General features: G+C 46.4%; 2 protein-coding genes across 3 annotated transcripts; both read left to right on the top strand.

The window, feature by feature from the left end:
- The first annotated feature begins 19,924 nt into the window (after positions 1-19,924).
- Positions 19,925-81,745, top strand: Brwd1 (bromodomain and WD repeat domain containing 1). Of its 2 annotated transcripts, XM_051191946.1 has the most exons (41): positions 19,925-20,038; positions 20,154-20,212; positions 20,325-20,354; positions 20,921-20,980; positions 29,930-30,080; positions 31,942-32,040; positions 32,342-32,502; positions 33,453-33,674; positions 34,694-34,794; positions 35,970-36,040; positions 36,762-36,862; positions 38,284-38,324; positions 39,471-39,569; positions 41,590-41,740; positions 42,499-42,633; positions 45,881-46,009; positions 46,178-46,403; positions 46,756-46,944; positions 48,402-48,585; positions 50,351-50,444; positions 51,692-51,823; positions 54,160-54,248; positions 55,859-56,048; positions 58,087-58,212; positions 58,313-58,420; positions 58,885-59,009; positions 59,695-59,777; positions 62,377-62,488; positions 63,186-63,247; positions 65,170-65,325; positions 65,529-65,649; positions 67,367-67,492; positions 69,305-69,377; positions 69,607-69,648; positions 71,277-71,423; positions 72,642-72,794; positions 74,064-74,230; positions 75,586-75,812; positions 78,126-78,293; positions 78,570-79,418; positions 79,910-81,745. In XM_051191946.1, exons 1-41 carry the CDS (start codon positions 19,990-19,992, stop codon positions 81,043-81,045), a joined length of 6,744 nt encoding a protein of 2,247 aa, XP_051047903.1. In that variant the 5' UTR covers positions 19,925-19,989; the 3' UTR covers positions 81,046-81,745. The 2 variants fall into 2 exon arrangements, with proteins under 2 accessions (XP_051047903.1, XP_051047904.1); XM_051191947.1 differs by lacking the exon at positions 69,607-69,648.
- Positions 81,746-91,380: 9,635 nt separating this feature from the next.
- On the top strand, positions 91,381-102,197 carry Psmg1 (proteasome assembly chaperone 1). Its single transcript, XM_051191953.1, has 7 exons — positions 91,381-91,570; positions 93,713-93,819; positions 94,684-94,835; positions 95,427-95,489; positions 97,762-97,960; positions 99,226-99,362; positions 102,030-102,197. The coding sequence occupies exons 1-7, from the start codon at positions 91,434-91,436 to the stop codon at positions 102,102-102,104; spliced, it is 870 nt and encodes a 289-aa protein (XP_051047910.1). The 5' UTR covers positions 91,381-91,433; the 3' UTR covers positions 102,105-102,197.
- The last annotated feature ends 35,191 nt before the right edge of the window (positions 102,198-137,388 follow it).

The raw sequence follows: 137,388 nt of genomic DNA, 5'->3' as shown, positions 1-137,388 counted from the left end.
CGAGCCATCTCTGCAGCTCTCAGAACTTTTGATAAAAGCATATGACTAAGAGGAGACTCACCCCGCCACATTCCAAAGTAAAGGGGAATCTCCTTATACCTATAACTCCCTTATAGCAATGAGAAGAAATGACTAATGACACAGGCTCTGCCAAAAACAAACTATAATTAGGGTGACATTTCAGGGCTGTGGAAGATGCTCACTCACCGAAGGTGTTTGCCTCCAAAACCCACATACTAGGAGAAAGCCTATGCCTACAAGTTTTCCTCTGCCCTGCACATGTACTCTGTAGCACACGAACACATACCCCACCCTCCAAAAAATGTAGTAAGATGTTTTCTAAAACTTCCCACTGAAAAGGCCTGGCTTAATGTTACATTCCTGTAATCTCAGCGCTTCGGGAGCTGAGGCGGGAGAATTAGAAATTCAACACTATGGGTCTGGGAGAGATGGCAGTGGTTAAGAGCCCTGGCTGCCCTACCAGCGGTCATGGATTCAATTCCCAGCTCACACGTGGTGACTCACAACAGTCTGTAACTAGTCCCGTGGGATCTCATGCTTCCTTCTGTTGTGTAGACAAAAAGCACCCACTCTTTGTTAACCACCACCACCCCGCACAGGACGCTGCTCAGTGTGGCCGGGGACATGAAGCTGTGCGCCGTGGACATAGCAGCAGTTGGCTTTGGAGACAGCTTCTCCTAATGAGGCCATGTTTCACACAGCCGTGTGCAACCTACTCCCTGTGTACCTGAGTCCAGCCTTTTCTTTCCCCCTTTGAGACCAGGCACCAGCAATCCAGCTGTTTCAACTCCCTAATGGCTGAGGATGACCTTGAACTGCTTCTACCTCTGACGACAGGTGTGTGTCAACATGGCTGGTTCCTATGGTGCCAGGGAATGTTGGAGCACCTCTAGGAAGCGTTCTACCCACTCAATCTCTAGCCCTGACATCTTTCTTGAGACAGGGTTTGTCTGTGGTTTTGGAGCCTGTCCTGGAACTAGCACTAGTAGACCAGGCTGGCCTCGAACTCACAGAGATCCACCTGCCTCTGCCTCCCGAGTACTGGGACTAAAGGCGTGAGCCACCACCACCCGGCAGCCATCTTTCTTAACCCCATATGTAGCCAAGGCTGGCTTTGTATTCCTGATCTTCTTGACTCAACCTGTCCAAATCTGGGGTTCCAGATGTGTACACTGATGTGCCTGGCTGGCGTGCGATGCATGGAGGTGGAAACCATGTGTGCTGATTTATGCTTTTAAAGGCTGCTGAAGCAAATGACCACCACAGTTCTGATTGTGTGATGGTTAACCCTGACTGTCTACTCCACCTGGGAGTCAAGGCTCTGCTGTGTTGTTGTTTTTTGAGACAGGGTTTCTCTCTGTAGCCCTGGCAGTCCTGGAACTCACTCGGTAGACCAAGCTGGCCAGAAACTCGGAGATCCACCTGTTTTTGTCCTGCCTCTGCCTTCTGAGTCCCCGGTATTAAAGTGCACCGCCACAACCAGCGAAGGTGTTGTGGAGAGGCGTTTTAGTTGCTTTTGTGTTAGATTTACTTACTGTGTTGTAGAGTATCTTGCCTGGGTGCCTGCACTTGCATGCAGAGGTCAGAGCAGACTGCCGGGTCCCCTAGTTGCCTATGGTTGTGAGCCACCCTTGTCGGCGCTGGAAACAGAGCCCAGGTCCTCTACAAGAGCAACAGTGGCTCTCAACTGCTGAGCCCTCTCTCTAGCCCTAAGAAAGGTCTGACCAAGGAGGGACGGTGGGCGTCCCAGATGAGAGAAAAGGAGAGCGGTGAGCTGAGCATACTCAGCTAGGTACACTGGGATCAGTGCCTGCACTCCCGCAGCCAGCCCCGCCTTAAAACCACTTAAAACCACAAACGGAAATAAACCACCTTCCTCTCTTGCCTTGGCCAGGTATTTTGTGACTTCAGCAAGCTGAATGGCCAGTACAGGAAAAAATGGGTCTGTTGCCATGGCACCTGCTTGGAGTGGCTCATAGACTTCCAGGGCTGGCTTGTGGGAGAGCTTGGAGCCGCCGGTCAGAGAAGCCATGAGATGCTACATATCATTAGGAGTTCAGAAGACCAGAGTGCTGAGAGGCACGGAGCCCAAGGATGGGATAATAGGCTTGGAAAGCCAGCTAGAAACACTGGTGTGGGAAACCTAGAAAAGAATCTCCTCTGTTTCGCCCGTTTCCTGAGAACTTGGATGAGGCTGGGTTCCCAAGTAATAGGCCAGTATGCTCAATAAGAGGACATTTCAAGGCATGGCCTACAGGCTGTGGCGAGACCACTGCTCATTGCCCTTTCCCAGGCGTACACCAACAGAGCAAAACACAGCAAGGTAAGAGAGACAGATCTGACGAGGAAAGGGGTATGAGCACATTTTAAATTGTAGGTATGGTGAGTGCTGAAAATACAGCAGCAGTTGTTAAAAGTGATTGTCAACGTTCGAGAAACACACAGGACAGTTATCTTCCAGTTCTGGAGGTCTTTTTCTGTTTGTTTTTCAAGGCAGGGCTTCTCTGTGGAACAGCTCTGGCTGTCCTGGAACTCGCTCTGTAGACCAGGCTGGCCTCAAACTCATAGAGATCCGCCTGCCTCCCCGCCTCTGCCTCCAGAGTGCTGGAATTAAAGGTGTGCAGCACCACGGCCCAGCAGTTCTGGAGATTCATTGTCCAGATATGCTGTGTGTTGTAGACTGTCACGTGCTTGCTGACTGTGACTGCTGACACACGGCACACGTGAAGTGTCTGCCCATTGTCCAGGAGTGAGGGGAAAACAGCCCAAGACATTTAAGAGTAGCGTTGAGCCCTTAAGGACAGCTAGTGGTAGAGCCCTTCCCAACAGTGGCTACCATTGCTAACCTGGTGGCAGAAAGCCTGCAGTGGGAAGACAGCAGGAGCCATGGCCAACTGCTCCTCCCCTGTGTCTGCTGATCTCTGCTGAACGACACCGTGGGCCCACTATAGGTGATAACACCTTTTTGCTGTCAGTCAGTAGCTGCTGCTGCAGCTTGGGGGCCGGTTGGTTCTGTAGGTGCCGGGTGTGACGATGTTGTTGATTTCCTTGTGCTTGCCACATGCTAAGTAAACACTCAAAACCACGGGCACATTCTGAGACCATGCAGAACGCGACTCACTGGATCACAAGGAAGAGTTGGGCAGATCTGCACTCCGCTTTCCAGAGCTGCTTGCATTCCTTGGCTTGTGGACGCCTTCCAAGTGTCCTCTGCCCCACCGTTACCAGTTCCCTGACTCACTTTAAGACGCAGGCCCACATAGATCATGCAACATCTCCCCACTCCAAAGTACTGAATTTAAACACGCCTATGATTTTGCCATCTATAGTGACCTCTTCCGGGGCTGAGGGACTAGGACATAGGACAGAGGTAAGAGTAAAAGGTGACAGCCATGCATTGGTGCACCCACCTTTAGCCCCAGCACTCGGGAGGCAGAGGCAGGCTGATCTCTGTGAGTTCCAGGCCAGCCTGGGCTACAGAGTTAGTTGCAGGACAGGCTTCAAAGCTACATGGAGAAACCCTGTCTCGAAAAACTAACTAAATAAATAAATATAGAGGCAAGATACCCAGCAGGAGGCCAGTGCAGTCAGCAGGGTCCCCACGCACCATGCAAGGCTTGGTTCCTTCTAGCTTTTTTGACTCTTAGCTGCAGAGCAAGATGTTGTGAAGGAGGTTTCTGTAGAAGTGCTCAAATTGAAAACCCCAGGTCTGCCTGGTTCAGCTCACAGTACAGCTTTGGACAGAGCTGGTAAATAAATAAAAAATGAATAATATAATATATATGTATATACGTACACACACATACACACTATATGTATGTATGTATGTATGTATGTATGTATGTATGTATGTATGTATAAAAGCTTTAACAGGAAGAGAGTTGGGAGAACTGACCCTGGTGACACAGGCCTGTCACCCCAGCTACCTGACAGGCAGAGGCCCAAAGTTCAGTTCTGCCCAGGGACACAGAAAGCTCAAGGCCAGCCTGGGCAATTTATCTGGAACTTGTCTCCAAATAAAAAGCAAAATACGAGATGGAGATGTAGCCTAGTGGTCTGGTGTTTGCCTAGCACGTGTGAGACCCTACATTGGATCCTCAGTGCCAATGGCTGTGTGTATTCACCTGTGCGCTCATGCACACAAAGCTGTAAGTCAGATAGGGGTTGTCTCCTCCAGCAGATGGCTCACTGGGCAGAGGTGCTTGTCATCCAAAGCTGATGTCCTGAGTATGATCCCTGAGATGTCTGTGGTGAAAGGAAAAACCAGCTTTCACAAGTTAACCTCTGGTGTCCACACGCACACGCACGCACACACACACACACACACACATACACACACACACACACACACACACACACCTAGGATTGCTCAAACGTTAGCTCAATCACGCACCTTTAAACTCAGCACTGGGGTGGTGCTATGGTTCTCTGTGAGTTCGAGGCCAGCCAGGGCTACAGTGTGTGAGCATAGGGACCCTCTCCTCCCACCAAGCATGATGTGGTACCCTTGAATTTCTCTTGTAGTCAATAACTAGTGTGTCAATGCTCTCTTTCAGCCAGGCTTGCCATTTCTCGTGTAATTCCAGCATTCAGGAAGTGGAGGCAGGACGACTACCATGAGTTTGAGGCCAGCCTGGGCCTTATGTGATGCAGGCTCCATGGGTGTGTTTCTTAATTTGCTCCTTGAACAGAGTCATGGTCATATTGTACGTGAAAAGCTGCACAGCTAGAATGTGAAATGAATTTAATCTGCCTAAAATTTAAGTTTCTTTTTTCCTCCTCCTCAAAGCTCAAGAACAGTTTTACTGGAGTTTAAAAGAAAACTCCCCAGGGCGAGAGACTATGAATTCTGTCAGCCGCCCAGAACTGGGGGTGGAGGGTTGGGGGGTGGGGATGTGGGGTGTGAGGGGTGGGGGTGTGAGGGGTGGGAATGTGGGGTGTGGGAGGTGGGAATGTGGGGTCTGGGGGGTGTGGAGGATGTGGGGGTCGGGGTGTGGAGGGTGTGGGGGGTGTGGGAGGTGGGGGTGGGGGAGCGCCCTGGGTGGGGTGGAGGGCATGCCGCTTGAGTTACACTGTCATGGAGTTCAGCCACATGGCAGGGCACACGGTAGTGGGCTGCAAGCTTTAGGGAAAGCCTGTTAGGAGGAAAGGAAAGGAACCCTTCCTGAATAATTGGGAAAACCGGTCAGACTCACAAAGCAGCGTGGCAGCACGGCCTGCTCTAAGTTTCTAGAAAAGAGTAGCCAAGTGTCCCCGGCCTGTGTGGCAGCATTTGTCTTCTGTATTCTTACAGACTTTTCAAATAAACTGTGATGTTGGAAGACTTTGTAGAAAGCACCCATGCACTCGCCAGCTGGAGTCTCCAGTTTGTGTTTGTGTTTGTTTTGAGACAGGGTCTGTCTGTGTAGCCCTGACAGTCATGGAACTCACTCTGTAGACCAGGTTGACCTCGAACTCTCAGAGATCCGCCGGCCTCTGCCCGGTGAATGCCGGTATTAAAGGTGTGCGCCACCAACCCCAGCTCCACTGCCCGGTTTAACGATGTGTTTTGATGATTCTTGCTCGCCCAGCCACGCTGTGCATCTCTGGTGCCCTCCCTTGTCTCTTCAGAGCATCGTTGCACTTCCCCTACAGCTTCTGCGCACATATTATTAATTAAATTCAGTATTTGCTTACGGTTTTACTTTCTTTTTTTTTTTCTGGGAGGTGAAATTTGCATCTAGTGGAACAGTCCAGTTTTAGCCGCCTTCCTGTTTGTCACCCCACCTGTTCACCCCCTTCCTCCCTTAGGAGGTGCAGACACCTCGTCAGTCCCTCCTAACGCTCTTGTGTAGCTGCGATAGACAGTAGGCCTTTCTCATCGTCGCTGGCGATCTGAGGATGAACCCTGGGCCTCAAGTGTGGTGTGATAAACCAGGGACTCCACCACTGAATTACCCCTGGTCCCAGGGGTTAGCTTTGCCTTTTTCTAACTTGAAGGCCATTTTGGTTCTTTCCATTTTCTCATGATTTCATGACCAAGATTCTTATACAAGCAGGTTTTTGTTACAAGCTACACTTACAGATTCTCTCACATAGGAATAGAATATGAGCCCTATTTCTTGGAGAAAATACCAGTCTATCTACATGAGTGAAGTGCCTTTAGGTTTGGGTCAGGGAGTCCCAAGGCTACATTTAGGCTTGACGATTTATCAGAAAGACTCATAGGATTCGGGTGTTAATGTTGAGATTATGTTTTATTACAATGTTTTTTTTTTTGATTACTTTTCCCATTGTGGTGAACCGAATACCTGGTAACAAGCAGCTTAAAGACCAAGGGTATAATTGGGCTTTATTGCTTAAGGGGAGCCATAGTCTTGGGTAGGAAGACACAGCGGCAGGAACATGAGGTGCTCGGTCACACCTCGGCCGCTGCTAAAAAGCGGAGGCTGCATGCTGGCACTGGGCTCTCCCGGGACCCCTGACATCCTCACAGACACACCGGGTGTGTGCTCCTCTGGTGACTTTAAATCCCAGCAGACTCAAATCCGCAAAGACAAAAGCTCTCGCCCGGGGTGGAGTCTTGGGAGTCTGGGCACATGTTTCTGGATGTCATCTCCCTGTGACTTCTCACCCCAGCCTTGCTGTTCCAGTTTAACCAAGTGGGTACGGTTAGTCATGTGAGCATGCACCTCCCCCGAGGGTCAGGCCTTGGCTCCCTGGTAGCTTACGTGGATGTTAGACTGGATCTCAGAGGCAGCTGGGCATCTAGAAGGGGCCAGCTTTCAGACCTGAGTGAGAGGCCTACTACGGCACTCCTGAGCACTTTCATCCCAACTGGGCGCACGAACAAGTCTGTTTTTCTTTTCCTGGTCCTTTACATTTTTAATTATATTATTTATTTGTGTACTTATTTATCGCATTATGTGTGAGTGCAAGTGCCACACTTGTGGAAGGAAGTAAGAAAACTTTTAGAGTCAGTTCTTTCCTACCCCCGTGGGCCCCAGGGCTTGAACTCAGGTCAAGTGTCTGTTTGGTGCCTAGCAATCCATTTACTGTGGTTGAACTAATTATCAATATAAGCTACAACTTTAAAAAAAATAATAAAATGAAGTTAAGGTTGGGGGTGGTCACACACATCTTTAGTCCAGCAACTGGGAGGCACAGGCAGGCAGATCTCTGTGAGTTCGAGGACAGCCTGGTCTACAGAGTGAGTTCCAGGACAGCCAGGGCTACACAGAGAAACCCTGCCTTGGAAAACAAAACAATAAATTTAGGGGCCAGTAAGATGCCTCAGTTGGTGAATGTATGTGATGCCAAATCTGATCACCGGAGTTTGATTTTATTAATCTATTTGGTTTCATGCTGTCATTCATGACTGTCCTCCAAGCCAAAAAACTGCCATCATGGGGTGTTCAGCTGTGTCTGCTCAATAGAGATTATCTCAACTCATGAGATTAGCCTCATGACTGTTTATATGCCTGGGGAGGGTCAAAGGACTCCCAACTGTGTATCCAGTCACTTCCTACCACCTGCTGGGTGCTGGTCTATCCCGGGAAGACCAGAGGAGGGAGCTTCATCTATTAGGTTCTGGAGAGGCCATCATCTCTGCTGGGTAAAGAGTTTCCAGTGTGGCAGTTGGGGTAGGAGTTCCAACACCCCCCACCACCTCACAACCCCTCCCCACCACATAGGTAACCCTTCATCTGTGTTCTGGAAGGAAGCCCAATGAACTCATTGGCTCCCCAGAATGAATCTTGGTAGGTTCAAGCTTTGGCTTGCCACTGGGACCTTGGAGAAGGAGAGTTAAGATATTGTTTACGTAACCCCAGGGGAAAGAATTTTAGCAACAGACATGTCCCCAAAAGATGGGGTGTTTTCGTACTTACTGGGAGACGATTAACGCTCTAGAGAAGGAATGTGTGAGAGGGGGTATGGAGGGTTAGACTCCCAAGACTGGAGGGGCAGGTGGAGACGGAGAGAGAATGTGGGTGGGTGGGTGGGGGGAGAAAACAGACACAGAGTCAGGGAGGAAAGAAAGGAAAGCAGGGGCAGCTTGCTGTCTCACCTCCGGGCATACTCACTGCCGCTGTGGCTCTTGCTGGGCCTTGAGGAGGTCCTGGAAAGGATCGGCCTCAGAACAAGTGGACAGGGCTGCCTGTCTCCTGCTGTAGTCAACGGTCACACGTTCATTGCAACTGAAGACTTTTTATGGTCTTAGCCCAACCCAGATCCCTCTCATTGGACAGCTGTAAGATGGTACAGAATTTGGAGCAGTGGCTTAGTGTTGTCTACTTTTTGGTAGAAAGCCAAATTTTCTGAATGCTGAAACACTTGTTAACAATTCCAAAACCACTAAGTTAAAAGCATGAACCACGGGGCACCAAGATCTGGTTCAAAGTAAAGACGTATCTTTTCCAGCATGGGACAGGGATCCCGAATTGTTTGTTTATAGCAAAGAACAAGCTCCTTCTGCGACCTGCTATCTGCAGATTTTATGTCCCCTGGAATAACCACAAGGCGAAATTTTTGACAAATCTTGTTTTGGAGTTTGTTCTAACAAATTTTATATTTTTAAAAAAATGTATTCATTTATATTTTGTATGAACACACTCTGCACGTATACATGCATACCAGAAGAGGAATATCAGATCCTACTACAGACGGTTGTGAGCTGCCATGTGGTCTCTGGGAATTGAACTCAGGACCTCTGGAAGAGCAGCCACTGATCTTAACCTCTGAGCCATCTCTCCCGCCCCAAATTTTATCTCTTATCTGTTAGGAAAATTAGTCTCCCAAATTATGATGAGCATACTTGATATTTTTTTAAACCTTATTTTTGTGGCTGGCAAGACGGCTCAGTGGGTAAAAATGCTTGCCCCCAAGCCTGATGGCCTGAGTTTGGTTCCTCGGAGCCACATAGTGGAGTGAACCAAACCCTGCCTGTCGTCCTCTGACCTCCAAATGTGTGACACAGACCCCCCCCATAAATGGATAAATAGTAAATAAAAAACTTGTACGTGTGCATGTGAACATTTCACAAGTGTGTGTGTAGGTCAGGGGACGGGGACAACCTCATGAAGTTGTATCTCTCTTTCCATCCTGGGTCCCACATGGAATTCAGGTCCTCACGTTTCTGCACAGAGCACTTTCCTCCGCAGAACCACCTTGCTGTCCCCAGGAACATAGTATAGTCTCTGTGACAGCTAGCCAGCTGCCCGTGATTTCAGGAACTTTATTCTGGCATTATCTGTGTTTAACATGATCACACTGACTTATCAATGAGCTGCTCTCTGCTCTCTCAAATGTCCCACCAATTCTGTCCCAGCCTGGGTAGGGGCAGGCGCTACACATCTTTCGTGAACCTTGTGTGGGTCATGTGCTGTCCGGGTGCCAGGCCTTTGGCTTAGCTTTGCCGTGCCTGGGTCGCTCTGGGCTCAGCGTTTGGAGACTGCCTGACTCTGAAGAAAGCGGTCTCGGTGCCTGAAGCTTACGTTACCGTCACCGGTCAAGTGCACCCTTCTCCTCGGGTCTTCCTGGCATGGGCTGTTCACCTGTGGTCTGTAGGGAGGCAGTGAGTGGAGGAGAGGGCAGGATGGAGACTCTGGATTCTCGTGTGTGTGTGCGCGTGCGTGCGCGTGTGTGCGTGTGCTGTGCGTGTGTGCTGTGTGTGTGTGCGTGTGTGTTGTGTGTGTGTGTGCGCGTGTGTGCTGTGTGTGCATGCATGTGTGCATTTCGAGGCAAAAGGTGAACTTTGGTGTTCACAGCATTGGGTTGTGGTACTCATACCTGTTTGTCTTCCCCTGGGTCCTGGGGTGTCAAACCCAGGTCCTGAGTCTTGCATGGTCAGAGTCTTGGTGACTATGCTCCTGCCACAGCCCAAGACCCTGTATCCTTGAGTCAAAAATCATCTTAATTTCATATCATTACCAATACCTTTTTTTTTTTTTTGAGACAGGGTCTATTATAGCCCTGGAACTCTCTACATAGACCAGGCTGGCCTTGAACTCACAGACATCTGTATGCTTCCTGCCTCCCAAGTGCTGGCATTAAAGACGTGCGCCACCACTGCTTGGTGGGTATCCTGCTTTTCGACAACATAAGACTAGAGAGTGCTGTGTGCCTCCTTGGGAGAAGAGGCTGAAGTGAGCGGCAGTGTGCTCTCTCTTCCCTTCCGTGGGGGCTCAGCAGAGTGGGACCCTGACCGTGGAGCTGCTGGCAGGTGAGCTACAGAGGACCAGACACTGTCCTCAGGGAGCTGGCAGAGGCTTTGCAAGTCCCTGTGAAATACAAAGCCTTGGTGGTCTTTCCCCACAGCACTGAAATCCTCTCCAGGGGTTTCCGCAGCTGCTCCTAAGAAGGCTTTCCTGACAGCAGGGCTTCATGACCCCAGGCAGGCAGGGAAAGGTTCACAGGTTCTGACTGACTGTCCTTGGAGATTTGAGTGGAGGTTGATAGCATGGCTCGTGTTTTCAAGGTCTCTCTGACATGCATTTTGTCAGGTCCAAAGGAATTGTCCAAACTCTGTAAGGCTGCTCCAGTATCTAGAAACAAGCTCGCTCTGGATCACTCCTGGATTCCTGGCAGTAATTAGATAAAAGCCAGCATGCCACAAAAACTTCGAAGTTGGTTCCCCTCAGCCAAAGAGACAAAACTGAGCCCACACCGAACTAAACACTCAACTTGTACTTCCTCTCCCAAGGAGGCACAGCACTCTGTAGACTGTCACCTAAAAGCAGGAGACTTGTCTGGCAGTGGTGGCGCACGCCATTAATCCCAGCACCCAAGAGGCAGAGGCAGGCAGACCTCAGTGAGTTTGAGACCAGCCTGGTCTTCAAAGAGAGTTTCAGGACATCTGGAGTGGTTGTGTGTAGATGTCTGTGTGCCTTCAGGGAATGGAAGGAGAGAGAGAATTAGAGAGAGGAGATAGAGGTCATGAGGACACAGCTGTGGAGGAGAGGCTGGAGAAGGGGCTCAGTACTTCCAGAGGATCTGGGTTCAATCCCCAGCACCCACATGGCAGCTCACAACTCTCTGTAGCTCTCCCATTTCAGGGGATCCACGGCACCAGGCACACGCTCCAGCATGCGCACGCGCGCGCGCGTGTGCACACACACACACACACACACACACACACACACACACAGAGGCAAAACACCCATAGCCGTATACAAAAAATAGAATAAATAAATGTTAAAAAAAAAGAAAGAAAGAAAGAAAGGAAAAGCCATGGAGGAAAGTATGCAGGATAGCATCTAATCATGCTGGCACACACATGTAAGCTCAGCAGTTGGATCCCACGACCGCACCCCCCCCAATACAGAAACAAGCCTCCACAAAACAACAAAAGCCACAACAGGAAAGAGGGAAAAAGTGTGGGGGGACTGGAGTGTGGGGTAAGGCGAGTCTTCATTTTGGGGTGTGTTAGGTAAGACCTCACTGTAAGTATGGCTTTCCTGGAGAAGGACGAGCAAGTGAAAGGCCCCAAGGCAGCTTTGTGCCTCCGCTGCTACCAAAGCAGACCCAGGGTGAGAAGGGCAGAACCAGGAGGGACCCGGAGAAGCAGGAGAGGCCCGACTACACGGAGCCTCGGAGGACTGAAGGGTTCTGACAGGGGCAGACTGAGCAGGTCCACACCGCATTGGAAGAGGCTGTCTGTTGGAATAGAAGCAGGGTTGCATGCAGACAGCTTTCATGCTGGTGTGGACGGCTTGGAGTCCAGGAGCCCTCTGCCGGACGGACTGGCTTTGACTGGTTTACGATAACCTGTGTTTGGCGGAGTGTGGGGAGGTGATCCTAAGGTTTTTGTTTTGTTTTGTTTAACCAGAGGGAAATGACTCAGGGAAGGCCTTACGAAGGGATCTTTATAAAGGCTTTATTTGGGATCTGGGTGGCTCCTTTCAAGTTGAGAACTTGCAGAGTAAGGAATAAGTGCCAGGAAATGGACAGAGCGAATTCTGGTGGCTGCTTTGGATAGTTGCAGACATCGTTTATGGAGTGACAGTTCCAAAGAACCGAGAAGACCTAAGGGAGCATTAACCGAAGAGAGATCATGAAGGCTGCTGACGAGGGTGTGGGCAATGGTCAGCAGGATGCACGGGTTCCCTCAAAGCTTGCTGGCTGACCCAGGTGAGAAGCCAAGTCCCTAAGGGCCGGTAGGAGATTGCCACTTATACCACGTGAACTGCGACCCTCAGCAACGGAGCAGCGATAGCTGCAGCTAAGTGTGTGTTGGGGGGGAGATCTCTGCCTCTTTGCCTCCACCTTCCCACCTCCACATTCCTGCTGGATGATCCTGGGAAGAAATCAGAGAGCAAGAGAGTTAAGTCACAAAGCTCTGACCGACCCCTTTCCAAAGTGTAGAGTCTGGGGGAGGGGGATGGCTAAAGAGTTTAAAACCGGTGATCCTGGTGTGGTGGCACCTGCCTTTGAGCAGAAGCAGGTAGCCTGAGCTCAGTGCATGCAGCCTGTTCTACAGAGCAAGTTCCAGGACAGTCAGGGTTGCACAGAGAAACCCTGTCTGGAAAAACCAAAAACAACCAAACAAAAACCAAACCAACAAACAAAAGAGCAACAATAAAACAACCGTCAGGAGACGACGGACAGTGCCAGGATGCATTTCAGAGGAACTACAGAGGGCAACGGAGAGTGCAGGTCTGGAGGCAGGGTTTCATGAAGCCCAGCGGGAAATGTGGGAACAGGTGGATTGGGGCTCAGTGGCCGGCCATTGTAGCTGAAAAGTCATGCTTCAAGTTTCGTGAGAAACCACGTGTGGAATAAAGAGTAATAAGGGAAAACACCCAGAGGCAACTTCTGATGACACACTCACGCGTATGACACATTTCAACACACATACCCACTCAAAAATAAGAGTTTTAGCTGGGCAGGTGGAGCTCAGTGAGTTCGAGGACAGCCAGGACTGTTACACAGAGAAACCCTGTCTTGAAAAAGTAACTAACTAGCCTAGCTAACTATCTAACTAACTGACTAAATAAGTGTTTCTCCTAACTGAGTGTATGGGTCCTTTCAGCCATATTTCACCATTTTGTTTTTGTTATTATTATTATTATTTGGTTTTTGAGAGTGTAGCGTTGGAACCTGTCCTGAAACTAGCTCTGTAGACTAGAACCCACAGAGATCTGCCTGTCTCTGCCTCCCGAGTGCTGGGATTAAAGGTGTGCGCCACCAATGCCCCACTGATGGTTTTAGTGATAAAGTCAAGATGATTTTCAACTTTGACCTTCCTCCTGTGAACTGCTGGGATTACAGACGTTTTTCCTACCACACCTAATTGTATGGTGTGCTGGAGATGGACCCAGGGCTGTGCTTGATGGACAAGCACTCTAGCTAGCAAACGTGCTACATCCCAAGGCTAGGGTATATATATATGAGAGAGAGGACAGCATTGTGTTGAAAGTAGGCTGTTAAAATTTAAAAAAAAAAAATGTGTGTGTGAGTGTGTATGAGTGTGTGTGTGTATGTGGGTATGAGTGTGTGAGTGTGTATATGTGTGTGTGAGTGTGTATGTGAGTGTGAATGGGTGTGCAGGAGGTCAGACAACAATCTCCAGGAGTCAGTTCCAGGACTGAACTCGGGTTCTTAGGGTTGGTAGCAAGTACTTGTACTGCTCCTTCTCCACCAGCCTTGCTTGTTTGCTTTCAAACAAGGCCTTGCTATGTAGCTGGGCTCAAACTCTCGACCCTGCTTTAGCATCCTGAATGAACTGGGCCACACAGGCAGATAGGCCCAATTTCTCTGTACACACAGCCTAGCTAGCTACGTGACGAGCACTAAATCATAACTCTGTGTGGACGGATCCGCAGTATCCAGGACGTAAAAATTAATAGTTTGTAGTTGCTAGCCTCGTGTGAAGATCATTGAACACGAATGGTGGGACAGCTCAGCTGGTAAAGGTGTGAATTTGATGCCTGGGATCCTCAGGGTAGGAAGGAGAGAACTGAGTCTGAAAATTACACGCCCGGATTCCATAAACGAATGTGAACAACGCTAAGCAACCAGTCGGAAGCAGTCCCCTCAGCAGATGGGGTGGCTGCAGTTTAGTGTAGACTGGTTCTTTGGCTCCTTTGAGGGCCTGGGTTTGATCTCAAGCAAGGTCAAAAAGCGCCCAAGCCCGCAGAGCCCTTATTGGGCTCTGACATGCAGACACAGACCCATTCTGGATCCGGCTCCCCCATTCCCAAGGTCTTAGTCCGCCACACTGTGTTTGTGTTTGTGGCAGACATTTCAAAGACTTGGGGACAGAGGCGGGCCAAGGCCTGCAAGTGGGAACGAATGGGGACAGAAGCCGGTGACTAGGGAGAGACAGGAGCTGGAGAGGGAGATTAAATGTGGAAACAATTTGCTGAGGGAGGCAGAAAGAGGCAGGAAGGGACAGCTGGGTGGCTTAGGCTCTGAGGGAAAGATGACACCAGCAGGGGGTGGTGGATGAGGGGGTTCAGGGATAGCAGCAAGGTCTGTGAGCAGCTGAGGGCTGGCCCAAGGACAGGTCACGAAGGTCAGGTCGTGGTGGAGCACTTCTTGTTCTTTAAGAAGGGCAGAGCTTTGTGAGTTTAAGGTCACTGTGAAGTACAGTGAAAGTTCTAGGCTAAAGTGAGACTGTCTCTAGAAATGTCACACACAGCTATTGTTTCAAAGTCTTCCACACATCGGTTAGGACGTTAATTCCCATTCCCAGGGTATTTATTAGTTATACAATAGAAATTCTGAGCATGCGTTGACCACAGGGTGCCTGCCTTGGAGAGGGCCTTCAAGGCAGTAGTCCTAGAGTAATGATCTGGGTTTTGGGGGCACTCGAATCACCTTCATGTGCTGATTTGGTTCTGGCTCTGGTGCTTCCTACTTCATGGCCCTCAGAACTCCACTGACCTTGTGAGCTTATTGCCAACACCTGCCATATGAACCTACATTCAGTTAATATAGCCATGCCTTTAATCGAAGTACTCCTAGAGGCAGAGGCAGGCAGAGGCAGGAAGATTTCTGTGACAGCCAGAGCTACACAGAGAGACCCTGTTGCAAACCAAACCACCAATTAATTTCCATTAGCCTATTATTAGACCTAGAATTTCTTTGTATGATCTTTACTGCTTACAGACTTCCCTATCTCATTTTTCAGTATTTCAAAGTTTGACTTCTTTGTGGTTTTGAGACACTCCTGTGAGGGAGTCCAGGCTAGTCAGAAACTCTGTGTGTGTGCACGAATGTGTGTGTGCTCATGCCATTGTCCATTTACAGAGGTCAGAGGACAACGTTAGGGGTTGACTCTCTTTCCACGTTGGCTCTGGACCTGGGGCTTGAACTCAGGTTGTCAGGCTTGCGTGGTGAGCATTTTGCCTGCTGTGAATGACTTCGAACCTGTGAGCCTCCTGCCTTCACTTCTCAAGTTCTGGGAGTTCAGATGCGTGTTAGCGTGTTACCACACCTAGTTCATGCCAGTCCTGGGAACTGGAGCCCAGCCCTTGTTCGTGTATGCAGGTCTGTCAATGATGGCGCCAAGTCTCCTATTTTGGAACTTCGTCTATTGTTTTGTGAGGGATTACGATGTGTAGCAGCACGCCCAGCCCTCAGCCTACTGTCTCTTTGTAGGGTGCTGGTGGGGTAAGGGAGTTTTAGGGTTGAATTCACACATGCTAGGCAAGTGCTCTACCACACAACCTTCATTTCCTGAACGCTTCTCATGTGCGGTTGCAGTGGTCAGACAGATTTGCCTCCACTGGTTTTTTTTTTTTTTTTGGTTTGGTTTTTTTTGAGATAGGGTTTCTCTGTGTAACAGCTTTGGCTCCCCTGGCTGTCCTGGAACTCACTCTGTTGACCAGGCTAGCCTGGAACTCACAGGGCTCTACCTGCCTTTGCCTCCCAAGTACTGGGATTAAAGGTGTGTGCCATCTCCACCTGGCAACAAAGTCTCATTTGTCCCATGCTATGTAGCCAAGGATGCCCTTGAATTTCTGGTCTTCTGTGCCTCCCTCCTGGTTGCTGGGATTATAGGCATGTGCCACTGTATCTGGCTTTATGTATGCCCCTGGATCCTTTGGACCTGGGATGTCTGGCTTGTCATAGGAGTGCTGGGATCCTAACTCTACAGGGGCCTCACAGGCACAGCAAGTGTTCTTAACTACTGAGCTGTCTCTCTAGCCCTAGGGAAATTAAAAATATGTGTGTAGTGTGCAGAGAGTATGTGCGCACAAGTGTGTGTGTGTGTGTATGTGTGTGTGTGTGTGTGTGGTGTGCGTGCATGTAGAGTGCAGGTCAGAGGACAACTTTCAGAAGCTGGTTTACTCTTCCCATCTGTGAGTCCTGAGAACTGAACTCAGATTGTCAGGCTTGGTGGCAATCGGCATTACCCTCTGAGCCGTCTCACTGACCCCTTAGGGAATCCTTAAACTCAGTGAGCCCCAGCTTCCTCATTCTTAATACGGATAACCAACAACATGCTTGCACTTATCTCTGGGTCTTTCAAATTGTTGATCTCATGGGCTGGCTGAGCCTGCTTCCCCATGTGGTAGAGGGAGATTCTGTGGGGATTGATTTCAGTCAGGGTGGTGCCGCTCGCCTGAGTTTGCTTCCTGCCTGCCTCTCACCGGGCGACAGTTCTCTGGCTTCTGCTCTCTCTCTCTCAGCTGAGGCAGCTGCTTGGACTAAGAAAGTTTGGACTAAGCTGTTTGCCTAAGAAAGGAATGGGTTTCAAAGTGGAGATGGGTGACAGCACTCTCTCCACATTACCCACTGTTGGGATTTTTTTTTTCCCAGTTGCTAACAAACATCTTTTGATAATTCCGTTCTTTATGTAATCTGTTTGGGGCAATTCCAGTGTAGCTTGTATCCACTTGTGTTAGACACACAGTTTTAGTCCTGTTTTAAGAGATTTCTGTCTGGCAGGTAGTACCAGAGCATTGCTGGCTGAGAGTGTATTCCTTTTTCTTCCTGGCAATCGTGCTATGAATCATCAGGGCCTCTGATCTGAGTTGAATGGGGATGGCATTCTGCCTTGTTAGAAAATTCGTGTGTGTGTGTGTGTGTGTGTGTGTGTGTGTGAGAGAGAGAGAGAGAGAGAGAGAGAGAGAGGAGAGAGGGAGGGAGGGAGGGAAGGTGGGTGGGAGACAGAGAAGGCTCAGAGGGTAAAGCTGCTTGCTGCCAGGCCTGGTGGTCCACGTGCAATCTCCAGCACCCATGCACAAGAGGAGAACCAACTCCTGGAAGATGCCCCTTCTCCCACCAGGGCAGCGTTATCCTTCCTCCTTCCTTCTTCAGTAGGTGCTGGAACCAATCCCAGGGCCTTGTGCATAAGTGCTCTACCACTAATTACACCACAGCTTTCACCTTTCACCTCCTCATCTCTGATCTCACGTGAGGCTTACCATGCTGCCCACCCAAGGTTAGGTTTTTTACCCAGACAATGACTGCATTTGGGAAGAAAACTCTTGTATCCATTTGGGAACTACATTTTATTTTATGATACAGATACAGATACAAAGTGACTCTTGGTCAATCTGAACACTTAAAGGAACTGGAAGGGTGGCTCAGTAGTCAAGGACATTTCATTTCCCAGAGGACCCAAGTTCAGGTCCCAGGACTGGCTTGGGGTGGCTCACAACTGCCTGTGATCCAGCTCCTGGGAATCTGATGCCCTCTTCCCTCTTCTGTGTCCTTAGGCATCCAAACACACATGGCATCTGCTCTCACACACACAGGCATAGAAGAAAAGGTTGGAGCCGCTGTGTAACGCCTCCCCCAATTCCATCTTTGCCACTCGGGAGCTTTGTGTTATAGCATCCAAAGGATATTTGAGTCAGAATGTAAATAAGGTGTTCCAAAGTTATGTTTTTAATAATTTTTTCGATTTATGTGGATGACTGTTCTGCCTGAATGTATCTGAAAAGGCTGTTAGAGGGTACTGGACTCCCTGGAACCGGGATGACAGATGGTTGCAAGTCACCATGTGGGTGCTGTGAACCAGACCTGAGTTCTCTAAGTGCTCTTAACCACTGAGCCATCTCTCCAGCCCCTATCTGGAACTCTCTAACTACAGTTTGCAAGCCCTAGCAACCGTAGTGGCAAAAGTGGCAATAGGTTTCACCTGAGACCCTGACTTTTATTTGGTGCTGCATCCAACCTTCATCCTTTCATCCTGATGGCTACTGTTCCCCCTGTTCCCCCCTCTCTCTGTTATATTTTCCTGTACCTTGATGTCAATTTGCTACCTCTCCTTGATCGGAACTTTCTAGTTCTCCAGATTTCAGTTGGAAACTTTCTGGTCCTACCAGTCACCCTGAATACTCCGGATAAAAGGACAAAACTCGTTTTTAAGGATCTCATGGATCCCGGGGTCATCTTTAAATTTGCCATGTAGCTGAGCCTGTCCTTGAACTTCGCTGGGATTAGTAGGTGCTCAGTTTATGTGGTGCCTGGGATCAGGCCTAGATATGGAAGCCCACCGAGCGACATCCGCAGCCTGAAACTTGAGTTCTTTGGCTTTTCACCGTCACACGTACCTTTCCTTCAAGCCAGTTGCTCTTTATACCAGTGCCCCGAGAAGTCTTTATCATTAGAGTTCACATTTCCCCTAAAGGGCACCAGGCTGTTTTGATGGGAAGGCTAGAGTTTACCGTTCCAACGTTTTATCTTATCACTTGGTGTTTGCTGAGCGAGCAGTACTCTGAGCAGGTGTGGGGCATCAATGTATTTGTATGTACTTTCAGTCTTCCATGTAATTAATGAAAGCCAACGCAGATGCTGGAAACGCTATTATTAGCCCATTAAATCCTCAGGTAAAGTCAATTCGGACACGGGGGCTAAGCCATTGACTTACGTCCGCACACACACCTGGCAGCTGCGGCCAGTCCAAGGTCCAGGCAGAGACTCCAGCCCGGGCTGGACTGGGCAGTGGAGGTTATGCCCGTGGGCAGGCCCGAGAACGGCTGACAGCATGCCCTGGTCACGAGACAGGGTTCCTACAAATGACCTTGATCGGCCTGCGGGTCACCGCAGACAGGACGGAAAGAAAAGCAAGCGGAGCCCCCAGTGCCCCGGGGGGGGGGGGAGAGACCCTGTGTGGACACAGACAGCAGCCGCCTGCCCTCCGCTGGGTCGGCTTTTCCTGCCTGCCGCCTAAGACATCCAACAATGGCCACGCTCAGTTCTCTTCAGCGCCCTACGTCAGAGCTCGGTCAGCGCGCACTGGACCGACACGGTGAGGTCATCGGGGGGACCGACTCTCCGACCTTCGGGGCCCCCAGCGCGGTCGACACCGTCCCTCTGCGTCCGGCCGACTCGTGGGCGGCGGCGGCGCGGGCAGCGGGGTGCGAGCCGGGGGGGCCGAGCGCTGGCGCCGCCTCCGCAGGGGGCTCGGCCGTCCTCCCGCGTGGCTCCTCCCTAGCCTCGGGGGCTTCAGGCCGGGCCCGGGCGGCCGCCGGCCCCGCCCCCGGCACGCCCCGCCCCCCGCTCGGCCCCGCCCCGCCCCGCCCCCTCCGCCGGCCCCGCCCCCTCCGCACAAAGGCCGGCGGCCGCCTCACCGCGCGCAGGGATCCGGGCCGCGCGCTGCCGCCCCCCTCCGTCCCCCACGCTCCTCTCGGCTCCGCTCCGCTCCGCTCGCCGGACGCCAGGCCCCCGCCGCCTCACGCCCCCGACACGCAGGACGCGAAGAGGCGAGGCCCGCCTCCCCGAGCCTGGGGCGCCACGCCCGCGTCCTGCCACGCCGGGCGCGCGCTCCCGCTCCGCCCCCGCCTCCGCCGAGGGACTACTTCGCTCCCCCTGCCGGTCTCGTCCCGCGCTACTTCCTGCGGCGGACGCGTCGGCGCGCGGCGCGCACGGCATGGCGGCGTCGGCGGCGGCGCGCGCCTGAGGAGCCGGGGGGTACGGGCTAGGCCGGTCCGGTGCGGTCCGGTGCGGTGCGGTCCGGTGCGGTGAGCAGGTCAGGCCTCGGCGCGGCCTACACGCTCCGCCCGCCCCGAGCCCCGCGCCCCGCGCCCAGCCATGGCGGAGCCTTCGCCAGCCCGGCGTCCGGTGCCTCTCATCGAGTCGGGTAAGCCGCGGCCGCGCGTCCGTGCCCCGCTCCCCTCCCCTCCCCTGCCCGCCCCTGCCCTGCCCGGCGCCGCGCGGCCGCCGCTCACCGCCCCTGCCTGTCCTGTCCTCCGCAGAGCTGTACTTCCTCATCGCCCGCTACCTCTCGGCTGGCCCGTGTCGCCGAGCGGCGCAGGTGAGCGCGGGCACCCCGGAGGGACGGAGGGGGGACGGAGGGGGGACGGAGGGAGGGAGGGAGGGCGGGCACGGCGGCGGCCGCCGGGGCTGACCGAGCGTCTCCGCCGCAGGTGCTGGTGCAGGAGCTGGAGCAGTACCAGGTGGGTCATCGTCCGTCCCCGGCCCCGGCCCCGCGTCCCCCTCCGGCCCCGGCCCCGCGTCCCTGTCCCCCTCCGGCCCCGTCCCCCTCCGGCCCCGGCCCCGCGTCCCTGTCCCCCTCCGGCCCCGGCCCCGAGTCCCCGCGTCCCCCTCCGGCCCCGGCCCCGAGTCCCTGTCCCCCCGGCCCCGGCCCCGGCCCCGCGTCCCCCTCCGGCCCCGGCCCCGAGTCCCCGCGTCCCCCTCCGGCCCTGTCCCCGCGTCCCTGTCCCCCTCCGTCCCCGGCCCCGAGTCCCTGTCCCCCCGGCCTTGTCCCCGGCCCCGCGTCCCTCTCCGTCCCCGTCCATGTCCGTCCCTGTCCCCGCGTCCCCGGCCCCGAGTCCCCGCGTCCCCCTTCGGCCCTGTCCCCGCGTCCCCGCGTCCCCCTCCGTCCCCGGCCCTGTCCCCCCCCGGCCCCGTCCCTGTCTCCCCGGCCCCGTCCCTGTCCCCCTCCGTCCCCGCGTCCCTGTCCCCCCGGCCCCGGCCCCGCGTCCCCGGCGGTCACTCGGGCGCCTTTCGTGTCTCCTTCCAGCTGTTGCCGAAGAGGTTGGATTGGGAGGGCAACGAGCACGACAGGAGCTACGAGGAATTGGTGAGCACGGCCCTCGGGTCCGCGTCCTCCGCCCGCGCGCCGCCCGCCCGCCGGGTCTCTGCCCCCGTGCGGCCGCCGCGGGGCCGCTCTCAGGGTTCACGGTGACCCGGGGCGGGCGGGCCTGACCACCCCCTACACCCACCCCTCCCCCGCCGGGCCCGAGGGCTCGCGATGGCGGCTGGGGGCAGATTGGGCAGAAAACGGTTCTGGGGGTGGTGCGGGCTACGGGCAGGGGCGCCCCTGGCTCGCGGCCCGGCTGGGTCTCCAGGTGCCACCGCCAGCCACTCAGAGGGGCCCTCTCTCGCCCTCCTTTCCGACTTGTAACCCGAGCTCTCATTGGCCTGCCCTCCCCTGCCCCGCCCAGGGCTTGAGACCACTTGTTCCCTAGGAATAGCCGGCAGGGAAGATGGACAGCCCCCCCTGCAGTGTCCCCCCCTCCCCCACCCGCAGCGGTGGGGTGACCTGGGTACCTTCTCCCAGCCTTAGGAAGTTGGCTCACACTTCATGTTGTGTATGTAGTGGTGTAGGCTTTAAGTGGACATTTCATCTGGCCATCTGCTTTTGTGATCCTGGCTGGCCTGGAACTCATTCCTAAGACCAAGGGTGGCCTTGAACTCACATCTGCCTGCTTCCTCCTCTAAGAGCTAGGACGAAAGACCTTCATGCCTGGCTTTCTAAGTTTTCTTCAGTGCTAACGTGTGTGTGTTCCTTTTATTTCCTTTTATTTTATTCTCTCTACACTTCCTTAGATATTCTGTGCTGTGTAATTGAGTTTTATCCAGTCAACGAAAGTTTTGAGGGTTTTATCGTTCACAGAACGGAAACTTGCCAAAAAAAAAAGTTTTTTTGGCAATTTTAAGTTTAGACGAAAACTTTGCCTTAACGTTCGTTTGTTAGCCTACATCGAGCACTTTGTATACGCTGGGAACGTTGTATTTTGGCCGCATAGGGCCCTTTGGCCTTTGCTTGCAGAAGACTGCCAGCACACGGGCTTCCCCACGTGCCCGGCCTATGAGCAGTCCTGTTCCTAGAGTAGTTACTAAGTCAGTTGTGAGTGTCAGCAGTTAAGTACACACTCAGCATCGATGGCCCAAGTGCTCAGGAGGTTTCTGTTCTCTGTTGAGCCAGGTGTGAGCCATGACATTGGGAGCCTGTGAATTAAACAGGGCTGCTGGATTGTTTAATTGGTCTTTTGAGGATTATTTTTAAAAAGCAGATGCTTTAGGTCGGTGAGATGGCTTTTCAGTTTAAAGTACTTCCTGCTAACCCTAATAACATGAGTTTAATCCTGGGGACCCTTGTGGATCAGGGAGGGAACCTACTTCCCCAAGTGGGTCTCTGCCTCCCACTTTCAAGCATGTGTGTGCACACATGTACACATGCCCAGTACACTAAAAAAATGCTTAGTGAATATTTTCAAGAGCTTTTTCTAAACTAGTGGACCAACTGTGTTTTTCTAGTTTGATATTTTAAGCCTTGTGTTTAAGGTGTGTTCATGCTGGGGTGTGAATCCAGGGCCTGCCTCTCCTGGAGGATTCTGATTTACTGCTCCAGCCAGGCACAGCTGGAGCCACACCCCTTTCCTAGATATCTCCAGGTGCCCTGGACAGAGTGGGAAGGAGGGGGACAGGGGGAGGAATGAGTGTCTGTCTGCTTCTGTGTGTCAATGTCTGCCTGTTTCTCTGTGTAGACCCATCTGTCCTGGAACTTACTCCATAGACCAGGCTGGCCTTGAATTCACAGACATCCATGTGCCCTGACTCCTGAGCTCTAAAGACGTACACCATGTTTAGGGGACATTTAAGGAGGTTGTGTTTTAAGTTTTACTCCTGTTACTAAAGCAGCCTTCGGAGGGCAGGAAAAACCAATCTGGAGTTATTGTTGACACTGGTTCTACACTGCACTTCTACTGGTGAGAAATTGAGAAACAAACAGGGCTTGCCTTACTGCGGTAGCCACAGTTATCAAGTTCAGAGAAGACTTTCCTTTTTGTCTTTTGCTGGTAAGAATTGCTTAAAAGCCACGTCAGGTACTGGCAGGTACATTTTCTGTGGCTGAATAGCTGGTGTGTGTCACCGGTGGCTCACCATCTGCTGGCTACTGTTTGGGTGTTCTTTCCCTCATCACCTTACAGCCCTGGTGGTTGGGAACGGGCTGTGGGATTTGAGAGGAATTCACAGAAGCGCTTTTCCTCAGTGAGCCTTCACTGGCCCTAGAACATTGTTGTTACTGTTTTATGGAGGGTACATGTATAGTAGTAGCTTATAGACTTCAGATACTCTCCTTTTTTCTTTAGCATTTAGGTTTGTGCCATTTCAGGTATACACAAAACTGGAATTATCCCCTATACATTAACAGATTGCAACTTACCAGTTTGCTATATTTATGTTAGTTTCTGCTTGAGACATTGCATTTTTATTACTATCAGTGAAAATTTTCAACAGATAGAGGGTGCTGACCCACTCACCAGCTACCTGTTACCTATGATTAGTTAGAATGTTGTCATTCGTTCTCACCCTATTGAACTACCTGTTAGCCAGTGATTAATTGTGCTGCTGTGTCCTCTGACCACATTGAGTTGCCTTTGAAGCAAGTTCGTTCTGTAACTGCTGGAGTTGTGTGTGTGATAGTCACTGGAGTGCCCTGGCAGGTGTGATGGCAGAGGTCAGCTGTGAGAGCTGGTTCTCCTTCTAGGGTCTGGGAGGTCTGCTCCGGTAATTTATTTTATGAATTACATGTATTTGGTGTGTGTGTGGGGAAGGCATATGAGTGGGTGAGTTGAATTGAGAGCACAATTTGTGGCACTGTTGCTCTATCTTGTGAGTGAGTGTTAGGCCTATACTCAGCTTGTTAGGCTAGGCAGCAGGCACCTTTATTCACCGAAGCTTTATTTTTTGTTTATTTATTTATTTAGGTCAGGCACACCTGGAATATTTTCCAGCAAATTCTACACATTTCTACATTACTAAATTATATTGTATTACTACTGTTTTTTTTTTTGGTGTATTTGTTTTTCTCTTTACGACAGGGTTTCTCTGTGTAGTTGTAGTCCTTGCTGTTGTGGAACTCACTCTGGAGACCAGTCTGAGCTCAAATTCACAGATCAACCTGCCTCTGCTTCCCAAGTGCTGGGATTAAAGGCATTGGGCACCACTGCCTCCCTCCCTCCCTCCCTCCCTCCCTCCCTCCCTCCCTCCCTCCCTCCCTTCCTTTCTTTCTTCCTAAGTTTTGTTTCATGTGCATTGGTGTTTTACCATGAGTGTCGTGTCCCCTGGAACTGGAGTTAAAGACAGTGTGAGCTACCTGATTGGGCTCTTCCAGAGGACCCTGGTTCAATTCCCAGCATCCACATGGCTGCTCACAAACTAACTTCAAGATCTGACATCCTGACATAGTCATACAGGCAAATAAATGCCATTGTACTTTAAAAACAACCTCTCCCCAGATAAAACAAACCCTTTTACATTTATTTGTCTTGAGACAAAGTCTTGCTAAATAGAACAGACAGGAACTCGCCATACTACCTCAAGCCTCAGTGCTGGGATTCAAAGGTGTGTGCCACCATACCTGGCTGGTACTTACTCAGTTTTATGTGTATGGGTGTTTTGTCTGTACTGCAGGTGGCTTGGTGCCCACAGAGTTCAGAAAACTGTCAAATGCCTTGGGACTGTAGTTAAGGATTGTGAGCCACCATGTGGGTATAGGGCTTTGAACCTGGGACCTCTAGAAGAGCATTCAGTGTTCTTGACTGCTAAGTTAGATGCTTGGAAAAGTGGTAGCTGGTTGTCAAGAAGTTGGGTGAGGTCGAGTTGACAAGGCCGAACTGAAGCCCAGTGTGTTCAGGACACAGGACACTGCTGTAGATGGGAGGTTGTTGGTTGTCGTGCAGAGTTGGGTCCTTTCTGAGACATGGGATTTGTGTGCATCTCATATTCTCTGGGCTTGTCAGATGTATAGGTCTGTTGTAGGTCAGTCGGGCTGGCGTGGCCTTTTGGGGCAGGTTTGTTTTGAAGCTTCTTCATGTGTCCAGTGAGCTGGCGTCACCTCTGCACTTTTTGTTGTATGTCCCAAATCATTTGAGAAATGGTCCATTGTGCTCAGGACAAGGACAGCAGCTCAAAGGGCTGTCCCTCCCTCTTGCGTCCCTCTTTGGTCAGTGCATAGACACTATCTTAGGAACGCTTCCACTTTTCCAACTCCAAATGTTGAATGTCCCTTGCAAGGTCCCTATAGAGGTTTGTGTGTGTGGTTTTTCAAGACAGGGTTTCTCTGTGTAGCTGTTCTGGAGCTCCCTCTGTAGATCATCTTGGTCTTGAACTCACAGAGGTCCACCTGCCTCTGCCTCCTGGGTGCTGAGATGAAAAGGCGTGTGTCACTCCTGCCTGAATGCTTATAGAGTTCTTTGCCAGTGGCTGTCATAGGTGAAGCGTGATAACTCGTGATTGCGCTTGGTCATTGTGTACTCAATATGGCCAGCCTTTCTCTGTGCTTTTCATCTTCAAGGCTGAAGGTGAAGGCTCTTGCTTCCTTTTCAGAACAGGGTAACATTTTTATTAGTATGTTTATTTTGTGTGTATGCTTGGTTTGCCTGAATGTTTGCATGAGCACATGTGATATCTTTGCAAGTCAGAAGGATGTGTCAGACTCCTGGGAAATGAGGTCATTGTGAGCTAGGAACCAAATCAGGTCCTCAGCGAGACAGTGAGCGAGGGCTCCTGCTGCTGTGACCCGTCTCCAACCACGTGCGAGAGTTCTTCACCCCTGCTGCCTACTACACCTGCAGTCCTAGCAGCTCAGAGACTGGACCAGACCCAAGTGTGCTGTTGATGTTAGGGACTGTCTTCTCTGCCTTTCAGCTCATTTTTAACTGAAGGTGATTGCTGGGTGAACTTGGCTTTTATCTAACCCCAGTTCTGTATTATAAGAGAAATATAAAATAGCAAGTAATAAATCATTAACAAAAAAAGATAACACAGGTGTCTTTAATCCAAGCTAACATAGCCAGGCATCGTAGCACACACTTTTTTTTTTCTCAAGACAGGGTTTCTCTATAGCGCTGGCTGCCCTGGAACTCAATTTGCAGACCAGGCTGGCCTCTAATTCAGAGATCCACCTGGTGGCACAGACTTTAATCCTAGCACTTACTTACGCAGAGGCAGGCAGATTTCTTGTTGGGAGAGCAGCCTGAACTATATAGCCAGACCATCTCAAAACACACACACACCCCAACAACAAAGCACAAACAACCTAGACAGACTCCAGTAAAATTCTTTCAGAAAAGATTTTCAGTAGTCAACAAGAAACTTGCAGTCGTGCAGTGAGACTTGCATAACTGCATCAGAGGTTGTAGGCTTGGTTTGCTTCCTTCAGGCAGCTGTTGTTTTACAGCTGTGGAGCAGGAAGCCCTGGGTGACCAAGTTCTGTCATTAGTACCGTGACAGTGCAGTGATGCAAGTTTTGATTTTGACACAGGGCTATGTCATGTATGGAAGCCTAGGCTGCCTCCACTCGAGACCCTCATGCTCAGCTGTCTGAGCTGGGATTGCAGGCACCTGCCTCTACACATGGTCCTGTGCTTTCTTATATGCCCCTAAGAAGCTGGCTCAATTAAGGACCTGAAGAGAGTATATACATACAGCACACCAAACACTCTAAAAGCCAAATACATGTCTGAGAGGGTTTCATGCTAGACTGTGTAACAGTAGCACTGGTTTTTCAATGTGGAAATCTCATTCTGTACTGGAGTACCATCTTAGTAAATGTGAGTATGTCACATAGGATTGTAACGAGGTACTTCTGTAATCTTTTAGACAGGGTTTCTCCGTGTAGCCCTGGCTGTCCTGGAACTCCGCTCTGTAGACCAGTAGACCAGTAGCCTCCCTAGTGCTGGGATCAAAGATGTGTGCCACCACTATGGCCTGGCTCTTAGGTGTTCTTAATTGTTAAGTTTTTGTGTTTTAAAATAGTCTTACATGGAGCCTAGGATGGGTTTGAACTCCCAGCAAAGTATGTACTTCAGCCTGTAATTTTTCTTAATACTGAGGTATTCAATCCTGTGTAATAAAGGAATGAGCTATATTAGTCTTTAGTTATTTAAATACTGACATTCAGGCACAAAGTGCTAATCATAATATAAAAAAATCAAAGATTACTTTAGATCTGATTTGGTTTTTTGAGACAGGGTTTCTCTGTAGCTTTGGAGGCTCAGTAGACCAGGCTGTCCTCCAACTCACAGAGATCCACCGATCGATCTGATTTGGTTTTTTGAGACAGGGTTTCTCTGTAGCTTTGGAGGCTCAGTAGACCAGGCTGTCCTCCAACTCACAGAGATCCACCGATCCACCTGTCTCTGCCTCCTGAGTGCTGGGATTAAAGGTGTGCCCCTGGCTTAGATTGTTTTTTTAAAAGTTTTCTGTTGGATACCTGCCATGTGGGAGGGAAGATGAGTTGAGAAGTTTGAAAGATTTTCTATAGCCTCTTCTATCACTCTGCATAAATAAAACTCCTCTGTTGGAATCAGGCTGTTTTACATTTGGATTAAGAGCAGAAGCCCCTTGTTAACCAGTAAGTAGTTCCTGTGAGTGTAGATCTATACTCTGACATGTCAGTTTCTCTGGAGGAGTGTGTGTATCTCAGAGTTTGGACATGTTTCTGTCTGTCACAGTGCTGGTGCCTGCCCGCCTGCCCGCCCTCGGGTTCATCCTGCCTAGTGGGATTTGTCATTTCAGAAGTGATGGTGCATTGCGATTCAGATAGCCAAGGAGGATGAAGTTGAATGTGGTGGCTCACCTATGATTCTGGCACCCTGGAGGCTAAGAGTCGCTGCAAACTCAAGGCCAGCCAGATCTGCCTAACAAATTCCAGGTCAGCCAGGGGAGGATACAGAATGAAACTGTCTTAAAAAAAAGAAGCTCTAGGCAGGCAGCATTCAGTTTTATTCCAGAAGCATTCATGTCATTTAACAGTGCATCTTCATGAGTTAAAATTACAGTTCTCTTTGTGTTTGCTCCTGTGGCTTCTTTTTATTGAGGTGTAATTAACATTTTGTCACTACATTGGAAACAGTGAAGAGTTCCCTTGGTACCCTTCATCATTTTCTGATATGCTCTGAGTGCAGTAGGTGGTTTCTGCCTTCTTAAGCACAATTGTCTTCTATCTTACCAGTGAGTTATTTGAGTTTCTTTGTTCTTCCATACTTGAATGCATGTATACAATGTCCCAGCTTCCTAGATTATCTTCTCTGGCATCTTCTCTTATCACCATCCCTTTCCTTCTTTTTAATGATCTACTGAATCTAGTTAGTGCTGTCCATGTGTGCAGAAGTGTGGGGCCATCTTTTAAAATAGTCAATTCTAACCCTGGTTGGCCTGGAACTTGATATGTAGACCAAGTTGACCTTGAAATTGAGTTCTGCCTGTCTCTGACTTCCAAGTGCTAGGATTATAGGTGTGAGCTACTGTGCTTGCCCTAATGATTTCTTTTTATTCTACTTAGTATACTGGTATTGTATAGCATATTTACTTAATGATGAGTTAGTGGAAATTGGTTTTTACCTTAATTTAAAAGATGCTGTTAACACTCGTTCATATAGGGCCTAGAGAGATGACTCGGTGGCTAAGAGGGCTTGATGATTTTGCAGAGGATTGGGGTTTGGTTCCTGATACTCATGTGGTGACTCATAATCATCCTTAACTCCAATTCTAGGGATATCTAACTCCTTCTTTTGACACACATAGTACTCAGAAGTACAGGCAGAACAGTTACACAGATAGCTTAACATTAAAAAACATTAATGTGCCTACTTGTATGAGTATGTGTTTTAAATACGGTTGCTTAGGAATGGAGTGTTTTCAGTAACTAGTCCCTTAATATACCCATCAGATGTTTCTCCATGTTCTCTTTTTCTCAGTTTTTGCTTTTGCCTCTGCTTTTTGAGATGGAGTGTCATATATATATAGCTCTAGGTAGTCTTGAACTTCTGTTTCTGCTTCCCAAGTGCTGGGCTTGCCAGTGTCTGGCAGTCTTTAGTACTAGCCTTGGCTCCTTGTGGTTTGAGTTGCCTCACTGCCTTGCTCTCTGGGTGTCTTCTGCCCGTTTGCCACCTGGATCCCATTCTTTGATGTCTGCCCAAGTCACTGGGTCAGAATTGGATCCCGGCAGCTGAGTGCTGGGCAGAGTTTGAGTGTTGTGTTGTGTGAGTACCACCGAGAACTCTGGGCCTTTCTCACCTGCTCCAGAGGCAGGCGCCTCATCAGACGGCTGCTTTGCCTGTTGAGGAAACAGTTGTTTGAAGAAGACCTGTTTTCTCTTTGGCTTGTTGTTCTGGTGCCATTAGAATTCTCTGACCCTGAGATCATATAACAATTTCTTTTTATGTTTCTATATATAATTGAAACTTACTCAGTGACACTCTGTTGTACATGATGATTATATCTGCTGTTTACATTTTGTTCTAGTAGTTGTTTAGTTTTCATTTATACATGACAGTGTTGATGCCCAGCAGGCTCACGTGCAGTCCCTGTATGTAAGCACAACAGAAGTATACATTAAAAGTTGATTGTGCCTGCTTTGTCAGAAATGCGTGCTTTAGACACGTCAGTCTCTCTCCCTGTGCAGTTCATCCTGTGACGTGTCTGTTCTCTGGTGCCATCTTGGTTATACATTACACCTCTGTAACAGGTCTTGAGCTAGAGTATTGTTTGCTCCTTTTCAAAGTTGGTTTAACATTTTCTCTGTCATTTGCATATGAATTTTAGAATAAAATTGTCAAGTCCTGTAAAGAAAAGTGGAATTTGAGTCTATAGACAGTTTACTGTTTTAAGATGTCTTTAGTTTTTCTTAATATGTTTTGCAGTTTTCAGTGTGATTTTCATATAGCAATCAAATTCAAAAAAATGATTGAGTGCTCCTGTATGCTATGTTGCTACTAAAACTTAACTCTCCAACCAGGTCTTGTCCAATAAGCATGTGGCTCCTGACCACCTGTTACAAATCTGCCAGCGCATCGGCCCGATGCTGGACAAAGAAATCCCACCCAGTATTTCAAGAGTCACTTCTTTGCTTGGTGCAGGAAGGCAGTCTTTGCTACGTACAGCAAAAGGTACCTTAATTTGAAGAAGTGTTCTGCTTTGTACTAATAGCTTATGTTATAATTGTGAAGTTGTGTAAGCATTGTGGAAGGTAACAATGTAACTAATGCCATGGACTATAAATTCTCTGCAATTAGTGTAGCTCTTTAAATTTTATCGTGTGTTTAATGGGTCCTTCTGCATTTCAGAATTGATAAAGACGTAGATGTTAAGCTAAAAAGCTTGAATTTAAGATGTGTTTGAGGTTTTATCAATGTGAGTTAACTTTTCCATTTTGTAGCTCACTCATAACTTCAATGGATGTAATTGTATATGTCTAATAAACTCTTTAAATACTAGAATTATTACTTTTGATATTTAGACTCTGAAAGTCCTTTGTTATAAGGAGACGTGATTAAAAAAATAATATGGTAGCAGCTTGAAAAACATGCACCAAAAAATGTAAATTTGCATGGTTCCTTTATTTTTTTACTAACTTTTTTTTTTCTAAGTCATATGCTAGCAAAATGTTTGGAATTGCTATACTTTTTCTGTTAGCTTCGTATAACTGAGTTAGACTGAGTACCTGTGTGTGATATGCTCTATGTGTACATGTGGCTATAAACTGCTAATGGGCAAGTGTGTTGGTTCTGATCTTAGCAGACTTCAATTCCATCATGATTATTTTGTTATGAGCTGTTGCTGATGTAATGCTACCTCTTAGATGCTCCACTAGTACAAAGCGTGACTGAGAAAGAACACCCTGCTTCTTGGTTTCATGCCAGACCTGCTTGCCAGCCTTAGTTGTTTCTTAGTGTCCTATAACCTTGCTGCACTGTGGCTCTAATCAGGAAACTCCCATCCTCCTTTTTGGTATCCCTGCTCACTTTGTAATTATTTTCATCGTTAGTTGTGTTTTCAGTAGTTGCTTGGGTAGCATTTTCTTTCTTGTGTCAAGCTCAAGCTTAGTGTTGTTTGTGATGAGGCTTGTGTGAGAACTGGCAGACATACAGATTTCAGAGAGGGCACTATTTCTGCTCGTGTTTGTGCTAGCGCCAGAGGATGCCGTGCCTGTGAGTGTGGGCACCCGAGGCTCAGTGAGGTGACTCAGTATGATGCCCTCCTTTGTCTGCGGTTGTGAAGTACCTTATTCTAGCTCAGCAGCGGAGCACTGTCCTCCCTTAGTGTATCTCCTCTAGACCTGGGCGGGATGTGGCTTTAGAAGGCTCACTCACTCTCAACACACCGTGTAAGTGCTCTTCTCCGGAGAGCTGCCTTCCATCCTAAAGCGGGAAGCTATTTAACTTGAACTCACCAATTCTTCCTGCTGAGCTCAAGGCAATAGTACTGGCCAAACGAATTTTAGATGGAATGAGTCAAGTCAAAGAGTTTTAAATACATTGATAAGTTCAAAATATCTTCTTAAAATTCTCCACTTTTGAAAACTGGAATCGGTTGTGATAAGACTGCTCATTTTTAATGTTGTATGGTATTTTGCATTGAAAAATAAACAGTTAACTCAGTATTACAGTCCCTCTTACTAATCATTTGCAGTGGATCTCTTTAAAGGTCCCGAGGCCGTAGAGCCTCGGTGATCTCATGTGTACGCAGTGGGAACACACACCTACCTCACAGGGTTGTTGTGAGGGCTCCATGGGCTGTTGTATGTGGGAAGCACTGGTGGACTGAAGAGTGCTGTGCTGTTAGTGTCACTGCTGCTGTACCCAGATGTCTCCACAAAGAGTATAATAAACCTCCCAGGCTTGATGTTACACTATATTAGTTGGTAAAACTTTTAATAAACCTTTTATTGCAATGTACGTAAGTATTGTATAAGATCTTTCTTTGGGTTAACTTTCAAGGTTTTATGTGTATCTAAACTTCATTTTAAAGACTGCAGGCAAACAGTGTGGAAGGGCTCTGCCTTTGCTGCTCTTCATAGAGGAAGACCTCCTGAAATGCCCGTGAACTATGGCTCCCCACCAAGTCTTGGTGAGTGCGGTTGGCCTGTGAGGCCACAAAATTGTTTGATTTCGTGAAGACTTTATGAATGCTGTGGAAGTGCTGGTAGAGTGTCACAGTAGTATTAAGAACCAAATTTCAAATTTCTTGTTGGCTGAAAGTAATAAAAAATAACTGAAAATAATCATAGTGCTTATGCTATAGTACAGTAGAGTAAGGACAAAGCCCGAGTCCTTTGGGTTTCTCAGACTCTAGGTATTGTTTTGGGATCTTTTTTTAGTTTTTACATATTGGCTCCCCCTTAACCATTTCCATTGTTTTTATTTCCTAGTGGAGATACATCGAGGAAAACAGCTCACAGGGTGTTCCACTTTTAGCACAGCGTTCCCAGGAACCATGTACCAGCATATAAAGATGCACAGGAGGATTCTCGGACATCTGTCTGCTGTGTACTGTGTAGCATTTGATAGGACAGGACATAGGATCTTTACAGTGAGTTAACGTCTTAAACTCAGTTTGCTTCCACGTGCAGGGCTGTGTATTCGGGAGAGTCCTAGCATACCTTAATGAGCATGAAGGTCTGGTGTAGGCAGGGTCTAAGAGTTTGTAGTTTCAATACATACTTCAAATGATTGTGATTGAGCAACACAGTCAATTCTGAACTGTTTGAGAGTGGCAGCTCCAAAACACTGAGGAATTTTGTATAATGTGAGTTTGAGGCCTGCTGGGTCTACAGGAGACCCTGCTTCAAAATAACTGCAGAGCCATCTTTCTAGCTCTTCAGTGATGTATTCTTAGTTATGTATTTTCTTTTATTTGAAAACAAAAAGTTTCTCTTTTAGCCCATTTGGAACTTAAGGAATTAGATAACATTGAGATAAATCATTATCAGTAAAAAATTCCCTGTCACTACCCAGCAAATCCCAGATTAGTAATGATGATGCATGCTTATGTGGATTAATCACTGGTTCACGGTAAAACAACCTTTCTCTGTTCAAGGGGTTATTTGAAGATTGCTTAGAGTGATTGCTCCAATGGTTTTAGGAGAATAGTTTTTTAAGCAGATTGAAAAAATAATCAGCTGTGTTGAATGATGGATGGTGTCTGGTTTGGGGCTTGTAATTAGAGACTCTTGTTTGCTATTTGAGGAGAGGATGCCTCCCCCACTGTGTGTAGTGTGGCTCTGGGGATCTAGGTCTATCCCAATACTGAGTTTTGTAGCTTGGTGTACTACTAACTTGCTCCTGTAGCTGGCATTGAGGAGCAGGAATTTAGGGTTGGACCCACACTACAGTCTTGCGAGAGAACTTTGTGAAAACAGTCTGGGTGAATCTGACTCCTTTCTGTGTCCTGGGGATAGTAGTAGTCACTACAGCCTTTGTCTGAAAGGGAGGTCAGTGATGCTGTGCTAACATCTGTCTTGGGGTGCTGCTTTCTCTTAGGGGTCAGATGATTGTCTGGTAAAGATTTGGTCCACACACAATGGCCGCTTGCTGTCTACATTAAGAGGCCACTCTGCAGAAATTTCAGACATGGCGGTCAACTACGAGAACACACTGATAGCCGCTGGCAGCTGTGATAAAATCATCAGGGTGTGGTGCTTGAGGACCTGTGCCCCAGTGGCTGTGCTACAAGGACACACGGGGTCCATTACATCCCTGCAGGTAACCGCGTCTTGAAAAACCAAGACCCCCAAAACAACCGAGAACCCTTTATAATTAAATAGTAAATTGATGTGATTATACATCTAAAAACTTGAATATTTTGTTTCTTTTTTAAAATTAGTTTTTATTTTTTGTGTGTGGGTGTGTTTGACTCATTACTGTGTGCACCATTGTGTGTGCAGTGCCCTTGGAGGCCAGAAGAGGGCACTTGTGAGCTGCTGTGTGCCTGTTGAGCATTGAATCCTTGAGAGCTCTTTCAGCTGAGTCATCTCTAGCTCAGGTGATAAAGTATTTCTGCAGATTATGAAGAACACACAACTTCCAGAGTGATTTACTGACTGCTTTCAAGTTCTGCCTCCCACCACCACCTGGCCCACACATGTCTTTCTTATCAGATGTTATAGGAGCGCTTGGTGGTTTCCTTAGTTCTGTTTATTTTCTAAAATCTCTGAAGTCACTGATGAATTTGAAATGTATACTTGTGTTGTTGTCTCAATCATGACCCTCCTCCCATACCACCCATCGTTTCCCACCACGTGTAAAACGTCTCATACTAGCTGGATGGTGGCACACGCCTTTGATGCCAGCGCTTGGGAGGCAGAGGCAGGTGGATCTCTGAGTTGTCTGAGTTGGAGGCCAGCCTGGTCTACAGAGTGAATTCCAGGATAGGACTCCCCCTCCCCACCACCCTCAAAAGGGGATATCTAATTTTGTTTTTGTTTTTGTTTTTTTTCCCATATTTTATTGTGCCCATGTACTTGTTAACACTGAATAGTGTTAGTTACTGAGGCTCAGGTTTGGCATACTTTAGTTTCCTAAAACTGGACCTTGACTGTCAAAATTACTCTGGTTCATGTTTGCTTGTTGTGAAAATTGGTCAAGATCATGTATGAGATAGCATGTACTCTTAGCTTGAGTTTGTGTTGTACTTTGTTAACACGTCAGGTGATGTGAAGTTGGAAACTGCTAAGCTGTAACTAAGGAGTCTAGATGGATTCATGTGTGTCGTTGACTTTCAGTTTAGCCCAATGGCCAAAGGACCTCAGAGATACATGGTCTCCACTGGTGCTGATGGGACTGTCTGCTTTTGGCAGTGGGATTTGGAGTCCTTGAAATTCAGGTGAGTGACTTACGAGGTAGTTTCTCTGATGTGTTGGTGATGGGCTAGAAGGACCTAATTTTTCTTTCTCCTGAACTTATTAATCTGTTACTTCTCATGCCTTACGTCAACCTCAGTCTAACAGCAAAGCGTAAAGGTTCTCTTTCTCTGCTCACGTTTGTAAGCAGAGTCAAAGAGCAGATATTAATTTAGAAAAGATGGAAATGGAGAGGCAGGTGTGTAGTTCAAGATCTAGACAGCAGCACTGTTGGAGAACAGTGGCTGCAAAGCTGCTTGTGACGACCGAGAACTTGGTGTTCTAGTGAGCTTGAGGAATGGAAATGCTCTTTTCCACGTAAAAGCTGTTACTCAGTTTGTGGAGAACTTGTAAAAACAATTGTATTAAGCTACTTTAATCCCAGCATCAGGAGGCAGAGGCAGGCTGATCTCTGTGACCTCGAAGCCAGCCTGGTCTACAGATAAGAGTTTTAGGACAGTCAGGAAACCGAGAAACCCTTACCTTTTTTCTTTTTGAGATGGTCTCATTTCAAAGGTCTGGCTGGCCTGAAACTTTCTGTGTAGATCAGGCTTGTCTCCAATTCACAGGGAACTACTTGCTACTTCTTCTAATGCTGAGATTAAATGTTGGCGACATTAAGGCAGAAAACTTAACCAGTACGTCTTGAATGAAATTGGGAGACTTGTTATTGTTGCCATGTTGCTGTACCTGGATTTATAATGTACCCCAGCCCAAACTTAAGTATTTTTGGTGAAAATTAAAGGTTCATATTGAAGTATATTTTATTGTACATGAGCTAAAGCCTCTAAAAGCCTTTCATTGAAGTCACGTCAACATAGAAGCATGTTGACACGGAACTTGGGTTTGTCTCATTTATGTGGTGTTTGTAAACAAACCCACGCTTTGTGTAGGCAAGCAGTCTCCAGTGGAGCTGTGTCCCAGCACAAGGAGCTCTGCCAGTAATGCGAAAGTGCTACACTTAAAGCAGTGCTCACCTTTGTGAGTGAGTAAACCTTGGCAGTGTGACCTGTGGTACAGGCCACACACTCAGTAGTCATAGATAACACTCCAGCGCGCGCTCTCTCTCTCTCTCTCTCTCTCTCTCTCTCTCTCTCTCTCTCTCTCTCTCTCTGTATATATGTCTGTATATTCTAAAGCTTATCCTCTTCTTTTAAAGTCCACGCCCCCTGAAGTTCACAGAAAAGCCAAGACCTGGTGTGCAGATGCTGTGCTCTTCATTTAGTGTTGGTAAGATAACACTTGATGCTTGCTGTTCCTGAATTTAAATTAGCATTTATCAGATCACTTGGTTAGTGATCATTAAAGTTACCCATGACTTCTGTTCTTTGTATTAGTTATAATTTGTGATGATCATTGATTATTTCTGGAGTTTACTCTGATTTTTTTAATTACTGTCTATTATAACACCTGAGAACATGGGTATAGGCTTGTCCGAGGAGAGTGACAGAGATCCGCCATCTGGCTGTCTTCCCGTCTGTGGTGTCTGACACTACCCTTCTCTGATACATAAAGAGACTCACAGCAGCTCTGGTGTCACGGCCATGTGTAGGGTGTGATTGTCTGATGCCCTGCCTGAAGACAGGCTTTTGTTTAGAACCTTGTTGAAGTTATTCCCCTTCTTTTCTTGTACAGCAGACTTTGATGGCAAAATCTGTAGACTAGGCCCATTGCGTTCCTCAAGAAGTGACACTGTTCCCAGTGAGCTCTGTACGTTAGTCATCGCTCAGGAGACAGCCTGTTCGGGACTGCTGCACTTAGTGAAGCTGAGTGAGATAAGGGGGTGCTCCCAGTGCGGTGAGCTTTTCCACAAGCATATGCGTATGAGCTGGAGGATGGATGTGTAGTGATAACCCTAAATATGGAGTAGAGAGCTATACGTTTAGAAGTATGCTTTGTTGGTGTTTCTGTTATAAGCTACACATTTACACTCTTTACATTTTTATTTCAGGTGGTATGTTTTTAGCTACAGGAAGTACAGATCATGTGATCAGAATGTATTTTCTGGGGTTTGAAGCGCCTGAGAAAATTGCCGAACTTGAGAGCCATACCGTAAGCATCCCTTTTTTAAAAGCTGTAAATGTATTAATTTGTTTTACTAATTTAACTGAGGTTTTTTTTTTTTTTTAAATAACTTTTCCCCCCAATTACTTTGGGCTTCTTGAGACAGGCTCTGGTCTCCCTTTGTTATAGTTAATGCCTTGGCCTACTCAGGGTTATTATTATAGATGTATATACATGTGGGTTTGTTGGGGTAGGGTGTATATCTTCTTCAGAAGCAGGGGCATTGGCTGCCCTGCAGCTGGAGCTGCAGGCCGTTGTGAACCTGCTCCACATGGGTTAATTGCTGTGAACTGTACTCAGGTCCTCTCCAAGAGCAGTGCCTGCTCTAACTGATGAGCTGCCATCCAGACCTATCCTACTTACTTGTAGAGACAGGGTGAATTAGATTCTCTGTTGTTGGTCTTATCTATCTACCTCTCTATCTGTATTCTGTGACAGTTTTGTACATATTTTGATAATATTCACCCTTACCACACCTCCTCCAACTCTTCCCTACTCACACAGCCAATTTGTTTGCCCAAATATTCTTGGAAGTATGGCCTTCTACTGAAGCAGGGTCAGCTTTACCAGGGGATACACTCTCAGAGAAAACTGACCTTTTTGTCCTGTCAACTAACAGCTGCTCATAGCTTCACGTAGCTCTACACAATACTGAGATTTGGTCTGGTTTGGACTTGAACAGTTCTTGTGATACTGTTGTACCTGTTTTGTGTTCATGTGTGCAGCTGCCCAGCTGTGCCCAGTAATTTTATACATGACTAGTGCCCTTGGAGGACTGACGGTGTCAGATTTCCTGGAATTGGAAATAACTCACATGGTTCTGAGACCCTGTGTATATATCCTGGGAATCAAGCACTAGTCCTCGAGAAAATTAGCTTCTGCTGTTAACCACTGAGCCTTCTCTAGTCCACCATACGGTAAAGTTTTATGGAAAACAGTCCATATTCAGAGCTTGTTTAATGGATAGGTTTAGGTTGTGCTAAAAGAGAACATGTTTCATTTTGTACATAAATAAGTCAAGTCCTGCATCCTTTGGCTTCGAGAGACTTCTGGTCACTTTCAGTGCTAGTCAAGGTGTAATTTTCAGCACAGCTGTAGCCGTATGTCAGTCTTTCTCTGTGAGCATGGCTCTCTTTAGTGAACCTCTAAAGACACATGATGTCATGACTGACCAAGTCAGTTCCTTGCTATTAAACTAATGTATTCATTTTTTTTAGAGAAAGGGACTCTACTACGTATCCCTGGCTGTTCTGGAGCTTGTTATGTAGATATGTTCACAGAGTTCTATGTAAACTCCTAAGTGCTGAGGTTAAAGGCATGTGCCCCCAGTGTATTTCTTCCACACAGATCTGTTAAGTGAATTGATAGTTACTATATAGTAGTTTTCATATATGCTTTTTCCTCTTTAGGACAAAGTTGATAGCATCCAGTTCTGTAACAATGGCGACCGGTAAGTGTGTGCTTGCATTTGTGTGTTTTCAGGCAAGAACACTGCACTGCCTATTTGCTCCAGCTACCAGATAGTTTCTGCTTCACGCTATTGTCTGCAGTTAAATTCTGATCTGTGGGGTACACTTGGACATGCTGCCTTGTGGGCTTGTTGATGGTGGTCTGTCATCCCACACTGTTTGTGGCGTGCATTGCAGTGCTTTAGTAGATGGGGTGGTGGGACAGAGCACGGTGTGTTTGCTGCTTTTGTCTCCTGGGGTGACTACTAACTAACTAGTGGGTGAGTCCTGAAAAAAATTAATTTCAACAAGTACATTAAGGAACATCTTAAAGCTCTCATGAGCAAGTATTTGATAACCTACATTACAATTGCCTTCTAGCCTGTTGGATGTGGCTGGTTCCTTCCCCAAAGTGCAGTTTTGTTTTTTTAAAGATTTATTTATTATGTATAGACAGTGTTCTGCCTGCATATGTTCCTGCAGGCCAGAAGAGGGCACCAGATCTCATTATAGATGGTTGTGAGCCACCATGTGGCTGCTGGGTATTGAACTCAGGACCTCTGGAAGAGCCTCTGGTCAAGAGCAGGACCTCTGGCTGCGCCACTGCTCTTGACCTCTGAGCCATCTGTCCAGCCCCATCTGTAGCCCTGGCTGTCTTGGAATTCCGTGGATCAGGTTGGCCTGGAAAGCACAGAGATCCACCTGCCTTTACCTCCCTCTTGTGGGATTAAAGGTGTGTATCATCTCACCTGGCCCCAAAGTACAGTTGTGAATTTCAAATTGTTTTATAGCTTATATTTCATAGTTTGTTGTGACATGCTTGCTTTTCTGCTGGTGCTAGTCTTCCCGCATCACCTTTTTTCTTTCATCCCCTTAGGTACACTCCTCCCCTTGTATTTTATTGTCTTCCCAAAACAACACAGTGTATTTGTGAGGCAGCTGAGTCTGTAATGTGCTCTGCTTTGAGGAGCAGGCAAACCATAGTAAATGCGAGTTTTCCCCACCCAGCTTTGCATTGACTAGTCTGACCTGGAGTGGTACCTGCAACCGGCTGTGCTGAAGATCTGCCTGTAAATTTGTGTTTCACTTCATGTTAGTCTTGCTGGCTAGCTTGTGAGTAGATAATTTTTTTTCCTGAACATTTCAAGGTTCTTAAGTGGTAGCAGAGATGGAACAGCACGGATTTGGAGGTTTGAACAGTTGGAATGGAGAAGCATCTTACTAGATATGGCTACCAGAATCTCTGGGTAAGTCACTGAGATTGTTTGTTACACACAGGTGAACTCTGGGTGTGTTTGTTTCTTCTGCATGTGGTTTACTTTGTTTGGAGTGTTTTCACTACCTCCATCATACTAGGAATAAAATTCTTCAATCGCTTAACAGAATTAATGTAGAAAATTACAGGTGTGTATTTATTACTCTGACCAAACTCTCCAGAAAGTAGAGTAAAGGAGAAAGGATTTACTTTGGTTCACAGTGTTTGAGGGGTGTTAGTCCATCATGGAGCAAGGATGTGGCTGAGCAGAGCGGTGTGTGCCATGCAGAGGGAACAGAGGGAACAGGCTAGGACGGACAGAATGTAAGTCCTGTGGCAGATACCCACTGACTTACTGCCTCCCAGCAGGCCCACATGCCCTTCATCACCTCTAGTAATGCCGTCATACGATCCACTCTGATTGACCCGTTGTGATTTGGTGGTCTCCTCCTTATCTGTTAAAATATGACAGGCACACACATGGCAGTGTCCTTCAGTCAAGTGGGCAGAGTGTTCTTCACTTTGTACTTTCACTGTTACATTGCTCTTTTAAGAATTTTCATTTGAGACGTAGAGGGGAAAACAAAAACCCCAATCAAATTAAGTATTTCCAGCGTTACAAATTTATATTCTAAAGGTAGGGTTTTAGGGGCGGGAAAGATGGCTCAGCAGTTAAGAGCAGTGGCTGCTCTTCCAGAGGACCTGGGTTTAGTTCCCAGCACCCACATGACAGCTCACAACTGTCTGTAACTTTGTCCCAGGGCACCCTCACACAGACATGTGTGAAGTGGTGGCACACGCCTTTTAAACCAGCACTCTGGAGGTAGAGGTAGGCGGATCTCCTGAGTTCAAGGTCAACCTGGTCTACAAAGTGAGTTCCAGGACAGCCAAGGTTACACAGAGAAACCCTGTCTCCAAACACACACACACACACACACACACACAAAAACAGTAACAACAAGAAGCAAAGGATTTTAAAAAGGATTTATTTTTACTTATTTATTTTTAGATGGGGATGGGGGGTGGGTGGGTGTGGAGAGAATATGTTTGTGTATTCCTGTGGAGGCCAGAGATCTCCTGGAGTTGGAGTTATGTATGGGTCACGGTAAACTGACTGTTGTGAGTGCTTGGAACAGACCTCAGATGATCTCTCTGTAAGAGAAACAAGCACTCCTAACTGTTGAGCCATCTCAGCAGCCCTACCCCACCCACTCCACCCCACCCCACCCCCCCTTTTTTTTTTTTTTGAGGCAGGGTGTCTGGTAGTCCAGGCTGGGCTAGAATTATGTAGCTATGTAACCAAGATTGGCCTTGAACTGCTCATCCTCCTATCTCTCACCCCCCTGGTGCTGGCATTACAGGACTATGATGTTTACTTACCTCTGCTGCCCAGCTAGAATTTTCTGTATTTCTGTCCTAGCTTTCTTTGTGCTGCTAGAGAGAATGCCCTGACGCAAAGCCTCTTAGTGGGAAAAGGGTTCATTTGGCTTGTGATTGACAGTCCACTATGGGGGGATGATGGCGGGAACTCTACCCAACTGTTGACATGCACTGTCAGGAGCAGGGGAGAGGGAATGCATGCATGCACGCATGTGTGTATCTCAGGCTCAGGCTCCTCTCGGAGCTTACAGGTCTCAGGGTTCCCTGCCAAGGGAATGGAGCTTTGGGCAAATGTCCAGCTTCGGGTAAGGTGGTGGAAGTAGCCCCTCGCTTACTGATTTCATGCTCCCCTGATCTAGGTAGGTTTCATGTAGCTTAGACTGGCCTTTGGACTCATGTAGTTGAGCATGACCTTGAACTTACAATTCTCTTTCCTCCACCTTCCGCCTGCTGGCTTTTCACCAACATGCCTGTGCTGGGTGCTGGGGATCAAACCCTGGACTTGAACGTGAACAGCACTCCACCAGCTGAGCGTCATGTGGGATTCTTGTTCACATTCTGTTAGTGAAGGACTGTGTACCTTGTGTGGTGTGCCTTCTGAGGGGGTTTACCCAGTGCCTTTGCTTTGTTAGAGATGCATCTTGTGAAGAAGAGAGGTTTATGAAGCCCAAAGTTACAATGATAGCTTGGAATCAGGATGATAGCATTGTGGTCACAGCTGTGAATGACCATGTCCTCAAAGTGTGGGATTCGTACACTGGACAGCTGCTGCATAACTTACTGGTAGGTAGTTTTAACTTACACAATAATTCTGAAATTCTTACTTTAGTAATTTCTCCTTACTTTTATTTATTTTTGGTTTTTTTTTGAGATAGATGGTCTGTGTAGCTTTGGAGCCTGTCCTGGAACTCACTCTGTAGACAGGCTGGCCTCAAACTCACAGAGATCCACCTGCCTCTGCCTCCCGAGTGCTGGGATTAAAGGCATGTGCCACTTCTGCCTACTTTTAATTTTTGGAGAAAGAGTTTCTCTGTATCTCTGGTTGTCCCGGAAGTCACTCTGTAGACCAGGTTGGCCTTGAATTCAGAGAGCTCTGTCTTCATCTGCCTCCCATGTGCTGGATCAAAGGTGGGCACCACCACACTAAACTCAAAATTATTTTTTGAGGCAAGTCAGGGTTGGCTTTCAATGTGGTCTCTATCTCAGAAACACCCTGAACATGTGGTTTTGGCTTTTGAGAAAGGTTCTCTGTTTAGCCCTGGTTGTCCTGGAACTACCTGTGTAAGAAAAACAATCTGGCCTCACACAGGATCAACGGCCCTGAACCTTTCCCCCTCTTTTCTTTGAAACTATAACATTGATTATGAATGTACCGAATAAATCATTTTTATTTAGATGATTCAAATGACTAGAAATTTTTATATACTATATAAATAATTGTTGTTAGTATATTTTTAAAGCCTTTATATGACTTTTTTAAGATTAGTTTCCAACATATAAGTTGCAAACTGTCCTTAATATTATGGCTTTGTTGAATAAAGGGACATGCTGATGAAGTGTTTGTTTTGGAGACACATCCCTTTGATTCCAGAATTATGTTATCTGCAGGACACGATGGCAGCATATTTATATGGGATATTACAAAAGGCACCAAGATGAAACATTATTTTAATATGGTAAGTGAAGTGAGTTTTTACTTGTGCTTTTATTGCATTATGAGAGTTAGCCAGTTGATTGACATGCCACACAACTTTTATACAGATCAACGTAATAGAAGCTTAAGTGTGTGATAGCCTCATGCACATATACATGATTCTCTGTAAACTTACAGATGCTCATAAGTTTTACCTGGATAGCTTTTTATTTCTGCATGTATGCCTGTCGGTGCGCTTATTTTATGTGTGTGGGTATTTCGTGTGTGTATAATGTGTGTTCAGTGCCCACAGAGGCCAGAAGGCAGCTGCAGATTGTCTGGAACTGGAGAGAACAGATGGTTGGTGTTAGCCACAGTGTGGGTGCTGCTGGGAATTGAACCTCAGATCCCCTAGAGGAGGAGAACAGCTGAGCCGTCTCTCCAGCCCTATCAGTGTAGATCCCTGTATAAAGCTGAGTCAGTTTTTAGATTCTAGAACCAAACTAGGGTCCTATGGTAGAATTTACAACACATCCATACTACAAGGAAAAGGCAGTGTTTAATCTAGTGTTGGATTAGGTGCTCCAGTGCCTTTCATAGTGCTAGGTTGCTGCTTGGGTCAGGAACCACAGAGGTTGCTGCGCACGGTGTTGATGGCTCCCTTCACTCTTGAGTAGCCTCTGCTGTGTCTTTGCTGCTCTGTAACTTTGGACAAGTGTGTGAATGTTAAGAGTGTTGGTCAGTGCCGTGTGGCGTTTCATGATTAGATTCTGCTGTTTTGTTTTTGTTTTTTTTTTTTTTTTTTTTAATGTAATAAAGCAAGTGTTCTCACCCATTGTCTTAGGCACATGATTATTAGTCTCAATTGATGTAGATATGATAATTTGAAATGTTTGTTTAAAATTGCACTTACTGAGTTTATTCGCTGTATTTTTTGTTCTTGAGTTATTAAACTATCATATGATTTTTGTCAGACCTCACCAAGAGATAGTGTATTTATATTGAGTGTAGGTGTTTGTGGGTTAGATGCGTTGGGCCCCATCGAATGAGTGGATGTGTTGGGGATGGAACTTCGGTGTGTTTCCTCCTCTGTGCCGTTTAGGCTGGCCTCCAGGTTCCTTTGTTGGCTGAGGATAGTCTTAACCCTGGAATCTTCTGAGATACAGATGTGCGCTGCCATGCTTAGCATTATAATCTTCATGTTGCCATGAAGTTGTATTCTGAATATATTTTTCTTTATCTCCTTTGCTGGCCTGGAACTCAGAGATCTGCCTGCCTCTGCCTCCTGAGTGCTGGGATTAAAGGCGTGCGCCACCGCTGCCAGCAGTCCGAATAATTTAATAACCTGAAGCTGTAGTAATTTCTTTTCATTAACTAAAAGTTTGAGCTCAAGTAGCACGGACTAAATACAATATTCAGGCATCCCTGAAACTTTCTCTATATTCCAATTATTGGAAAAAGTGACTAAGCCTTGGATTCCTTTTCTGGTCTTAAAATTCACAGGTATACATACCTCTCTCTTCAATAATGTGTAGAACCGGCTGGGTTTAATGTGTATAACCTTTAATTCCAGTACTGGGGAAGGAAAGCTGGCGGATCTCTGAGTTTGAGGCCAGCCTGTTCTGCATAGTGAGTTCTAAGATACCTAGAGCTGCATAGTAAGACCCTATCTTCACATACATTAAAAAAAAAAGTATTAAAACTCAGTAAGGAAATCTGGAGAGAGAGCTCAGTGGTTCCTGCAAAATCTGCTTGAAGAGAACCCAAGTTCTCTTTTTAGCTACCTCTGGGGTACTGTACTCAATGTATACAACCCCTCTCATGTACTTACCTGAAAAATAAATCTTTAAAACTCAATGAGGATAGTAACATTTGAGCCAGTAGCCCAAACCTGCAATTCCAGCATTTGGGAAAGCTGAGGCAGGATTGCCACAAGTTGAAGTTATTCTGACCTCAACATAGCACAGCACAGCACAGCACAGCACAGCACAGCACAGCACAGCACAGCACACACACACACACACACACTCTTCATTTGAAGTTACTGTATCATGAAAAAAAGAATACAACAGTAATGCATTATTTAGGTAGACCTAGCAACTTAAGTAAGAATAAGAACATTGTTTTTGTTTTTTTGGGACAGGCTTCAATATGTAGCCCTGGAACCCTAAGATCTTCTGCCTCCTCTTGAGTTTTGAGATTAAAGGTGTGTGTCACTGTGGATGACTCCAGTATATTGTTTTTTGGATTTTTTAACTTAAATTAAAAAATATAGTTAAAGCCAAACTATATTTCAAACTTTAAACAAAATATATTTAAATACTCCCTAAACAAAGCATAATTGGCCTTTTATGATGGGAACTTCCTACGTCACTGCCCATCTGAGAGGCCTGGGAGCTTGTGTTTTTAAGATTTTAATTTTATGTCTGTGTTGGCCTGCACATGTACATTTGGACGCCTGTGGAGAGAGAACAGAGAGAGTGTCAGAGTGCCTGGAGCTGGAGAGTTGTGGGCTGCTGGATATGGGTGGTGGTAGCTGATTGTGGCTTCTCTGAAGATCAGAGTACTAGGAAACTGGGCTTCGTATTCTGTGGGAGACATCAAGTGCATTTAACTAGGGAGTCACCTCTCTGGCTACTAAGCCTTCGAGTTTCGAGGCTTGTTCCCTAGGTATGGGACAGGACTTCCTAAATAATAGACCTCAGGGGTGGGGGACCCTGAATTGTTGATCTGTGTGGAAGAGTTGCAGCTTGCCTCTCACCAGGAGTCATTGTGTAGGACATGGAACCCTCAGGCTTGTTTTGCAGAGCTTGCTTTTCTCATGGTGAACACTTGTTGCACAGCATGGCCCTGGGATAATGTGGTGTAGCTTGGCCAGTGTGTGTGACAGAACCCCTGCCATCCTGCTTCCTTCCAGTTGACTGATGGGCATTCTAGGCAGGGATACAGATGATGAACAAGGGGCGGGTTGTGCAGGGTGGCTACCAGAAGGGTTCTAAGAGTGCAGGGTTATATGCATATGTGTATTGTTGTATATGTGTATGAGCCTGCTCTTGACAGTGTCCACATGGAGGGCAGAAGACAGCCTGGAGTGCTCTCCTGTCCTGTGAGTCCAGGTCCACCTCGGCTGTGTTGACAGTTGCCTGTGCCTCCGTGCTCTAGGTGGTCCTTTGTCCCTTCCGGCCTGTGCTGGCCTCCATGAGCATGGAGCACACATTTAAACAGTCATATACGTAGAGCTAAAGTGCCTTGTTAATGTGCCTAATGCTCTTTTTTCCTGCCTTTCCTAGATTGAAGGACAAGGACATGGAGCCGTGTTTGACTGTAAGTTTTCACAGGATGGACAACATTTTGCCTGTACAGACTCTCATGGGCATCTTCTGATATTTGGTTTTGGATGCAGCAAACCATATGAAAAGGTCATTTTTAATGCTTTCTCATAGCATATAAGATGAATAGTTGGGAGAGTTAGTTTGAAAATAGTTGTTTTAATTTCCCGTTGTTTTTAATTTTTAAGTACCATTAAGATTATTGTCTGTAACAAATAAAAATCTCAAAATGTCATTCCATGATCTTTACTTTCATAGATTCCCGATCAAATGTTTTTCCATACTGACTACCGACCACTGATAAGAGATTCCAATAACTATGTCTTAGATGAGCAGACACAACAGGCACCTCATCTTATGCCCCCACCATTCTTGGTAGATGTAGATGGAAATCCTCATCCAACCAAGTACCAGAGATTAGTACCAGGTCGAGAAAACTCAGCCGACGAACATTTGGTTCCACAGCTAGGCTATGTGGCCACAAGTAAGTGCAAATTCCGTCTTCCTCTGTGTGTCTGTCTTGTCTGCATGTCTGGTTTTGCTGTGTATCTCTGGCTTGTCTGTAATTTCCTGTGTGGAGTAGGCTGGACTTGAAACTGGTGCTGTAGGAGTGCTGAGGTTTGTGCTTTCAATCCTTTTGTTGAGTTTATTACTCCCCTGTGCGTGTAGGGTTATTTTCTGAAAAGTGCTTTATTGTATTGTTTGGTTTTGTTTTCCTTTGTTTGGTTCCTGGAACCAAACTCTTTGCAGGCTGTGCACCACTGGGCCTCGCCCCCAGCCATGTTGATGTGTTTAGTGAAGTTGTTAGTGATTACAGATTATGGATGACTTTGTAGGTGATGGAGAGGTGATTGAACAGATTATAAGCCTACAGACCAACGACAGTGGTGAAGCCAGCCCCGAATCCAACATTCTTGACGGGATGATCCGGCAGTTACAGCAGCAGCAAGACCAGAGACTGGGAGTGGGCCAGGACGGGACTGCAAATGGACTTTCAGACGGGGAGGAAACTCCCCGAAGAGGGAGTAAGTACTAGTGAAGTGTTGTACTTTAACAAACACAAGATTGTTGAAATAAAGAGAAGTCAATGCTAGTACGCAAAAACCCGTGAGCAAATGGGATGATAGTGGACATGATTTACTTTCCTCTCTCTCTCCCTCCCTTCTTCCTCCCTTCCTCTTTTTGGTTATTTGAGACAGGGTTTCTCTGTGTGGCTTTGGAGCCTGTCCTGGAACTAACCCTATATATAGACCAGGCTGGTCTCGAACTCACAGAGAGCCACCTGCCTCTGCCTCCTGAGTGCTGGGATTACAGCTGTGTGTTAGTTATCACGCCTTTCTGAGAGTGATTTTTAATATAAATGGTTGTATGTGAGGTGTGTTCTTTTGTTCAGAATAGGCCACATACTGCAACATAATGCTTTTAGCTTGTAGGAGGTTGTCCTATCTTCTGGCTTCTTAGCTGAGAGCTTTACTGCTGTCTTTGCCATTAGCTTCAGGCAAAGTTACCAGTGGTCTCAGGCATTTCCTGTAGTGCTGCATGTGTCAAGTTTATTTTTATGAATTAGGTGTCTATGTTGAGTGCATCCCATGCCACACTCTTGTCCCTGTGCATGCATGCACATGCATGTATATGCATGTAAGTACCCATGGGGGCCAAAAGAAGGCTGAAGTTACAGGCAGTTGTGAGCTGTGTGATACGGGTGCTGGGATCAGAACTTTGGGTTCTTTATAATTGCAGTCAAGAGTGTGTGTGTGTGTGTGTGTGTGTGTGTGTGTGTGCGCGTGCGTGTGCGTGCGTGTGTGCGTGTGTGCGTGCGTGCGTGCGTGCGTGTGCGTGCGTGCGTGCGTGCGTGTGTGTGTGCGTGTGCGTGCGTGTGTGTGTGTGCGTGCGTGTGCGTGTGTGCGTGTGCGTGTGTGTGTGCGCGCGCGCGCACGCGTGTGTGTGCGTGTGTGTGCGTGTGTGTGTGCGTGTGTGCGTGTGTGTGTGTGCGCGCGTGTGCGTGTGTGCGTGTGTGTGCGCGCGTGTGTGTTAAAGTTTTTCTTATAAGTTATTTTTAGTGTGTCCTCTTTCTAGCTTAGGGTATGTGTCCTAATGGAATGTACTTTTAAAATATTGTCTTAGGGTATCTATTGCTGTGAATAGACACCCAAGACCATAGCAACCCTTATAAAGGAAAACATTTAATTGGGTGGCTTAAATGTTCAGAGGTTTGTTCATTATCTCATCATGGTGTGCCATGTCGGTATGCAGGCAGGTATTGTCCTGGTGAAGGAGCTGAGAGCCTGACATCTTGACCCGAAAGCAACAGAAGTGAACGGTCTACCACACTGCATGTCGCTTGAGCAACAGAGACCACATAGCCCACTCCCACAGTGACACACTTTCTCCAACAAGGCCACACCTCCCTTTGGGATCCATTTTCTTTCAGACCACCGCATGTGTGTTAAGTGACTAATAATCCCCTGATAATTTTTCTTAGGCTTTAGAAGACTGAGTTTAGACATCCAGTCTCCTCCAAACATCGGCCTCCGCCGGAGTGGGCAGGTTGAAGGTGTTCGTCAGATGCATCAGAATGCTCCCAGAAGTCAGATTGCCACCGAAAGAGACCTGCAGGCTTGGAAGCGGAGAGTGGTTGTGCCAGAGGCACCACCAGGCATATTCAGGTCTGCAGAAGGGTACATTCTTAACTTTAGGATAATGTTTTAATGTAGTGAGCTACACAACTTGTGTCCCATATACATAAATGCGGAGTAACCACTTAGGTATATTTCAGTAAAGGATTAACATTTATTTTAATTGTGGACAGAATTCTGAATGTCATTTCCCAGCATTGTTACATAGTGAACTCTGTCATTGTAGTTCTGTTTGGTCTGTTAGAATTAAAGACACATAGTGTCTTCTTTAGATGATTTAGCATGTGTTCCTAAAAAAGTCAGGTGTTATTTTCTCTACCACACCTTAAACATGTAGAATTCTTCCACATAACCGAAGATGTAGTTAGTATTGAACTTGCCAGCTGTCTCAAATGTTGTACTGTATTCTTTTTTGTAAATTATAACACATATAACATCTAATTTGTTTTTATTGTATCAGCACCTATTGATGTTTTGTGGCTAGATTCTTTGATTAGGTGATAATGTGACCAGGGTCTCTTTGTTTACTTTGTAATGGGTGCTTTTAAGGAGGTTTCCTCTTAACATTCTTGATCATGCAGTTGTAACATAGGTTTGTAAAGAACTGGACAGATCCTCAATTCTCTTTCTTTACCTTTAAAAGAAATATTTTCTTCCTTCAGCTTTGTTTTAATTCAGATATTTAAGAAATAACAAAACCTTAGGCTGGAACGATGGCTCATTGGTTAAGAGCACTAGCTGTTCTTTTCGAGGGACCTGGGTTAGACTCCCAGCACCCTCAGGATGGTTTACAACCATCTGTATTTCTAGTCCCAGGTGATCAGATGTGGTACACGTGCCTAACTGTAGGCAAAGCACACTCATAGCCATTTTAAAGAATTAAAAAGCCCTCCATGCACTTTTTTTTTTTTAAAGTTTTCCTTAGGCATCAGTTCTTGTCTGCTGTACGTTGTTACATAGGCAGAGTGGTTGAGACATCACCCTGTCCTACATTTAGACCTTAAAACAAGGCACCGGCTAGAATCCAGAGACCCTGAGACTTTTCCACAGAGAAGACAAGTGCTGTTTTTAACATCATGGTTAAAACGCCTGTACAGTGTTCATGACATGCACACGGAGAAATGAACAGCACTGCTATTTTTTATTTGGTGTGAGGTATAAAACATGGAGTTGACTAACTTATATAGGAACGTGACGGTTTTAATTTTATTTACAGAAAGGAAGTGTAGTCCTTGGAAATGCGGGCAGTGTGAGAGCAGGGAGCTGTGATGTCCTAACAGGACCACTCCAGACTGATGACTGCTTTTACTTAGTGTGACTAGGTGTCACTGAGGTTTTGTTTTTAATAAATATTAAAAAGTAAAAGATACATAAAATGTAAAGCTCTAGGCAGTCTGATTTGGGACCTTAGCTATGCAGCCCGATTGAGGCTTGAACTTCCTAGGGGACGTTCTTCTCATCATCCAAGTGTGGGGGAGAGGCACTGTGCCCAGCCGTGTGCTCTTTTAAGTTTATTTGTTTCATATGTCCATTAAAGCTTTATGAACTGAATGATGTTATCCGTTTTGTCTTTCAGAGACAGGGTTTCTCTGTAGCGTTGGAGCCTGTCCTGGAACTTGATCTGTAGACCAGGCTGGCCTCGAAATCACAGAGATCCACCTGTCTCTGCCTCCTGAGTGCTGGGACTAAAGGCGTGAACCACCATTGCTCGGTGGGGAACTGAATGATATTTAAAGTTGTAGTGATTTATTATATCAGCCCAGGAGCCTCTGTCACCACATACTTACTTTTGTAGGCGGTTGGAAGATTTTCGAATGGAGAGAGGTGAAGAGGAGAGAAACCTGTATGTGATGGGAAGGAAAAAGACGTCTTCCCAGCTCTCACAAACGGTACCTTCATTCTCCAGTCACAAAATAGCACTCAGGGTTCTCTGTGATTTATGAAAATGTCAGTAGCTTTCTAATGTTTTCAGGTCTGTGTTTGGGTGTGTAAAGCCAACGTAGAACCTTTAATTCTTAATATAGGGTTCTGTAGCGTTAAGGATGGATCCCTGCTGATGATTTGTAATGACAGTACATCAAGATGTCTTTCTCATTTCCCATGTGCTGTGTGCTGTCTTTCTGAGACAGCTAGCTGTCCGTCATAGCTTGTATAGATGCCTTGCAGGGCTGTGTGCTCTTGAAGGAAGTTCCAGCAGTCTCAGTCATGAGTCATGCACAATCTTAGGCATTGAAACGGCTTGTGCCCTTCTAAAAGCTCTGCTGCTGGAGTGTTTTCCTCTTTTATTGGGAGTGGTGGGAGGGAGTCTGTCTCAAATAAGCTGTTTAGCCAAGGATGACCTTAAATTTTTGACAGCTTTTTGTAATGTTTACTTTACTGTGTGTGTGTGTGTATGCCTGTGGAGGCTAAAAGGTGTTGATCACCTGGGCCAGTTGTAGATCCAGATGCTGGTGCAATGCCTGGCATGGGTGCTGGGAACCAAGCGGTAGTCCTTGGGAAGATGAGTACAAGTTCATAACCACAGAGCCATCTATCTCTTCAGACTGGATTTCCTTACGCTCTTGTCTCCAACTCCTGTACCACAGCACTTTGTATTTATGATGTAAACATTGGAGATACTTGTTACTACTTAAAGATCGTTTTTGTAACTATTAGGTATTGAGATTGTGATAATGTTTAGGGTTGATTATGATTCTAATATGTACATATATAATATATATATGTTTTAGTTTTTATATTTTTTATCACTGATAAAAAGATAACATTACCTTCTAATTCCCCTCCCTGTCTCTTGAGTGCTGGCATTACACAGGCATGTGCCAGCACCCCAGGTCTATGTTTTGGTGGGGACTGAACCTTACTGTACTTGCTAAGTCAGCATTTACCAATTTAGTCACATCGAAGCCTGTGAAATCTTGTTCATGATGGCTTCATGTCATTCATGGTAGCTTACAACGTAGTGTGAAAAAGGCGAGTGTCTTTTTAAAGCACTCTGAGGAACTAAAAGTAAAAAATAACTTGGAGTAAATAATATTTGATAAAAATTATTTCTAATCTTTGTCTCCTTCAAAGCCATTCATAGTTGACTCCATACAAAATCCATTTTGTTGGTAATGCTCATGTTTCTTTGTTTTAGTCAAATTCAGTGGTTTTGCTGTCCCAGTCAAGACAACGGACCTGTAGGCGTAAATTTGCAAATTATGGTAGAAGAAATGCTGGCCAGTGTGAATTATCTTCTGGAAATGAGTCTTCAGGCTCCATTAGACATGTGAGTAGGAGGACTTTATGAAGATTTGCCTAACTCTTTCATGCGCACATGTGCTTATGTTCTGGTGTTGGGGATTGAACCTAGGCATGGTAGATATGGTAGATCTAGACAGAGTAGGTGGACTGGAAGGTCTCACAGCACTTGTAAAACCTTTTGATCTTTAAGAGGGTCTTCCTGGGTCGATCTTAATGGCAGACCTGTGCCAACAGAGTCTGCTGAGTTTGTCTTAATTCTGTTATTTTTGTTTTTTCTTTGAATAATACAAGCCAAGTGGTGGTGGCACATGCCTTTAATCCCAGCACTTGGGAGGCAGAGGCAGGTGCATCTCTGAATTTGAGGCCAGCCTGGTCTACAGACCTAGTTCTAAGACAACTAGGGCTGTTACACAGAGGAAACCCTATCTCCCCTCAATGTTTTTGCATTTATGTATTTTGTGTCTAAGATGTAGGTGTAAGCTTGCCAAAGTGTGTGTGTGGAAGTCACACTGCAACTTGTGGCCAACAGTGCTCTGCTTGGTCCACTCAGGTCATTAGGCCCAACAGCCAAGCATACCTTTGTCCCTGAGCCTTTTAACTGGCCTTGAAATAATCCCATCATCTCCTACCCCTTCCCCCGCCTCAGATTCAACACAGGATTTCTTTGTGTAGCTCAGTCTGTAGAACTCACACTGTAGAACAAGCTGGCCTTGAACTCAGAGATTTCCCCCTGCCGCTGCTTCCCAAGTGCTGGGATTAAAGGCATGCCCCACCCCTGCCTGGCTCCTCTTGCCTTTTGTAACACATCGACACATTCTTATATCTTCTCCTAGCTTGATAACTTCATTTATTTTATAGCTCAGTATCCCATTGTTTGAAGGTAACATTTTGGTGTTGGAGTTTTGACAGTTATGCATGCAGACGGTAAGCATCTGTGTGCAACTTTATGGCAACTTTTATAAACTGTTATCTCAGGAGCTTCTTTGAAAACCATGGATTGTGTGATCAGCCTGTTTAACTTTTGGACAGACTAACAGTCTGGTTGGATTCTTTTTAGCATCAAAGGAGCACACCTGTTGGATCATGTCTTTGTCAGGATGCCACCACCTGTATATTCAGTAGGATTCTAGTCAAAATCCCAGCAAGTTACAAACTTTTTAAGTAAATTATAGGGAGAAAATAAAAATACAGGACAGCTAATATAAAATTGCAGAGGAACATAATTAAAGGGCAGACAGAGGCTGTCATTATGACTTGTTACAGTGATGTTGTGGGAAGAACAAGCAAAAGTCAGGGAAACAACATAGTCCGGAACAGGTCATTGCCAGCTGATGTCCCGCAGAGACAGCTCAGTGCTTGAGTGAGTACTCGTGGACACACCCCCACAAGATCACTCTGCTCTGCGGTCTTTCTCAGGCATTCCCCAATCTGCATCTGGCGGTGCATGCCTGCATTCTGACCTTCAAGGCTGAGGCCCTGTCTGTGGGGAGACAGGAAGAACAGCTTAGAATGAGTCACAAACTGAATGTAAATATGAAAGAGTTTACAATTTGTAGAAGCTGAAGTGAAATAGGTACAGTCTCAAATGGGTAACTTGGACTAAATTGAAATTTCAAAATTGCTCCAGAAAAGATAACTCTTATGAGAAAAAGACAACAACCATACAAGTAAAATACTTGAGAAAAACTTGCATTCAGTGTACGTAAAGAGCTGTTGAAGTGGAGTAGTTGAGAAAAATAATCTTTTTTCAAAGTGGGAACGCATGTAACAGTGCGTTGCAGTGTGGAAAGCTACTGGCCATTTCATCTTGAGGGTTGAAAGCAAATGACCCTCAGGTAGAGACCCCATGTACCCTCAAAGTAGCTGGGATGTAAAAGCAGAGCCCAGACCACAGTCCATCATTTCCCTGCCTGTGCTCAGAGTCAGCCTCACATCCCCTTGGACAATACCTTGATAAAAATAAATACGGATTTAAAAGCCAGGCCTGGGGCTGGGGAGATGGCTCAGTGGTTAAGAGCACCGGTGGCTCTTCCAGAGGACTCGGGTTCAGTTCCCAGCACACACATGGCAGCTCACAACTGTCTGTAACTCCAGTTCCAGGGAATCAAACACCAGTGCACATAAAGACACATGGAAGCCAGGCTTGGAGACGCACTCCTGTGATCCCAGGAAGGTCAGGAGTTTGCAGCCATTCTCTGTTCCAACCCGAACTATTGATACCTCCTCTCAGTGGCTACTCACTGGTTTAGTAAAAGTGGCATGCTTCTTAAGTTTTACCAAGTCACATGACTGCTAACGATGGGGGTCTTGTTGGGATAGGTGACTCAGCACTTTGACCTTTTCCCCCCTGTGACAATGCAGGAGACATCCTGTGACCCAAGCGGAGGCTCTCGCTCTTCAGAAGACGATGAGTGGAGGAGTGACAGCCGGAGTAACAGCGAAAGCTCAAGGTGCCTGTTTGTGCTGACCCCCGGGAGCTCAGTCCCTGCAGCCAGAGAGACAAGTACACTAGCTCTGCTCTGCACGGGGCCTGCACCGCTTACCCAGAGCTTAGCGATGCGTATCAAAGACACTGACTGCACCCTAGGCCGTCCTTGAAATGAGCATCCAGTGTCTTCAGCCTTATGTACTTATGGTGTACTCATGGTTAAGTGTCTTTAATTAAGATCCAAGTTCCAGTATGACTTAAGCCTCCATTTTTCTCACATTGCTTTCATCTACATAAACTGTTTAGCCATGCTCAGTTTCCCCTTAACCATAGCACACGGGTCATCTAGCATCTGTTGTCTTTTTCTGTGGTGCATTCTGCCTCATTACTTATCTTGTTTGGTCTGTTGTGACTGGGATGTTACTAGCGTCCTAGAGCACAAAAACATGCATTAGTCTTCTAAGAATTTTCTTTGAATTGTGGAGCAACCATGACATAAAAATGCTAATTACAGCTGGGCAGTGGTGGCACATACCTTTCAGCACTAGGGAGGCAGTAGAGGCAGGTGGATGGGTCTCTGTGAGTTTGAGGACAGCCAGGGCTGTTACAGAGAGAAACCCTGTTGAGGAGAAAAACAAAAACGAATACATTGTGAAGCACTTGAGAGGTACAGTGGAGACCTCCTCCATCCCATCTGTGCTGTGAAGCTTCTGTTACAGGCCTACTTTACTTTGACTTGCATAACTCAGGGTGTAGCCATTGCTGACCCTTTCCTGCACTTCCAGCTTGTCAGAGAGGGTCAGCCTCTTGTAAGAATCCATCACTTTCTCATTGGGATTGAATTGCTTCCTTTGGATCACTTGATGTCTCTATTATTGGTTGGTGATGCAAGTTAGAATTCACCAGCCTCTTGGAGGTGCTGGGGCTCTTAGGGTTCTCTGTAATGTTTTCAGTAACTATGCTTAGCATTATGAGAGGGAAGCTATCACTTGGCTGAGGTAGGCCTGACTTTCATCAGCTCTCAGTTAGAGGGTACTTGAGAAAAGAAAAGGGCTTGGGATGTAGCTCTGATGGTGTAGAGTAATTGCCTGGCATGCACAAGGCATGGGTTAAGTCCCCGGTGCCACAAAAGATAAAAGTTCCTTTAGGAGTTAGCCTGGTTGCCTTCAAGCAGAAACATTCTGTGTGTTAACTTTCTTTCCATTGTTGGTGAATCAGTCTTCCTGATTCACATATATTTTAAGTGTATGAATGTTTTGCCTGAATGCATGTCTGTGTACCCGTGCATGTCTATAGCCTGTAGAGGTCAGATGGCATTAGGTCCCCTGGAACTAAAATCCCTGACAGTTGTGAGCCACTGTGTAGGTGCTGGGAATTGAACCCTGGCCCTGAAAAAGTATCTGGTGGAGCCATCCTTGTAGCCCTGGTGAAGATTTCTTCCTCCATCTTGGTTGCGCTCTCTGTTTTTCTGTTGGTCTGCTCGCACTGTGAACAGGGTGTTAAGTTACACCTAGATCCTTGGTTTTCCTCTCTTCATGCTCACCCCTTTTATTCCCTCAGGCTTCCACTGTGAGCTTGCTGTTAATACTAACATTTTGGTCCTGTGCAACTTACAACATTGTGTTCTTGCAGTGACTCTTCCTCTCGATACTCTGATTGGACAGCTGACACAGGAATCAATTTGCAGCCTCCTTTAAGGACATCTTGTCGCCGTCGAGTAACCCGATTCTGCAGTAGTTCAGAGGATGAAATGTCTGCAGAGAACGTATCTCCTCCAAAAAGAAGGCGGAAAAGAAAGAAAGCAAGCAAGCCTAAAAGAGAGGTCAGAAAAATAACCTTTAAAAATATGCGTGCCTCTACTTTCATTCGGCGTTGTTTTCTACATCTGGGGTGGGCTTTTTGTTGCTGCTGTTTTTGTTTTTCTGCCTTTTGTTTGTTTGCATTTCTTGTCTTTTTCTGTAGTTTTTCTTTTTACTTGGTGCTGGGATTGAACCCAGGACCTCAAACCTCACACTGGGGTAAATGCTCTGCACTGGTCTTCAATGAGGCATGTAACAATGTACTGGGTACCCTGACTTTTGCAGAATAATTGTCCCGTGTGTTAACCCTTATTATAACCATTAAAACACTTCTCCATTGCTTCCCTGCTCTGGCCGGGCTTGTTCAACTTTTCTGATTTTTATTTTTATGAAAAAAAACGTTTTTAAGGTTTCCCTTTTTATAATTGTTAATGCCTTGGGGTCTGTTGCAAAGGAGTAAAGAGCAGCGTGTTGGAAGAAGGCCGCACTGTTATGAAGAGTGTCCAGTGTAGCTTTAGAGCAGAACCTGACCTTGCTACCAGGAGTAAATTTGAGGGATTTGGATATTTCTCCTGCCTCTTGTTGGGTTGCTCTGTTTGTTTGGTGGTTTTTTTTTTGTTTTGTTTTGTTTTGTTTGTTTCTCTGTGTAGTCCTGGCTGTGCTGGAACTGTAGACCAGGCTGGTCTTAAACTCACAGAGAATCTGGTTGCCTCTGGGATTAAAAGTGTATGCCACTTGTTAGGATAATGCAGGTTGGGGACCTTGTCAGTTCCATGGCCAGCAAGGTTGACCGAGACAGAGGGACAAACACACCAGGCAGACAGAGCGTAAGTGAGAAGTTTTATTTGAAAGGAGAGGGAAGGGGGCAGAAAAGACAAAAGAAGAGACACAGAGGGGGCAGAAGAGAAGAGGTGAGGAACGGTGGGAAAGAGCGTAAGTAACCAGGGGTCTTTTGCACCTGTGTGCAGACCAGGATCCTGCCTGAGGGCATTCTGCCAGGTGACGGGCAGCCCAGCATAATGCCTGAGTCCTTACAGTACCACTGCTTGGATTTTGCATTTTTATGCTATATTTTCTGTCTTCATATTTCTCTGACTGTAGTAATGATTTGTTATTTCATGCCCCATAGGTACTTTCTCATGCCAGGGTCATTATTTATAATGTCGAGCTTTCTTCTTGTTTTCTCTTCCTGTGTGACAGATCCTCTGTCACTTAGGCATTTTAATGAGTGTCATATTTTGGTGGGTCAGGGTCAGGTAATTTCTTCCTGAATAACAGGAATCCCATTTTGGGATTCATAAAACCTATCTCAAAGTACTTAAAACACAAAAGGAGATTATTGTTACTGGCTTTGTTCACATTCAGAGAGGTTGGTTCTAGGAGACGATGAGGGTCCTAGGCTGAGCCTTGTGGTTGGAAGTTTTCTCTGTCTCATCTGGTTCCACTGGACTGGTTTTTCTCTCGCTTACCGGGTCCCCACAGCTGCTTATGAAAGAATACTCTAGGCTTAATATTAATGTGTAATTGTTTGGCCTATGACTGGGGCCCATTACTGGCTAGCTCTCTCTTGTAAATTAATCCATTTCTATTTATGTATTGCCATGAGGCTGTGGCTTACCAGTGATGCTCTGACATGTTACTCCTTGGGTGGCTGGCTAATGGTGTCTCTCAGACTGCTTCTTTCTCTCTGTTTGGATTTTCTACCTAGCTATATTCAGCCTGCCCATTGGTCTAAACAGCTTTATTCATCAACCAATAAAAGCAACACATTTATAGCATACAGAAGGACATCCCATATCAGTGTGTAGAAGACGCTGAATAGGACTGGAGGGCTTGGGGTATGAGGGAGTCCTAGGCTGGGTTTAGGTAGCTCTACAGTGACTTTAGAAGCTGTAGGTAAGTGGAGGGTTAGAGCCAGACACATTCCATAATTTTCATAAAAGCAATCTATTCTTGTGTATTGATCTAAACAAAATGACTCTGAATAGTGAAATATTTGTTTGCCAATTAAATAGCTTATGTTGCCCCTTTCTACCAAGCTTCATTACTTTGTCTTGACAGAGTTTGCGAAGGCTAACTCCACCAGAGCTTGCAGATACGGATCATTTGTGTGAGTTTCACCCTCCGGTTTGGATAACAGACACTACACTTCGCAAGTCCCCCTTTGTCCCTCAGATGGGTGATGAGGTGAGAACAGAAACCTTGGAGGGTGTGCATAGGAAAGCAAAACTCTTGAGGCTTAGTGGTTTCCTGGTTAAAAACAAAAATAAAACCCTTCCCTTTGCAGGTGATCTACTTTCGTCAGGGTCACGAAGCGTACATTGAAGCTGTGAGAAGAAATAAGATTTATGAGCTTAACCCTAATAAGGAGCCATGGAGGAAAATGGAACTCAGGGTAGGTCAGTTAGTCTGGTGCATGGTTAGACTGTTAATACAGAGCAGAGGTGTATGTATGGTGCAGTGGGTGAGGGTCTGAGTTCAATCCCCTGTCCCACATGGTTGAAGAGAGAACCTTCTTCTGTAAGTATTACTGTGACCTTTACTTGGGTGCCTTGCCACACACATGTACACAAACAAACAAACAAACAAAAAGAAATAATAAAATGAAAGTTAAAGTATAAGTCAATAAATTATCACATTAACTGGTTACTTTGTACTGATCCTGAATCACTTGTACTTGAAGTGAGTAAACTGCTTATACAGAGCATGCTTCTGTGTGAGGCGGGTGTCTGTCCTCTGGGGACACTTATGTATCTGGAATCCCAGGTTAGGAGCTTGCTAGTACATAGAGGATTGTGGTAGTGATAAATTGACTTTAAAAAAAAGAAAATATAGTTCCTAAGTAAATGTCTATTACAGGATCAAGAGTTGGTGAAAATAGTCGGAATAAGATACGAGGTTGGACCACCTACCCTTTGTTGCCTCAAACTAGCATTTATAGATCCAGCAACTGGCAGACTTACAGATAAATCTTTCTCCATTAGGTATGTATTATGTTTCTGGGGAATTGCTTACATCCTCTGGTTAGTGGGCTCTTCCTATTTAGCTGCAACATACATGTCAAGCACTGTCAGGTCTGCAAGGCAGCAGTCAGGCATGGAGTCTGCTCCTGGGGTGGTTTTCTCAGTGCTCACACAGGCAGAGGGTTAGAGCCTATGCAGGAGGTTGGTCACGTGGATGTTCAGTGTGCAGGGTTCAAGTTGAGTACACACTGCGTTTGTGCTGTGACTTACTAAACCTGGAACTCACCATTTGCTCGCCGGGCAGTCAGCAACGCCTAGGAGCCTGCCCCTTTCTCGGTGCCTTTGTAGCGTTAGGGTTATGGGCACCTGGCTCACATGTGGACACTGGCCGTCAGTCCTTGCATTGCCCTGAAAGCACCTCTCTAGCCCCCTCTGACTTCTCTAAGTGTGGGTAGACAGGCCTGGGAAGATGACTCAGCCTTGGTGCTCAGTGGTCAGCGAGTCCAGCCTGCTTGGTGATCTGTAGACCAGTGGCAGAGCCTGTTGGAAGAGTAGGCGGGTGGCGTTTGGGAATGACACTCAGGGCTAACGTCTGCATTCCACCCTTGTGTGTGTATGTACATGTACACAGGAGTTTGAAATGACAGTGCCTGTGCCTTTTGAATCTTATTGCTCTCCACTGTGGTCATTTTTAATTTTCTTTTAGATATCATGATATGCCAGATGTTATTGATTTTCTTGTGTTGCGCCAATTTTATGATGAAGCAAGACAGAGAAACTGGCAGCCTTGTAAGTCTGTTCTTATTGAATTGTATGTAGTCTTAAAAAGCCATTGATCTGCTTTTGGATGTAGCACTTTTAATTATTGCTTATACAAACAAACACTTTCTAGAAGCATAAACAACCTTTAAATATATTGGCTTAGTACTTGTGCTAATTGCTATCTATTCCGTGTAGACTTTTTAGCCACAATATTGCTTATGGTGTGCACATTTGTTAATTGCTGTTTTGTTATTTATTGTTGTTGTTCTTTGTTGTTGTTTTGTTTTGTTTTTGTTTTGATTTTTTGAGACAGGGTTTCTCAATATTGCTTTGTAGCCTGTCCTGGAACTCGCTCGTAGATCAGGCTGGCCTTAAACTCACTCGCTCTGTAGATCAGGCTGGCCTTAAACTCAAGTGCTGGGATTAAAGTGTGCGCCACCAATACCCGGCTGTTGTTGTTACTATTTTACTGTGGAACTCTGGCTGGCCTGGAGCTCACAGAGATCTGCTTTCTGAGTGCTGTGATTAAAGGTGTGTAGCACCACTCTTGGCTGTGTATAATTATCTTGGTTGTACTCAGATAAGTTATACTTATATAGAAATTAAAACAACAGTTCTCAACCTGTGGGGTCACCACCTCTTTGGGACAGATGACCCTGTCACAGACATTGCATATCAGATATTCACATTATGATTCCCCCCTCCCCAAGACAGGTTTTTTCCTCTGTGTAGCCTTGGCTGTCCTGGCACTTTCTCAGTAGACCAGGCTGACCTTTAGCCCACCTGCCTCTGCCCCCTGAGTGCTGAGATGAAAGGCATACACCACTATTGCCCAGCCACATTACAGTTCTTAACGGTAGCAAAATTACAGTAAGGACATCACTACAGCATGAGTAACTGCGTTAAAGGGTCGCATTGTTGGGAAGGGTATGTAAAACAATCTGATGGTTTAAAAAAATACAGGGCTGGGCATTGGTGGTGGATGCCTTTATTCCCTCCACTCTGGAGACAGAGGCAAGTGGATATCTTGAGGAAACTGGTCTTGAAGAAGTAGAAAGGCTGGAAAGATGGCTCAGCAATTGGGGATACTTGTTCAGTTCCAAGCACCCATATGTCAGACAGCTAGCTAGCTGGCACATGATTGCCTGCACCTCTGCTCCAAGGGGTTTGACACCTTTCCACTGGGCACCTATATGCATGTTATTTGAGTGTGGGTGTTCCCCTCTCCCCACCCTGTTTTAAAAAAAACATGTTAAAAACAAAAATAGAGTCATTTGGGTCAGCAAGATGGCTGATGGGATACAGTGCCCTGTCCCAGCCTGATAGCTGGAGTCTAGTCCCTGGGATCAACGTGGTCTGCGAGGGAATGACTCCGGGAAATTGCCCTCGCACCCCTCTCCATATATAGCAGTAGTGGAAGCTTTGGAAGCTTTCAAAACTTATGGTTTGTTTTTCTTTGTAATCTTAGTGGCTTTGTTTTGCAGTCCATATGTGTAGAGGAAGTTGATTGATCTCAGTTTTACACTGTGCTATTATCCTATTGTTTATTTTAAAGTTAGTTTTTGAGACAGGGTCTCACTGTGGGCCCTGACTGGCCTGGAATACTGTAGACCAGGCTGGCTGGATTTGAACCTACAGAGCGGTCGGATAGATGGGGATGGGTGACTTTCTTTGCTGTTTGGGAAATGCTATGTTAACTACAGTATGTAGAGAGCATAGATGAACTGGCTGCTATCCACTGAGTTAAAGTCAGATTTCATTGTTGTGGGACACATTTAAATTCTCACAGTCTGGAATCACTGCTGCAGTTAAAGTTTGAATATTTAGACCCTGGTGGGGGGGCACTCAGCTAGGCCATAGGGCTGCAGTCCAGACCCATTCTTTCTTTGGACTTTAGAAAGTTCTTCCTGTTGAATTATTGTAAGATAGTAGTAGGATTGATTAGTAACTATGTAGTTCTTTTAAATAATAATACATTTTTAATGCTTGTATTTTCAGATGTGATTTCTATTTTTTTTTTCTTTTAAAATTTATTTTATGCACTTGAGTGTATGTGGTGAGATCATACCATGTGGCTCGTGTGAAGGTCAGGACTTGGAAGACTGTGCTCTTCTGTCTGTCACAAGGGTCCCTGGCATTTAACTTAGGCAGCCTAGGCAATTAGGCATGGTGGCAATTGCTTTTATCCATTAACCCATCTTACTGACTCCAGACTCTATTGCTCATGTGATTTTTTTTTTTTTTTTTAAGAACTTATAACACTTTTATGTTATATTTTTGTAGTGACAAGTAAATCATAGCTGCTATAATTTTTGTTTTTTTTGGTTTGTTTGTTTTTTTTTTGTTTGTTTGTTTGTTTGTTTTTTTTTTTTAGTATTTTGTAACACTTCTCAATAGTGTTTAAGGTTTTAGTGTTACACACCCAGAGAATGTCAGTCTCCTTTTCCTTAAATGTTGGCTGAACACAGGGCCTAACTGTGATGATATACCACAACTCTTGAGTATTTTGAATTTTCTTAAACTTTGTGCTTGGTCTCTGTTCTTTGTGTATTGTGGTATTTCATATGTAAAAGGTGTACATAATGCTAGCAAAGGCATGTCTCAGACTTGATCATTTCTCTTATAGGTGACAGATTTCGATCTATTATTGATGATGCTTGGTGGTTTGGAACTGTGTTGAGTCAAGAGCCGTATCAACCACAGTACCCTGACAGTCACTTCCAGTGTTACATTGTTAGGTTTGTATGTAGAGAAAAGTTGTTTACTGTTCCAAGTCTCCATGTGACTAACGTGCTTTTAGGTCCACTCTATTTAAACCACTGAGCCAGAATGTCTCTGAGACTGTAACATAACTGATGTTTAGTACTCTTGAGTCAGTCACAGCCCAGCATTGGTGCTATATCATTAATAACATTCAGAAAAACCTTCACCTTTCCATTAGCTGGCTGTAGGATCTGCCTGGCTGCCTCTGCCTCCCAAGTGCTGAGATTTAAGACGCATTCCAACATCCCTGGCTATAACCTCCCTCCCTCCCTCCCTCCCTCCCTCCCCCCTCCCTCCCCCCCTCCTCCCTCCCCCCCTCCTCCCTCCATTCCTCCCTCCCTCCCTCCATTCTTCCCCCTCTCTCTCCTTTTCTTTTGGGGGGGGGGCGTCTTTCGAGACAGGTTTTTCTGTGTAACCATTCTGGCTGTCCCGGAATCCCTTTTGTAGACCAGGCTGTCTTGTCTCAAGCTCAGAGATTGACCTGCCCCTACCTTGAGTGTTGGGACTAAAGGTGTGTGCTAAAACCACCTGGCCTTTCTCAATTTTTTAATGTTGGAAATGTAATTTCTGCAATGTGGCTAATTTTGATATTCCTCTTCTAATTGATGTCTTGTTATTCTGTAGTTTGTTTTTGGGAAAGCTAACTAGTGTTTCCTGTTCTTTGTTAAACAGGTGGGACAATACTGAAATTGAAAAACTTAGCCCATGGGACATGGAACCAATTCCTGACAATGGTATATATTTGTCATAAGTTATGAGAATATTTATCTTCCCAGTTTTCTCTTGCTTATGCACATAGTAGGGTGCATTTGTGTCTGATCATAAATGTCCTAAAGTTACCATGGTCTCAGAGCTTTGCTGGAAGAAAACAATTTGGTGCCTGTTGGTCTTGTTTTCTTTGGGTCTTGGCGTCTGTATTCACTGTAGGTGTCTTAGCTGCTCAACTCCAGCATACATGTTCCTTCTTTCTTTACCTGCTCACCCATAAAAGGAGCACCTGTGACTGCCTGCCTGCCTGTGCCCTGTGCCCTGTGCCCTGTGCCCTGTGCCCTGTGCTCGCTTTGTGCTCTGAAATGCTGTCCTTTCTCCCACGCTACCTGGCGGTCTCGGCAGGTTGTTTGCTGCTGCCTTCTGCTGTCCCTTATGTTTGGCCATGTTGAAGGCTATCTTATAATGTTCCTTTGTGAACAGTGCAGCACAGCTCTTTTCACTACTTTACCATTAATAGTTATGTAGCCTCAAAAAGACCCGTCTTTCCAAAACTTCCCCATTTTCAATAACATGAAATCACTGGTAGCTGCCTTCTGTTTGCTATTATTTTGAGTTTAGTAACTCACTGTAGTGTCCACTGGTCTGAAAGACAGTGTTCTGTATGTGAAGGTGACAAACAGTACGCCTGCCGTGTCTTCTCTGTCATTCAGGGTTCCTGGCCACCCTGATGGTGACAGCTTCAGTGTTAATTAACCTTTACAAAGGAGAAACTTAAGGCTGAACTTTTGTCTAACTTGTTTAAAGTTGCACATGCATTGAGTTTAGAATTGAATTTTAAGTGTGTGGCTCCTCTTAAGTGCTGTTTACAACTGCTTTTTTATTAAGATACGTTCTGAGCCAGTGAAAACCCTTGTGTAAATCCAGCCCTTCATGCTAAGGCTGCCAGTTAGCTTTGAGAGTTGTCAACAGGCGTAATGACAACTAAGTCACAGACGTGTACTTGAAATAAATAGTAGGCTGCCATCTTCTAGTGACAGGGACTCTTCTCAAGAACGTTCATGAATGTCTACATTACACCAGACTGTTTCCTGTTGAGCTTTTGGCCAGTCAGCTTGTTTATTAAACCTATCATAGTGACACAATTCACAGTGGTCAGAGGTCATCCCATATCACCATAGCATTATTAAATTCAGATTAGAAATGGTTGGAATGCTTTTCATAATAACATGGTGATTCACTCCCATTTGAACAGTACATCATTGCTTATGTGGAAGGTAGCCCTGGCTGTCCTGGAACTAGCTCTGTAGACCAGCCAGGCTGGCCTTGAACTCAGATCCGCTTGCCCCTACCTCCTGAGTTCTGAGATTAAAGGTATGGACCAACCACTGCCTGATCAGTTTTTGTTTTGTAAAGATTTATTGTATGTATGCATATATACACATATATACATATATGCATACATACATTTATTTCTGCCTGCATGTATGGCCCGAATGGCAGAAGAGGGCATCAAATATCACTGCAGATGTTTGGGAGCCATCATATGGTTGCTGGGAATTGAACCCAGGACCACTTGAAGAGCAGCCACTGCTCTTAACCGTTGAGCCATTTCTCCAGCCCCTCATCCTGTTTCTTAATACAGTCTATTCAGATTTCATTCAGTGGTTCCTGGAACTTTACGTTTTGAAGGAATAGACTGAAGCCATGAAAAGATGGTCTCTATTCAGACTTTACCAGGGCCATAATTTGTTTTTTACATCTCAATTCAAGCAATTTTGTAATCTCAGTGAATAATTTAGAATGTTGAAGAGTTGAGGTCGTTTTTTGCTTGTTGAGATAGCTTAGCTCGTGGTCTTTTCCAACTAAATTTGTTTATATAGTATACATTGTGTGTTGATTCTCGCCCCACACCTCTTTTTAATCTTTTTAAAACTGGAATTCATAGTTGATCCACCAGAAGAATTGGGATCAAGTATCTCTGTCACTTCAGATGAGCTAGAGAAATTGCTCTACAAACCACGAGATGGTGAATGGGGCCAGAGATCAAGAGACGAGGAGTGTGAGCGCATCATCAGTGGCATAGATCAACTTTTAAACCTTGGTGAGTTTCATCAGGCTGAACTTGCATTTGTAAGTTTTCCGTAAGAGAACTTTAAATGTATAATTTAGGTTATGGTCTTCATTTAATTCCTCTTGGTTTGTCATGTTAAATGGAGCTCTCTTGGGAATGTTTTTGTAGCTAAATATCACCTATAGGTAATGAACTTACTGTTTAAAAGCTTAGAATTTTGTCTTCTCCCACAGATATAGCAGCAGCTTTTGCAGGCCCAGTGGATCTCTGTACTTATCCAAAATACTGCACAGTGGTGGCTTATCCAACTGATCTTTACACAATTCGAATGAGACTTGTTAATCGATTTTACAGGTTAGTAGAGCACCCTTTTCAAAATACCACAATGAGCTCTTGGTCACAGTAACCAGCATAAGAGACTTAAGTTAAAGTTGGTGAGGCTGCTGGAACTGAATTCTAGTCCTTTGCAAGAGCAGCGAGTGCTCTTAACTGTTGAATTTTGACTATATAGTCCAGTTATAACTTCATTAATAATCATGAACTAAAAGTGGAAAAGGCTTATGAAACAATGTAATCCCTTTTTATGATAATGTAGGTAGAGATTTAGGTATCTACTGCTGTGTGGTATATAGCCTGTTTTGGAATAAAGATCCTAAATCTTTTGAGAGCGCTTATCTTGAGGTAGCCCCAATTACAGTGGGTTGAATTTTGCCTCCCTTTCTCAGAGTTAACTATTAATTGCCACATTTTTGTTTTGTTTTATTTTTTGTGAATTGGTGTGAGGGTGTCAGGTACCCTGGAATTGGAGCTAGAGACAGTTGTGAGGTGCCATGTGGGTGCTGGGAATTGAACCCAGGTCCTCTGGAAGAGCAGTTGGTGCTCTTAACCTCAGCCATTTCTCCAGGCCCAACTGCTACATTTAAAAGTAAATTTCATGAGTTAGTAATTGGACTGGTTTCTTCTGAGGAAAGCTTATTTCCCAGGGATATCCAACTTCTGTTGTTGGCTTTTAGATCATTGTTAATTTTAAAATCACTTCTTTATTATTGTTTTTACAGTAATAGATGATATTTCATTGTTTTGTAATCCATTGATGAAATTACTGTGGAACATAATTACTATTCACAGTGAGAGTTTATATATGTAGTCCTGTGTTTCAAGTAGAAACCAATTTGTAATGCGACCTCCTTTCCGTGTGTGTGTGTGTGTGTGTGTATGTGTGTATGTGTATGAATTCTAATTGGTCTTAATAATGAAAACACAGAGCCAGATATAGGGTTAAACCCTAAAAGATGAGAGTAGCAGAGCAGCAGCCAGCCATTAGTTCGTAACTCTGGAATACTCTGACCAAAAGGGCGATCCTGCCCCTTAGTCCTCATATGAGCACAATGAGCTTCCGTCTCCTTCTGCGTTGTGTTACGCAGCCATGTCCCTTCCTTTCTCCACCTCCCTAGTTCTGGGATTAAAGGTGTGAGCCTCCACCGCCTGACATCTATGGCTAAGTAGTGACTAGGTTTGCACTCTGATTTTCAGGCAGGGTGTCACCACCGGGGGAGGGGTATGTGTGGTCTGTGCTGCTGTGCCTTTGGGAAGTGTCCAGGGTATTCTGTGGTAACACTCTGTGCCTTCCTCCCTTGATACTGAGTCTTCTGTGGATCTGTCTTTACTTCTCAGTGGTGGAGTTAAAGGCACTCTGCGCTCATGTTCTCACATAGGTGCGGTGCAGTATAATCAGATCTTCATGGTTGTACAGCAAGCAAGGCTTTGTTCCTGTGGAACCATCTTCCAGGTCCCATCTGTTGAGTTTTAACAGCTTCGAATGTAGTGATAGCATGACGGAAAGGAAAGGCTGTTTTAGAGAGGGAGGGGTGAGGAGGGAGGAAGGAAGTTTACTGCAATTCGTTTTTGTAATTCATTATAATTGTGATGACCGACTAAGTTGAGACCATTAGAAGGCTGTTTATTACAACCTTTCACTAATGTTTTCTTGCAGAGATGTGTCATTGGACAGGCTAACTTTCGGTTTTGATTGTTTTCATTTTTTAAGTAACTAGTTATTTTTCTTTTCAAGGCGATTATCTGCATTGATTTGGGAAGTCCGCTATATAGAGCATAATGCAAGAACATTTAATGAACCTGAAAGTGTAATTGCAAGATCAGCTAAAAAAATAACGGAGCAGCTTCTGAAATTTATTAAGTAAGTGATGTCCTGTGTGGTAGAAAGTGACTTTTCAACATCCTGTGCTTTAATCGCCTCATAGACTCTCATTTTTACACCGGGCTCTTCCCATAGGACGTTTTACTTGAGGCAGCATTCCTTTGCACATGCTTGTGATTATAATTTCAGTAAAGGAATGTGACCGATTCAGTTTTAGTTTTGTTTTTGTTTTTTTAAGATTTACTTATTAGTATATACTGTTGTGCCTGCATGTATGCCTGCAGGCCAGAAGAGGGTGCCAGATCTCATCACACATGGTTGTCAGCCACCATATGTTTGCTGGGAATTGAACTCAGCACCTCGGGAACAGCAGCCAATGCTCTTAACCACTGAGCCATCTCTACAGATCCCCATTTTTAATCTTTAATACTTCATTAACTGTATGGGAATTTTGCCTGCTTGTATATATGTATTCTTACTATTTGCCTGCATGGTGCCCATAGAGGCCAGAAGAGGGGATTGGATCTTCATGCGACTAAAGTTAAAGATGATAGTTACTTTGGGAAGAACAGCCAGTGCTCTTAACCACTGAGCCTTCTCTCCATCCCCACTTTTATAAATATAAAAATTTGGAGTAATTAAAAGTCTCATGTATATGAGTATGTTTTGTTTTTATCTACGTGTATATTTATGAGTTGTGTGTATGCCTGATGTCTGATGAGATCAGCAGAGTTGAGGGCACGGGATTCGTTGGAATTGGAGTTGGAGATAGTTTTGAGTGACTGCAATGGCAGTCAGTACTTTTAACTGAGGAGCAATCTCTTCAGCAAATTTGAAGTAATTTATACTACCCTGTGCCTAGTATCCAGTTATCTGTGAACATTCTGTTTAGCTATGGTATAATTAAAGTGTTAAATAACTAACCTGGATACAGTGTGTCAAGATACAAAGTTTATTGTACAGCAGTGTCCTTGTGTTTCAGGATCATTTCAGAGTTTGTTTACTTTGTTGTCTTAATCTCCTCTTACATTTTTCTTGACTGCTCCTGAGTGCCAGTCACTTAGTTTTGTAGACTGCTTAGTTTTGCAGGCATCTTTTAATGACTAGGTTGAAATGTAATCCATTTTGAATTGTACTTTGTAAAAGCAGACATGTATGAATGTTCTGTACATTTGCTTTCTTTGCAAATTTATTTGGAATTCATGAAAACTGACATGGGAATTGAGAACTGAGTTCCTCCCTCACAGGCTTTTGAGATGTCATCCATTGTATGTTCGCAGATGACCCAACAAACAGTAGCGCCATAGTCGGCATGTAGCTAAAATGGAGGCATAACCTGATCCCTGTCAGCATTCCTAGGCCATTTCTGTCCTGAATCCTTAGGATTTGGATGTTGCTGGCTGGCCCTCCTCCAGAATGGTTTTCTCTGCTTCAGGAAACAGCATGCCTGTTTTTGTCGTTCCTTTCTGGGGCATCCTTTTAGCATTTGCTCCTTTGTATATTCACTGACATTTAAATATTTGGTTTGTTTCATTTCTATGTTAAATCTCTTTTTTTCGTGTTATTTGCTATATCAATATTACTGTGGTAATAACTAGGAAAAGACATGTTTGTGTTCAGCCTGGAGAGGCCACTTATCAATTTCAGTTTGAACATACTTAAAAAATTGTCATTATTCTAAATTAGAATATTAAAGTCAGTTATTTTCACAGAGGAGTGGTTAAAAATCTCATGTCATTTGTAAAGTTGGATGTGCTTGGGCTGGGAACTGTTCGCATTTTAATGTGAAGGGAATGCTTGTCAGGAGTAACTATTCTTTGTATGATTAATTTTGAACATTTTAACTTTTAGGAATCAAGATTGTACAAATATATCAGAACTGTCTAACACATCAGAAAACGATGATCAGGATGCCGATGATTTGGTATGAAGCTTTAACTTTATAACTATGTGTTAATGACAAACGGTAATTTCAAAGCCAGAGTAGAAAATGTAGGTCATCTAATACTAGTTTTTGTGGTATATTCCAACTAGCTATGAAAATAGGGCCCTTGATGAGAATGTTCATGGTTAAGTGATGTCTCTGGTACACCTTTGCTCAGATGATGATTTCTGGTGAAAACTCCATAGTAAGGTGCTCTGGTTTATCCTAGGACGATAGTGACCTCCCTAAAACGTCTTCTGGAAGGAGAAGGGTAAGTTGATCTGCATGGCTAACTGGTTTGTGTGTCCTGTGTTCAAAATCAAATGTTCATCTGGATTACAGCTTCTGTCCTGAAAGTTAGATGATGATACTGGACATTTTTTGTGTGAGTTTGTTTGCCTTGTAAAAGAAAAAGGGAAAATCACTACGATCTGGGCACTTTAGCAGTGCTTAGTTGGAGCTGAGTTCTCGGTTAGGGAAAAAGAAGTAGGGAGCCCATTAGTCTGATTTGTGTGTCAGTGCATGTTCCCTGGAGCACCCAGTCCAAGGGTTTGATGTGACTGAAGGTAGAGCTGCAGTTGTAACTGTAGTGGGTGAATACAGCTTGGGGATGGGGTGGTCTCTGCCGGTTGCCTTTCAATGAGGAGTAGATGCTTGAGAAGGGAGCTCTTCAGATGGTGGTGAAGGCCAGGCACAGAGAAGAAGCAGTGGTGCCACCTTTGAAGGGGCTCAGGGGACTCGCTAAGTTTGTAAGGAGATTTGTTACAGAGACTGAATCCTCAGTGCTTCTGTAGTAAGTTAATGGGAATGGGAGAAATACTATGTCGCATGACATTTAAAATGTCACGTAGATGCTCCAGAAGTTTAAGGTTTAAAAAAACATAAGTATCATTTGGGTGTGGTGGCACACACCTTTTAATCTCAGCACTCAGTAAGCAGAGGCAGAAGAGCTGTGAGTTTGAGAACATCCTGGTTTACATAGTGAGTTCTATACAGTAAGATATCTCAAAAAAAAAAAAAAAAAAAAAAAGACAGACAAATGACATCAGTCAGCCCAGCAAGTCAAATACATATTCAGTCTATATCCACGCTTTCATTTGATGTTTGCCCTCGCTCACATTGAAGAGCTAGACGTGCAATTGTCCCGTCCACTTTGTCATCTTCATGTTGGCTCGTGTCCAGCAGAGCTGCAAGTGTTTTCCCACACTCATTTCTTTGCTGTGTCTCCTGCTGCCACTGGCATAGTTTATCCCACAATTCAGCCGCTGCCATGTGCTTGGAGTAGAATGTTGATAGGAGGCTCACTAAAATTATGGTTCCCCCAACCCCCCCACCCCCACACACTTTCACACGCACACACACTCAACCTGCTGCATGTTTGCCGTTTCAGTCACTTCACACCAGACCATAGCTGCTTATGTCCCTGACTAACCTGCCTTCCTTTGGTCACATTGGTCTGTGACATCTTTGGTTGAGGTGTCATTCTTGCCACCTCATTTTCAGATGAGCGTGACGTGACAGCCCATACTCTGTGAACAAGATTCACAGACGAGAGAATGGGCAGGATTGCTTGTTAGATAGTGTGTGCTGTGCTCATATCTAATCTCACTGTAACTTTTCTCATTAATATTTTCTTAAAGTATATTTGTCTTAAAATTTCCATTTTACAAAACTGTCTAGAGCATCATAAAACATGATTGATTTTTGTAGCACTCAGCTTTCTCCAGCTCAATAACAAGTTGGAAAAACAAAACAAATAACTCTAAACAGTACAGAAAGATGAGCCCAATGGCTGCTGCTGTTTTTCTTTCTCTTTTAGCTAATGTCATATGCGGTCATGTGTGTGTGCTCTTCCCCATTTCCCACTGAAGCTGAAGTAACCTACACATATGTTTTCAGGTCCTTAGCTGGGAAAAAAGGAGCAGCAGGGCCACCGGCTGTGTTGAGAGCGACTGGAGGAGACAGTGCAAGGCCTTGCTCATCTTGATTTTTCAGTGTGAGGACTCTGAGCCTTTCAGACAGCCAGTGGACTTGGTTGAGTACCCAGTAAGTGTCCTTGCATGGAATATTGGCAATTTCTTTGTGGAGAAGGGTGGAGGGTGGCAGATTTAGATTAAACCCAAGAGAGTAAGGTGGTAGGCTTTATTCATGTTGATGTGCTTTTTCTTAGTACTAGGTTAGTTGTAGTAGATGTGGTAACTCGCTTAAGAACTTAAGACATAGTTTGCACAGGGTAGTATAGTATGTAATGGGAGGTCTGTACGTGGGCATCACTCACTGTAGCCACAAAATTAAGAAACTAACGTACTAGAGCTGGAGAGATGGTTTATAGGTTAGATCTTGGTTGCTCAGTTTCTGGCACCCACATAGCAGCTTACTACCATCTGTTACTCCAGTCCCAGGAGATCCAGTGCCCTCCTCAGGGAGCAGACAAGCATATGGTGCACATTCCTACATTCATGCTTACTCACTCACTCACTTGAAACAGAACAGGTAGACGTGTGATCATGATACTTCCTACCCTGCCTTTCTTTCCTGCCTTTATAGATCTGCCTTTAAACACTAATCCTTAGGTCTTTAAATCCACCCCTCCCCTCTTTTTCCTTCAAGACAGGGTTTCTCTGTATTGCTTTGGAGCCTGTCCTGGAACTAGTTCTGTAGACCAGGCTGGTTTCGAACTCACAGAGATCCACCTGTCTCTGCCTCCTGAGTGCTGGGAGTAAAGGCATGTGCCACCACCACCCGGCTATTTTGGATATTTTAGAGATCTTGGTCTAGATATTTGCTTTTAAAAAATTTGTGTGTATGGGCATTTAAGAAAGAAAGAAAGAGAGGAAGGAAGGAAGGAAGAAAAAGAAAAGCTTACTATGTATATAGTGTTCTGCCTGCCAGAAGAGGGCACCAAATCTCACTACAGATGGTTGTGAGCCACCATGTGGCTGCAGGGGAATTGAAATCAGGATCTCTGGAAGAGCAGCCAGTACTCTTAAACTCTGAGCCATCTCTAGTCCTGTGTATGGGTATTTTATGTATGTTATATTTACATGTGTATTAGTTTACTTTGTACTGCCCAGGGGAACCAGAAGTGTTGAATCCCATGGGACTGGAGTTAGAGATGGGTGTATGCCACCATGTAGGTGCTAGGAATTTGAGTCCTCTGCAATGGCTGCTGGTGTACTTAACTATTGATCCATTTCACAGTCCCTTATGTGTTTATATTTTGAGAGTATGAAGTTCATCTGTGAATTGTCATTTTTAAAACAGGATTACCGAGATATTATAGACACTCCAATGGACTTTGGAACAGTAAGGGAAACTCTAGAAGCTGGGAATTATGATAGCCCTGTGGAATTTTGCAAAGACATCCGATTAATATTTAGCAATGCAAAAGCATATACACCTAACAAAAGATCAAAGGTAATTCTTTTTCTGTACTTTATTTTAACAAAGTATGCATGATCTGTGTTTTTTTTTTTTTTTTTTTTTTTTTATACTTGCTAGTAGCAGTTAGAACATGTGCGATAACTGGGTAAACAAAGACCTCTGTGTTGGACAAAGCTGCTGCCAAAGCCCACATACTAATGGTTTTTAATCTTGAAAGTGCTTGCATGTGAACATGGAGATAGCTGGTGAAGATAGTGGTGAAGTTTAATTTATAAATTAGACATGGTAAGGGATTACTTATATCTACCATTATTAGTAGCACAGTTATAGCAATAAAAGTTACTGATTATAGTCTCAATTTCCATGAACTAGATAATATATGAAGTATGAATACTATGGACATAAAGATGATTCATATCCCAAGTGGATTGTTGCAAAATGACATGAGATTATATCATGCTTTTCAGAAATGGTGTGAATTCAGAGTATTTTAAGTGTAGCTTATTTGTGGAAGTGTCCATTAATATAATTGGGTAAATGAGTAAATAATGGGTAATAAATGGGTAAGAGAGATCCAGGGTGCTTCTGTGTAATGTTGAATAGTAATGCTAAAAGTTTAGTCTTTCTTCATTATTTGTTATGTTAGCTTTGGTTGCTGATAAATGCCCCTTTTTATATTTAGCTTGTTATCACTGTTAGTGTCTTATTATTTTCAGTTCAAATATATTACTGAATTTCCAGTGCGAAAACATGAAAATATGATGTTCAAGATGATCAAATTTCAGCTTTAAAGTGGCTGAGATGATTTTGTTAACTTTTGAAGACTGGCATTACTAAAGAGCAAATTTAGAAAGTACTAAAAATAGCTATCAAGTTTACAACAGTGGTTAAAAAATTGAGCACTGTGTCTGCAGATCAGAAACATTTAGGCTGTCAGAGCTCTCGGTCCTGCATGGTGAGTGGATGCACTGGGCTGCAAGACATCCTTTTGTTTATTATTTAGATTTAGATTTAGGTGGTGTCCCAGTCAAATTGTTAAGAGATTGTTGTAAAAATGCTTTTGTTTCCTTGATCTAAATACACATTAATAGCAGCGTTAGATCTGACTTCCAAATTAGCTTAAGGAGAAATGTGTATTTGGAACTGGTTGGGACCAGTGTTAAAGTGTGAAAAAACCAGTTTGGTCTCGTGAGAATAGTCCCATCTGAAGTGTTCCATACCCTGTCGATGACCTCTGATTATAAGTGAAAACCTGTGACAGAGTCACTTTGTAATTCTGGTTTTGTTTTTGTGTCCTTGTAGATTTACAGTATGACTTTGAGATTGTCTGCTTTGTTTGAAGAAAAGATGAAGAAAATCTCTTTTGATTTTAAAATTGGTCAAAAATTCAAGGAGAAACTTCGACGAAGCCAAAGATTTAAGCAACGACAAAGCTGTAATAGTGCCATTCATGTTGACAGAAATGTAAGGTAAGTGGGTATGACATTGCATGTAATTGATTTTTAATTTAAGGAATTTTAAATCGTGCTAAAAATTCTTTTGAAGTACTGATGTACACTCTCAGCTTTTATATAGTTTTCTTGGGTTTTGTTTTGTTTTGTTTTTTCCCAAGACAGAGTCTCTCTGTGTAGCAGCTCTGGCTGTCCTGGAACTTCCTCTGTAGATCAGACTATCCTGAACTAGAAGAGTTCCACCTGCCTCTGCCTCCTGAGTGCTAGGATTAAAGGCGTGCACGAACACTGATCATCTGTATAGCTATCTTTAGCTTTAGAGTCAAGAAAGCTTTTACTACTGCATTTAATATTGGTTCTGTGAGTGTCTGGGTATAAGAGTGTCGGTTTGGGTTACCCTGGTGAGGATGTTTTCCTCGGTCCTCACAGCAGGTTGATGAGACAGCAGGGTGCTGCTTCTCCGTCTTTGTGAGCTCGGTGGTGTCCTGATTTTACCTTCATTATTGAAGGTAATTTCCAAAATTTCGTTTTGGAGATTTTATTTTTCTTTTGTGTGTACGGGTATTTTTATTTTATATGTATGGTTAAGTATGTGCATTACATGTGTGTCTAGTTCCTGGGACTGGGATTACAGAGGGTTGAGCTGCCGTGCTAGTGCTGAGAACCTGGGTCCCCTGGAAGAGCAGGCAGTACTCCTGACTCCTGATCTCTCTTTATAGCCCAGAAAAATAATTTGGATGGTTGTGAATTCTTGTCACTTTACCTGCCATGCTAGCTACTGATCTTGTTAAACTCCTTCCCTTGTGTATATTATTTTCCATTTGCTGCTTCCACGGTTTCTTTATTTCTCCTCTTTTTTTTTTTTTACCCACCAGGTAAGTAGGTTTGGAGCTCTTGAGTTTATATTACTTGGGTGTTTATCCAGTTCTGTGGGTATGAATTTTTTGTCAAATTTTGAAAAAGTTTTTATTCACTGTTTCTTTTAAATGTTTTTTTTTTTTTTTTTTTTTTTTTCTCCTTCCCCCCCCCCCCCCTTGCCTCTTTTTCCTTTCCTCCTTTGGGACTACCAAAATCTCTTTGTGAATATTACCTAGGTTTGTCTTAAACAGAGTAAGTACTTAGGTGTAGTCTGTTTAATTGAATCGTTTTATCACTTATCTAAAGTTGAATAAACCCGTCAAATTTAGAGTAAGGAGATATTTATTATAATAATCCATAGTGAATACCATTAGTAGTGAATATTTTAGTATTTTGTTTATGTGATTTTTCTCAGGTTAAGAAACAGTATACTTTTATTTTTATCTGGGCATTCTCTGGCAGTTTACGTTTATGTTTTATTAAAAATTGTTTCTCTTGTTCATACCTTTTACCAGAAATATCAAACAGAAGCAGTTCAAATCTCAGACAAAAGTAATTCCACAGTTGACGTGTCCTCCCTCCCAGTCTACCTCAAGCAGGGCACCTTTGTCTGCAGCCCTCAGGACAAGCACTGGAGCCTCTTCAGGCTTCACTTCGGGGGACTCTTCAGATTCAGCGGGGTCATTAGAAAGAGTGAGAAGAAATAGACCTGAAAGTCTGAGGAATGGTTCTGAGCTGTCAGGTGAGGAGCGGATCCCTCGTGTGCAATGCTGCTTATCACTGTGTGCACAGCCGTGACACCAGGGAGGAGACAGAGTGAATACGCTTGAGCATTGGTGGGGTTTTGCTACCGTCTGTGCTTCACAAAGTGTCCTTTAAATGAGAATAAAATTCAAAGTACAGATAGTCATTTGAGAGCAAATAACCCAGTAGTACATTGCCATCTGCTTAGGTAGTTGTTGTTTTGGTGATGTACCTGTGAAGATGTCGTCCCTGTCTGGCATTGGATGGCGAGGCTGCCTTGTCATATCTGCATTGCACTGGGTTTTGTGTAATGCGAATATATTACTGTCATAGTCTATGCCCTTCCATATTTGCAACATCAAATATTGCATCTAGTGCTACTGCTAGTGATACTGAGAAACACATCCACAGATTGTTTGGGAAGGAAGTGGTCTGCGGAGAAGGTCAAGCTGGTACACTCTGCGGTGTGTTGTTATTGTCTTACCGCTGTGAAGAGACACGGTGACCACTCAACTCTAAAGGAGGACTTTTAATTATGGGGGTGGCTTACAGTTTCAGAGGGTTGGTTCTTTGTCATCCTGGGAGGAAGCAAGAAGAGTATACAGACAGATGTGGCGCCAGAGAAGGAGCTAAGAGACACTGGGTGTGGCTTGAGCACGTATCAGACCCCAAAGCCCGCCTCCACAGTGACAAGGTTCTTCCAACAAGGCCACACATACTTTCTTTTAAAACACCAGTTATGGACACGTTTGCAGAATAAAGTCTCCAAGTGTGTAAGAACAGGACACTGGAGTACCCTATCTCTTAGGGTTTCTTTTGTTGTGGTATTATCGCAGGCCAATCTGATAGGGTGGTTTCTCAGGTGAGGTTCCTTCCCAAATGACTCTAGCTTGTGTTTAACACTTCTTGACCAACACATTTTTTCTTCTTTGTCCCCTAAGATGGCGTGTTAATATTAATGTCATAGGCCAGGTGGTGGCGGCACCCACCTTTAATCCCAACACTCAGGAGGCAGAGGCAGTCTGATCTCAGAGTTCCAGGCCAACCTGGTCTACAAAACAAGTTCCAGGACAGCCAGGACTACATAGAGAAACCCTGTCTTGAAAAAGAAAAGAATCCTACTTCTGCCAGTCCAGAGCTCTCCTAGGTGCCCTGCTACAGTAGAGCCTTCATAAAGATCACTTCATTTTTATAGTCAGATGGTGGTGATGCACGCCTCTAATCCCAGCACTAAGGAGGCAGAGGCAGGAGAATCTCTTCAGTTTGAGGCCAACTTGGTGTACAGTGTGTTCCAAGACATCAAGGGCTCCACAGAGAAACCCTATCTTGCAAAAACAAGAAACACTCCACCCCAAAATAATAACATAGTTGGGTCTGTTACAGCAATGCGCTGTTTATGTTAGCCCTGGCTGCTCTGGAATTCACTTTGTAGCTCAGGCTGGCCTGGAACTCAGGGATCATTTGCCTCTGCCTCCTAAGTACTTGTGAGGGTTTTTATTGCTTTTTTAAAAACACAACCAAGAATAGCTCGGAGAAGAAAATGTTTATTTGGCTTAGAACTTTTAGGTCACCCTCCATCTCCAACGGAAGTTGATTTAAGAACTCAAGGCAGGAACCTGGCGGTAACCACTAAAGCAGAGGCCATGGAGGAGCACCTTACTGGTTTGCTCCTCATGGCTTTGTTAGCCTGCTTTCTTGTAGCACCCAGCATCATGAGACCAGGGAACTTCCCACGTGAGTCACCAGTTAAGGAAGCTCACTAGTCTTGCCCACAGGCCAGTCTGGTGGGGACATTTTTTCATTCGAAGGCTCCTTTCCCCAAATGACTATTGTCGAGTTGACATGAAACAAGGCTGTACACTGTCTCGTGTTCATGCCACCCATGTATGCCAGTGGGGGGGGGGATTGTTTTGATTAAGATAATTCCTTTTTCTGACTGTTTATGCCCTTTGTGTGAGCTGGATTTGTGTCAGAATTGTATTGTCAAGAAGCTATTGGTGCCTTTGAGATCAAAGGACCCAGAATGATTGTACCTTCTAGCATGTGTATATTCATGTGTCTAGTCCCCACTGAGGCCAGAAGAGGACATCGGGTCACCTGGAACGGGAATTACAGGGTGTCGTGAACAGCTGCCCTGTGGGTGCTGGGGACTGAAGGGTCTTCTGCAGGAGAGGCGAGTGCTCTTAACTCTTGCCATCTCTCCAGCCCCAAGAGTCTGGTTTTAGTGTGAATTAGACCATGACGTTTTGGGGTTATAAAACAAATGCTTGCTTATGTGGAGACTGTGTCTTATTTATTTTATTTTTTTTAGAAAGTGAAATGGAAGATTTCATTGCTACCTCTTCATCGTCTTCAGCTTCTAATAGTTCCGAGGAAAGCAAAGAGAGTCCCGGGGCTCCGGAGTGCTCCTTGCGCAGTGGCTTGTTGAGAAGCAGCAATCTCAGGGTGACGAGAACAAGAGCTGCACAGAGGAAAGCTGGTCAGTGAGAGCAGTCTTGCAGTAACTAATCATTGCTGAGCTACACAATTGAGTTCGTCTAAATCTGATGTCTCTCAACTCTTTTCATTTGGAAAGAAAATCATCAACATATGACAATCCTTGTAAAAACATTTGAAAAATTAGTGGGTTTAGTGTATGTAACCTTACTTAGGAAGCTGAGGCAGGTATTAGGAAAGAGGTTAGTTAGCTTGGCCTACGGGTGTAGTATGACCAGAATAAGAGAAAAGTTCCCTAATCCTGTCACTTTGTTTCCAGGTTGTGTTTCCTTAGAAAATGGATGTGGCAGAAAAGCTACCCGGAAGAGAGTCTACTTAAGTGACTCTGATAACAATTCAGTGGAAATGGAGGGAAACGTGAAAGGCAAGGCTGGGAACAACCGCAAAGTCCTCCGGAAGTGTGCTGCTGTTGCAGCAAACAAGATAAAGTTAATGAGTGATGCAGAAGATGACTCAAGCTCTGACAGCCTCTGCTCTGGTCGGAAGCTGCCACATCGCAATGCGTCAGCTGCGGCCAGGAAAAAGTTGCTGCACAATTCTGATGACCAGAGTGCTAAGTCAGAGACAGAAGAGCTAAAACACCAGAGTCTTGCACTGTGGATGTCTGGTCTTCATTCTGCCCAGGACAGTGTCAGCGACTCAGACAGTGACTTGCGAGTAGCCCGCAAGAACTGGCATGCTAATGGCTGCACACCCCACACTCTGGCAACGTGCAAAACAAAGTTCCTTCCAATAGAGTCTTCTGAGGAAGACTCCAGATGTCACGAGTCGGATAATGGGCACAACAGCACTGCCGCCCCTTCAACCTCTGGGCAGAAACCTGGGGCAGAGAGCATCTCTGAGGACGCTGACTCTGAACCAGGGAGCAGTCCGTTATGTAAGAATGCACATCTGGTTAAGAAAGCCAAGATCTTGAGCGATTCAGAAGACTGTGAGGAGCAAGCAACAGAGGGTAGGAGAGGTCTCACCGTAGAAGGGAGCCCAGGGCCGGAAGCCTCCAAGAGTGAAGCTATTCCTGTACCGCAGTGTCTCTCGGGTCGTGGATCTGAGACTGACGCAGATTCTGATGTTGGCACAGTGAAAGATAAATTGCACAGCGATATGAACGGTAATTCTAGACTCACATTCACTAATTTATCCCTTCCTTCTTTTTCCTTTGGCTGGTAGACTGTTTCCCCTCTTCTAGATGACTTTTTGCCAACTGTTTTCCTGATTGTATACTACTAGCCTTGTGCTAATCCTTCCTGTTCTCACTGTTAGTTGCTGAACAGTCTGGGCCTTAACTATTCTATGAAAGATTTTACTTTGAATATTGGAAATGGGGCATTGTATTAGAGATAGGAACATGGGCATGCACTGCTTGAGAAGGAGAAATGGTAGGGTGGGGTGGTTGGTTCCGTAGTGATAATGACGGTAGCCTGTTCACATTGTCATTGGTGGGGGATCTGCTGCACTCAGCAGGGGTGATTTCCTGCCATCTAACAACCTCACGGTAGTAGTAAGAATTCAGCATTTAAATGGTCTCGTGTGAAGCCTTTAATTATTACTTCAGAAATAGTTATTTGTATGAAAGGTTAAAAAAATACTCTTAATTTTTAGATTCTTTATCTCAAGAGAACGGACAAAGCAGAAAAGTTTCCCGGAAAAGGGTCTGTTCCAGTGATTCGGAAGGCAATCTACAGGTGATGAAGAAGTCACCCAAAGATAAGAGCAATCTCCCAAGGGTTACTCGAAGTGCCAGTGTGGCTGCTGATAAAGTCAAGTTCACAGGTGATGCAGAAAATGTTGCCTTGGAAACTGTGTGTACTCGAAGCAGAAGGAGAAGGAAAAAGCCCATCCGGTTGGCTTGTACCGCAGCAAAGAAGGTACTGAGTGGTGGCGAGAAGCTCGCACACTGTGAAGGGGCAGAGGCACGGCATGCCTGCAGTAGCAAGCTCCCTGAGTCTGAACCCCAGGGCGATGCAGCAAATGCCCGCCAGTCTGCGAGTGCAGATGCAGGTTCTGAAGGGGTTTCCTGTTTGGAGCACACAGGGAGCACACAGGACAGGAATATGGAGAGTGTGGGCACAGACATGCCTCCTAAAACCGGAAGCTCCTCTGCTGGACCTTCTCGGGAAGACCCCACAGGCCACACCCCAGAGAGTAAGATTAGCTTGTCTTCTGAGTCAGTGTTGGCCCACAAAGCTTCCGCAGAGAATGCCTTTGAAGAAGACCTGAATTATGGACTGCGAAGGTGGAATGGCAGAAGACTCAGGACGTACGGAAAAGCCCCTTTCAGTAGGGCAGCACAGGCGTCAGCAGAGGCTCCGGGGAAGAGAGAGCATCCTGAGTTAGACCTCATGGACATGCCTGCACAAACAGAGAGTTCAGCCTGTCTGCCAGACACCAGCCCCAAGTCATCAGATTTGGGGTCGGCCACGGAATCCGATATTGACTGTACCGACAACACAAAAACCCAAAGGAGGAAAAAAAGGAAAGGAAAAACAAAAGTGGTTAGAAAAGGTAAAACCTTTTCATCCAACCTGTCTAAAACTGCAAGACATCAAAGACAGAGTAAATGTCCTAGGTTAAATGTGGATGACAATGACTGGGAAGATTTGGACTATGCAAAAGCTAAAAGAGTTGTTCGGCGCTCAAAAATAAGAACGAGAAATCAGGGTAGGAGAACGGTGAGGTACCATGATGGGGAAGACGACAGAAGCATGGAGAATGCACTAGAGCTCAGTGCTCAGTGACCGCACCTTACGACCTTGCGAGCCAGCGTGCTCACTTGACTGACTGGAATGTATTGTGAAAGCTGGCTTACAATTCAGGGAATATATTTATATTTTTCTATGAAAAGTTTGTGAATGTGACTAAATCATGACTGTTATTTTTATTTGCACTTGCTGGTTTTGAAGCAGCATTCAGCACAGGTGCCAAAATATGCTTCATTTTGGGGGCAGATCTACTTTGACAGTATTGAGTACGTACAGCAAGAGTTGGGAGACACGTTAAACACTAGACAACTTGGTTACTCAAACCAGTGAGCATTACTTTGTAATAACAGTGTCACGGTTATTTTCTGAATTTGTCCAGAAGTGGTAGTTTCTAAACCCCTGCCATGTAGTAGGAGAAAAATCCACGTGACCTATGTTTACAAAATGCTGATAAATATTATGTGCATACTGACATTATAATCATGGCAAGTGTAACCATGATTAGTAGGCGAGGCACCTACCACTTTTTTTTTTTTTTTTTTTTTTTTTTTTTTTTTAATTCTTTTCCCTGAAGACTTGAGTAGAATACTTTATGCCCACATCTGGTCATTTTTATTAAGATGGCTTCCACTTTCCTTTCCAAATGCTTGTTGGGTCTTACTCTTTTCTTTTTTAAGGAAAACCTGATGACTTAATTGTTTATAAACTTGAATTCATAAAGTGCTGGTATATTTTACATGTTTGGAGTGCATATTTTAAAGGTCTAAGTTGAGAGCATAGTTATAGTGTTTTCTTTTAGATTGTTCACTGACAAATTGTTAACTTGGTTTTGTCCAAGACTTACTTTCCATTAGGATTTACCAAATTCTTGCTCTTCCATAATCTTACTCTGAAGTAGAGAAGTTTGTGTGCCTTAGATTTAGGGAAAGTGTTCTTTAATAAGACAGCACAGGGCTAATGGGATTTCAGTTCTATGTAGATTTTCCTCTGTCAAAACTAGAGTTAAGAGTGCAATTGTGAATCTTACCTATGTAGGAAAACAGTTCGATGTCATTCTCCATCCATGCCAAGTGCATCGTAAACATCCTTTGCCGGGATGCCTGAGTGTGTCTTTACTAGTGACCTCTAACATAAGGAACTCATGCTTGGGGCACAGTGATTTTTGATTAGTTTTGATCTATTGTAGGTAGCTCTTCCCAGTGGGTTTTCCCTTAAGTCTCTGCGATCAAAAGGGATGTTGTGGTTTACACACTTTCAGGTGATTTTTGACCTTAGTTTCCTCCTGTTTCCCTGAGGTGGCAGGTAAGGTAGAGCATCTAACAGAGAATATTCTTTAGTGTGTCGATTCCATTTGACATGGTAGGTAGGACCCCTGTGTTCTCATGCAGGAGATGGCATGTTTTGGACATTTCCAGTGGTGGTTGGTAGGTTTTCTCAGGGTAGAGAACTCTCCACAACACAGGGGGAGGTAAGATGCTTTCCATAGAGATTTTAGTAGGTGTCAAGTCCTGTTAGATGCCTCAGGATTCTAGCTCCATGTTTACCATTATCTGCAAAAAGGCACCCAGCGTCCATAAATAAATATATTAGTGCACTCATGAGTACACAGATTCTTTTAGAGAGTTTAGGTTTCATACACAGAACTGTTCTCAGTTTTAGAGTAATTTTAACTGGTTGTTGATTGGCTAGTCCTTTCTAAAACACCACCACCTCTCCCCCCCCCCCCCCCCACGCCCGCACGCTCATTTTGGTCCAATTGTGTGGAAGCAGTATTGTAGTTTCATCAGATTAAGTTCCATCGGAGAACAGAAGTGAATCTGGTGACCTTAGGTGTGGTCGACAATGGCTCTCAACTTGTGACGTCAAGATATGAGGATTTTTGAGGAAGTATTTTTGTCGGGTTTTTGTTTTTCTTTATTCTTTTTTTTTTTTTTTTTTTTTTCCTTTTTGGTTATGGTGCTATTCCTAACATTAACTTTGAATATGTGACACACTCCTAAGTACCAGTAAGGATGATTAATAAATGATAGTTGAAATGTTTACACTGAGCACTAGGTGTTTGGGACACGCAGGGATTTAACGCACAGATGTACTTTAATGCGTAGGACCAGTCTGTCCTTTTGAGCAGTTACAAGGTGAATGTGACTGGTCCAGCAGTCGGTGCTCTAGCTTCTGGAGCACTTGAAGTATGTAGTGGTGTGTATGTAAAAGTTCTGTATGTCCAGAGTCCTATGATTTTATTCACTTACAATTTTTTAAAGAAGTTTGAAGTATTTAGGTTTGATTTTTTTTTTTTACTTATTTTGAAAGATTAATATCATCAAACATTTAAGATTTAAAAGGATTTCCCTCCATATCTTATTTTAAAAAGGTGTACTGACAATGTATAGTAATTTATGAATAAAAAGAGAATGTATCCCATTTCCAGGTAATTTCTAGGGTGGTCCTTGTTTTATTTTTTAAAGTGGAAAACTTCTGATCAAATAATGCCTGCAGTTAGTGTGACCCTGGAAATTGTGGTACAGCAGTTATGTTTAGCTCCAGGTTACAGCACAAAGGCTGCTTCTGTCTGTGTGATTAAGTTGCACCTAAAGGGGAAGTTGGTTTTGAGTAAAACACGTTTTTAAAAAACATGACCTGGGAGAACAATGCAGAAAGTTTATAAAACAAGTTCACACTATACCACCAGAAGGTCGCACTGTGCAAACAGTAAGGTGTGTCACTAAGCCTTTGCCCTTCTTGATGACCTTTTTTAGGGTAAGGATGGGTTCACACTATACTCCCAGTTTCTGTGGTAGTCTTTTTCCTAAATCACTGTACTGTATGGTATAAAAATTGAATTGGATTTTAGTCTCTTCTGCCAGTACGAGTAGAACTTGTGTCAACTGAAAAAAAAAAAAAAAAAAAAAAAAAAAAAAAGACTGAGGTTTGTAATCAGTAGAATGCAAAACATTAAAGACGCATGTGATTGGTTTTGTTTTCCTTTCCAGTCCGTTGTGTTGATTCTGCTAGGAACATTCATAGGCTCAAAATGGTCTTGTTGCTTTCCTGTTTAATGGTTCCATTAAGCTGGTGCATTTCAGACACCTTACAATTGTGACCACATCCTTGAGTTTTCCTCTCGTGCTGGTGGAGCGTAAAGGAGCCTTGTGACTCCTGGAGTTAGACCCTCAACCTTTGGCTGTGGAGAGCAGGAAAGCAATAAAGCAGAAACACCAACAAGTACCATAATGGTTTAATCTGTTGGCCCAGTGTTTTGTGACATAGGGACCAGACCACATTTGTTAGAGCTGGGGAGGAGGCAATGTGGACTGGACCTCTCTAACCAGGCTTAGTGAATGTCTGTACCAAGTGTGCCAGAAGAAGTTAGGTATCAGATTCTCAGGGACTGGAGTTACCTACATGTCTCAAGAAAATATGCAGTATGGGCTGGCCTGGAACACACAGAAAGCCACCTGCCTTTGCCTCCCAGTCTGGGATTAAAGGTTGAACTACCTACCACATGCAGCTTATGATAAAGCCTTTGAATTGGGAAAGAAGTGGCAGTGTTAACTATCCTCACTTTAACATGCTCGGTTGTAGACTGCATGGACTCTGGCAGCAGCACCTCTGTCCCATACTCAGCAGGTAGTTTAGACATCTGGTTTCATAAGGGCTTTAAAAGTTGAAAGGATTTTTAATTTCTAAGTATAAATCTATACATGGGTTTTGTGCTATGGTTCATCTGCCCTACCGGTCATCATAGGGACTTGTTTTGTGGTTAAAGTTCCAATGTGCAGATCTTCCCACATAGTAAGATCTTCCCCCATAGTACCTGGGATGCAACTCTGAGCCTAAAATGAAATTTTAAAACATTTTCTCAAGTTAAACTCATGTGAGAAATGTGGCTTGTACACTACCAGCATGGAGGGTCTTTAAACATGGAAGGTACTTGTTCCCTTGCAGCTAACACTAACCTTTCTCACCCCTGCAGACAGCTGTGAGTGGGGAGCTCTGAGCTTGAACCAGCCTTGCTTTTCATGAGTGAAAGAAAGCCCTTTATCTGTGATACTTGATACTCCTGACAGGTAGTTTGTCATGCTGAGAAATTTCTGGAAAAATAACCATCACTAAAGATGATGTTACTTACCAGTTTTCAAAGAATGAGGCACAGCTATGTAATGATGAGCTAGCTTAGATGGAGTTGCAAAGAGAAGCCAAGTTGTGTTGGCCCCTGGACAGCCATCAACATGCTAAATGAGCTTGCTCAGTTGTTTGGGACATCTCTTGTCCTGCAGAAGAAACGAGCACCATTGCAGTCCTTCCTACAGAGCAGGAACTGCGACCTAATCACAGGGCGCTGCTTTATACCATTATCTAGAGAAATGGCAGCTTACATGGTGTTCCTGGAAGCTCCTGCTGGAGAGCTAAACGTTCACAACTGCAGGGAACTCACTGTGGAGTCACTGTCCACTAGTCCTAGCTACCAGGGGCACCAGTGATACAGGACTAAGATGTTGGCCACATGAACGTTTTCAAATGCTTCCACAGTGATGACTTTTACTTTGGACTTGGGAAGAGAAGTCGTACATACAAGATGTGAAAATAGATGAATTGTGGAGACCAGGGAGGGAGTAGTATTTTTTAAGCCAGAACAGCCCTGGCCATATCCAGTGTTTCTCTTAATCGCGGACCATTTTAGAACTTTAGAACACAGACCCTTGGGTTAGCAGGGAAAGCGTTAGTTACTATTGTAAATGTGAGCTTGAGACGGTCTAGGGAAGTGTTTTCAGGAGACTGTAATGCCTCCTGGTACTCTGAGATGACTCTGAATGTGAGTGATGTAAGGTCACCTGGGACAGCAGAGCTTGCATTAATCCCTCGTTATTAATGCACTGATAGTGTCAGCCTAGCATTCATTTTGTAGTTCCACACAATTTATTTTTCTTTAAAAGTTTTTATTGTATTGTGTCTACAGTTGTGTGTGGGTGCACATACCATGATGTGTGGAGGCCAGGATGGCGTTGTGTTGTGTTGTGTGTGGGCGCACATGCCATGCTGTGTAGAGGTCAGAGGATGGTGCAGGTTCGTTTTGTGTTTGCATGGGCTGCATAGATGGAACTTTGCTCTAACTCCAGGCTTGTGCAACAAGTGCCTTTACCCATGAAGCCATCTTGCCGGCCTTTTTGTTTCACAGAGGACCAGACACTGTTAGTGTTCACTGGGCTCTCAGCAGTGTGCTTAGTGTTGACAAGTGAATGCTTGAAGAATTCTTCATGTAGCCACTTGCTTTCCTCTTTCTACGGAATTCCATTTGTTCACCTTTAAACATGGGCTGTTATCACCTGGAGTTGCTGTAGATGGAGTTCTGTATTTTACCCTACTTAGGGCATAGTCTACTTTAAGAAGTTTTTAAATGCTTTTCTGCAGAATATTAGCTTTCCCCTTTTTGGATTGGAATTTGGATTGGAAATAAACATTGAGATATCTCTTAAGAGTTTGTATTTTCCATTCACAAACTGTGTAGGTTCTTCCTCACACCTTAGGAGAACTAATGTAACTAAGTGATTTTCTTAAGAAGATGCTTTCAGTAGTGATGGGGTTTTTATCTAATGTACGTAACACTGGGAAGGAGCCAGTTTTCTCATTGTTCTTTATCCAGAGGTTGTAGTTAGTGGCTGATATCAGTGTGTGTTTCCAGGGTGTGTGTTTCCCCTTAATGTTGCTATATTATAAAACCACCCTTGCATAGCACCCTAGCATTTGCCCAACCAGCTTGTAATTTTTCAGTTTCTAAGCAAGTCCTCTGAAGGTATAAACACTAGGGCTCTTCTTTCCAGAGTCCAGTTAAAGAGCATGGTCCTGAGGTCGTGTGTCACACCAGCCTAGTGAATGCACTCACGAAAATGATGTATCTTAAAAGTTGCTTTGAGGGAAATGTCTCCTATATTGGAAGAGCTTGTGATGTTGGAGAAAGCAAAGCTTTTGAGGCCTCTACCTTTCCTCACTTCACATTACATAGAGGTCCCCTACCACAGCTGAGTGAGTGTGTGTGTGTCTGTCTGTCTGTCCTGTACCATGTGTATGCAGTGTCTGTGGAGGCCAGAAAGTGGTTGGTGACTTGGACAGACACCTAGGCCAAGCTGGCTTGATAACTGACCGAAAGGCTGTCATCTTCTGGGACTTAACTAACACACATTACCAAGTCATTTCTCTTGATCACTGTTACTTCAGTGGTTTTCAGTCTGTGTCACTGTGTCACATTCCCATCTGGGCTGTTTTGCCAACCTTTTAGATTTGACTGTTCATGACTGCAAGGCTAGTTATCAGAACCCCGAACCATAGCTGACCGCAGGCACACCGAAGTCACACCTCACTTGAAATCTGAAGTGTCCTTTGATACTTTGCAAAAAGATTTGAGCTCCCCTATCTGGCAGACCACTGTGCTCTCCACCCACCCTTGAGCGCTGCCCAGGTCTGAAGGGGTCTGCCTCTTCAGTGGGCTCTCTGCCTAGCTCAGGTTCTGACAAACCTTCACAATATCTAGCTTCAAAATGCACTTTCTCAAAAGACTCCTTCCCAGAGTTAATAGAGCAGGTGCCAGTGCTTCTGGGTTAAGACAGACAGACACACACACCACACCACACCTGGGTGGAAGGCTTCATCTGCCATAAGCTAGTTCAGTCTTCCCAACTGTGTAAAGTGTGTTCTAATAGTGCAAATAAATTAGGATGACGGTCATACTACAGAGTCAGTGCAGTTTGTTTTTGTAACCGACTCAGCCACTTAAATGCTTGAATAAAGGAAACCCTGGTCTTGGAAGTGACCTTTGAGCCCTTGAAGTCAGTTGTTTGGAAGGTGGGTCTCTCCTAGGATGGGGAGTTGTGTCACAGGTATTACATACTTCAAAATGGTCTGAAGGAGGGTTACATATGAAGCCTGGAAACAGAAACACAACTGTGTACTCAAAATCTAAACGTTTGGAAGTAGTGCTAGGTGAGTAGCATTACGAAGCTGAAGGTATTTCGTCATTTTTGCAAGCTGTTACTGGGAATGGGACTGGTCCTCCATAGGGGAGCAAATGGAAGTCAGTCTGTATGTCAAACTAGATTTTTAATTGTTCACAATTAAGTCTTTGAATCGTTTAGGACTGTTGTTGAGGAATATACATAGTACAGTCTTGTGATAAGATTTTTGTATTTACATGAATTTTCACTCATTTTTCAGAATCTGTTCCTAAAGACAGAAAACCCAATACAAAAATGAGGCCACGTATGCATAATGAGAAGGATGCAGTGCAGATGCATAGTGACACTCTGAAAGCAAAAATGGTACCCAAGAAAGCCCCCTGCAGACGTGCTGCTGTTGCTGCAAATAAAATAAAGATAACGAGTAACCTAAAAGAAACAGTCTCAGGACCAGAGCATGTCTGGATTAGGAAGAGCAGCAGGAAACTGCCCTATCGACAAGCTTCTGCCGTGGCTAAGAGAAAGTTACTACTGAATGTCTATAAAGAGGATGATGCAACCATACATTCAGGGAATGAAAAGGAGCTAGAAGATAGTAGCAAAGTGTTTTCTCTTAGGCGGTTCAGATCCTGGGAAGAAAAGGCCCGTCCATGACTGATAGAAAGGGTACCTGGGAAGGAATGCCTGTGGCTGCAGTTTACTCCCGGCCCTAAGCTGTCCCGCACCTTCGGAACAATTTTCTAACCATCGCTACTCTGGGCCAAAGTGGGAGGAAGGCTTCCAATCCACCCTGTACAGCACAGCACAGCACAGCACAGGGTGTTCCTGGGAGGTGGCAGGTATGGGTTGAGTAGCCAGAAGGCAGAAGGGCCCTTTCTGTAAAGCAAAGGTGTGACATAGCTTGATTGTTTAGAGAAAAAACAAGTATTTGGGATATGTGGGGGAAACCGATGCTGTCCAAATCAGAACTGGATGCTAGTTGTAAAGGTTTATCCTCACGGTTTGAAATTTAGGCCATTTCCAAAGGAGGCTTCAATTAGCCTATTTGAGTGCTACTTAAGTGGACCTAATTCCTGTAATGTACATCCCAGGGGACCAAACATAGAATGGGGGGTGAGGGAGGGGGAGTCAATGCTGGGATATTACTGACTTCTGAAGAGGAGTATTAGGAAGATAGTTATTACTGTCTTATTTATAACATTGGAATTCATACTGAATGATAACCGCCTGGTATAATTAATTCAGGGAATATATTTTTCTAAGAAAGCTCTGAAAGTGACTGTTACACTTTTTATTTGTTCTTCGTAGCAGCAGAGGTTGAAGAGGCAGGACTTAAGTCAGAAAATAGAACAAGATCCAAACAGTTAACTTTTTAGGTGATGCAGTTAAATCCTATGTCTTACATTTTTCTGTTGCAACTTGAGTTAATAATTAGAGCAAGACCTTTAATCTCAGCACTTTGAAGGCCAGGTGGATTTCTGTGAGTTCAAAATCAGTAAGAGTAAGTTCCAGGACAGTCTGAGCTGTTGCACAGAGAAACCCTGTCTTGAACACCCCCCTCGCACCCCCCAAGAAAAAGTAGACATTTGAACACTGCAAGTTCATTACAGTTTCACCAACAAGCTAGTGGCCAATCAGAAATTGGCCTCCATGTGGCCTTTGGTAGTTAGTGTGAGAATCTGGTCATTTTGCCACAAATGTTTTGCCTACAGAGAGCGTGGACATCAATCTGTTGTTCATGGCTATTTGTTGACATTAAGGTCACCAGATGTGTGACCTGTGAATGTATCGACGAGTCTTTTCAACACTTACTGTAAGGACTGTTCTGTTTGTTTTTCCAATTAAAAAATAGCTGTAACCAGTAGACATAATTCGCATGTGTAAATCAAAAAAAGAAAAATGGAACCCAGGGGTTTGCATTTTTTTCATTAACAGCAACGCACATTTTCTACTTAACATGTATGGCCTAAGTGTTCAGATTACTTGAGAATCTTGTCTGTGGTTGCATGTCTGCTTAGAACATGTTATTTTTGTACCTTAATTTGAAGCAATAGGCTAGCAAGGGAAGAATTTCTGATGAACTGCTAATTTTAGGTGCTTGGTTTTGACTTTTTTTTTTTTTTTTTTTTTTTTTTTTTGAGCTTTAATGAAATGTTTAAATGTCCAGTCACACATGTTACTTACTGGGTATATATTATATCCTGAAGGTTGAATTTACAACTTGCTGTTGGTAGGTCTAATTTCTGTCTCCATCCAATCCTGTTCAGCTTTTCATAATGGAACCCCTCTCTGATTTGGCATTTATTTAATTGGAACATATTTTTATTAACCTTTTAAAGTGTTTGGTCTCTTTATTGTGATTGCATGGAGTAGGCTTTTTTTTTTTTTTTTTTTTTTTTTTTTTTAAACTTACTGCTCATGTAAAAATGCCCTTGGCATTTAAAGCCTGGCCAATGAGCCACCATGTCTATATGGCTTACAGTCATGTTTGAGATTTCTGTTAACGCTTTCTTCATGATGTGATTGAGAAGTTGAATATCTCACCTGCAAAATAACAGCTTAAGAAAAATACAAAGAGAAAAAAAGTAAAATAAAATAAAAGTGGGCTGGAGAGATGGCTCAGAGGTTTAGAACACTGACTGCTCTTCCAGAGGTCCTGAGTTCAATTCCCAGCAACCACATGGTGGCTCACAACCTGTAATGAGATCTGGTGCCCTCCTCTGGCCTGCAGGCAGACATGTAGGCAGAACACTGTATACATAATAAATAAATAAATCTTTAAAAAAAAATACAAAGAGAAGTCATGCACCAGATTCACCTTTTTACTTTTTTATTCCGTAGTTAAGCCAACTAACCCTCGAGGCTTTGTGTCTTGAGACATCATAGAGGTAGTCTTGGATGTGTGCTATAGCTATACATAAAAATTTGTATTTGGCATTAATCTGCTTTTTATTGAGATTTTTTAAAAAAAATTATGTATGTTACAAGTGACACACTGTTGTTCGCAGTAGACTTTGAGCACTGATTTTCTACATAGAGACTTTAAGCAACTTTCTGAGAAGTTTGACTATTTTAAACGATCCCTCTGAGCCCCGAGTATTTACCCCAAGGTTGGGCGGCGCGGGCAACTGTCCCTCCCTCCCTCCCTCCCTCTCCTCGCGGTTGCCCGCTTCGCTCTCGTGGGGACAATTCGGTGAAGCCTTTTGTCTTCCGGGACACAAACCAGAATCACACACTTTGCTTGTCAAGGACAGGCCACAGGGACAGAAAACACGGTACGCGAGTTAACGATGGCCAGGCTTTTAACAGTTCCCACTCGTCCTCTGGCGGGCGTCAGCCCCGGGTCCCCGCGGGCCGGAAGCTGGAGGGCCGAGGGGCGTGGCCCTGCGCGGAAGCGAGGCGGGGGCGTGGCGTCCCGGGGGCGTGGCCGGGGCGCGCGCAGGCGCCGTCTGGCGGCGCGGTACCTGCCGAGGCGCCATGGCGGCCACGTTCTTCGGCGAGGTGGTGAAGGCGCCATGCAGAGCCGGGACCGAGGAGGAGGAAGAGGAGGAAGAGCAGAGCAGGCGGGACACGCCGGAGGACCGGGAGGTCCGGCGGCAGCTGGCGCGGAAGAGGTCAGGCTCCGGGAAGGCCTCCCCGCCGGGCCGGGCCGGGCCGGGCCGGGCGCGGTGTCGGCCTGGCCCCTGCCCGGCATCCGTGCACCCGCACTCGGTTACACGGTGTGTCTGTCAGCAGGCCGCGCTGGGTGCCCGGCGGCGCTTTCCACGTCTCCTGAACCCAGAGCTGACTTGCTGCACACTGGCTGGGCCCCGAGCCGCACGGGTTCACGCTCCCGGCCCCCTGTAGTCCACTGCCGCCTGTTAGGTGGGTTCAGCGCTCAGAATGTGGCAGCTTAGCCCCGTCCCTACCCGGCCCTAAGGATGCTAATAACAAAATTTCAACGTCACAGTCAAAGTCACCTGGTTTTATGGAATGCCGGTGGTTTGTGCCTACTGCAGACTTCTGGCAGCGCGTTTTCAGCAGCCCCTTCGCATCTTTCAGTCCTGCTTCGTGCTGCCCTGGATTGTCTGGTGGTGCCCCTTCCCCCCCCCCCCCCCGCAGCCGTGTAACACGTACACTCACTCCTCACCTACATTTGCCACAACTTAATGTCTGAACATGTGTCTGTTTGGAGTCTTGGTCACATTCTGGCCGACCACATGCCGGCAGGACTGTTGGAATTGCTTTTAGTCTCTTTGGGCTCTGTCTGGCTCATGGGGGTGGGGGGCTGTAATGGGTGTGTCAGGTGCACGGTAGGAAGTTTGTTTGCAGTAGTTTTAGCCATTGATCGTCTCTGAGCAGTAATTTCCAGAGTCTGCCCTTTCCTTAAGATTGTAGTGTGTGCATTTTATAAAAAGAGTGTATCTTACCCATTCATAAGGACACTTGGATCTAACAGCATATATCCATCCATCCATCCACCCACCCATCCATTTATCCATCCATCCATCCACCCACCCATCCATCCATTTATCCATCCATCCACCCACCCACCCACCCACCCATCCATTTATCCATCCATCCATCCACCCACCCATCCATCCATTTATCCATCCATCCATCCACCCACCCACCCACCCACCCACCCATCCATTTATCCATCCATCCATCCACCCACCCATCCATCCATTTATCCATTTATCCATCCATCTACCCACCCACCCATCCATTTATCCATCCATCCATCCACCTGTCCACCCACCCACCCATCCATCCATCCACCCACCCACCCATCCATCCATCCATCCACCCATCCATTCATCCATCCATCCATTTATCCACCATCCACGTATGTGTGTGTATGTAGCACCTGCCTATCATCTATCTAAATAAATAACACATCTGTCCACCTGTTTCTCATCGGTTTATCCCCATCCATCTACACATGCATCTCTATATAGCATCTAGTTGTCACTTATGTCCTCATCAGTATATAATCCTATCTATCTCTCACTCATCTCTCACAGTGTGATAGTAATTGTAGTGGTATTTTTGTTGGACCCTAATTCCGGGGTCCTGACAGGCTGATGGGAGAGCCCCGCGACACAAATACCAAAACCAGGAGATGCAACAAGCAAGAGGCGTTTATTGAACGAGTGCACCCGGGTGACGGCAATCTCGGGGAAAGCTGCATGCCCCCCAAAGGGTGCAGGCTCTCTTTTTATAGTGAAAGACCGCAATCAGTATACATGCACGGGGCACAAGGTGATTGATTACAAAGTATGATCTCATGTTTGAGAGATCACCCAGGTGTGACCTGTTCTTATTCAAAGGATAAACCATAGAATGACTTGGAAAGTCCCCAGACTGTCCGTTGGCCAGGAGTGACCCAGACAGGGCTGTTCATCTGGAATCATTTGTTCCAGGGTTGGGGGCTTATTTCCTTGTTGTGGGCCAAGACCTGTAAGAAACTTTTTTCATACTCTGGCTTTCTCTTGGCTGTACATTTAGAGCCTTCAGTTATTCCACAAAGGTTTGATGATTCAGTAACTAGCCCTATTTAACAAGATCATTCTAGCATATAACCATTAGCCCTATCACCATAGTAACCTTTCTTGTTCTCATAATTCCTGATTTTTTTCCTCCCATGTCAATGTCCATTCTTTATGATTTCCTATATTCTGCTTGCAAGAATTATTCTCCTGCCCCTTTCCTACATCCTTGCTCTGCAAACTAAAATCTTTCAGTTTGTTTATTTTAGTTTTGTTTCTTGTTAGGGAGGTGCGGCTCCTTCAAAGACAGACAAAAAAATCTCTGGAGGTTGCACTGCTAGAAAAGCAGCCCTGTTCCAAGTTTATAATTGCAGTAGGAAGAAACGCAACAGGTAAGTGCCAGCACCAAGACTGCACAATCCACAATCTGTCGAGAGTGGACTGGGGGGGGGGCACTTGTTTCCATTTAATTCCATACGTTGATATTTTCAAGAGGTCACAACATGCTGGGCGGTGCTGGCACAGGCCTTTAACCCCAGCACTTGGAAGGCAGAGGCATGAGGATCACTGTGAGTGTCCTTGTACTCACTCTGTAGACCTGGCTGGCCTTGGACTCAGACCTGCCTGCCTCTGCCTCCTGAGTGCTTGGATTAAGGGCGTACATCGCTACTCTCCAGCTTTTTACTTTTTGGTTTTTGAGGCCTAATGCTTAAGAAGAGTGTTCGGATGTGAGACGCTTCAAAGTCCATGCACAAGGCTGTCTTCCCAGTCCCTGGTTGTAATATTGTCTGGAAAGTGCAGGCTTTCATTCCTTGGCCTCAAATTTTCTTTGCTTCAGAGTGGGTCACGTAGATCAGTTGTTCTAAACCTGTGGATCAAATCACCCTCTCATTGGGTTGCATGTCAGATATTTACATAATAATTCATAACAGAAGCAAAAAATACAGTTAAGGAGTTTAATTATGTGTGTATGTCTGTGTGTGTGTGTGGTTTTGTTCAAGAGTACAGGCTAGAGGGGGGCATCAGATCCCCTAGAGCTGGAACTGTAGACAGTTGTGTGTCACCAGGGGTGGCTGCTAGGAACCAAACTCTTAGGCTTGACCAGAGCAGAACTTCATCTGAACTGTCTCTCTAGCCCCTAGTTAGATGGTTTTGAGTGACTGTTTCAGCTCTAAATTCTGGGGGAATGGGTAGGAAATGTGATCTGTGTAGCCAGACACCAATTTACAAACTATGAACATTTTTCCCCTCCACAGCATTTTTGTCATCGTTTGTTATGAATTCAGGGGTCTGGAAAGAAGTCGGTTGTGCTAAGCTCTGGAACGAGTGGTGCAGAACGACAGACACTGTCCATCTGTCCCCCACAGATGCTTTCTGTGTGTTTTATCAGCTGAAATCAGATCCCTCGGTATGTGGGACTTCACTTCATATTCTTAAGACACCGTCATTCATCTAGGCCTGAGTTCTAGTTTACAAACACTGCAGGACCTCGGTGCCAGGGCTCTCCTTCGCCACCCCCTGTATTCTTTGTCTTGATATGAATTTCTAAAGGTCTTACTAGATTTTAGGCCCAACTCGTAGTCAGCAAAATGATAAACTGCTGTGTTATCTTATTGTTGCTGTAGCTGTAACAGATACCTAAAACACTCAGCTTAGAGGGAGAAAGGTTGATTTGGGCATGGAGATTTCCAGGTCCCAGTTGGTGCCTGGGGCAGGCACCTTTGCTTTCAGTCCTGCTGGGTGGGGAGGGCGGTGCTTTGTGGCAGGATTATACAGCCACAGCAGGGCCAGGAGGCAGGCCGGGAGAGATGAGCGCCACAGTCTGGGGCATGTTGCTAATGACCTGAAGACTCTTGGCACTTGAAGTGAATGCACAGGCCTTTGGGGAGCTTGGGCTCCACAGAGCAGTGTCAGTCACTGTATTTACACAGTGCTCACGCGTTGACAGGGCCAGATGTCCCTACATTTTACTTGAGACCTCTTGAAATTCCCTTTTCAGGTTTTTCTTTGTCAGTGTAGTTGCTACATTGCTGAAGATCAGCAGTTCCAGTGGCTGGAAAAGGTAAGAGGAGGAAAGCCTTGCCTGGTTAGTCCGCTGTAGGCTGTTCTTACTTCCAGTGAGTTGAATTTTAGTGTCTCTGTGTACCTGTTTTAAAGTACTGGGCCTTCTTAAAGACATTCAGTAAATTATCAGTGCACTGTATTAAGTGAGGGGTTGTTTGCAAAACTCTGCATACTTTTCTTTGAATATATATGCATATACTCAGGGTACGTGGCATAGTTTTCTGGGGAGAAGATTGAAGTGTTTAATTTTACTTTTAAATTGTGCAGGGTGCTGGTTATATAAAATACCCTTGCAATATAGAAAAAAAAAATGAACATGTTCTTGATTTGAAGAGGTACAAAATCAGGCACTTTTAAATAAATAAAACTACTTTATGTGTATGAGGCCATCAGAGCCCTGGAACTGTAGTCACTAATGGTTGAGCTGCCGTCTAGTCCTGGGAACCAAACCCAGGTCCTCTGCAAGAACAGGCGCCCTGAACATCCATGTCTCTCTAGGCCACAGCTTACACATTTTTAAAGCAAAGTGTTTTTTGTTGTTGGTTTTTTTTTTTTTTATCTTTCTTTCTTTCTTTCTTTCTTTCTTCCTTTCTTTTCTTTTCTTTTTTGAGATTCTTGCTTTGTAGCCCAGGCTGGCCCTGGACTAGGATTCTTCTGCTCCAGCCTCAGTACTGAGATTATAGGCATTTGCTTCTACTTGAAGGTGAAAGCGAAGTTTGTAATCAATGTTGTTCTTAGGAGTATTTTTGGTGAACATTTGCTGTGTTAAGTGACAGCCAAATCCTCATAAGGACACAACCTGACACTTGTCAAGTAAGGTGGGTTCAGATCAGAACTATTACAGGAAGGAAGTTAAATTATGCTGTGATTTTTTTTTTTTCTTTCTTAAATGGATATGCACAGTAACAAGTTTGCAAGAGGTAATGTTTTTAATACTTACCTACAAGCTGTGTTGCAGTGAAGTTAATCATGTAAATCATTTGTGATACCTGACACAGAACTTCAGAGTTCCTGTTATTACTCAGACATGATGGCACATGCTTGTATTAGTCACTTTTTTTGTTGTTGTTGTTGTGAAAAAATACATCATCGAGAAGTAAAGTGGAGGAGAAAATGGTTTACTTTCTTTTAAGCTGGTGGAAAACGCCTGGCTGCAGAAAGCCACTGGAGGCCGGCTGGCCTCACACGAGAGGTTTACAGCAGATAGGGTTTGGGGCCAATCATAAACCATCCACGCCTGCCCCAGTGATGTCCGTCCCCAAGGCTGCACCTCTGGAGTGTCCTGTAGCCTCCCCAAACGGCACTGCAAACTGAAGACCAAGTGTTGAGGGCCACGAAGCCGTGGAGTACCGTGCTGATTTAAAACACAGCTCTTATAAAGCCCGCTTTGGGGAGGCCAGTATAGGAGGGCCATGAGTTTGAGGCCAGCATTGGCTACTTATGAGGCAGAGAGACAGATAAAATGGGAAAATTTTTAAAAAGAACATAGTTTGGGCAAATATAGTATCTTAGTAATCCTATCTTTTTTAAAAAAAGAAAGCTGCTTTCATTATTTGTTTGTTTTTCTTTTTGCCATGAATTTAAGTAAAAGATAGAAGGATCCTTGATGACCTATCAGGTCCACACACTGCCGTGGGAATTTAAGTAAAAGATAGAAGGATCCTTGATGACCTATCAGGTCCACACACTGCCGTGGGAATTTAAGTAAAAGATAGAAGGATCCTTGATGACCTATCAGGTCCACACACTGCCGTGGGAATTTAAGTAAAAGATAGAAGGATCCTTGATGACCTATCAGGTCCACACACTGCCGTGGGAATTTAAGTAAAAGATAGAAGGATCCTTGATGACCTATCAGGCCCACACACTGCCGTGGGAATTCGAGTAAAAGATAGAAGGATCCTTGATGACCTATCAGGCCCACACACTGCCGTGGGAATTTGAGAGCCTACAGTTGTAGTAACACCAAAATTGAATTGCATAAGAACATCGCTCAGGTGTCCTCAGTGGCAGGTGACGGGAGGGATGTTGAGTGCTCTGGTGACTCCTCGGGGTGACAGTCCTGGGGTCATACTTGTGTTCTGATCCATGATCTCTGCACTGGTCTACATCACACAGTCCCTTGGCACTACCATTCTCAGAGACAAGAACATGACTTGGAAGAGGGTTTAGCCAGACCTCACAGGTGTGCACTCTGCACCCTGTCTGGTGAGTCACGCGAGCGGTGTTTCTGGTGAGGAAAGATTAACATAAAATGCATGTCCTCTTAGGTCTTTGGCTCCCGACCCAGGAAGAGCATGCAGGTAACCATTCTCACATGCCGGCACGTCACAGAGTATAAAACCTCCGAGTCCACCTGCAGCCTTCCTTCTCCTTTCCTGAGAGCCCTGAAGACTCACAAGTTCAAGGGCCCTGTCTGCTGCCCACTGCTGGAACAGCCGAACATTGTGCATGACCTGCCTGCAGCAGGTGGGGCCAAAAGTTGCCACCTTTGCCCTTTGTCGCGCGCGGGCTCTGTTGATGACTTTTTCTTTCACTGCTGAACGTTTTGAGGGATAGCGGTTCGTTGCTGTGGATCCTCTGTGTCTGCACTTGCGTGTGTGGGATACTCATTTGTGACAGCAGCTTCAGGTCTTTGCTGTTGGGCGTCCACAGTTCCTTTCTGTTTGGGACGCTGCAACCTCAGAGTGGAACCCAGCGTTAGATGCAGACTGTTGGTGTGTGGAAATTGGCAGTTTTAATTTTCAAAAAGTAAGAAGCGTTGGATGCTGGAGCTTTGGATGCTGGAGCTTTGGATGCTGGAACTTGGTTGTTACTCTTGGTTTTGTCTTTTGGTTTTTGAGACAGGGTTTCTTGGTGTAGTCATGGCTGGCCTCAAACTCGCTCTGTAGACCTGGCTGGCCTCGAACTTGGAGGTCCCCTGCCTCTGTCTCCTGAGTGCCGGGATTAAAGGTGTGAACACTACTCCTGACGTGCTGCTTACAGATGGGCAGAAGTGGCCTATGGAGGAAGGGCTGTTCTGCTCACGGTTGAAGGGGGCACGTCCCGACATGGTTGGGGAAGCATAGTGACAGGAGCTGAGGCCACTGTCCCCATTACTTCTACAAGATGAATGCTCCTGCTTATTTAGTTCAGACCCAGTGGGAATCGTGGCACCCACACTTAAGCTGGGTCTGCCCAGCTCCGTTAACCTAATCTGGATAACCCCTCAGACATTCCAGAGGCTTGTCTCCTGGGTAGTTCTCGTCCCTGTCAGGTTGACACTACTGACCATCACACTGCTGTTCACACGTGTGATGTCAGAACACATTGACATTTGTTTTCACTGGTTTGTATTTTGTAGTATGTAGTTTTTGTTAAATGAATTTTTAAACATAATGCTTTACCGTTTGTGTTATAGTTACTAGTATGAGAAAAGTATCATTAGTTCACAGTGTGCATTTATACTCCTCTTTGTATGTAGCTCCCTAAAGTGGCCAGTATTCTAATACATTAGTTCTTACAGTTACGATAGGGTGTTTAGGAAACACAAAATAAAGATAATATTTACAAAGCATTATTAGGAATTACTCTTGATTTTTAAAGAAGAGACCCATAAGTGGGTCGACAGGGCCAAGGGTGCCTTGATTAAAAGGCAGAAAGTTGATTTTTTCAAACCAGCTCTTATTATTTGAGAGTGTTTCACTTAAAAATCACGTGGTAGGAAGCCAGCATCTTGCTTTGTGTGTTTGCAGTTCTGAGCTACTGCCAAGTGTGGAAAGTCCCTGCAGTTCTGTATCTGTGCTACACGGATGTGATGCAGTTGGACCTTGTCACCGTGGAAGCTTTTAAGCCCATACTGTCTTCCAGGAGCTTGGAGTGCTTGGTGAAGGTAAGGTGGCAGTGCTCTCCTGTCCACAACTGTGACATGATTGGCGGGAAGGGCGGCAGGGCCCTAACGAACCTTGAGCAGCATGCAGGAGCCTCCCCGAGCGGCACTTAGAGTTGGCTGTCACCCTGTGGTCTGTGATGTGGCGACCGCTTTGGTCCTGGTATAGATTACTGCACTGCGATCACATGCCGGTGTGCTGAGAGAGAGAGAGGGAGGGAAAAAGAGGGAGAGGGAGAGGGAGGGAGAGGAAGAGAGAAGGAGAGGGAGAGGGAGGAGAGAAGAGAGAGGGAGAGGGAGGGAGGGAGAGAGGGAGGGAGGAAGAGGGATGTACTGCTTGAGACATTCCCGTTGTTGGTTGCTTTTACTCTTTACTCTGCTCTTTTTGGAGGCCTGCCACCTAGCTCCCAAATAAATCGCACACCGAACCTCGTTCTTACTTATGCATGTCTGGCCTTAAGTCGGCTTGATTCTGGCCTGCTTTCAGTAACTTAAACGTCCCGTCTACCCTTTTTGCCTCTCGGCTTTTCCTTTTCTTTCCTTCTTACTTTCACTCTTACTCCATGGCTGGCTGTGTGGCCGGCCCCTTCACCCCTCACCCCTTCCTCCCTTCCTCCCCGATTTCTCCTCCTCCTCGCTATCCTCCCTGCCTGCCAGCCCCACCTAGCCTTTCTCCTGTCTCACTAATGGCTGTTCAGCTCTTTATCAGACCAATCAGGTCTTTCAGGCAGGTGAAGTAACACAGCTGCACAGAGTTAAATAGATGCAACATGAAAGAATGCAACCCATCTTTGCATCATTAAACAAATGTTCCACAGCATAAACAAATTAACTCATCTTAGAATAATATTCTATAGCAAGTTCCTGCAACTAGTTAATTTACAATTTATTTTTTTAAACGTTGATTTACTGTTTTGTTATTTATGTGTGTGTGCGCCTGTGCAAGTTTATGTGCACCACAGGCACGCCAGAGCGCATTGGATCCTGGAGCTGGAGTTATAGATGTTGTGAGCCACTGATCTGGGTGCTGGGAACTGAACCCAGGTCCTCTGCAAGAGCAGTAATGCTATTGAGTTGTTTCCATTTTAGCTTCTTTTTAGTGGGTTCAGTTAGCTGAATGAGGGCAGCCAAGGGCTATTTGTTTCATCTGTGGGTGGTGTTCTTAGTAAATATCTAGACTTGTTTTGAGATTAAAAATCACTTGTCGTATCAACTTGAAATAGACTTTTAGTTTAAATCACTTTTCAACGTTCCCAATATTTGCCCTCAAGGTAAGGCCTTGTGGGATGATCACTGTGGAGAGTGTCTTTTGAGTTTGAGTAGTGTTTCACCAAACTGCCCAGGCTGGCCTCTCCCAGAGGTGTGTGCCACCATGCCCTGAGTACTGTTTCCTTTAAGAAATAATTCAGTGTGTATATGGGCAGGTGTGGTGTGAGGTGTGGGTCAGCGGCAGGTACCTCCGTCTGTTACTCTTTATCTTGTTCCTTGAGACCTGGGACTTGTGGATTAGGCCAGGCTGAGGAGCCTGTGGTTCCCAGTCCACCTCTCTCTTCTTCTCAGCGCTGGGTTACAGGGCTTGTCAGGGTGCCTGGCTTCAACTGAGCCGCCTCCTCACCCACTGCCATCTTTGTTGTTGATTGGTTGGTTGGTTTTTTTCGAGACAGGATTTCTCTGTAGCTTTGGAGCCTGTCTCTTTGTAGACCAGGGTGGCCTTGAACTCACAGAGCTCTGCCTGCCTCTGCTTCCTGAGTGCTGGGACTAAAAGCATGCACTGCCACCTCCCAGCTCAGTGGCATCATCTTAAAGACTAAGTACACTGGACCCGGGTTAATGCTTGGCTTATGGGTTACCCTGGAGCTTTGTTTTGTGGCCTTCCCCTGGGGGTAGCTTTGCTGTTGGTTTCTTGTCCCACCAGGTCCCGCCACCCTTCAGCCTCAAATAAACACACAGATGCTATATTAATTATGAAACTGTTGGCTGATGACTTGAGCTTCTTATTTGCTACCTCTGTCTTAATTATTTACCCATTTCTATTAATCTGGGTATTTCCACGTGGTCTTATCTTACCGGAGAAGGGTCCTGACTTCTTACTCCTTCCTCTGCTACATGGTGTCTCTTACAGTGCCTCTCTCCCAGCCTTCTCCTTATCTGCTAGCCCTGCCTCTGCTGGCTGAGAAAAACACATATACAGAAGGACACCCCCTATCAGGTGAAGTTAGTGGTGAGGGGTGGGCAGAGAGGCGGAGTGGAGAGCCCGCACCTGCGGGATGTCAGGGTTGTGAGAGGTGCTAAAGGGCAGCAGAATTGTGTTCTTATTTGATTTCTGTTGCACTGATAAAATATTCTGACCAAGAGCAACTTTGAGAAGAAAGGATTTTCTAGGCTTATGATTCCGGGTCACTGTCCATCATGGAGGGAAGTCAGGGCAGGAACTCAAGTGTGAGCTGGCTGTCCTACATCCATATCAGTCAGTCATACCACAGGCTACTCCATCTGGGCAGATCCTGAGCTGAAACTCAGCTGACTAAAGGATGTCAAGCTGGCCAGACCAGTGGGGCTCTGAACTCTTAACTGTTTACCTTTCCGTGGGTAAGAGTAAAGGCAGCTCATGCTTGGTGCCATTCTTCCTGGTGTGAGTGCATTTGGTGACAGCCTTTCTTCTCTTCCCAGAACATTCCTGAAAGCACAGAAATTCTGAAGAAATTGATGACAGCAAATGAGATTCAGAGCAACATTTATACGTGACAGCAAAGTCAATTAGCCATGAAGGTGGCCTGCCCATTCCAGGGGCAGCCACTCCTGTTTTGTATTTAACTCTGGGTTGGGGTATGATAAACACAATAAAAATTAAAAAACAATTATAAATTTGTTTTTTTTTTCTCAATGGTGACAACTGAAATATTAATGAGCCACTACTTTTTTTGTTATCTATTAGGTGGGACTATTGTTTGGTCATTTTCTTTAAAATATTTTTTAAAATATTTATTCTTATGTATATGAGTATTTCCTCTGTATGTATGTCTATGTATGCATTGTCCACAGAGGCCTGAAGAGAGTGCCAGGTCCGTGAAACTGGAGTTACTGATGGTTGTGAGCCACTATATGGGTGCCAGGAACTGAACCCTTGTCTTCTGCAGGAGCAGCCAGTGCATTAACTGCTGAGCCCTCTCTCCAGCCAGCCTCCCAAGCTCCCTCCCTCCCTCCCGTCCCATTCCCCTCCTTTCCTTCCTTTTAAAGGCAATACAAATTTTGTTTTGTTTTTCAACACAGGGTTTCTCTGAATTGTTTTGGAGCCTGCCCTGGAACTCTCTTTGTAGACCAGGCTGGCTTCAAACTCAGAGATTCACCTGCCTCTGCCTCCCGAGTGCTGGGATTAAAGGTGTGTGTCACCAACGCGTGGCTGGCAATACAAATTTTTGAAAAGCTCTAGATATCAACAGGTCGTAACAATATTGGAAAGTATATTAGGTACAAAAAATTTAGTATCTGTGGATGTTGGTCTTTGGATAGAAATGGTCTGGGCATCTGTGATCCTACAGATTTTGGTTATTCAGGGAATCAAAATTGGTGTTGAGTTAACAAGGTCTCATTTGCTCAAAGTGAAACAGAAATGTGTGTCCTCTCTTCAGTTAGTGCAGTTGACAGATGTGTCCTCTCTGTAGTCAGTGCAGACAGATGTGTCCTCTCTGCGGTCAGTGCAGCTGACAGATGTGTCTTCTCTGCAGTCAGTGTAGCTGACAGATGTGTCCTCTGTGGTCAGTGCAGCTGACAGATGTGTCCTCTGCAGTCAGTGCAGCTGACAGATGTGTCCTCTGCAGTCAGTGCAGCTGACAGATGTGTCCTCTCTGCAGTCAGTGCAGCTGACAGATGTGTCCTCTCTGCAGTCAGTGCAGCTGACAGATGTGTCCTCTCTGCAGTCAGTGCAGCTGACAGATGTGTCCTCTCTGCAGTCAGTGCAGCTGACAGATGTGTCCTCTCTGCAGTCAGTGCAGCTGACAGATGTGTCCTCTGCAGTCAGTGATGGTGATAAGGTGGGTCCTTTTATTTTAGAAGCTACTCAGCCCTGAGGGCTCCATCCTTGAGGGTGGGCCTGATGTGTAGAGCTTGATGCCCTCTTGCTCTCTCTTCCCTTCTCTGCTGGGTGAGGGATGTTGCCCCTCCGTCTGAATAATGCAGTGTTCAAGGCGCCATCTTGGATGCTAGAGCCTCTGGAGTCATGACCAGGTAAATTTGTTTGCTGCAAATTAACCAGTCTCAGGTAACGTAAACGGAGCACGAGAAGCACTTACCTTTAAATTCTGATTCTCTCATGTCCGTGGGGACTCATTTCTAAGTTATGTTCAAGCCTGACAACTTTGGTTTCGCCTGGGATGTGTAGAAAAACGGTAGGAGAAAGTGAAGAACGTGTATTGTATTTACAAGAGTGGAAGAAAAGGCAGCAGAATTGCTTGTTAGGGACAGTGGTACTGAGGGCTGTTAGCGGTACAGTGGTACTGAGGGCCTGCCTTCGGAGAGCGCGGCCTGCCTGCCAGCCTAGAGGCCTGGCCAGAAGTCTCTGAAGGGCCACTGAGGCAGGCCCAGGGTATGTAGTATCTACCCTCCATAGCCAGTGGGTTCAACTGCTAGGTCTGGTTGACACATTTGACAACACTGTGTTCCTACACAGCCAGGAAGAACTCTGGTGGGCTGGCAGCCAGGCTGGTTTCTGGGCTGGCTCAGCAGAGGCTGGATTTCTGTTTTTGGCTCAGAATGCTCTCTGGGTTCAGAAGATATGAGCCTGGGCAAAGGACCCAGATTGAGTAGACATCCGACCCAACCCGTCTACCAGGGACCAGCCATGGGTACTATGCCTGAGCTAGTTCGTGGCAGGACCATGGCCCAGGTGAAGCATGGCATGGCACACCTCTGTGTCCTCTTACAGGCTCGGCCACGGTTGGGTGCAGTTTCCTCCCGACGGCCTGGGCTTGGCAAGTGCTCTCTCTGAGTTGCAATGTCTCCATGAGCCAAAAGTGGGTCTTTAATGTTACCGATAAACTACCCGCTTCACATGTAATGTAGCCTCGTGGCTGCCAGACGCTGCCCAGGCCTGGAGAACACGCAGGAATTCGGAAGCATGTTTCTCCAGTGGTAAGAGGGCCGGGTGTGAGCCGCACGTCTGTCCAGGGTCTTCGTAGCCCAATGCAAGATTGTTCGAGTGTCTGTGGTGGTGCACAGTGAGACTGGTGATAGCAAAGCAGCTGAGATCTCTCAGAGGAGGCAAAGCAGCGCACACCTGAATGTCTCAAGGCTGCTGTGCTAGTTTTTCCTGTCCTAGAAAGTTCTAGTCCTGCTGCTCCTCTTTGAGTTGCTGTCTGTAACCCTCCCTCATTGCTCAGGGTCCAGGCTTCGCAGGGAAGGGGCACACTCCAGCCTTTACTTTCCAAGTTTTTAATGCCAAGCCTAAATTCCTTGTATAATTAGGGGACCTACTGAGATGAGGCTATGCCCCCCTCTGAGTCCAGACTGTATGAATCAGTCTTCCCTTAGAGCCTGCATTTCACAAGCAGCTTTGACTCCACTTTGAGGGATGATGATGACTGAGGCCCCTGCCTGGGTGGACCACAAACCGCACCATCCGCAAGGCACTGCCCATGTATCACGCACCGATGAATGACTTATTCCTGAGAATAGAAAGGGAGTCACGTTTCTATTGGGGTATAGTGGAGTGAGTTAGGACTGTAGGGACACGGGGTATATATCAGAATCATATCAAGAAAACCAGGCCCAAGAACTTATTAGACATACCAGACAGAAGACTGCACCCTTTACAAGATGGACACCTATAGTAGGATAGCATAACCCCACCTACCTGACACCCAGTGTGTGTCAGGGATAGGCAGGCAGGCAGGCAGGCAGGCAGCTCCTGACTCCTTGGCGCTTCAGCTAGGCTCTGGCCCCAGCTGCTGATAGGACATGCTCGGCTGCCTGGATGTGTGCCTGTCTGTCTGGACCTGGACCTGCTATTTCCTATTCTCAGACCCACAGCAGCCCCTCCCAGCACTGGACCGGTCCTTAACCAAATGCAGACTTTCAGCCTCTTTCACTGATTCTCATTCTGTAAGCCACATATATGCATATAGACACATTTACATGTTTTGTATACTATGTTGACTGATGCTATAAGAGTTAGTATTCTCATTTAAGAGTGGAATAAAAGAGTCTGCATCCACTTTGGCAAAGTCACCCCTGGGGTAGGTGTGGTAGCTGACAATTTGCTGTTGTTGAAGTAATTGAAAGTGCATTTCCGTATTAGTTTAGTTTCTGTTGCTGTTTTTAATGCCATGAACAAAAGTGAGAGGGGAGGATTGGCTTGCTCAGTGACCCTTTCCGAAATTCTCCTCGCTTATGTAACATTCCATCTGCAATTTCCCCTCCCTCCCCACTCCCCAGTTTCCCTTCCCCACCTCTCCTCTCCCCCAGATCCTCTCCGTCTCCCTTCATCTCCCCTCAGAAAAGAGCCAGTCTCCCAGGGACATCGATCAGACAGCACAGCCACACCACAGCAGGCATATACTATCACGTGACGGCCCGATGAGGCAACCCAGGGCTATACCACCCTGTGGTTCAGTCTTGCTCGGAGAGGGCCATGAGGCATGTGAAGCCAGGGCTCTCAACACAGGGATTCCGATCCCCAATCTGGTCCCTGTTAGTGAGCGAGCCTCTAGCGAGTCACGAGACCCTCATCGTTTCCCTTTATAAAATAAAGGGTAGTCTATTGGATGAGCTAGGATGGAGGATGAAGGAATGATAGATACAGAGAAGCTGGGACTGGGTGGGCTGTTCACTCAGCACTTTCATTATGTACAGTCATCTAGGGCCAGGAAGCAAACACTGTCAACATCTGCTCTCAGACCTTGTCGTGGCTGTGCCGGTGGATGCTCATTCATGTAGGGATACTTTAGTGCCCGGCGTTGTCCCACATTTTGTTTCGTAATGCTCCCAACACAGCTCGACTTAGTGCTGTGCTGGCTGCCTCCCTGTCAGCCTGACACAAGCTTTCGGGAGAAGGAAGCTTCAATTGAGAAAGACCAGGCTGAGGCCACATTTTCTTAATTAGTGATTGATGGGTGAGGGCCATCCCTGGGCTGGTGGTTCTGGAGTCTATAAGAAAGCAGGCCGAGGAAGCCACGCCGAGCAAGCCAGTCAGCAGCACCCTCCATGGTCTCTGCATCAGCTCCCGCCTCCAGGTTCCCGCCCTGCTTGTGTTCTGTCCCGGCTCCCGTCATTAATGAACAGTGCTGTGGAAGTGTAAGCTGAACAAACCCTTTGCTCCCCAAAGTTGCTTTTTTCAATCATGGTGTTTTGTCTCAGCAATGGTAACCCTAACTAAGACAGCGCTCACCTATTTTCTGCTTCCTGACTGTAATTACAACGTGAGCAGCCACCTCACACCTGTCATGATGGACTGAACCAAGCCATGAGCCCAGATAAATACTTCAGGCATTTTGTCCTAGTGACAGAAAAGTAATGTGGGCGCCCGTAAAGATGGCTGCACTCTATCTTGGCACAAGGACACAGAGTTCAAAGCTGTCAGCAAGTCACAAGACCCAAAGGTCAAAGGTGTGGCTACAGGAGGATGCTTTGGCTGTCTTAGTCTAAGTAACAACAGACCTGAATCTGAGGTGTGGCTACTCCTCACTCTCAAGACTAAGGAAGGAGAAGTTGGATCTGAGATCTGGCTACTCCTGTCCTCAAGGCTAGGGAGCAAGAAGTTGGAGGTAAGGTGTGGTTACTGAACCCTTAGAATAAGTGAGGAAGAAAAGTCTGTTTGTTCTGTATACATGATACTGTGTCCCCCTTTTTAGGACAGTAAGAGTGGCAAAAAAATAAACTGACCTGCCCTCCTGACCTTTATTCTGTCTCTCTGTCTTTCCCTCATCCACACTCCCCCCCACTCAAGTACAGACTCGGGGCCACTCGGCTGGCTTCGATTGCAGCCCCGCAAAGACCGCTCCCGACAAAGTACCTCCTTTCTTTAGGTGAGCGACGATGTCTGGAACGTGGGTGCCACTGCTGTGGGGCTGGAGGCCCCTCAGAGGAACCTGCCCAAGCTGCATGTCACTTTCCAGTTTGGTGACAAAGCCCGTTCATCCTCTTTGGGAATCATTCCCGTTTCCTGTGATCTGTTACTAGAAGCGTCCTACTGGGAACTCTCTATGGCTCCCCACACAGTCAGTAGTCAGAGCTAGCTGACTCACCCACCCCATAGCCGGAGTCTGCCAGGGCTTTCTGTCCTCTACGTCATTGGACCTGAGGACCTCAGTCCTGAGAGGCTGGCACTGCGAGGAAGTCAGGTGATTTCCCTGGACATACTTCTTCTTTTTAATTAACTAATTAATTATTTTTATGCATGAGTGCTCTGTCTACATGTGTGCATGCGCGCCAGAAGAGGGCATCGGGTCCTGTTACAGATGATTGTGATCCCTGAATCGAACTCAGGACGTCCAGAAGAGCAGCCAGTACTCTGAGCCTCTGAGCCTCCCGTCCAGCATCCTCACCACACTTCTTAGAGACAGGCATCTCAAACCACTGGGGAAAACCACTGATGAAAGATGCTATGGTGGGTGCGTATGGTGTTTGCAAGCATCCTCTTGGGAGGCACTATGGGATACTCAGGAAGGAAAATGCATTCCATTTTCAACTTGGTTCCTTTTCTTTTTCTTTTAAAGATTTATGTATTTATGGAGATGGAGCTGGGTCACAAATGTCTAACCCTGGTTTGTCCTCCCTGGTGCCTGGGCCTCCAACCCGAAACTTCCCCAGAGCCCACTTGAGGCCCCTCAGCAGGAAAAACAAAAAACAAACAAGTTTCTGGGTCAAGAACCAGGGTGCAGGGCTGCAGAGATGGCTCAGGGGTCAAGAGCACTGGCTGCTCTTCCTGAGGGTCTGAGTTCAATTCCCAGCAACCACGTAGCCGCTGTCTGTAATGGGATCCGATGCCTTCTTCCGGTGTGTAGACATACCACGCAGACAGAGGACTCGTACATAAAATACACAGTCTGGAGTCTGCAGCAGGGTTGAGAAAGCCCCAGGTGTGGCTGTTATGGCCACCGGTGTGTGGCCAGAGGCTGGAGTCCCAGCCCAACACATGGCACATATAGGAAATGAATTGCCTGAGTCGGATCCAGGCCAAGCATGATACATCCCATAGTCAGTTTTGTGTCAGTTTTCCGCGGACAGTTTTCAGAGTCCCCACAGATGCTTTGAGCAGCCGTCTCTGGTTACTGCAGAACAAATCCACCAGGTGGGACTTCCAGGCTGGAAGAGATTTATACTTGAAGTCCCTTGGACGTTGCACGTTCCGGCTCCTGGGACTGCGGTGTGAGCTGGGATGGAGTGAAGCTGTCGCCACATGGGCAGCCCACAGTTCGTTGAGTGCTACTGTGAACTCTGGTGAATATTTGATGACAGTGTCCTTAAATCAAACCCTCTCCCTCTCAGAGGTGATATTTCAAATAAATGCTCCCCTCGGAGTGTTAAAAGGTGCAAAGCAAACAAATCACGTGTGAGTGACCATTGGTCACAAGGGGGCAGCATTGCTTAACAAAGCGTTTTCCCCAGGCCTGTCCGGTCTGCGCACATGACCGGTCTCACCAAACGTCTGACTGTATCAGTGTTGCACAGCCGCCCATAAACAATTAAAAACACAGCAAGACAGACGTCTGTATGCACTAGACCTTTAAGAATGTCTGTTGAGGCTGACAAGGTGGCTCAGGGGTTAAGGCCTTGCTGCCAAGGCTGCGGGCCTGAGTTTGATCCCAGGAACCCATGTGGTAGGGGTAGAGAACAGACTCCAGAAAGTTATTCTCTGACCCCCACAAACAAACAGACAAACAAACAAACAATGTTAGAAAAGCATGTTGACTTTGACAAATAGAACCCTCCCCCACATCTCTCTCACAGTTTTTACGATGGTTGTTTCTGCAGATAGGAAAGTGACCCTGGCCTGGAAGAAGCCATACTCTGCCAGCGCAGCTGGAACATACTGCCCTGGAGACAGGCACAGCCTTGGCAAGCAGGAGGCTTGCTCTCCGAGCAGCGATTGCCCTGTGGGGGAAACGCAGGGTTGCTGCCTGGGTTTCTCCTGTTAGAGGGATCACGGAAGGCTCTCGGGTTGTGCACCCTGGATGGATTTCTGTGTGGTCTCTCTTCAAAGTATCTTTTCTTCCAGCCACAGAACTGCTGGCTTTGCTCTCCTCCGAGAGGAATGTGGTCTGTTGTGGCTTTACAAAGAGGCTTCACTTTCGCATTAATGGCCAAGCCCCCCTGGCCTGCCTCATTGACAGGCTTCTGCTTACCCAGTTTGGATGTGTCCCTGAGGCCTCAGGTCCTGTGAGGGCAGAGCCCAGCCTCCATGCCCTCTCCATGACAGGCAGTGCCTTGCCTGGCTCTGCATCCCAGGCACCAAGATCTCCCAAAAGTACAAAAACTCCCCAGGGCTGTCACCCAGGGCTGTTAGTCCCTGGCCCACCCAGGTAGACTTTCTTTGCAGCATGGCAGCCACAGGGCTGGGGTTCTCACACTCTCTCTCCAATATCCCTTCTTTCATAGAGGCCACGAGGTTCCCGTGGGGATCAGAGAGCTTGATTCCAGCAGATTTTGTATATAGTCTTGGTGAAAAGCCAGCTGAAAACTGAGGTAGTCGCCAACATGCAGTCCAGAGACCTCTGTGTTTTCTTGGCTATTTCCTTTGAATAAAAGTGGGGGGAATTCTTGAGAGGCTCTCTGATGCCCCACAGGGGTCTAGGCAGCCTCTTTCCTGTACTCTGGGACCCACATGACCATAGCTAACCTAGTTTGGGTTTGGTAGGAGAAGGCTGGACCCGGAAAGAAACCAGTCTCGTGTGGCCTCAGGCACACAGAACTGTGGTCTCTGGGACTCTGTTCTTACTGCATCAGACCCATCTGGTTGGTCCCTAACTTCCCAAAAGTCCAGTCTGTCCAAGGCTTCAAGGCAGTGGGCATGGTGTGAGGACTCAGGTGATTGCTTCCTCGATCTCCAGCACGAGAGGGACTTGGGTAGGTGGAAGAAAGATGCAGGAGGGCATCTGCAGGCAAGATCAATACAAATACTTTTTTTTTTTTAAATGGCAAAAAACATAGTGAGCTGGTCAGGAGTAGATACCTCCGCCCTGTGGGTGTTGAGGCAGAAGACTGTGTAGCCATATGGGGACAGAGAAGAAATTCAGTGGCCAGTAGGGAAGACTACTTGCCTACTGAGTGGTTTGGAAGGTGAGACATCGCTGGTTATCCTGATAACTGAAGATGTGGCTGGCACTTGGGCAGCAGGGAGTAGGTAACATTTTAAATAAGGTACTTCTGCTATTTCACGAGAGTGTCAAACATTGCTAGCTATCCTCTAAAGCCCCTTGGGCCATCTTCCAGTGTACCTGAAACCTTAGCTCTGGATTGTTTAAGACCTGCCTTTCTTAGCATCCCTTGCAGCTAGGCACAGCGTGGGGCTGGGGGTGGGGGATAGGTAGGGGGCGTGTCTATAGACTATGGGAGGTATAGCTCCCTGCTTCCTACACCACCACAGCTTAGTGTCCTATAATTGGTGGGATGACAGAATAAAGAAGGAAACAGAACCCAGATGTCAGGTCAAAGAAATTTTCTAGTCTAAACCAATCTTATTTTGGCTGTAGCTTTATTCCAAGAGTCTGTATTACAATGAAAAGAATAAGCTTTTAGCTCACCCTAAGGTTACCCAAGTCTTTTGCACCTAAACCAGTACATCCTAGTTTCTCAGGCCTCTTTTCTACACCAGGAATGATTGACAGTCAAGCCTGTTCTCTAGTCTTAATCTCCTGGGTGCCAGCCTTGCATCTAACCGTGATGGAGTAACTTTCAGAAATCTTGACATTTTTTGCCATACTTGTGGTCAGCTTGCTTTTTGTGTCTCAGGGGAGAGGAGAGGACACACACACACACACACACACACACACACACACAGAAAGAGAGAGAGAGAGAGAGGGAGAGAGAGGGAGAGAGAAGTCAGTTTCAGGCTGGGGAGGCAGGCTTCAGGGAAATGAAGGGAGTGAGGTCACCTCAGAGGGCTTGACTTAGACAGAGGCATCTCAGTTCTCATCTCCCTCCAGCGCGAAGAACCTGCAAGTCCCCTGGAGCTCACTCGCAGCTCAGGCCAAAGTGGAGACTCAGGGTTGACCTAAAAAAACCTCTTCCCCTTAAAAAAAAGTCACTCATCAGCAGACTTGCTTCCAAGCCAGTCGGCAGAAATACTTCATATAAACTGCCCTGGTGGTGAAGAAAGCAGTGTAAGAAGTGAGCTGTACACACAGGGGAGAAGACAGGACAGGCCGGACAACAAGGTGCGGAGGGACCGGCAGGATTCCATGTTGCACACACATTTACCCGGAGGGTTATGTCCCGCTACAGGTATGATGGGTGTCGGTGAGGGGCTGAGTAAAGCACCCGGCCTGGCCCATTCCAGGGAACTTACCAGTACAAAGATGCACAGGTGTCCCTTCTTCTGGTACTAGGACGCTAGGTGGCCATGTTTGAAAGTCTCATTGCGGGTCATTTGATGAACATCAGAGGAAGATGCTGTCGTCACAAACACGGAAATCAAGCGTTGAGGCCTTTACGGTGCTCGCTGCGGTCCACCAACAGCCCCCACTTGGCACAGTTTGTGCTGTGCTCAGGATGTGGATTGTCTTGCCTGTGTGGCTCAAGGAAGAGGGTGGGGTGAGTATCACTGGGGATTCCCCGGTGATTTTTGCCTTTTCTTTTTGCAGTGGGGTGGCTGTAGGTGAATGGATGTCATTGGCATGATCGATCGATCGTAGCTTTCTGTTTAAAACAAAACAGATGGTCTGTGGAGTGACCTTGGAGTTAACACCTGAGATCACAGCAGTTCTCTGAGTCAAAGAAAGCTTTTAGGACAGCGGAACGCAGTGCGTTGGGTACACGTACACGTGGATGGTGCTGTTGTGGCAGCAAAAGGCGGCTTTCTGTGAGATTTTATGGCTTATCTTAGGGCCAATGCATATTGAAGGGTGAAATAGTTTGCTGATGTCTCACTTCCCCGTAAAAAGTTCACCGATTAGCAAAACTGCGAGCAAATTGCTTCCAAGCCAGTCGGCAGCAGCATAGTTTACTGAAACAAATTGCCCTGGTGGTGGAGAAGCTTCTAAAAAATGGGACACGTGGCTGTAATAATATGGTTATCTTAGGAGGCAATGAGGAGGACACATTCGCTAATCTAGGCTGGGAAAGCCCTTTGATGCTGGGGAACGTAACAAAATGGGAAGCCAAAGGGGACCATTGATAAGCTTGGCACAAATGAAAAGCTTCTATATGTCAACGATACTATTAAGCAAATTTTAAAAGCCAACCGTGCAGCAACCCATTAAATCAAAACACAAAGCGAGTCTTCAGTAAAGTCACTTGCCACTGCTAAGAAACATCTCCACAGCGTACTGCAGTGGCAGCTGAAGGCTGGCTTCCTTGCTATCTTGCATTTAATGGTGCTGTATTTCTAAGGGGGCTGAGGTGGCCCTGTAATCCCCACCCCCTCATACCCTCCCTTGAGTGCTTGCGGGTGTTGGACTTACCTGTACCCCGTGGCATCTAGGCAAGCTGGGCTGTGCAGAGGATCCCTCCTCCCCCGGGGCTTGGGTGATATCTCAGAGTGATCATGGCTCTTACCAACTGGAAGTCTGAGGATGATATTGTCACGGCCAAGTCTCTTGGCACCGTTTTTACAAGAGCATATGCTCCCTTCAAGACTCTAAGTTATGTGTCTATGGTTCTCACGGCATTTTGTAACTTTTCTGCTTAGCGTTATACCTGCTATGGTGTCTCCCTAAAGTATCCCGGCTGGATTCAGCTTGTCCTCCTGCCTCAACATTCCTAAGTTGTCGTGGACAGCTTTTAGTTGTTATTATTATTGTTTGTTTGTTTTTGAGACACAGTCTCACTATGTAGCCCTGCCTGGCCTCTAGGCAGTTCTAACTTGCTCTGTAAACCAGGCTGGCTTTGAGCTCACAGAGGTCCACCTGCCTCTGCCTCCTGAGTGCTGGAACCAAAGATGCGCGCTATCACGTCCAACTTCACCTTTTTATTTTTAATATTTATTTAAAAAATTTAAATTATGTGTGTGCGGAGGCCACAAGAGGACGTTGGATCCCTTGGAGCTGAACTTATAGACAGTTGTGAGCCACCTGAATCAAATGGAACCAAATTTGCATTCTCAGCAAGAACAGTGGGCTCTTAGAGAGACAGACATACAGAGAGACAGAGAGATACAGAGAGGTACAGAGAGACAGAGACAGAGAGACAGAGAGATACAGATAGAGAGATAGAGAAATAGAGAGACAGAGAGACACAGAGAGATAAAGAGAGACAGAGAGATACAGAGAGATAGAGAGAGATAGAGAGATACAGAGAGAGACAGAGAGACAGAGAGATAAAGAGAGACAGAGAGATACAGAGAGATAGAGAGAGATACAGAGAGAGACAGAGAGACAGAGAGACAGAGAGATACAGATAGAGAGATAGAGAAATAGAGAGACAGAGAGACACAGAGAGATAAAGAGAGACAGAGAGAGACAGAGAGAGAGAGAGACTGTTGAGCCATTTCTCCAGCCCTGTCTACTTTTTGATCAACAGTCACTGTTTATTGTAATTGATTTGGGGACCACGAAAGTGCTCACACATCGTGATGAATGTAATGAATGTGCCACATCTCTTTTCTTCTCTATTTTAGGACTTCCCTATTTCCAGAGACACGAATGTTGAAGTTAGGCTAATTAATATCCCTGCCATGGCTTCTAAATAAAGCCGCTAAGTCAGGGGATCTTATGAATCTTATTTAAATTAAAAGCCAGATGATGGGCCTTAACGAGAAAGGCAGGAGGAAGGCGGACGCAGAGTGAAAATTTGGACTCGTGCCAGTTAGCCAGATTGTGAGTTACGAGCTCTCAGACTAGAGTGTCAAGGAGACACCGAGGCAGGTTGTCCTTTTGGGTAAGAGATTTAGCAAAAGAGTTGTAAACACCACAGAAATAGAGTGACATGGCGGGATCTCTGAGGAGAGTCTTACAGGCTCAGAGACAGAGACAGAGACAGACAGACAGACAGACAGACACACACAGAGGTCTTACAGGCTCAGAGACAGGGACAGAGACAGACAGACAGACAGACACACACACACAGAGAGGTCTTACAGGCTCAGAGACAGAGACAGAGACAGACAGACAGACACACACACACAGAGGTCTTACAGGCTCAGAGAGAGAGAGACAGACAGACAGACAGACACACACACACAGAGGTCTTACAGGCTCAGTGATACACACACACACACACACATACACACAGAGGTCTTACATGCTCAGAGACAGAGACAGACTGACAGACAGACAGACAGACACACACACACACAGAGGTCTTACAGGCTCAGAGAGAGACAGAGACAGACAGACAGACAGACAGACACACACAGAGGTCTTACAGGCTCAGTGATACACACACACACACACACACACACACAGAGGTCTTACAGGCTCAGAGAGAGAGAGACAGACAGACAGACACACACACACACAGGTCCCCTGCCGTGTGGTGATGTGCTCGCTCGTAGTATGTGTTTGAAGTCAGATCGTGTCTGCATCCCAGGCATCGTGGGAGGGGACGGAGGTGCCTATTGTGTGAGATGTGGCAGCAGTAGCCTATGATTGCTTAGGTGAATCTCTTCCGGGGACGGATGGAGAAATCCAGACCCATTGTCAGACTCCCTCACGAGTGCCTGTCACTTCCCTGTGGCAGTGGGATTTCAAAGTCAGTTATGAGGGTGCAAGGGGAAGAGATTACTGCAGGTAAGTATGACCCAAGTAGCCCCACGCTCACACCTGCAGAGTAAGACTCTGTCATGGCGGGGAGAGTAGCTGTGGTGACCGGAGTGTGAGGCAGCTGGTCACATTGAATCACAGCCAGGCCCTCAATCCACGGATGATGCTGTCCACATTCAGGGTGGGTCTTCCCTCCCCAGCTAAGACCCTCTGGGAACGCCCCCATAGACATGCTCCAGTCTCCTTGGCGATTCTAAATCTGTAGTCAAGTCAATAATATGAATCCACCAGAGGACAGGAGGGGCAGCTGGCGTGGGGCAGACTGCAGCAACTTCTCTGTGGAGAAGGTGGCCGCACTAAATGGCGAGGGACAGCCTTCTGCTGGGAGCTCTAGGGCTGCCAGAGCACAGAGCACTCCTGGGTTCACAGCATCTAAATGCATGTCTTGCTGCGAGTTAATGCGCCGAGTTCAAGTTGAAGCTGAGCTTCACTGACCGCCCTGACGAGTACACACACTCAACCCAGCCTTCCTCCGCAAGCGACAGCGCGTCTGTTATAACCCGGCACGCACTTAAAGATCTTCTGCTCAGGAAATAATTTTCAAAATGCTACTACCCATCAGCAGAGCGCTGGTCCTGCCGGGGCTTGTGTGGTGGTTTGGATAAGAGTGGCCCCCTTAGGCTCACGTAGTTCTGATGTGGGGGTCGAAGGATTGGGAGGCGTGGCCTTGTTGGAGACAGTGTGTCCCTGTGGGCTGGCTTTGAGCTTTCGAAAGCCCATGCCAGGCCCAGGGTCCGGTCCCTCTCCGCCTGTGGATCAGGGAGCAGCTCTTAGCACCATTTCTGCCATGTGTGCAGCCATGCTCACTGCTATGGTGATAATGGGCTGTCTGAGTTAGGGTTTCTGTCATTGTGGAGAGACACCAGGAGCGAGCAACCGTTACAAAGGAAGGCATTTACTCGAGGTGGCAGCTTACAGTTTCAGAGGTTCAGTCCGTTATCATCACGGTGGGACAGGGAGTGCTGGCAGACGCGGTGCTGGAGAGGGAGCTGAGAGAGTCCTACATCTTGCAGGAAGCAGGAAATGAACTGGGACACCGGGCAGTATCTTGAGCTTGTGAGACCTCAAAGCCTGCCCCTCCAATGACACACTTCCTCCAACATGGCCATACTTACGCCAACAAAGCCACTCTCTTCCGGGGACCATTCTCTTTCAAGCCACCACATGGACTAAGCCTCAGAAACTGTAAGTAAGCCCCCAGGTAAGCGCTTTCTTTCACAAGCGTTGCTTTGGTCATGACCTCTCTTCACCCAATAGAACAGCTTCATTAAGACAGCTTGGGTGGAGGATGCACATTGAGGTAGACGCTGTTTCCAAGTCTGGTAACCCAGGAACCTCCGTAGGTCAAGGGGTCAGTGCACATGTCTGTGTTGTTATCTAAGGCATGCATCTTGTAAGCTGGGACAGACAGTGACTTCACTGGAGGGTCCAGACAAGATAAGCTGGAAGCCCCTGGCTGAGAATTCTCTGTCGAGTGCTTATGGTTGATGGGCGGAGGTCAGGATAGCATCGCTAACTGAAGTTGGAGAAGTCGATGCCCCACGGATTCTACCTTTGAGCCAAAGGTTCTTCTACTTGGACCCCATGGTTATGCTAACACGTGCACGTATGTGGGTGTGTGCACGTACCGTATTCATGCTGATGCTCCTACACACGAATAAGGTTGGTTACTTGTCGGGACCATATGTGGAATCCATTCCATCTTGCCAGGAGTTCAGAGAGCTCAAAGCATTTCTACTGTCCTTAAGACATTTAGTGAATGGGCTACAGGGGGCCTGGGCCTTCAGTGCTGAAGGGCTCTTACCTAAATAGCAATAGGCTTGGGTCCAGACAGCTTTCCACTTGTCTGGAAGGCAGGGAGTAATGTGTGTGTGTGTGTGTGTGTGTGTGTGTGTGTGTGTGTGTGTGTGTGTGTGTGTGTGTGCCTTTGGGATTAGGGGAAGTAACTGCTGTTTGCCCTTTATGCATAATAATGGAAGTCCTGTGCCATTGACCCCTCCTTTGGTTGATTACTTAAATTTTGAGGTATGAAATACACGGCACATTCAGAATGGACTGAATCTGCCATATTATGTCTCTGTCTTTCTTTCATCCTCTATAGCTAGCCTTTCCCTAGCCTACACTCTCTGACTCAGGAATGGACCCGGATCCGGGCCGCTCAGCTGGTTCCGATGGCTGCCCCACGAACTCTAGTCACTCCAGCATTGTTATTCACAGTGGCCGATTAAAGATGCCTACTGGTAGCATTGTTCGGGTAGATCTAGGATGAGTAACCTCATTGGAGGAAGTATGCCATAGGCTTAGAGACTTCAAAGCTAGGTACCCTTCCAGCTTGCTTTTTCTGGGTCATTGGGGCAGTCCTGGGCTGTGTGGACTCCTACCATGTCTGCAGTTCCCTTCTGTTAGAGATGCCATCTTGTTGCTACAAAATCAAGACCGTTCTAGAAGGTCAGTGGCCCTGACTTGAGCATTCATTCCTGGGCTATTTACAGATTCAGGCAAATTCTCAGAAGAGCATCTGTATACAGTTACAAGCCAGGAGTGTGTGCTCAGAGAGGCCTCTTTCTGCTTTGGGAGGCGACGCCGGGGGAACGCAGTCGGTTGTTTCAGCTCAGAGCGCAGTTTCTTTGGGAGACGTTCCTGGATGTGGGAACATTGAGTCAAAGACCATGAATACATTTAAGGCTCGGGAACAAACAGGGAACACACAGCCCAGTGTTTACAAACCTCTGCTGACCTGTCCCTCAGGTGGGAGACCTGGTGGACAGAGGCAAATCGGGTCAATGCAGGAAGCATCTATCCCTGGAATCCATGCCATGTGGACCATCAAGGGAGGGCTGTCTCCTACCAAGCATGGGGCCTTCACTTCTTCCATGAACACAACCCTGACATAAGCTGGGAGGGTCACACACGGTCCAGCGCCTTGGGACATCAACTAGACGTGTTCAACATTCATGATGTTGTCATCTACAGAATCCACAATTGACAACCACACGAAGGACTTAACAAAGAAAAAAAAAAAAAAGCCATAAACCCCTCATAATGTTTTGAGTAGGTTTATGATTTTGCACTGGGCCATAGTCACAGCTACCCTCAGCCAGGCTCACAGCTCTCCATGTCTGCATGTGAAGGTGGAGGTTGGACACTATCATCTGACTTTGCCTGTCACCCTAACTCACTAAGTCCCCTACGTCTCCACGTCCACACCCATATGCCACATTTTCCTGCTCAAAGCTTATTCCTTTATCCCCCAAAACGACACAAGAATCTGGTTTTCTCATTCCCCCATCCCTTTGCTTCCCATATTACTGCCTGCCTGCTTGCCAGACCTTGACTTAAGCTGATCTCCAACAGTAGACCCTTCTCCAGCAGCCTGCCATGAATGCCTCTCCCCCAAAACCTCAAACGGGGCTCTTCTGCTGGGGACTGAACCCGAGGCAGGAAAAAAAAAAAGAAACAAAAAAGCCTAATGTTTTCTTATTTGAGAGAGACTCTCACACAGCTGGCTGAACTTCTGATCTTCCTGCCCTCTGTCAGTCACCTTCTGGATGCAGGGTTTACAAGAGTGTGCTACCACGCCCAGTTTATGTATGCGGGATTGAACCCAGGGCCTTATGCACTCTGGGCAAGAGCTCCTCTACCAACTGAGATGCATTCCCAGCCTGGAAATCTTGTTAATTTTAAAAACATAATTTTGGATGAAATGTGTACAGAACCTTTATTTGTGCTGTCTCTTTCTTGGACCCACTTTCTTTTTTCTTCTTCTGGCCACATTAAACCTTCCGAGGGTTTTCTCAGAAGAGCTTTGAGGGGCAAACTCTCTGAAATGATAAATGTGTGAGAGTGTCACTATTACCCCATTGTGTGAAACAATTTGATTTGTGCTTGCTTTTAGATCAAAATGCTTTTCTTTCAAAATGTGCCTTTCTTCATAGTTTTTTTTTTTCTTTCATCATATTGGCATTGAGAGGCCCAGAGAAAAATCTCATTTTCACCTTTTTGTAGGTGATGTGGGCTAAACAGAGTTCCTTTCAAAGGCTATGTTGAAGTTCCCCAGATCCTTCCTTCCTTCTCTCTCTCTCTTTCCCTTTTTCTTTTTCTTTTTTTTTGAGACAGTGTCCCTCTGTCACTTTGGAGCCTGTCCTAGAACTCGCTCTTTAGACCAGGCTGGCCTCGAACTCTGACTGCCTCTACCTCCCAAGTGCTGGGATTAAAGGCGTGAACACCCACTGCCCAGCCAATGCCCAGCCCAAATTCTTCTTACTGAGAGTTTCATACATTCACATATGTGTTTTGGTCGAGTCCATCCCCTCCCCTCCCCCCACCCCCCCATTCCCTTTCAATTTCATGTCTCTTCCTCCTCCCCCCCACTTTCATCCCCCCTCCCCCTTCTTTCCCACAGTAGTGATGGCGAGTGCATGGGTGGAGAGCACTATCTACCAGCGCATGAACGGCTCTCAAGGGGGTATGTTGAAGTGTTAGTCCCTAGCACCCACGCAGGTGGCTTATTGGAAATAACGGTGCCGTAGATGAGGCCAGTTAGACGAGGGCACTGTGGAGCGGTGTCTGGTGCCACACGACCGGTGGCCGGATGAGATGCAGACACTGGGAAATCCAGGTGACATTGGTGACAGAGTGAGCCAAAGATGGCTTGCGACTCCAGACGCATTGCCGCCGGCACTGGCGTGTTCTGCCGACTCTGCGCCTTTGGGACTTCTGCCCTCTACAACTTCTAGGACGGGTGGGACAGTCTATCTTCAAGCTGCCTGTTTCTGCCATTTTGTGGGTGACCCTAGGAGATGGCTATGTTGGTAAATCTACTGCTCCTCCTGCAAGATTTAAAATTTCCTTTTAGCAGGGCTTTTGTGGAGCCCAGGCTAGCCTTGTAATCTTCCTGCCTGTGTCTCCCAAGTGCTTGGATTATGGATGTGTGACGCCACACCCAGCTAGCGTAACTTCTTTTCTTTATAAAGTATCCGATCTCAGGCATTCTGCTGCAGCAGTAGAACATAGACTAAGATTCCCGGTGAAACTCACCGAAGAATCACTGATGTCAGCTAAGGCTTTTCCCCGGGGACACACACGTTCTCAGATGCTGTATAAAGTCCAGTGGGTTCAGGAACCTGCCCAGATCCACAGAGCCTGGGCATTCCTGAGATATCTTGCCCACAGGGAGTAGAATATACCCTCCTCCTAGTCGAGAGGAGTTAGGAATAATATCCATGCTGAAGGACACCACACCCTGCTGGGCAGCTTGCTCCCTCCGTCTGAGCAGCCAGACATGGGGGTGGGAATGGGGGGAGGGGGGAGAGGGGGGCTCTGCAGATGTGGAATTCAGAGAAGTGGGCAGCTCTGGCAGAGGTGTGTTTCCTGGGGAGCAGGTTGGGGTTGTTAGACTGTCTTGTGTTATTTGGAGGCTGATCAATCCGTTCAGAGGAGTGAGGGCTCATTTTTTTTTAAAAAATCAACAGGGTATAGAGCCACCAGAAAACAAGGTATTCATTAAATGAGTGCACATTGTGTGTGTGTGTTTGTGTGTGTGTGTGTGTGTGAGAGAGAGAGAGAGGGAGGGAAAGAGAGAGGGTGAGACAGGAAGCTCAACAGAGGGGGGAGGGAGGGAGAAAAGAGAGAGAGGGAGAGAGAGGTTCAGAGGTTGAGTGTCTTCCTTCGTCCCTTTCCATTGCCTTTATTTTTGTAAAGGTTTATTTATATTTATTTTATGTGTATGAGTTTGCTTGCATGCCTCATGTGCCCGATGCCCATGGAGGCCAGAAGGGGGCATTGGTTTCCTTGGAACTGGAATTGCAGACAGTCATTAACTACCATGTGGGTTCTGGGAACTGAACTTGGGTCCTCCGCAAGGATAGCAAATGCTCCCAGCCATATCTCCAGCCCCCACCCATTAGCTTTTTGATAGCAGGGTCTGTTGTGGAATTCACCAGTTCAGCCAGACTGATGGGCCGCTGGGCTCCAAAAATCTGCTTACCCAACCCTGTGCCAGGGTTACACACACACACACACACACACACACACACACACACACACACACACACTCCTGGCTTTCTCATGTGGGTTTTCTGGGGATTGAACTCAGGTCCTCGGGCTTTGGGCACTGTCTCCCCAGCCTCCTTCAAAAGAAAGCATCTGTACTGCTTTCCCGCCCATCAGTGTCTGCTCCCGCCCTCCCCCGCAAACAAACATCCCATGGTGTCAACAACTGATACAATCTTCCTAGCACAGTCTGCTTTTTTAAAAGAAGACAAACAACAAACAGAGAACCCAGCCGCAGTCCTCAGGGGTCTTACTGGCAGCGCCCTCTTCTCTGCCCCAGCCTCTCTAGCATTTGATCAGTGCTGGCTGAGGAATCGGCACACACACACACAGATTACCAAGGCACGTGGGGAGTGGTGGCCATTCTTCATTCTGCCTGAAGGCTGGCTCCTGCAGCTTCTGGGAAATGGTTATTTAGGAGTACAGCCACCCAACTGTTAAAACTATCAATGGCTTGACTCGGGGCCGTGGCCAGGGTGTTTACACCATGGAAACCCAAACAGCTACACCTGGGGACTTTGATTTTTCTTCCTAAGGAACCAGTTTGTCGGCATTCCACCACTATTATCCCCCACCCCCTCCCCGTCCTCACCAGCTTCCCTCTACGCGAGGCAGAGCCTTGCTGTGTAATCCAGGCCTTGAACTCAGTGCTGGGCTTCTATCCCCAGACTGCTGGGATTGCAGGTGTGAGCCTCCTCGATTAGCTTTCCATTGTCTTAAGGCGAGAGGGAATTCTTATCACGTGAGGAAGATGCATTGCTCACAGGGGAAACATTCATCATTCAAAACAAAACAAAAGTTAAAAACAAACGAAACAAACAAACAAAAAACAGTGCTTTTATTGCACTTGGGAAACTCTGTCCCCAAGAAGTGTGGAAAGTCACGCTGGTCAAAGTTGGGCCACCAAGAAGGACCAGAACAGTTCCAGGCAGGCGCATAGTAGGGTTACAGACCGGTCCCTCCCTCCGGTCCCTCCCTCCGGTCCCTGCAGCTCAGCCTGAGAGGGTGAGGGTTTTTGTGAGTGTTACACTGTAGGTTCGTTTGTTTGGGAGTCTGGCCTGGTGCTTCACTCGCCTCTGGGGTGATGAGAGAGTAACCCTTCATCTCGCAGCCTGGCTGACTTCCCTGCCGGGCTTTAGCTCTGCCAACCCCAAGATTAGATGGGGGGGGGGGTTTCTCAAGGAGTAATTCATTTTTTGGAGTGCTCCTCGGGTTCTGAAATTCCAGCATGCCAACGCTAAACGATTCCTTGAGGGAGAACAATCCTCCCTTCAGACGCTCCAAGGCTAATGTGGCTGAGATTGACAGATAGGCAAAACATCGAAAAACTTGGCTTGTCTCTTTTCAAAATATATTTAACTTCAGCAAGCTGTAAGCGGAGCCCCTCGCAGATGGCAGACAACTTAATTGCTGTGGTCAACTTGTCTGACGTTTCTTGGACGGTGTGGGGTGCTGTAGTAATCCATAGAAAACAGATCTCAGCCCACACAAAGACCGGCGCGCAGAGTTTAGCATCTCCGCTTGGCTGTGTTCAAGGGTGCGCCATCCGCCCGCTTTGCCAACCAAGCTCCGGTGCAGCCTGCAAACAGCCCGGATTGCTTGGGTAGAAGACCCAAGAGAGGTCCAGAACAAACCAAGTCAGTACTGTCGTTTCTTCACGGGAGCTTTGAGCCGGTGGGGACCCCAGTGGGCTGCGTTTGCATCATCTGCCTCCCTCGGTTCTCGCGTTCTGTGCCTCCAGCATCACTTACCCTTCTTGTCCTCAGGGTGGCGCTAGCTGTGCGTTGCTGCACCCGGTCACCTTTCTTGACTGGCTCTCAGCTGTGAGGCGTGATGCATTCACGCTGCCCCGCGTACTAGAAAGGATGTTTTTCTGAGCCAGTAATTTCTGATTCCACGTAGAAGGTATAATTTTGGGTGTGTGAGAGAAAAGGCTCTTTTTTGGACACTGCAGTGAGTCACTGAGCTCATGGCCACCTTCCCGGCAGAGTTAAAAATAAACCTCCGGAGTCTAACCAAGTTTGCTCCAACGATCTCTGTTTATAGTGTTTATAGTAAACACTCCTGAGAACAGGCAGCAGCCGTGGCCGTGCTTGTGTGTTCTCTGTCCTCTGCTCTTCTTTGTGCATGCTCATCCTTGTTTTCTTTTTCTTTTTTGAGAGAGAGGGTCTCTCTCTCTGAACCAAGAGCTTGTTTTTTTTTTTTTTTTTTTTTTTTTTTTTTTTGCCAGCCTGGCTAGCCTGTCCCCTCCCAGTGCTAGCATTACCTGGCTATGCCTGGCTCTCACATGCATGCCAGAGATATGAACTGCAGCAAGTAATCTAGCCACGGGATCATCTCCTTGCCCTCTCTGACATGTCCTTGAGTGTCTTGACATGTCTTTGCTGGGTACGTAGGTGCTGGCCCAGGGGAAACTATGGCACAGCCTCCACACACATGCTGGGCACATTCCGGTCTCCCACACACATGCAGCTGTCCCTTTAAGAGGAGTCAGGGTCTGGACCCATGCAGGGGACAACCTCTTGAAACCACAGGGAGAATGTGACCATCTACAAACCTCATTCTCTCACTGAACCTGGAGCCAGGCAGCTAGCCCCAATGACCCTCCTGTCTGAGACTCCCGCCAGCTCTGGGGTTATAGGCGTGTGCAGCCATACCTTTTACGGTGTGGGCACTGGAGATTTGAACTCATGTCCTCATACCTGTGCAAGTGGCTTCACACACCCTTGCACTCACCATTGTCACTCAATTCGAGTAATTTGGTGCATGAGACAAGGTGGAGAGAAAGACAGAGAGGTTCACATAGAGTGGTTTAAGAGGGGAAAGGAGGCTTGGATAGGGAACATAAATGGTGGATTTAAAATAATTATGCTTAACACGGCCAATAAACTCTTTGGAGTACCAGAGACTATGAAAGAGAATGAACAATTTCTTTATAAATTAAAAATCCAGCGTGAGATTAAGACTCCAAGCTCCCGAGCTCACGTCCCTGGAGTTTCCTTGTTCTTGAACACCATGAATTCATTTCAAGACAGGACTGTGGTCCCTCTTTCTAGGCAGTGCTTCCCCAGATGTCCAGGTTTCTGCTTTTTCCCTTGGGCGCAGCCCTTGACCCTGTCTCTTCCCGTGACGTGATGGTCCAAGAGTATTTGTGTATTGCTTGGTCTCTGTCACTACAGCCTGGGACCCAGGAGGACAGGGCCTTTATCTTGGCGACTCCTATATGCAGAACACAGAGCCCGGCATGAAGGGGGAGGAGACAGCAGAAGGCTAGGCCAGCAGTGGTGATGGTGTCCTACGCTTAGGTGTTCTACCCTTGCTCTGCTGGTTCCATCGTGGCGTGGGGCCGGTGGCCTCTCCAGCAGGGGCGAGCCCCAGGTCACCACAGACCATTCTGCTCTACAGGCCAGCAGGGGGCCCTTGGAAGCAGGAGTGTGTCACAGGGAAGTGTGAGAGCCTTGTGTGTGTGTGTGTGTGTGTGTGTGTGTGTGTGTGTGTGTGTGTGTGTAGGCCAGGTTCTTGTCAGAATGACAGAACCGGCTTTGGATAGGATCACCTGCTTTGTGAGTTTTGAGTCCAGTTTAGACAACTAACAGCCAATCAATATACTTAAAAGGGTCAGTGCCACGGAGACCCTTTCCCCTAAGATCATTGACATTGAAAGAGGTTAAAAACTTTAAGGCCATTTTACTTACTCAACAGCTAAAAGGCGAAGTCACTCGTTACCCTGGCAACAGTCTTTTGGGAAAAGCTGTAAAGATGCCAACAGGAAGTAAATATGCTTATAAAGCGTCCACCCAGACCCCAGCGAGGGACTTCTTCTCCTGCGGCTGCTGTCTCAGCTCCAGGGGTGACCCTGGAGTAAGTGGCTCCAAGCGTTTGCTGGTGTTAGTCCATGAGCACGGAGTTTCTGGCACTCAGGGTTCACGGCCTTAACCCTAACCCCAGTCTGATTTGTGAGGTGTGGACTTCCTGAAGACAGAGAGAGAGAGGAGGCCAGGGGCTGAGGGTATACTTCCTCTTGGGATGACTTCTGACCCTGCCCCTGCAGGGAGAGCAATGTACAGCACATCCCTCTGCAGGGGAGATGGGCTGCCAGCATGCAGAACCCAGCAGGGTGTGATTCTGCTTTTCCAGGAGCCCCAGGGCCTGTCTGGGACCCACTGGTGTGGTGCTGGCCTCTCACTGGTGATCAGGGATTCCACTGAATATAAGCATTTGAAGATTTCGAAGGCCAGAGGTAGAAATGGTAATATCCAGGTAGAATAGCACACAATATCAAAATATGCCATACTGTAATATGCCATACCATATCATATCACACCCGCCACCAAACCGTACCATGATATGATATACCATACCAGCATACCATATCACGTCAGAGCATACCATACTGTGCCATATACCATACCATATCATGCTACACCATACTGTACTACATCACCATCCCATCCCTTCCCACATCATGCTATGTATGTATCACTATAACACACCACACCATACTATACCATAGCCACATCATATCATATACATGAAGAATGAGACTCTAACTGGCCGTGGTGGTGTGTGTACACCTAGCACTCGGAAGCCCAAAGCAGAAGATCAGGAATTCAAAGTCATCCTTGGCTACACCCTAATGGTTTGAAGTCAGGCTAGGCCATGTGAGACTCTGGCTCAGAAATAAAATAACAACAACAACAAACATAAAAAAACCAAAGGCAGACAAATGAAAAAAGCCGAGCTCTGTGAACAGACACCGCAAATCGCTACTCGGTGAGCTGGCTGGAGACCATGCCTTTGATCTTCTGCAGGGTTCATGTGGAGAAAGCTCTAGAAGACTATTCCCACTTCTCAAATTAGGGAGGGAGCAGGGGCTTGGCTGGCTGCCTAGTCACAGACACCACCTGGCCTGGCACAGGTCACATCTTCACCCAACGTGCACATGCACATGGAGCCCTTAGTTAGCTCCAGTGCCCCAAGTCAGGGGTCCTGACTGCAGTCCATCTCCAGGGCAGGACCAGGGGAAGACGGACGAAAGGGAGCCTGGGTGGCCGCCGACAGTTCCTTCCTAGGACTCCTTCGCAGAAGAAGCCCGATGCTTTGGTTGTGTCTTGACTTTGTTTCCTTTCCTATTTCCATGTGTGTATGTGGTATGCATGGGTGCGTATGCATGTCTGCACGTGTGTGTGGAGGTTCACATGTATGTATGTGTGTGTAGTGCATGTAGAGGCCGAGGTTGGTGCAGGCATCTTCCTCCATCACTCTCTTTTTTTTTTTTCAGTGAGGCAGGGTCTTTCAGGGAAACCCAGAACTCCATCATAGAGCTATTCTCCATAGCCAGCTTGCCACGCCCTCCCCCCTGTCCCCATCTCTGCCCTCACCAGCTGGGATTAAGAAAGGCTTGCACACCCACTGTGTGGCCCAGACGACATCTGGAATTAACTAAAAACCAAACACTCGACCACACCTGTGGGGGGATTCTGTTAATTAAATAATTGGAAGCGGGGAGACCCACCTTTAATCTGGGCCACACCTTCTGCTGGCAGCCTACATAAAGGGCCTGTCAGTTTCCACTCTGGCTGGCAAACCATTCCGTAATGGACAGTAGCCTTACTCCTAGGCTTCAGGCATAAACTAAGAAGAGCTGAGACTTCCAGCCTCCAGGACTAAACAACTGCGGAGGTCTATCAGCTCTGTTCCCCTAGGGAACCCTGGCTGATACACCCGCCCGGCATTTGTGTTGGTTCTGGGATTTGAACTCAGTCCTCACACCTGCAAGGGCAAGAACTTCAGCCACTGCGTTACCTCACCGCCCCCTGCCCGCCTCCCCCAGTTTTAAAGTAAAATCGTTACTATTGTGGGTTTCATTTAGGACATGTGCGGGGGTTGTGTGGGCTGCAGCTTGCGTGTGGGGTTCTGAGGTCACCTTTGTAGGCCCTGTTCTTTCCTTCCTTCTTTGTGTGGGTTTCAGGGTTCAAACCAAGGTCTCCAAGCTTGTAGAGTAGGAGCTCTTCGCCTGCTGAGTGTTCCTGGCAGCCCTTGGTTAGCATTTCCTCCCTTCCCGTCCCCTCTCTTCCTTCCTCTTCCTTCCCTCTGTCCCTCTCTCCTTCCCATCCCCTGGGACCTTCCACATTTGCAAAATCCCTACAGTATGTTATTTTGAAGCATGCACGTATAGTGGCAAGTGCCTTCCATTCCTTAACGAGTGAAGTGTCTCACAGTTACCACTGCTCTGATGATAACCACGGAACATCCACACTGCAATGCTTGGAAACTGGATGTGTCGTCATCCATGGCATAAGTCGCCTTGCTGCGAAATGGATCCCTTGACATTTATCTCCATCTTCCTGTAGCTGTGTCCTGTGCCCCAGGGAACTTCCCTTCTCTTCTCTGAGGCCAACCTGTTTATACACACACACACACACACACACACACACACACACACACACACACACACAGAAAGAGAGAGAGAGACATGGAGTGCTGGCTGTTGGTGTTGGTCTTTTGCTGCATGGGTTTTTTTTTTTTTGTTTTTGTTTTTGTTTTTTTTTTTTTTTTTTTTTTTTTTTTTTGCTTGGCATGTTCTCCCATACTATTGCAAATGACAGTGGAGAGATCAGCTCACAGAGGGAGGGGAAGAGGAGAAAATATTTGCAGGCTACCCTGGAGATACAGTGTTAAATTCAAAACATTAAAAAAACAAAACAAACAAATAACAACAAAAAACTCCTCAAAAGCAGAAGCAAATCTCCCCAAACCTCAGAAAGACAAATAACCCGGTTTCAAGTTTGTGCTCTTAATATTGGGTGGTGGGAGATGTTGCTTGGTTGACGGAATGCTTATCTAGCCTGTAGGAGGTTCTGGAGTCAATTACCATAAAAACTGGACATTGAGGTGCATGACTGTTAGCCCAGAACTTTGGTGGCAGAAGCAGGAGGATCGTAAGTTCAAGGTCAGACTTGACTGCATAGGGAATTGGAGGCCAGCCTGGGCTACAACAGTAGGAGAAGGATCTATCCCTTGTTGGAGCCCATTTCCTGTGAGAAGATGCTGTGCTCAGCCTTAGTGCAGAGGGGAGGGGCCTGGTCCTGCCCCAACTTAATGTGGCAGACTTTTGTTTTGTTTTTGTTTGTCAAAACAGGGTCTCTCTGTATTGCTTTGGAGCCTGTCCTGGAACTAGCTCTTGTAGACCAGGCTGGTCTCCAACCCACAGAGATCCCTCTGCCTCTGTCTCCCGAATGCTGGGACTAAAGGCTTGCACCACCACGACGGGCTAAATGTGGCAGACCTTTTAGACTCTCCATGAGAGCCTGTTGGGAGGAGTGGGTGGGGATGGGTTGTGGGGGAAGGGGATTAAGGTGGGCGGATGGGTGGGAGGGAGATCTTTGGTTGGAATGTAAAATGAAATTAAAATGAAATAAATATTAAAAAGAAAACTATAAAATATACCTACATGATGAAAAATGAGAAACGAAACAAAACAAAAGCAACAAAAACCAAACAACAAATATCAATAAGCTGTAATTTCCTAAAACATCTGACAATCCAGCCTGTGAAGCAATGGAAGTCTTCACTTTTTATTTGCTCAGACTCAAGCTGACGCACTTCCAACACCAGGAAAAGGGGAACGTGGCTTTCTTGGTATCCCCAAAGAGGAACCGAAACAAACAGCCAAACAATTCCATTCAAGAAAAAAAAAAAAAAAAAAAAAAAGCAGACACAACCTAGGGGAATAGAGCGTGTGCCTGCTGAGGTCAACCCATTTTTCTGAACGGGAAACAGGATGCCGCAGGGGACTTGAGGCTTTTAATTAATAGAGTGAAGCCATCCTGGGTTCTGCAGGGGTACAGCGGGCATCACTGTGTTTCAGGATGACTCCCTGACCGGCTCATGCTCCGCCTGAGGAGGGCCTGGGCACCTGACATCACCACCACAGCCTTCTCCCTTGCCCTTAACCATCAAATAAGATCCCTTAGATGAGATGAGAGGGTTCCAAACCCCCGTTCTGGGCTCAGGGTGAGCAAGCTGTGAGCACTGAAAGCTTTGGATCCCTGCGGGAGAGGAGCCTCCCTTAGCCTCTGACCTAGCACTGAGACCTTTCCCATCCTTTGTTGCAGACCAGCCTCCAGCTACATCCTAGCTTGAATATTAGCTGAATATGTACCTTGGACAGGCCAGCAAACTGCTTTTTAAAAGACGTTATTGTTTTCGTTGCAAAATGCAATAATCACAACAAAATGTGCAAAGTTGTCACAGGAAGTAAGTATTGTACCGTGTGAAGGTACCCAGTACTCCAGTCTGTCATGGCTGAGTCAGGGAGCTCCAAACCCAGGGCTTAACCATCACACTATCTCATAGCCCTGCATGCCGGAATCCAAAGTCTAGGCCAGGCAGGGCTGGCTTCTCTTAGTGGGGTCACCTCTGAGCGCCTCATTCTTATTTTCCTATAGTAACACCAGTCGTATCGGCTAGGGAATCTCTCCAACTTCACTTTCTGAGGTGCCAGGTTTAAGATGACCACGAATGAATTTTGGGGACCATTCAGACGATGCCATCTAGTACAGTGTCATATCCAGAGTTGGTAATTATGGCTTCTGTTGACGGAATGCCTTCTTTTCTTTGAGACAAGGTCTTGAGATTTTTCAGATTGGCCTTGGACCCTGGGCTTTTGCTCCACACCTGGCTCATGTGATGCTCGGGATCAAACTCAGGATGGGTGGGTGCTAGGTGAGCGTTTCTTCCCTCTGATCCACACTTCCAGCCCCTGTCGCTGAAATGTTTTAGTTACCTTTTCTGTCTCTGTAGCCAAATGCCTTGGTTACAACTTGAAAACAATGTAGCAATGCTCAGGGTTCAGTCCATGGTCACTTGGCTGGGTCCCCGGGTGGTGGGACTTTGTGGTGAAGGTTGTTTATCTCAGGTGCACAGGAAGCAGATGGGGGGGGGGGGAGGTAAGGGCCTGGGACCAGGTGTAAATTTCAAAGCGACCTTCCTCCATCACCCAAACCTCAGATTTGTACCAGCTACAGCCTAGCACCCCCTGCCTGTCTGGGACCAGCATCGGCATTTGCTTTCTTCAAGGGGAACACAGGCAGTGGCCCCATCTGTGTATTGGTTACATTCTCAGTCCCGTGACCAAACTATTTAAGGGAGAAGAGAATGATTCCCCTTGCAGTTTGAAGGTTCGGTCTACCATGGCAGGAAAAGCATGGCCCTGGGAGCTTGAGGCAGCTGCTCATGTTGCATGCAGTCAGGAATCAGAGAGAGATGAATGCTGGTAGTCAGCTTGCCTTCTTTTGATTTTGTCTGAGGCCTGAGCCCATGGAATGTTGCTGCGTACATTTAGGGTGGATCTCTTCTCTCCTTAATTAACTTAACCTAGAAACTCCACACAGACACGTCCAGAGGTGTTTCCTGGGTGATCCCAGAGCATGTCAACTGGACTGCAATGACCACCACACCAGGATACACAGGTTCAAACACCGTTTGACTGAGTATAGAACATATCCAAGGCATTCCCAGGTGACCCGACAGAGGAGATATCCACACAGCTACCCCTTCACTCAACACCCTGAGCCCCATCAGACTATGGAAAAGTTGATGACACAGACCTGGGACCCAGCAGCCCACCCTGGCCACTCCGTGTGGGCCCAGCCAAGTACTATTTTCCAGTGTCTCAGTCCACACTCCTGACTGTACATCAGAAACACACGCGATCTCTTAAAAACATTCCCTGGCAAGGCATGCCACTCGGACCGACCACCACATCAGAGTCTGCAGGGCTCAGACTATAACTTTATGAGGTAGATCTGGGGCACAGCAGGGCGGCGGATTGCAGAGCTATGCAGAGTTCTAGAATCTTCTCTGCTCCAGCCACCCTCATCTTCCAGATGCCCTCATCTTCAGAGGCTCTATGTACCTCCAGTCACGGAGGTGTCGCTTTCTTTAGGACCACCCCCCCCAGAGAACCAGGGACCAGGGGGTACAGGACCCATAAATGTATTCCCTGGCAGTGTGGGAGGTTCTGGCTCTTGCTGCCTTGGGCTTCCGCACTCTGTTGGCATCAACTAGTCTCAATCCCCCTCCTAGTGCCTCTCCTCTGATCTTATCCCTGCCTCTCATCAGGACACTGAACTTAGAGCCTAGCAGCATGGGAGTGACAAGTAGTGCTCCCAACCTTAATCTTTGCTCTAAACAAAGTCACATTCTGGGGTCCAGGGCAGATGCATTTTGGGTAAGGGATGTCATTTAACTTATTCAGCCCAGAATGTTCTTAAAGATGGCACCCAGATGAGAATTCTCGTGTGGTGAACTTGCAAAGTTTTTGGTGATTCTATCCTATGGCTTGCTTGTGACACCAGAGGGACTCTTCTGTCAGTTGAAAGCTGAGGGGGCCCAGTTCCATCAGAGGGCGGTGCCCGTGGTCCATGTCCAGCTTTCTATTCTGGTCTGGTCCTACTGGGTGTGGTGGGTTGTGTGTCTTTCTTTTTCAGTAAATAAAACCTAGGAGAGAGCTGTTTTGGCTCCCCAGAGTTCTGGCTTTAGTGCTGGTATTATTTCTGGCTTCTCTACACCTGGACAACTGTGAGCTCAACGGGCTGTGCTTGTTACCCCTTGGTAACCTGAGTCTCTGGGGTTTACAGGTCTGGAACAAAAGTCTTCAGTCCTTGGGTGGTGATGGTTTTCTCCTGAGAAGTTGTGAAGCCCGTTCTGTGGGGTTAGTTGGCTGGGTTTCCAGTGGAGGGCTTTTGATCCACAAAGGGCTCATTCAGCATCCCCTTTAGTCTTAATGAATTGCAGACTGTAGTTGGCAGGCCCTGGGGCCAGAGAGTCCCTCTCTGTTTCCATTCTGCTGCAGGCTGGACCCCTTGCGGTGGTTCCCCTTGGCAGAGAGAGATTCCTGGTGTCACATCAGAGCCACCTTTGTGACCCTGGCTTAGGCTCCTTTGCTGTTGAATGGAATTACACAAAGTGTGAGCCACTTTTTGGGATCTGGTTTGCTTTGGGGTCAAAGGGATAGATGGGGACCAGACTGAAGTGCTGCACAGGGTTGGCAATTCGGTTCTTTATTTGCGTCTCTGGTAAGATAACAAAGTAACTCTTCTCATGCTCCCACTTAAGCTTTTTTTTTTTTTTTTGGCCAGGCTTGGTGGTGCTCACCTTTAATCTCAGAACTCTGGAGGCAGAAGCAAGCAGTTTACCTTTAATCTCAGAACTCTGGAGGCAGAAGCAAGCAGAACTCTTGAGAGTCGGAGGTCAGCCTGGTCTACAGAGTGAGTTCCAGGACAGCCAGGGCTACAGAGAGAGAGAGAGAGAGAAAAAAATCAGTTAACCAAATAAAACAAGACAAAGAAAAACCAACTTTGTTTTTGAGACAAGTTTGCTATGTGGCCCAGGTTGGCTTTGAACTCTTTTTTTAGCCTGCTGCCTCTGCCTCCCAGGGGCTGAGTTTACAGACAAGAGTGTCCCCTCCCCCCCCCCCCCACCTCTCTCTCATGCTCTCTTCTCCAGAACTGCTTTGCAAGGCTCCCTCTGGCCACAGCTGAGACTCTACTCTTTTGCTTTTTGACCCTTGAACCTCAGGCAGTGTCCTTCAGGGATGTTGGGGAAGGGAAGGGTCGGGTGTGCTGAGGCCAAATCTGACAAGAGCCAAATGAAGACTGTCTGGGGCCCCTGTAGGTTAATGGTAATGCTCATGTTAGTAAGTGAGAAGTAAGGCTTGAGCTCACGTCTGTGGAGCTTGAAGCCTGAACTTTCCCTGTACAGGAGTGGGTTTGGAGGATTTCCCCGGGACCAGGACAGTCATAGAACTTGGCTTCCAGGGGGCTCTGCTGCTTCCTGTCTTTGCAAAGGGCCGAAAGCTCACTCTAAGAGCTGGATCAGTGAGTGATTGACACTTCCTCAGCCATGTGGCAATACGGTTGGTGCCTGGACTTTTGTGATTGTCCCCTCTCACTGCCATCTAATTCACACCCCCTACAGAATGAATTTTGCTTTTGTGCCGCTGAGAGGTTGAAAAATGCTGAGCAGTCGGGGGGGGGGGCAGCGTGGGTAAAGAATGCTGGGAAGTCCTGGGGTTCATACTCAGAGCCTACAATAGCCCTAAACTCGCTCTTCCTGACCCCACATGCTGAAGCAGCTGTGCTCTGTCCTGGGCACCTGTGGAGAGCAGACAGCCTGCCCTGGGCCGTGTGGGCTCTCCTGCAGTGGGGAATGAGCTCTCTCCCTCAAGTCTCTCACAAGCCGATGCTGCTGTAGGGGTACACTTTGCAAGAGAATCATGGGGGCTTTGTGCCCTGGGTGTTTGGAAGCTATGGAGCCATCGTTGGGAGTGCTTGTTGAACTCCATCTTCCAAGGCTCCTTACTGGGAGCTGGGTCCTCATGAGGCTGAATCCTGAGCCAGTGCCTTTACCTAGCACCTCTGGTAATTCCAAGGCAGGCAAGTGGAGATGCTGGCTGGAGGGTAGGTAGAAGATGGGAATCCTTTGCATGGAGGAAGCTTCTGTTTGCCCTTTAGCCTCGGTTGTCTTCGCCTCTCACACGCAGGCAGGCAGGCCACCGCAGCCATGCTCATATGGTCCAATATGGGCCACCTCCCTGAGTGTGTTGTGCTTAGCACCCAAGGATTTCCAGGTCATTGGGTGTCATCACCCAAGGAAACACCCCAGCCATTAGGAAAGCTTGTTTTATTTTAGTTGTGTTCAATAAAACTTTATTTATAAAGACGGGTGGTCAGTTCCACCCCAACCTGTTATTATTTTAAAGTTTTAATTAGCCATACTGAGTAATAGGCTTCCTTATGGCATTTTCATATACACTTAGTTTTGGTTGAATTTCACCCCCTCCACTCCCCACTTAAGACTAGGTAGGTAAAAATGTGGCAGGGGCACACAATGGGATTTTATTCAGCTGTAAAGAAAAAAAATAAATAAAACCATGAAATTTGCAGGAAAATGGATGGAATTGGACATTGTTATATTAAGTTTGGTAACCTGGGCTTGGAAAGATATACACCACACATTGGCTTTGGCAAGCAGATCCTAGCTTCAGATTGCTGTATTTGTGTATTTATGTGGGAGTGAGTATTTATGTGGGTAGAGACCAGGTGTGTTCGTCAGGGTTTCTTTTGCTATGAAGAGACGCCACTGACCGCGGCAACTCTCACAGGGGAAAACATTTAACGGAGGCTCTCTTACAGTTCAGAGGTTCAGTCCATTGTCATCACTGAGGGAAGGAAGCAAGGAACCTAAATTAAGAAAATGCCTCCTTAAAATTAGACTACAGGCAAGCCTGCCTAGCATCTTCTTAATTAGCGATTGACGAGAGAGGGCCCAGTGCATTGTGGGTGGTATCATGGGATCTATAAGAAAGCGGGCTGAGCAAGCCATGGGGAGCAAGCCAGTAAGCAGCTCCCCTCCATGACTTCCGCATCCTCTCCTGCCTCCAGGTCCCCGCCCTGTTTGAGTTCCTGCCTCAGTGGGCTATGCCTCCGGGTATGTAAGCCGGTGCTTTTGGTCATGGAGTTCCATGGGTACAAGAGTAACCCTAGCTAAGACACTGATTTTTGGCTGCGGTCAACTCCTTGCTGGAGACTCAGTCTGTGTGCGATATTTTCAGTCCTTGCCTCCTGCCGCCTCCCAAAAGAGCAGGGAGACGGTGGCAGAGGCCTCCGATGACATGACATGTAGTTCCCTTGTTTCTCCTTCACCACACATGAACAGAAACAGGCTTATGCAAGTTGTGACTCAGTCTTGCCACCCCCACAGGCTCCACACACTCAGGAGATTGGCTGAAGGGAACAGAGGGAGCTTGCAAAACCACGTAGACAGACCTAGCATCCTGAGGAAAACGTCCTAGCCCCCAACCCCCCTCGGCCATTCCCAGGGAACTGATGGGGGGGGGGATTTAAGAGACTAGAGGGAAGGGGAAAGGACACAGGAGTTTTCATTTTAAGGTCCCTTCGGATGCACTCATGCCTGTAGGATACAGGGCGCCATTCCGAGTCAGCCAGAAAGTAGAGGCTGTGTCATCTGCCCGTCCCTCACGCAACCAAACGTGGAGGCACCTACTTAACCTCCGCTGTCACTGATGGATCTATAGGACATTTTCCTAACCACTCCCGGGGGAGCATCAAAAGCTGGCTCCGGGAGGATTATCATCTCGGGCCACCCACCCAGCCAAGTCCTGTCTCCCCAGGCATTATTTTAGCAGGGACACCAGCGGTGGATGGGTCAGGACAGACGATGTGGCATGCAGCGCTAGCCCATTGCCATCACAAGGCTCCTCAGTGGGCCTTGCCCTGGACTCCTTGTGGCAAACGGCGCCACAGCCAATCAGCATGCGCGCACCTCCCACCGGCTTGCATACTGGGCGGCTCTGCTGAAGGCCTCACTGCCTTGAGTTTCTACATTTTAGTGAGGATGGCACTCGAGCTTGTCCGCCCCGCAGCTAGGGTTTGCAAGCTCTCTGTAAACTGCAACGTGGGATGAAAACATTATTTATAACCAGCCACCTCTGCTTGAAGGAAGGAAGGCGCGTGGTCGATGAGTTACAATAAAGCCGGAATGAGGAGGGCAGGAGCGTGCTCTCCAGGTGTCTGCCCTCACTTGCCGGAGTGTGGGCGGACAGCTGCCCAGCTGTGTGGCTGAGAGCAGAGATTCTGGTGGGGACAGAGGAGGCTTCCCTTCTTCCGCCCGGGCGTCAGACCTCTAGGCTGTGTCCAAATGTGTCAAAAGGAACACTCTGGTTTACAAAGGAAATCTGTTACGTCGGTATAGTTACCTGGTCTGTGTATTAAAAGTGTGAAATGTGCGCGGGGCTGGAGAGGTGTCTCAGTGGTTAGAGCACTTGTTTCCCTTGCAGTGGGCCTAGGTTCAACTTCCAGACGGACAAGGTGGCTCGCCACAGCCGGCGATGCCAGTGCCAGGCTAAACACTTGTACAAATAAAATAAATAAAATAATAAAAAATAATAAAATAATAAATAAAATCCCCAAAAACTTAAAAAAAAAAGTGTGAAGTGTATATGTGTGTGTTGGGACAGGGTTTTGCTACGTAGCTCAGGCTAGCCTGGAATTTACCATTCCCCTGCCTCGGCTTCCAGAGTACTGAGGTTTCCGGTGCATGTCCACCTTGGGCCTGTCATTTCTCACGGTTTAATTTCACTGGGTAGTAGGAAGAAGTGTTCTGAGACTTGGGGACCAAATGTCTATTATCTGTCTGTCCGTCTGTCTGTCCGTCCATCTACCCGTCACATATCGCCTATCTATGTTAGTGTTCCCTAGAGTCCCTTGTGCTGCCGCCCGCTCACCCTGTGGTGTCACTGGGAGGTAGAGGAACCTGTAGCTTATAGAGAAGTCAAGAGACTTGGGGCATTGTCCTCGAGAGGAGACGAGGAGACTTAGAAGCCTCAGTCTGCCCCTCTCTGCGTCCTGGCTGGTGTGATTGGGATAGTCCTGCTGGGAGAATTTTCTCCTTAGGGTGGGTGTGACTGGGCAACGCCACTCCCCCTTTTAAAGTCCCAGTGATAATTTCACTGGTACAGTTTCACCAGAGTCCCTGCCGGGGAAACACGGAGGGAGGTGTTTGGGTTCACTTGCAGAGCAGGGGTAAGGGGTTGCTTGCCGGAACGTGGGTGACCTTCAAGCAGCCATACTGGAAAGTCTGCAGCCAGCATGGATGATTTCTTACCCATAACCGCATAGATGCAGACCCCTCCTCTAGCCTTCCCTAGCCTGCATATTCTAATCCCTCCTCAGGCTGTCCCCGCCCCAGACCACGAGAAATTAGGGCAAAATTGCGTACAACTGGTTGGAAGGAGCTGCTAGATACTCGGGCGGGCGGAAGAGATACTCGGGGGAGAGGTCCAACGACCCTCCTCACCCCCTTCCCTAAGGGTTCGAGGAGTGCCAGCAGCCAACCAGCACAGCTGTGAAGATTCTGTGCAAGCAGACACAGCTGCCCCCAAGGAACATGGCGGCTGTTTGGCTTGGAGAGTAGTGCTGTGCCTCAAGGCCTCCTCTGCCACACACCTTGTATGGTGTCACTGCAGGTCCCAAAGCTTCAGG

This window comes from Phodopus roborovskii, unplaced genomic scaffold (genome assembly GCF_943737965.1).
Source record: "Phodopus roborovskii unplaced genomic scaffold, PHOROB, whole genome shotgun sequence".
NCBI lineage: Eukaryota > Metazoa > Chordata > Mammalia > Rodentia > Cricetidae > Phodopus > Phodopus roborovskii.
Note: the sequence above shows the minus strand (reverse complement) of the source record. Positions and strands in the feature narration are given on the sequence as shown.

Coding starts and splice junctions, on each gene's coding strand:
- Brwd1 (XM_051191946.1), top strand. CDS start 19,990: ATGGCGGAGCCTTCGCCAGCCCGGCGTCCGGTGCCTCTCATCGAGTCG. Junction 30,081..31,941: donor TTTGCTACGTACAGCAAAAG/GTACCTTAATTT, acceptor TTCATTTTAAAG/ACTGCAGGCAAACAGTGTGG. Junction 63,248..65,169: donor GGAACCAATTCCTGACAATG/GTATATATTTGT, acceptor TGGAATTCATAG/TTGATCCACCAGAAGAATTG.
- Psmg1 (XM_051191953.1), top strand. CDS start 91,434: ATGGCGGCCACGTTCTTCGGCGAGGTGGTGAAGGCGCCATGCAGAGCC. Junction 94,836..95,426: donor AGCTGAAATCAGATCCCTCG/GTATGTGGGACT, acceptor TTCCCTTTTCAG/GTTTTTCTTTGTCAGTGTAG. Junction 95,490..97,761: donor AGTTCCAGTGGCTGGAAAAG/GTAAGAGGAGGA, acceptor ATGTCCTCTTAG/GTCTTTGGCTCCCGACCCAG.